Source organism: Mytilus trossulus, chromosome 13 (assembly GCF_036588685.1).
Source record: "Mytilus trossulus isolate FHL-02 chromosome 13, PNRI_Mtr1.1.1.hap1, whole genome shotgun sequence".
NCBI lineage: Eukaryota > Metazoa > Mollusca > Bivalvia > Mytilida > Mytilidae > Mytilus > Mytilus trossulus.
Window position 1 is genome coordinate 36,503,158 of NC_086385.1, and position 144,179 is coordinate 36,647,336.

The window sequence follows — 144,179 nt, forward strand, 5'->3', positions numbered from 1 at the left end:
TGATGAGAGACATTATCCCATGGTACATAAATTCAAGGTCTTCTTTTGTTTCCATGATAAGAAGACTCTTGTATCACCTACTTATAGTGTCATTTTGACAAACTTGTTTTTCAATTATATGCAATACTTAATTTCATTATTCTTTCATCACTTATATCTTTTACAGGCTGCTGATCAGTTAAAAACTCCACCAATGTACTAAAGTGTTCAAGAAATTGGATAACCGCACTTAATGCTTGCTGACCAGCTTCACCACTGAGAGACTTTCTATACATTTTCATTAAATGCAATATGTCAACATTAAGTGTTTCAAATGCCAGCTTGTTTCTCATTTTTTTAGCATTTTTAGTGAAGATTTGCTTCTGAGTTAATTTATTGTGTATTAGAAACCTATGGGTATAACGATCCCAGTTATATGTATCGATCCACATCTGCCATTGAATTGTACAGCTTTCAAATGATAATAGTCTCTGGTCATGAGCTTTTATTCCACTGGATAAGACAATATTACGGATTTTTTTAATAAGATGGCAGGGATCCATGATGAAGATCATTTTTCTTAAACTTGTTAAAGGGTTTTTGTACTGTGAAGCCACCATTTTTGTCAAAAGGGGGTCATTTTCACATTTGTTAGGTTACCAGATCGAATAGTAAAATGTGAGCTAATTGCAGCGATTGTCATCTCATCTTTTAGTTATTACTTAGTAAGGAAATCGGAATAGTTGTTGACATGATGCCACACATTCAGTGATCACAATTATTTGATTTGCTTCAATAATTCTTATGTATCATTTTGACCATTAAGAATTAAATTGTGATGAGTAGTTGTAAATCTGCTCTTTTAAAATCAATTCAAAATATCAGATGCATTTTTAGATCCAGCTTCACTGATGAGTCCTTTGTAAAGAAAACATGTGTCTGGCGCAAATATTGATTTCCAATCCTGGTATCTTTTCTTCAAATATGCTTCTCTGGTTCTATATATTTGATGTCACCCTCACTGTATCAGCTTGGCTTAAAGATAGGAATCTTTGTATTTGGCTGCACCCTTTAGAAAGGACATTTAGGAGCCAAGTTAGATGCATTATCAGGACAAAAGCATGTTAATGTGCTATGACTGTGAAACTCTCACAGAAAAAAATAAAATATGCTGACTAACTGATTGCATTTAACCATTGAACATAAAGGATAGAACAGATACAGTTAATTCAGATGTAATTATTTTGTATCAATAGTTCTGATTGAAGGACACTAAGTGTAAAATTCTCTATCTCCTATGTCTATTACTGCACCTGCATAAGGGGTATATATCTCCCAATTGATACGATATTCCCGTGCTTGCATTTCCTATCATGATTTTCTTGATAGAGGGTTACTGCTCACAAGGAAGCTATTAAACCAAGAGTTCCAAATGGTGAAGTTGAAATCATCCCTTCATAAATTTTACTGACGCCATCACGAGTTGGTTGACCATTATGGAATAACCGTTTCACAAATGATATCGGATATGTTCCTTACGTCGTAACTACAATCCCCTTCCCTTTCATGAATGTGAGCTACCGAATTAGACTAGTTTACCGGATTTGTTATCTCATAAGCAACACTACTGGTGCCACATGTGGAGCAGGATATGCTTACCCTTCCGGAGCACCTGAGATCATCCCCAGTTTTTGGTGGGGTTCGTGTTGTTTATTATTTAGTTTTTTATGTTGTGTTATGTGTACTATTGTTTGTCTGTTTGTCCTTTTCATTTTTAGCCATGGCGTTGTCAGTTGTTTTAGATTTATGAGTTTGACTGTCCCTCTGGTATCTTTCGTCCCTCTTTTTTATCCGCCAAAGTTGATATATATATTATAAGCAATTAAAATCAATCGTAAGGCATATAGCAATGAGAATACCTATACCAAATACTAAGTAGTCAGATAGAAAAGGCTCTGTCATGGCAAATATGAAACAATTCATTTAAGAAATCTATCGGCATGTAATTACAAAGAATTAAAATTCATAAATGTGTTTGTATACTTATTCTTATCAGATGAGCTTTTAGTGTTGACAACGACTATAATGACACAGTGGACGGTGTTGCTAGAAAAGTAACCATCTGACTCGTTGGAGTACACATTCAATATAAAGGAACCACACATAACTATTATAAAAGTGGGATTTGTTAGCTAGCCTTTTCTAAGGAAACGCCTGTTCCAAATCAGGATATTATGATTGTTTTTCACTCATTCAGTTGATTGATACCGTTTGATTGTGCCAGTTTTTATGGACTTTCTCTTTTAAAATAATCAAAGTATACATACTATCTTAATGATTTACTGGTTTGCATATTCTGCCCACGATTGCTATGTTTTGAAACTGGTAAAGATATTTAAAAACAATAGAAAAAAATCAAGTTTTCATCTTTTAATATAATATTCCTTAAAAGTTACATGTCTGTATAAACAATTGAAAAAAAACCAAAAGAATCCAAATACTTATTATTAATGGCAGATATATCATGACACGATAAATGTTATTTGAAATTTTATAATTATTCCAAATTTGCATGATCATAAGCTTAGAAGATGTAATTGTTTTTAAATAGCATAACAATTACAGGTTCAATAAATTAAACACGGAATGAAAAGGCCGCTTTGTTATAGTTTGCTACTAGAAGTAAGTTTTTGGTTTTATCAAAATGGATGGCACGCGGTTTTAAAAGTCCGTCACTAGCTCCAAAGTGCTCTTTAGCCTGCTTTCCGTCCGGTGATATCATAATAATATTATTGAATCAAAACCAGCAACATAAATGTTAGAATAAAAATCTAAGGTAACGCCGCATGGGTTTCTGAGCAATGAATCAGAATATGTCCATTTAACTTGTCCATTGAAATCGTAACACACGACAGAATGCTCATGACCGTTTGAATGAAAAATAAACTGATCATTTGAAGTTACGTAGGTTTCGTATAATTCTCGAGAAACATTTCGCAGTTTGCAGACGTTGGTCAAGTTTTTTTGCAACTTGTCAAATATTGCAATCCCTGTCTCAGATATGCAACAGACAAATAATTCATTGTGATAATGTAAGCCGTAAGAATATCCTCCCGTCTTAATAATTTGACAGGATTCTGCATTACCTCATGAAATATCAATCACGTTAATCCGATATGGAGGATTTCCCCCTCCTGATACAGCTACTGTATTTGAATCGATAACTGCAAGATCATATCCAATAGAATGTGACTGAGGGTTGATTGTAGATTTGGACCGGATTTCACCATTAGACGCATATTTCAACAGATTATTTTTGTACGCTTCTATAAATAACATGTTTCCATCTTCTAAAATTGCGCATCCAGTTAGACAATTGGCATCTATGTTAATCTTACGTACCAGTCTGGCATTAATGTTTTCAATTGTTTTTACTCCTGATATTGATTGAGAAAGCTGTGCTGATTTATCACCTTTCCAGGAAAAAGAAGTATGTTTTTTAGAATTTTCTACCTTTATATCACCAAATGACTTTATTTCGTTTCTTAACTCTTCCAGTTTATCATTGAACGTACAGTCCATTGTGAAGTTGTTGAGTTTACCATCATCATATAATTCTTGGACGTAAATTTCATTGGTTGAAACATTTTCCTGGAATGTCTTTGTTCCCATGAAGATTTGTAAATTGGATGCAAACAGTTTGACAGAATCAACATCTTCTTTAATGTCGTCTACTTTATTTTTTTCATTCTCTAATTTTGCAATCACTTTATTTATTTGCAGACAGTACTCAGTTTCCATTGCAGATGTCTTTTCTAGTAATGCATCTTCTAAATTGTCTAAGCGTGTATTGATTTCTTGACGTTTTTCCTTAATTTGCTCTGAAATCTTCTGCTTCTGTTCACGTAACTCGGTTAAATTTCGATATCTGTCCTTTAAAGCGGAACAAATATTAGTTTCTAGATCTTTGAGGGCTTTTTCAATGTTATGTAAAGATACGGGGTGATATCCTGTAGAAGGTGTTAGAAAATCCTCAAAGAAAATAGTTTCCTTGCATTCCTTATGACCTGATATCAAGCAAAGTTTGCAACAAAGAGAGTCATGAGATTTGCAATAAAATTCAAAAAAGCAGTCATGCTCCTCACAGTTAAGCTTTATTTTCTTGATGAAATATGGTAATCTGTTATATTTTTCGAAAGAGATTGTCTGATGTGATTTTAACAATTTCGATATCTTATGATGATGTAAACAGTCTTCACACAGAGCCTCTTCACACTGAGGACAGTATTCCTCCGCTAATTTATTTATGTCCCTGCTTTGGCATATATCACAAAATGATACAACTTCATTATTGGCCATATCTGAATATTTGTTTGTCGTATTTGAGGTAAAAAATTGTGCTTTATAATATTCACTTCTCCAAATCTACAATCCACACATAACCTATCAAAAAAAATATGAATAGGGAAAATTATGTCTACTAAAACGCTAAAATATACCCTTCTTGGTGAAGCAACGCAAATTAAAAGTTCCACAATCTATTGTTTTTAAACGAAATGAATTGAGAAAAAAAACCCAATAAAAGTCAAACCAAATAAAATGAGGTATCTAAATTGTGTGCCCTAACAGTACACCAAAATGAGGAAATATGCAATGTTTTCAACTTAAACATTGTTTCAAAAACATAATTATATAAATATAGAATCAGTATTCAAAATTGAGCGAAATGGACTATTTTGGTTTTACATGACAGGTCATGTATGCATAACAAGAACTTTTTACAATGTAACCCGGTCTTGCGCCTAAAAGAAATAATCCACAATGTCTTTCAACATAAAAATGGTAGCATACGCTACAAATTTATTACTTTGGGATTTCATAAGGCATATTTCGTTAATAGTGACAAACAAAACGGTAAAACATGCTACACAGAAGAACAAGTGGTCAGTATGCTGGAGTTTCTTAACGACAACATATTTGTTGAGTTTGGAGGAAGACTTTTCCAACAAATTGTCGGCATTCCTATGGGAACTAAATGTGCGCCTCTTCTTGCCGACCTTTTCTTATTTTCATATGAATCAGAGTTCCTCCAGACACTTGCCAAAAACAAGAGGATCAAAGAAGCCAGATTATTTAATTTCACTTTCAGATATATTGATGATGTTCTTTCCTTAAACAATACGAACTTTTCTGATTGGGTTCCATTAATATATCCTACCAGAACTAGAGATTAAAGAAACAACAGACACGGCTTCCTCCGCCTCATTTTTAGATTTATATCTCAATTGACTTACACAGTCATCTCAGTACCAGAATCTATGACAAACGAGACGATTTTAATTTTGAAATTATAAATTTCCCCCACCTTAGTAGCAATATACCAACTTCACCTGCATATGGGATATTCATTTCCCAACTTATTCGATATTCAAGAGCTTGCAGCTCCTACTCAGAATTTGTAAAACGTCATCGGTGTCTGAGTAGAAAGTTGATGAACCAGGGGTATGTCAAAGAACGTCTCAGTCTTTTTCTAAAAAAGTTCATCGGAAGGTACCAAGACCTTGTTGATAAATATTCCGTATCCACTTCTCAAATAATACACGATGGTCTTGATTCCCCATTTCCATTCTCAATTTTATTGATTTATAGATTCTGCGTACTGATGTTGTTTATCATCTTAACAACGTGTTTTATTGTTCTTTCATTTTATTTTGTTCTATTGTTGAAGTTACTTTTACTGTTGAATGGTTTTATGTGATATCCGTTTGACGTGGCTTGGTACTTATACATCTCATCAATGTGATTGTATTGGCTTTCATTTTTTGGAGGTTTGTTTTGTATAACGACTTTTTGTATTTCTTTTGTTCTTATAACGTGACTCTGTACTTTAAAAGATCCCGTCAGTATGATACTGTTCTATTATATGTCATTATGATATATTTCTATTATGAATTACTATGTATGTTGAACCACAAACGTCAAAATCATTCAATCGCGTAGTGGAATAAACTATTTGTGGATTCTTATAAATTCTATGTATAACTTTTGGACTAGTTTATATCTCGGTCTATTTCTGAAACTTATTCTTACATACTTTTGATTTTGCAACCCTGTATGCTTACATTGCCTATGTACATTTTAAAATTGTTTGTATGAACATTGAACGACACATTTATGTGACGTATTGAAAAAAAATTCTGACGTCAGACACTCAAATCAATCAACGTGTTGTAGATAGTAGATGTTTATGTGTTCTGTTAAATTGTTCCTTTTAAAATTGTTATACGATGATGACTGATGTACCCATATTTTGACTATTTTATTTATTATTATTAATGTGAGAGGGTTAGCGCTATAGATCCATGTTTAATTCACCATTTCTACATTTGAAAATGCCTGTACAAAGTCAGGAATATGACAGTTCTTGTCCATTCGTTTTTGATGCTATTTGTTATTTGATTTTGCCATGTGATTATGGACTTTCCGAATCGATTTTCCTCTAAGTTCAGTATTTTTGTGATTTTTACTTTTTGCTACTTTTGATGATTTTTTCTTTCACCTTGATTTGCATTATTAAAATGGATTGGTAAGATTTGAAGACATGTAAAATACTGTTGACTAAGATTAGACAGCTGATTTTGATTGGGTAATATTAAGCAATGATTAAGAAGTGAAAAGGTTAGACAATGCAAACCCTGTGTGCAATTTTTTGATTCTTGTTGTTTCATTTAAAATCTATTTCAGATTACAAATTAAATGAATAAAACTATGTATATCTATCGAAACCGTTTTCCATGACAGATATGGAGTCCTAAAGAGCAAACTTCTTTAAACGAACGAATCATTTAAGAATAAAGACCAACGTGAATTCTTTATTATATAAACTTATTACTAGATTTTTGAAAAAAATTATGCACAATACATTATTTCAATACGTCAATCCGACTATTTTCTCAATATTTTCAATCAATTTTAAACTTAAAGAGGAGCGAAAGATACAAGAGGGACAATCAAACTCAAAGATTGAAAATGAAGTGACAACGCAATGGCTAAAATAAATAAAAAGACAAACAGACAAATAAATGGATAGAAGACACACTATAGATAACTAAATACTAAGCACCACGAACCCCACAAAAAACTGGGGGCAATCTCAGGTGCTCTGGAAGGGTAAGCAGATACTGCTCCACATGTGGCACCCGCCGTGTTGCTTACGTTATTACAAATACGGTAAATTGTCTAATTTGGTAGGTCACATTCGTGAAAAGGGAAGGGGTACTGTAGTTATATCCGTAATCATCTGTGAAACCGTTATTCAATCACCAACTCGTGATGGCTTCCGTAATATTGACGAAGGGATGATTTCAATTTCACCATTTGGAACTCTTGGTTTAATAGCTTCCTTGTGAGCAGCAATCCTCTATCAAGGAAATCTATAATTTAATGCATATTCCTCAATTGATGTATATAAACTGGACTTATACTATAAAAAACTTGGCATGGCATTTGTGCCATTGCTTTATTTTTATCTCATAACAAAGGTTCCAGTAAAAGAAGATTGACTGATACAGTATCAATATATTTTATGTAACGTTAAATAGGAATGCAGCTCCCTTATAGTTTGTGACAAGAAGTAGGTTTTTGTTTTTATCAAAATAAATGGCGCGTGGATTTGAAATTCGTCTTTAGCTCCATTAAGTTCTTTGGCCTGCTTTCCATCTTTGGATATCACTACGACATTGTTTGATTCAGAACCAGCAACATAAATGTTAGAATAAGAATCTAAGGTGATGCCAGACGGTTGTCTCAGTATCGAATCGCAGTATTTCCATTGTACCTGCCCGCTAAAATCGTAACAAACAACAGAATGGTCACGCCAGTTTGTATGAAAAATGTGATTTTTGTTTGAGGTAACGTAGGTTTTATCCACCATTCCAGGTGCATTTGGCAATATCCGGGCATTAGTCAAATTGTCGTGCGATCTGTCAAATATTTTAATGCCATTCATATACGTGCAACAAATAAATGAATTGTTGTTGTAGCTTAAACCGCAACACCAGTCCCCAAGTTGAAAAATTTGACTAGTCTTTGTAGTATTCATATCAATCAAGTAAATCTGTTGAGGGTAGTTTCCACCACTTGATACAGCTACCGTATTAAAATCAATCAATGCAAGTTCAAACCCAATGCCTTCTGCCTGTGGGTTGATAACCGATTTTGAAATAAATATACCATTTCGTGAATATTTTATCAGACTATTGTTGTGTTTGTGAAGAAACATCATGTTTCCACTTTCTGATATGACACATCCAGAAAGGCCATTGACATCTATGTTAATCTTACGTATCAGTCTGACATTTATATTTTCAATAGAGTTTGCTCCTAATATAGATTTATAAAGCTGTGCTGATTTATCACCTCTCCAGGAAAAAGAAATATGTTTATCACAATTGCCTCCCTTTATGTCACCAAATACCTTTACTTCATCTCTTAACTCTTCCAGTTTTTCATTGAACGTACATTCCATGGTGATGTTGTTAAGATTCCCATTATCGTATAATACTTGGACGTTAATTTCATTGGTTGAAACATTTTCCTGGAATGTCTTTGTTCCCATGAAGATTTGTAAATTGGATGCAAACATTTTGACAGATGCAACAGCTTCTATAATTTCGTCTACTTTCTTTTTTTCATCCTCTAATTTTGCAATCACTTTATTTATTTTCAGACAGTACTCATCCTCCATTGCAGATGCCTTTTCTAGTAATGCATCTTCTAAATTGTCTAAGCGTGTATTGATTTCTTGGCGTTTTTCCTTAATTTGCTCTGAAATCTTCTGCTTCTGTTCACGTAATTCTGTTAAGTTTCGGTTTCTGTCCTTTATAGCTGAACAGATATTACTTTCGAGATCTTTGAGGGATTTTTCAATGTTATCTAAAGCTACGGGTTGATATCCTGTAGAATGTGTTAGAAAATCCTCAATGAAAATAGTTTCCTTGCATTCCTTATGACCAGATATCAAGCACAGTTTGCAGCAAAGAGAGTCATGAGCTTTGCAATAAAACTCAAGGAAGCAGTCATGCTCCTCACAGTTATGCTTCATTTGCTTGATGAAACATGGTAATTTGTTATATTTTTCTAAAGAGATTGTCTGATGTGATTTTGTTGATTTCGATATCTTATGATGATGTTCACAGTCTCCACAAAGAGCCTCTTCACATTGCGGACAATATTCCTCCGCCAACTTATTTTGGTACCTGGTTAGACAAATGTTGCAGCATGATTCAATTTCGTTAGTGGTCATTTCTGAAAGTTACGTGTCTTATTTGTACACAAAGATGGTGCCTTATGATATCCACTTCACCCAATCTAAAATCCACACGTTGAACCTATGTAAAAATATGATTACAGACAATTGTGTTTACTAAAAAGCTAAAATATATAATTTTTGGCTAAGCAACGAAAACTGAAATGCCCATTCATATTGTGAATATCTAACAAGTCCCACAGTAAGCTAGTTTTATACGAAAAGAATAGAAAAAAAATGAGGTTTCTAAAAGTCATGAGACCTAAGAGTAAATTAAACTGAGAAGTTTATGCAATGTTTACAACTTTAACTTGGTTCAAAAATGAAAAAAATAACAAAAAGTATTGAAAATTGAGCAAAATAGAATATTTTGGTTTCGCAAGACAGATCTTTCATGCATAACACAAAATGTTTACACTGTTGACAAGCCTGGATTCGCTCCATTTCGCGGAATTATAATTGATTACTACACTTACATTTGAACTAGAATCATACTTTGGTACAAACTAAGGGTGTAATAAAGAGCCCTTTTAAATGTGTTTGTTAGTACATGTTCTTTGTTATTTCAAGTTATTTTCACTCATTCCACAAGTACATTAAAAGTAGTTTATTTGCTGGCTCACTTTTCTAATTGTAAAACTGTATAGGAATAGTATATACTCAGATGCTAGATACATGTAGGCAGCTCTTAAGATATAGGGTTGAAAGAGCAAACCCCATTACACAAACAATTATATAAGCGGAAAGAAACACGCATATCCTAAATTGATACGCATATATAATCTAATTACCAGATACATTGTTTCCGCGTTTATTTCTATAAAATCAACAGACCATGTGTGGTTTGACTTGCGGTATCTTGCACGCTTTGTTATCCGACAAGGACATCATACTCTTACGTGTTGATATCTTATGGTTAAATTCTAAATAATTCTTATCATTCTTTGATGTGAACCTTGTAGTTTGTTTGTGTGGTTTATAAGTTTTCTTTGTTTCTCGTTTTTATATAGGCCGCCATACTTTGTGTACTGTTTGATCTACGGTTGTGGTTTTTAGGTGTACTCTTGTTATTGCTGGATTGAAGGTTTCAAATATTTAATTTAAAGGCGATCAATTGAAAAAAGACATGACCCTTTATTAAATTCAGAATTTAGAATTTTACTTGTTCTTACCTGATTGTAACATCATACAAATTATAGTTGTTGTGGATCTTCATACATTTTAAACTTTTCTATCTACACTTATTGATTTTACCTGTAATAATACACGTACACTAGTGTGTAAAATACCAGTTCAAGTTGGACACAATATAGATATCAGAAATATCTGGATAACCTTCTCTCTATTGATTACGTAATTCAACAACGTTCATTTAAGTACCTTTTTGTGTGACCGAAAAATGAAAGATAGATTTTGATTTTTTTTTCTTTAATCGACGTTTATCCTGGGCTGAAAGTTTAACCAAGTCGATAGTTTGTCGTGAAAATAAGACTTGCTGTATGAAGACGGTCGCTCTTTTACTTTAAATCTTCACACGTATTTTAACGAATATACTACAATGACTGTAATATGTGTATTTCATTTTGTAACTCGACTTTGTTTTTTCTCAATTGATTTATGACTTTTGAACAGGGATAAACTACTGTTGCCTTTGCTTATGTATAATCAATTGCCCTAATCTCATTTGAGTAAACACATACAAATATAAAATACACATAATTGACATGTAATCATTTTGTCTCCTTAATAAATCAATACAGTAATTCTCCAGTACACAACGTTTGGTCCCTTCTTTTACTCAAACTTAATATGACACAAATACAAACTATACTTTTTAGATAGATAAGTCTTTGTTATTCAACATTGATTAAATACATAGAATGTAACAAAATGTTCGAGTATTATAATATTTCGAACTACTGTATTATTAGTCTGTAAACACTAATGTTTATCGACTTTAATCTTAATTGTCATTTCTCTGAACCATAGATCGGTGGTTCTCTCTAGACCATTCGGCTCCTCCATCAATAAAAACTACAAAAAGACACTAGTGATGAAAGCGGAGTTATACGCAAGTCAACCAATCAAGATACTACATGTTCTGTTCTTAAAATATTATTACTGGTCATGATAGTATTGCTATTTTTAGATTATCGTTTATCATCTCAACGAGATTGATTTTCTTGCCTAAGCCGGTACACTGAAAATTAGAAAGCAATCAAATTGAGATGACCAATGATAAACTGTTTATCGCTATTTTACTTATGACGACTTCGTTAATTTCATTGACAACGGACAACTGCGCTCCTAATTTCTAGCGACAATTGTTCATAACACTGTGACGAGAGAGGAAGATATCAGTAAGTAAGATCAAAATAAAACTTCTTGAAATTGCTCTAATTGTAGTTTTTAACTGATTATTTTGAAAATGCATGATTTTTTTTATGCTTACCTCTTGTCATAACGCAAAAAGCAAGTAATCAGTCAATTAAAATGATACCGTACTTCATACTCATTTTATACCATATAAGATTAAAACCATCTGTTATTTAACTCGAACGAAGATGATCCTCATTTGAAATATAGCTTTATAAATACGATGTGATATGATTGTCAACTCACACCAATTGTCAAAGAGAATAAGTAACCAGTATAGTCAGATATTGAAAAATTCACCCCATTTCCCTTCTATAAGTATTACTAAGTGTCAATGGTGATATGCAAATAGTGTGTCCAATTATCAGTTGGTTTTTTTTATTGCCGAAAGTTTTTGCCACTCGACACAAAGAAAACAACGATCTTTAGTCAATTTACATCATCCAACTAGAAAGTTTTCCATCTGACATGATTATTTACGAGTTAAGAAATGGTTTGGATACTGACATCATAAACATTAGCTGCTGTCATCGATATCTTTATTTTCATTTACTTAACTGACATAATTTAATTTTTCAACAGTTGAGTTTTCACTTTACTTCACCATCAATAATTTCAAGTGTTTCTCCCTTTTTTGGTACAAACTAACAAACATATCAAACTATTCTTTTTCTATAAATTTTATGAAACGTTTTTCAATATTCTACATTCTCCATCTTAGGATTTTGTTACTATAGTTACATATATCAGTGACGTATACCTTGTTTCATTGAACATGTGCACATGATTAATGACAATATATAGATAGCCATGTATTTTATTTTCGGTTAATTTTGTTTTTAAGGTTGTTGCCCCATTGAAATATTACATATCACCCTTTGTTAGTTTCATCACAAAAAAACGAAAAAAAACAACTTAAATGACGAACTACGGAATGAGGACAAATTACAATCATTCTATCAATTCATTTCAATTAAATTAATTTAAAAAAAACCCGGAAATTTCGGGATGATGTAGTTTAAGAGCCAATACGAAAACAACTTGATTTTCTGAACTATTTCTATTAAAGTTATGAATTTCAACATACTGTTCGGGAAGTTATTGAGTTAAAGACAAACATTTTTTCCCTTAGAAAGTAGTACTATGTATTCTTGCATCTTTTTAATGAATACGTTATAATGACCGTGTTCATTGGACTACTTTTGTTACCAATAAAGTGACTTAACAATTATTGACACATAAACTATAAAAGAGGGGGTTATATTTACGATTAAGCATTGACGAAATAGTAAAAGAAAACAAAAATAGATGTATTTTGTATTGAGGAATTGAAATGTATGTGAGATGGCTCGCTAGTTGTAATTGAAGTCTGCAAATAGTATTTATTCTATAAGTTCGATAAAATTACTCTGAGGCTTTTATCTAATTCTGAACTTGCTAGTAAAGATGTGATTCCAGTTGTAAAAGGTTTATTGTATTTTTATGCCTTAAATAACATCATACACCGAGGCACCATTTTTATAGTTTGCTACTAGAAGCAATTGTTTTGTTTTATGAAAGAACAGGGCACGAGGATCTGCAAGTCCATCACTAGCTCCAATTAGCTCTTTTGCCTGTTTTCCATCAGGAGATATCACGACTACATTGTTCGAGTCAGAACCTGCAACATAAATATTCGAATTAGTATCTAATGTGATGCCGTATGGTTTTCTAAGCAATGTAGAATCCACATATCTCCATTGTACCTGCCCACTGAAATCGTAACATACAACAGAATCATCATGCCAATTGGTATGAAAAATGTGATTTGCATTTGAGGCAACGTAGGTATGAGCCGCCGTTTTGGGAGAATTTGGAAGTAACCGGACGTTAGAGTTCGACCTGTCATATATTTTTATGCCATTATTATACGTGCAACAAATAAATGAATCGTTGCTGTAGCTTATACCGAAACACCAGTCCCCCAGTTGAAAAACTTGACTCGTTTTTGTACTATTCATATCAATAAAGTAAATCTGTTGAAGATGGTTTACACCACTTGATACAGCAACCGTATTAGAATCAATCACTGCAAGGTCATACCCAATGTCGCTCGCCGCTGGGTTGATACGTGATTCTGAAATAAATGCACCATTAGGCGCATATTTCATCATACTTTTGTTGTGTCCTTGTAGAAATAGCTTGTTTCCATCTTCTGATATGGCACATCCAGAAATACTTTCGCTATTAATGTTAATCCTACGTCCTACCCTGACTTTTATGGTTTCAATAGATTTTGCTACTGACTTTGGTTTAAAAATTTGTGCTGATATGTCACCTTTCCATAAAAAAGAAACATGTTTTTCACTATTATCAATTTCTACATCACCAAATGTTTTTATGTGTTTTATAAACCTCTCTAGCTTTTCATTGAAAGTAAATTTCATTGTCACGTTGTTTAAGCTCCCTTTGTCATATATTTGTTGGACGTTGATTTCATTGTTTGAAATTCTTTCTTGGAATGCCTTTGTTCCCATGAATATTTGCAAATTGGATGCAAACATTTTAACAGATTCAACATCTTTTTGAATTCCTTCTACTTTTTCTTTTTCGTCCTCCAATTTCGTAATTATTTCTTCTACTTTCTCACAGTTTGTCTTCCCAACTGTAGATGCCTTTTCTTGTAATTCTTCTTCTAAATGGTCTAAAAATGCATTAATTTCGTTACGCTTGTCTTTGATATGTTCAGAAATAACCCGCTTCTGTTCACGTAATTCCGTTAAATTTCTTTTTCTATCCTTTATAGCAGACGAAATGTTACTTTCCATATTTTTCAGAACTTTTTCAATGTTATTCAAAGCTACTGATTGGTATCCTTTTGAAGGCGAAAGAAAATCTTCTATAAAAATAATTTCCTTGCATTCTTTGTGAGCTGATATCGAACAAATTTTGCAACATAGTAAGTCATGAAATTTGCAATAGAATTCAAGGATACAGTCATGCTCCTCACAGTTATGGCTAATTTTCTTGATAAATGATGGTAATTTGTTTAAGTTTTCTATTGAGATTGTTTGATGTGATTTTGATACTTTTGATATCTTATGATTGTCTCTGCAGTCGCCACAAAGAGCCTCTTCACAATGTGGACAGTATTCCTCCGCTGACTTATTAAGGTCTCTGTGTTTGCAAATGTCACAGAATAATGCACATTTTTTGGCGGCCATATCTATAATAGCTTGATTGCTTTTATGATGTTAACAAATATTACAATTTCGACTTTTTGTCGTCAGTAAATTTACTTGTTCGACCTTAAAAAGAAAAATGAATATATAAATATGAATTTAAGAGCAATACTATTTGTTTTGTGTTGCTGGAGTGAAATTGAAGAGGCTGTTCTGTAATGAAAAAAGGTTATTATATTAGCCTGCTACATGTATTTGACCAAAGATCCATTAGATTTGTTAATAACAGACAAATATTTAGGCCCTATAAAAAAAACTTTTAAAAAATATTTAGAAAATATTGTGATATAAAGGTAATACTAATTAAAAGCACCAGTTTTTAATGGAACGTTTTTAAAATTTTGAAATGATATCAATAATGTTAAAAGACCGAGCAAATTTCGGATTATTAATTCCATACAAACGCGGAGACGCACACTCTGAGGACGCACCAAGCCTGGCTCCTTTTTGAATTGATACAATTACCTGAGCTTTTTCTATACCTTAAATCAAATCTTATAAATATAGCTATGCTATTTTATAACGATAAACTACGGTTGACTGCATTTGAACCCATGTTTTGAATAGGGAATATCGAATAAACATTGAAAATTGAGAATATATACTCTTACAGATAAACGTCATGTGAAATCTTTAAGTATGCACACCTATGCCATTGCTGGTCAAAAACCGTTTTCAAAATCTATTTATATTTAAATGTTGGTTCAGTGGCAATGCATATTTCAATATAACATATGGAGGTGTTTAATAATGTCATCACGACATATATACTAGATAACCTAATTTTATTTTTTCTTTAACAGATTCTTTCATTGAAAATATCTCTTTGGTTAAATGTATATTGTCTTAAAAACAGAAATATAAATGCGGCTGTTTCGTTAACGTTTTTAAGCAGGTACTTTAAGAAGTGGAAATACTTGCAAATAAAATAATAGTTCAGCTTCATATGACTTATTCGACGTGCTCTGTTTCCTATTTATATGATATTTCATTAGATATTATTGTTATCCTGTTTTTGCTGGTTTTCATCTGGTATTAGAACTTTTTGGAATTTTGGATCCTCAATGCTCTTCAACTTTGTATTTATTTGACTTTTTAACTATTTCGATCTGAGCGTCACTGATGAGTCTTATGTAGACGAAACGCGCGTCTGGCGTATAAAATTATAATCCTGGTACTTTTGATAACTAATTAGAAACACACGAAATAAGGTAGAAAGGAAGGGTCAGCCGCAGCATAAATATATTATTGTAGCATGCATACCAATATCTAAGATAAAACTATCAACGATGACCTTTAGAAATTATTATGATATGTCACCGGATTTATTAAATTATATCTTATTTTCAATATACACGCATATATCAACAACATACGCATACAAATAAATATAGTAATATAACGCAAGTATATGACTTCCAATTTCATGATAATCATACTTGTACGTGTATACTGAATAATTGTTTTTAAATAAACATCTATTCATTTGTGACCCATATTTGTTTTCCCTTAATCGATTTATGACTATTTAACAGCGATTTGCAACTATTGCCTTAATTTACTAATGTGGAACTGCTTGATCAAGCACTATATTTCATTTTGAGTGACGTATGTGTCGTATTAAGTTTGTGAGAAGTTCTGTTTTTGTAGCTTGGTAGGCATACACAATTTTACTTGATGTACATGTATCCGTGGTGAAGGACGTACTTTGACCTATAATGGTTTACCTTATGTTTACAAACTGTGAATTTGTTAGAGAGTTGTATTCTTGGCACTCATAACTCAGACTCTTATATCTACATATGACATATTTTTAAATATAGTAACATTATTTTCCCCTTTCTTACCTGACTGTGAAGTCCCTGGACTTTCAGGCTCTGTTTCTTTAAAGATTAAATCCACACTACCTATGATTATTGATTTTACCTGTGACAAGTGTATAACCGAGTAAGGTAAAGTAGGACACATACATGTTAAAGCATGGTTTAAATATCTGTTGTTCTTTTTTTCTATATCAATAAATACAATTATTGCATTCATTAATTTAGGGGACTTTTGGGAATTTTCTGTGTATTTGCTTTATTTTGATATTTTCTGTGCGGACACAGTAAAAAGATAAATGTAATTGACTATATGTTGTGCTTTGTTCGAATTCAATTAATACAATCTCCTACATTTGTTTTATTAGGGGACTTTTCATAAATTTTCTTTAGTCAGTTTATTTTAAATCATATATGTGGAAACAAAGGAAAAGAATATGAAAAAATATGATACTTTCTATACGTTGTCCTTTTCTTTCCAATAAAAACCAACAGTGTTTCTCGTCTTGTCGCTTGTTTGTTCATATCAGAATAATTCATACAGAAGTTTCTAATGAAAAACAAAAGAAAAAGAAACTAGCAGTATCCTTTAACTTCACACATTCCGCTAGTTGAATGATGTCATCCCTCTTAAACAAGTGTGTGGATGTTATACATAGATATCCTATTTGACATTATTTCCTATCATGATTTGCTTGATACGGAATCTCGGTTAACAAGGAAGCTTTCAAACCAGAATATGAAGGGGTCAAGTTGAAATAATTCTTCCAGACGTTTAATGATGCCATCACTAGCTGGTTGACCGTCCGAACTAAACTAATCACTGTTTTTTAACAGTTACAAAGGTTCGTGTTACTCAGTCATTTAGTTTTCTATAGTGTGTTTAGACAATGCTGTTTGTAATTTGATCATTTTGGTTTGTCACCAATTCAATATATTTTAGTATAACTTATGAAAGGCCTCACAAGCAGCTGAAGTCCTTTTATAACCATTGGCATTGTTGTCGAACTGAAGGGCATTGAATTGCAATCATTTCAAGTTCATACTTATACTTTAAGGTCAAATATCGTTACCTAGAAACGAAAGTAACACTTTAATGTCCATGGCTATCCCCTTAAAAAGCAGAATCCTAAACCTGCTGTTTTTCACTATAACAGTATAACTAGTTTACAGTAATATCTTGATTATACTTTTGAAGTCAATATGTATATGATAAACGAGTGCGGATGTGTAATTATTTCATCAAAATGCTGCTTGATTTGCCTACTTGAATACAATTACCATTTCTTTGTGTGCCATATAATATGTTTATATCTTTCGAGTACTTTGTAAACAATCGTCAAAGGTTTGATAAGCAAGACATATTATTGTACGGGTGGATATTTTAAGAACTCGATAATTTTAAAAGAAGACATTTTTTGGTCCAAATTGTTTTACATTGACAATATAAACTCATCAGAGATATACGGATTGAAATGTTTCTTTATCAAAAGACTCGCTCGATTAAAAAGGTGTAAAAAAATCAACAAAAGTACGAAGTTTAAATTATAAAAACATGAAGATGTGGTATAATTCCCATTAAAAACCTTTTCAAAAGAGACCAAGTGACTCAGAAATGTGCTGTTTTCATTCCCTATATAATTTGATAACGATATTATTTTTTGCCTAATTGTCATTGTTTACATTTATACTTTAATTTTAGAACAACTCTCACTTTTCTATCCAGGTAAATTTACCTTTACATTTATTTTTATAATTACCTGTAGTTTCATTTTAAAGAGTACTTTCACTTTCACTTTAAAGAGTGTATTTCCTGTTTCCTGTGTATACTCATAGATGTTGTGTACCACAACAAGGTGACAAATGTTTTAAATCTTCATAGAAATTGGTCATCCTATGCTGGCAGACCAATATGTAAGTTAATTTTTGATATTTGATTTTTATTCTATACAGATGCATATGTATTTTTGAGATATATTTAATATAAAAGAAGTAATTGTACAAAACATATCACATGCATATTTTGTTAATTTTCTAAAGTATGGCAACCCGTCAGAGACATTATATTTTATGCCAAGACTATATATTATGGTATTTTCCATGTAAAGGATTCTTTGTCTACGTTTTTAAAGCTTTTTGATATATAAATACATTGTTTTGTTTTCAAAATTCACCTTTATCTGTGTTTTCTTTAAATTGTTATTTTTTATCAACTAGTATAAGGTTTTCATTTTTCTATTGTAGCTTTTACCACACGCACTCAACACATGTCTGTAACAACTGTATATCATATCAAATAATAAACATTATTCGTCAAAATGAATTCAGTGATTAGTACTTGCCACATAGAGTGTTTTGGTTAACTAACTGTATAGTAAAAGATATTGGTGTTCAGATGTCAGATAGCCGAGTAAGGAAATTTACAGTAAAAGGCAAAGCAATGTTTGACGAACAAAGTGAAAAACTAAAGGACAAAGTTGACAATGTATGGTCTAAGTTAGAGGATTTATTTGTTACTCTGCTATCCTGTCAGATGTTAAAGGATTATAGAAATTTAGAGAAAAATGTTAATGCAAATTTCAAAGAATTTTGTCGTCGTTCAGAAGAGTATAAACAATATTTACAAAGGACAAATACTGAAGAATCCAGAAAAGTGTTGCACGATCACAATGAATTATTTGATAGTTGTATTAGCGTCGTCAGAAGAGTTAGTAACGATATTAAGAAAAAGAAACTTGAATTAGTTGAAGAATTATCGGAAGTGAGTGGATCAACTGTTGGGTCATCAGCGAGTCACAAAAGAGCAAAAGCAGAGGCAGAAAAGGTTCGTTTAGAATATATTAAAAGAGAAAGTGAACTGTTAAAACAAAAAGCAGATATAGAAGCAAGTATGAGCGTTGTAAAACAAGAAGGAATAGTTGAAGCAGCAGAGGTAGAGGCCAGAATTTTGGAAGATCAAGATCAAGAATTGCCGATGGTGTTAGAGGACAAACATGACAAGGTTAGCAAGTACGTAGACACATTACCAAGTTATAGTGCAAATCAATGGACAAATGGTGTTGGCTTTTCTGACAATCAGCCATATGTTTCAGTGACGGCTCCGTTTGCTCCTCAATACAATAATCTTCCTCCTGTATCATCTGAATTATTATCCATGATGCAACCGATTTCGGCTACAATGTTAAGTCAACCGATTTCCGCTACAGCGTTAAATCAACCGATTTCCGCTACAGTGTCAAGTCAACCGATTTCCGCTACAGTGTTAAGTCAACCGATTTATGCTACAGTGCCAAGTCAACCGATTTATACTGCAGTATCTAGTCAACCATCACATTTTCAATCAAATGCTACCAACTATCAACAACCTCAACCTATGTCTTACTTACCACCACATAATCCGTACGTAAGTGTCATGTCTGATGTTACAAAAGTCATGCTACGGAAAGATTTTCTGTTGACACGTTTTATGAACTTTGATGACACACCCGAATCTTTTGCTTCCTGGCGAGCATCTTTTCAGAGTATAACTGGTGAACTCTGTGTTTCTCCATTCGAGGAAATGGATTTGTTAATAAAATGGCTAGGTCCGGAGTCCTCGACATTTGCCAAGAGTCTAAGAGCTTCAAATGCACACGATCCATCCAGAGGTTTAAACCGCATTTGGGATCGATTACAGGAACGATATGGTCGACCGGAAATGGTAGAAAATGCTTTGAAGAAAAAATTGAATTATTTTCCGATTATCACAAACAATAACAGTTCGAAACTCTACGATCTCCTTGACATACTTAGTGAAATAGAGTCCGCAATGGCGAACCCGATGTATTCAACACTGTTAAGCTACTTTAATTCTTCGTCAGGTGTTTCTCCGATTGTATCAAAGCTTTCTTATTCCCTGCAAGAGAAATGGACAACACAAGCGTCAAATTACAAGAAAAAACATTCAGTGCCGTATCCGCCATTTTCCTTCTTTATTAATTTCATCAGAGATATGTGTCAAATTCACAATGATTCTGCTTTTAGTTATTCAAATTCTAGCACTTCTAGCAATACAAAGCGTTCTTCAAATCCAGTTCTTACTAGGAAAGTTGAGGTTTCAGCTCAGAGTAACACTCGTGTATATGATAGCAATAATCGTTGTCCGATACATAAAGCTGGACATACTTTAAGTGAGTGTCGCGGTTTCCAAAAGCGATCATTTCAGGATCGTCAGCGTTTTCTCCGTGAAAAGAAAATATGTTTCCGTTGTTGTCAATCAAATGACCATATATCAAGGAACTGCAATGTCAATGTTAAATGTTCAATTTGCGGAAACAATCGCCATGTTTCATCTATGCACATAGATCGTCCACCCACAACCGACAAAATCAGTACACCAAAAACTGATGAAGACAATGGCGGGGAGTTATCTACAGAAACAGTATCAGCAATATGTACAAGATTGTGTGGAAATATGCGTGTCGGCCGTTCGTGTGGGAAAACAGTTTTAGTGGATGTTTTCTCTGGAACTCCTCCTGAACAGTCTGTTCGTGTCTACGCAATTATAGATGATCAGAGTAATCATAGTCTTGCGACGCCGGATCTTTTCGATCGACTTGGACTCCATGGTTCTCAAAAACAGTTCGTATTGTCGTCATGTTCTGGTAGCTCTACTATGGTAGGCAGATATGCTAGTGGTATTCGTATATGCTCTATTGATGGACAATCAACGTTTGATATGCCAAGAGTTATAGAATGTGACTCCATTCCTAGTGATTTACATGAAATACCGACTCCAGATGTTGCAAATGCACACCCGCATCTACATAGTATTGCTCCATACTTACCTGCATTAGATCCAAGTTGTAAAGTTGAACTTTTGATAGGACGCGACTTACCTGAAGTGCACCATGTAACGGAACAAATTATTGGTGGCAAAGGTGAACCTTTTGCACAAAAACTTCCTTTAGGATGGGTTGTAATTGGAGAGGTATGTCTTGGGAAGGTTCATGCTCCTTCTGTTATCAACGTTCGCAAAACTCATGTGTTAAATGATGGACGACACACAACTTTCCCTTTGTGTGATTTAAATATCAAGGTTAACGATGTCCAAGATCACAATTTTGTTCGTACACCGGCAGACAACAAATTAGGTCCCTCGGTTCAGGACAGACAGTTTCTAGAACTAATGCAACGTCACTTTCGTAAAGATGAGAATTGTCTTTGGTCAGCTCCTTTGCGATTTATACAACCGAAACCACAAATGCCTAACAATCGTTATCAAGCATGGAAAAGAGCTCAGATTTTAGACTCAAGCTTGCGGAAGGACTCTAAAAAGCTTGAACATTTTGTTACCTTTATGTCAAAAGTGATAAGTAGTGGTGCAGCTGAAGTGGCACCTGACGAGATTCCAGGAGAATGCTGGTATCTTCCTCTTTTTGGGGTGTACCACCCTAAAAAACCAAATCAAATACGTGGAGTTTTCGACTCATCAGCACTGTATGAAGGAGTATCTCTTAATAGTATTCTAATGTCCGGACCGGACCTGACTAATAACCTTGTTGGAGTGCTCATGCGTTTTAGAAAGAATAGAATTGCAATAACAGGTGACGTTGAACAAATGTTTTACCAATTTCATGTTGATGAATATCATCGAGATTATTTGCGTTTCTTTTGATATGAGAACAATGACATCATAAAACCGTTGTTTGAATACCGCATGAAAGTACATGTGTTTGGCAACACCCCTTCACCTGCTGTAGCGACATATGGTTTACGTGAAGCTGTTTCAGAAGCTGAAAATGATGTGCGTTCTTTTGTTACGAATGATTTTTATGTAGATGATGGTCTGATCTCTTTTGCAGACAAGGATGATGCAATTGACCTTATGCAAAGAACACAAAAAGCTCTCAAGGATAATGGGAACATACGATTACACAAAATCATTTCAAACGATATCGATGTGATGAAAGCTTTTCCTTTAGAGGATTTAGGAAAAGAGTTAAAAGATTTAGATTTGTGCTCAGATACTTTGCCTGTTCAGCATAGTTTAGGTTTGTCGTGGAATTTACAGACAGACATGTTTATCTTTCGTGTTAATGATGATGAAAAACCAATCACCCGTAGAGGCATACTTTCAACTATTAACAGTTTGTTTGATCCGTTGGGTTTTATTACGCCGCTAGTCATCAGTGGAAAAATTCTACTTCGAGAAGTTGTTCCACCAGGAACTGATTGGGATGATCCGCTGTCGATTGATCATGAAACAAAATGGAAAAACTGGTTGAAGTCTTTGAAATCTTTTAGTTGTTTTGAAATACCGCGTATGATTGTTCCGGTATCTATTTCTTTGACACGTCAAGTTGATATCCACATTTTCTCTGATGCTTCAGAACAAGCAATCTCTGCTGTAGCTTACCTGGAGGCAATCGATGAAACTGGTTCGTCATTTATAGGTTTTCTTACTGGAAAGTCGAAACTTGCACCTATCAAAGGTCATACTATTCCTAGATTGGAACTGTGCGGTGCCGTGTTGGCTACGGAAGTCGGAGAAGCGATATGTCATCATATAAATCTTTCTCAGAGTGTTTGTCATTACTACACAGACAGTCGAGTAGTGTTAGGATATATATGTAATACCACCCGTCGATTCTTCACATATGTCAGTAATCGTGTAGAAAAGATTCATACAGTGTCGGAACCTTCACAGTGGTCATATGTATCAACGGATAGAAACCCAGCTGACTTAGGGACTAGATTTATTAGCTGTTCAGACATGCAAATTATTAGTTCTTGGATTAACGGACCGAAATGGTTAATAAACAAGGAACCTTTTGATATTGTATCTTTTCCGTTGTTATCACTACATTGCGATTAGGAAATTCGCCTGAAATTGTTTCACGTAAAACACAAATCGACAGTCTACAGATTGACTCTCAACGATACAGCAAGTTTTCTAGTTGGCGATCTCTCGTCAGATCATTATCACTCTTGAGACACATAGCTAAGACTTTAAGTACTACAACAACATCTCGTTGCAAAGGTTGGCATATTTGCGTTGAAAAGGACACTCCAGATTTTATCAAGGGAACCGAGACATTGGTTATTAGACAAGTACAAAAGGAATTCTTTGACACGAAATAGATTCTTTAAATACTGACCAGCATGTTTCCAAAAATAGTGCGATTTTAAAACTTGACCCAATACTGGATGAACATGGTATTTTACGAGTAGGAGGTAGATTGAATCGCTCTACATTGACACTTGGTGAAAAGAATCCTATTCTAATTCCTGGTAAACACCATATTGCAAGATTACTAGTGTTACATTATCACGAACAAGTCCGTCACCAGGGACGCCATATAACCGAAGGCGCAATCAGGAGTGCTGGTTACTGGATTACCGGTCTCAAGCGTTTGATATACTCAATTATTTCAAGTTGCGTTTTATGCCGAAGGTTTAGAGGTACTTTTTCGACTCAAAAAATGGCTGATCTTCCAGAAGAAAGACTTTTAGCATGCCCACCATTTACATATGTTGGCGTTGATTGTTTTGGACCCTGGAACATTGTCACAAGACGTACTCACGGTGGAATCGCAAATTCAAAAAGATGGGCTGTCTTATTTGTTTGTTTGTTTTTCATGTCGAGGTGTTCATATTGAAATAATTGAAGAGATGACTACCGCATCATTTATTAATTCACTTCGCCGCTTCATATCAATCAGAGGATATGTTAAAGAATTCTTTTCTGATAGAGGAACCAACTTTATTGGCGAAGCCCGAGAGCTTGGCATAGAAGCTTCCTTTGTTGAGGACTCAGTGTTTCAATCCTTCATGAAAGAACAAAAAACTGTGTGGAAATTCAATACACCGTATTCATCCCACATGGGAGGTGCATGGGAACGTCTCATTGGCATAGCAAGGCGTATATTGGACTCAATATTGTTTGAAGCTAGATATCAACGACTCACACATGAAGTATTATGTACTTTCATGGCAGAAACAACAGCTATTATGAACTCTCGTCCGTTAGTGCCTATTTCATCCGATCCTAACGCACCATCTATCTTATCTCCAAGTACTTTGCTAACACAGAAAGTGAGTGACAATATTGAGGACTTCAGTCATTTGAACACGCGTGATGTTTACACAAATCAGTGGAAATTTGTTCAAGTGTTAGCTGACAAATTTTGGACACGTTGGCGAAGAGAATATTTGCAGTCGTTACAAACTCGTCGCAAATGGCAACACATCAAACAAAACATTCAAGAAGGTGATGTAGTGCTTCTTAAAGACAATGAACTCCATCGAAATAACTGGCCAATAGGTCTTGTTGAACGTGTTTTTCCCGGTAGAGACAATTTGGTTCGTAAAGTTCAGTTGAGGGTTGTAAAAGACAAACAACACCGTGTGTATGTGCGACCAATTAGCCAAGTTGTGTTACTGTGTCATAGTTGAGACTAAGAACTTTTGAAACAAGTATTTAACTGTATTGTAGAATTTTTTGAACACTTGTAAGTTTTTATTATTGAGAACGTTTTTGATCTATGGTGATATTTTTCATATCAGACGAGGAGTGTGCTGTTTTTATTCCCTATATAATTTGATAACGATATTATTTTTTGCCTAATTGTCATTGTTTACATTTATACTTTAATTTTAGAACAACTCTCACTTTTCTATCCAGGTAAACTTACCTTTACATTTATATTTTTATAATTACCTGTAGTTTCATTTTAAAGAGTACTGTCACTTTCACTTTAAAGAGTGTATTTCCTGTTTCCTGTGTATACTCATAGATGTTGTGTACCACAACAAGGTGACAAATGTTTTAAATCTTCATAGAACTTGGTCATCCTATGCTGGCAGACCAATATGTAAGTTAATTTTTGATATTTGATTTTTATTCTATACAGATGCATATGTATTTTTGAGATATATTTAATATAAAAGAAGTAATTGTACAAAACATATCACATACATATTTTGTTAATTTTCTAAAGTATGGCAACCCGTCAGAGACATTATATTTTATGCCAAGACTATATATTATGGTATTTTCCATGTAAAGGATTCTTTGTCTACGTTTTTAAAGCTTTTTGATATATAAATACATTGTTTTGTTTTCAAAATTCACCTTTATCTGTGTTTTCTTTAAATTGTTATTTTTTATCAACTAGTATAAGGTTTTAATTTTTCTATTGTAGCTTTTACCACACGCACTCAACACATGTCTGTAACAACTGTATATCATATCAAATAATAAACATTATTCGTCAAAATGAATTCAGTGATTAGTACTTGCCACATAGAGTGTTTTGGTTAACTAACTGTTTAGCTACCTAACGGTATAAGAAATAAACAACCATGTCATTCAACACTAACCAAAACCCATACTGCATGGTCATCTATAAAAGACCCGGAAATTATAAAATATTGAAATCAAAATTAAACTAGAAAAGCCAACAGCCCTATTGAGCATTGAATACATACTATAAATATTAAGTTATATGTCTGCACCATGAGGAAAACGTGCAAAGTTCAATCAGTTTGAAAAAATGCCAGATAAATGTAGGTACAATTACTTTAAGTAAATATTCATATTCTTTATTAGATATAAAGCTTTAGACTTATGATATGATCGTTATGAAGAAACATGCTGTTTACTGATAAACTGTATTAAACGTCATATAGAAATGCGACTTTATCACAGTTAGCTACCAGAAGTAAGTATTTATATGTATCAAAATAAATTGCACGATCGATGGTTTAGGAGTCCATCACTAGCTTCAATCAGCTCTTTCACCAGCTTTCCGTCTGGAGATTTCACAACAATATTGTTTGAGTCAAAACAGCAACATAAGTATTAGAATCAGTATCTAATGTGATGCCGTACGGTTTTCTGAGCAACAAATCGCAATATGTCAATTGTACTTGTCCATTGAAATCGTAGCATACGACAGACTGATCGAGGTGGTTGGCATGGACAATATTTTTTTCTGTTGAGGTAATAAATGTGCCATTTGTACATGGTCCATGTAACTGGCAAATTTCACATTCCCAAAGGTCTTTATCTCTTTTATGAACCGCGTCAGTTTTTCATTGAACATACATGCCATAGTTACATTGTTTAAGCTTCCGTTGTCATATAACTTTTGGACGATAATTTCCTTTGTTTGAATAATGTTCTTTGTATGCCTTTGTTTTGTTCCCATGGCGATTTGAATATTCGATGCAAACGTTTGTAAAGATTTCAAATCAATTTGAATTTCGTTTACTTTCTGTTTTCCATCTTCTAATTTCGCAATTACAGCTTCTATTTCCTGACAGTATTGTTTCTCAGTTACAGATGCCTTTTTCTAGTAATTTTCCTCCTAAGAGATCTAAAATACAAGTAATTTCATGTCGCTTATTTTTTATGTGTTTTCTAATCATCACCTTCTGTTCACCTTGTTCACGTAATTCACTCAAATTCCGATTTCTATCCTTGAGAGCGATAAATTTTACCTTCTAAATATTTCAAAACATTTGCAAAGTTATTTAACGCTGTTGACTGATGTCCTGAAGATGACGTAATGAAAGCAACAATGTAAGTAGCTTCCTTGCATTCCCTATGACATGATATCAAACCAAGTTTGCAACAAAAAGAGTCATGGAATTTGCAATGAAATTCAGGGATACAGTCGTGCTCGTCACAGTTAAAGCTTATTTGCTTGATAAAAGACGGTAATTTGTTATATTTGTCTACAGAGATGGTCTGATGTGATTTTGACAATTTTGATATCTTATGATGATCTCGGCAGTCTCCTTAAAGAGCATTTTCACATTGCGTGCAGTATTTTTCTGCTGGCTTATCGAGGTCTCTATTTTGGCAAATGTCGCAAAACAGTGCACTTTCTATGGCGGCCATATTATACATATTTTTTTCGTAAATGAGGTAAATATAAAATGGCTTACTACATCAACGTTTCTTTATTTGCAATCAACATTTCACCCTAGAAAAAAAATTATGAAGATAAAATCAATAATTAAAAAAGCATACACAATTAAGTTCAATATGCGTACATATATAATACAGAAGGATTAGATATTATTGTTCTTTCCGTATGGAAATTTTCCTTCATCTAACAAAAATTATTTTGAATTCGTTTCAAAAAACACCCTCACCTTATGTAGTATATTGTTTTTATAAACTACGAGGTACCTTTCTTTGTTACTGTTCTTACCTTATTGTAACATTGTTAGACTTTTCCTTCATGTGTTCAAAGTAAACCGTTAACTTATATTGTTATCAAAGTACCAGGATTACACAAGACTCATCGGTGACGCTCAAAATATTTATAAAGCCAAACAAGTACATATCCTTTTTAATTATAATGATTTTACCTGTGGTTTCCTTTGTAAATGTGTAATATATTAATACAAACTAAGATATATAGATATTAATTTTTTTTTATTTGAAACATCCATCATACCTCAGTTTTCGATTTTATTCAAAACGATTCACTTCAACTATTCACTGAAGAGAAACATTTTCCCTCCGTTCTTTTTTTTTACGTTCCTTGAGACCTTAAGAAATGAATATCAAAACGCAGAAAGTTTTTTTAATTTCCTATAAACTTGAAATTATTTCTGTAATTATTTCCAGGTGTACATTATTTACTTTTCTGGGGTTTAATCACCTATAAATTATTGCGTTCATGTTTTTGAATTCCCTGCAAATACGACAATGCCTACGAGAAACCTGTCACGTAATTCAAGTGACTACTGAAGAGGAAATTCAGTATACTTTAAAACGCAAACATTTAATTAAAAGATGTCCACTTTTCTATCTTATTTCTTTGTCTCTCTCTCTCTCTCTCTCTCTCTCTCTCTCTCAAAACTACATATGACAAAAACATGGTCAATAATATTAAGAGCAAAAATTTATCTTCAGTATTTATAAAACGATCATGACTCACAATTAAGAAAAAACTTAGAGTCAACAAGTGAACAGTTAAGTGAACAGATAGAAAAGAACCTAAAAAAATTTCTCAATCTCGTCAAATCCTATACGATAAAGAAAATGTCACAGCATATAGCATTTGATAACCTATATAATCCATAAAAATACTTTAAAATTGTTTTTTTTTTTAATAAAAATATAAAAATTGCTAATGTATCAGATCCGATGAAAAATAAAGTAAAAAGGTCATGCATATAAAAAAACTTTTACTAACAACGCTAACTTCTAAATGGTCTATGTTTAACTCATGTGGCGTTCTACGAAAATATACAGTTTGGGTGCATTATCTACCATCAAGCGTTTAGTATACAGTTTTTAACAATCCACTTCAATCGGTTATTAGGAAACAATGCAGTTAACCAATGAGAATTTTCATTTAAAAGAACAAATCTTAAATATCTTAACATAACTTATGAATATTAATAATTTACAAATGTCGATTATTTTTGTTTGATTTTAATTGTTTTTCAGTTGGGATTTAAGAGGAGGTTACTCTGGAATTGTATATTTTTGTAAGTACCCTAAGTCTGATGCTGGGTCCGTTTCTGTGTGTGTTACATTTTAGTGTTATGTAGTTGTTCTCCTCTTATATTTAATGCGTTTCCCTCGGTTTAAGTAGTTACCCCGATTTTGTTTTTTGTCCATGGAATTTCTCGCTACATTGAAGACCTGTTGGTGACCTTCTGCTGTTGTTTTTTGTTTTGTCGGCCGGTTGTTGTCTCTTTGACACATTCCCCATTTCCATATTCAATTTCATAATACTGTTGCCTTTATTTGCAAATATCTGCATGAATTTTTCTATCTATATAGGAAAAAACCTATGGTGACCCTATCTTTTCTTTTGATATTCTCATTGTCAAAACTGCTATCTTATCGTATTTTATTTAATTTACAATTCTGTCATTAGGTTTAGCTTCTATAGTAACATAATGATTTTTTTTGTCATTCATACTCAATACAAAATGTGCAATTTTGTCATAACCTGAAGCTTGGAAATATTCTCATTGACCTCTCATTTTTATTTTATTTTTGAATATATCATAGATATACTACAGATAATCACATTCTATCACCTTAATCATGTTAAGGATGTTCGCTACTCTGTTTAAAAATAACAAGCTTTTTAAATGGCTGTTATAAATTGATAGTATATAAATAAAGAAACTAAAAAAGCAGAAATAAATGGAGGGTCCGTGTGCTTGTTTTCGAGATAGTATAAGCTATTGAAATTTGGCGCGAAATAATTATCTGTAGATTTTTCATTGACTTAAAAGAGGGACGAAAGACACCAAAGGGACAGTCAAACTCGTAAATCTAAAACAAACTGACAACGCCATGGCTAAAAATGAAAAAGACAAACAGAAAAACAATAGTACACATGACACAACATAGAAAACTAAAGAATAAACAACACGAACCCCACCAAAAACTAGGGGTGATCTCAGGTGCTCCGGAAGGGTAAGCAGATCCTGCTCCACATGCAGCACCCGTCGTGTTGCTTATGTGATTACAAATCCGGCAGATAGTCTAATTCGGTAGGTCAAATTCATGAAAGGGAATGGGATTGTAGTCACGACGTAAGGAACATATCCGATACCATTTGTGAAACGGTTATTCCATAACGGTCAACCAACTCGTGATGGCGTCCGTAAAATTTACGAAGGGATGATTTCAACTTCACCATTTGGAACTCTTGGTTTAATAGCTTCCTTGTGAGCAGTAACCCTCTATCAAGAAAATCATGATAGGAAATGCAAGCACGGGAATATCGTATCAATTGGGAGATATATACCCCGTATGCAGGTGCTGCTGGAATGTTGCTACTTAGAAATGGAAAGTTCACAATTGGAAAGCTGAAATCATCTCTTTTGTCGTAAAGTTTTGTCTTCAACCGACCCTCATTGTCAATTTCTAGATGTAAGTCAAGATATGAAGCCGACTTAACTGTATCTGTAGTATCCTTTATCTCCAATTCGATGGGATAGATGCGATCCACATAGTCACCAAATTTTGAATTGTTTAGTGAAAGAACGTCATCTATATAGCGGAAAGTAGAGTTAACATTGGCACTTTTGTTGTTGCAAAAACTATGAAAAAATGACAAGGATTTTATAAGACTTTGAAATATGTCTTTGTACACGTTATGTAATAAAATTATAAAAAGAAAAGAAGAGGTTAGTGGGCAAAATTTGTTAATGGCAATATATGGATAAAACAAATTAAAAAAATAGAGGAGCAAACATCCTTACAAAATGCAATAGCACTAAGTCTTAAAATTTAAGTAAAGATTAGCAAAGAGTTCAAAAGTTAAATGATGAAAATAAATGATTAAGATTTTCAAATAAGAGGTTAGACACTCATAGACGGTGTTCTGAAAAGGCATACAAGCATACATTTGGAAAATCAAATACTTTGTGAAATAGATCCAATTAACTCTTTTGTGTTTTCTCTTATTTTTGAGATATTGAGATAAGACGTGGCACGGTACTTGTCTACCACAAATTCATGTATTTGGTTTTGATGTTATATTTGTTATTCTCGTGGTGTTTTTTCTGATGCTTGGTCCGTTTCTGTGTGTGTGTGATTTGCGTTTCGGTGTTGTGTCGTTGTTCCCTCTTATATTTAATGCGTTTCCCTCGGTTTTAGTTTGTTACCCCGATTTTGTTTTTTGTCCATGGAGTTCTGAACAGCGGTATACTACTGTTGCCTTTATTTGTGTGGGTAAAATAATAAACTATAGACATGAAAAATGTACGGGAAAACACAAAAAAAATAGAATAGATATACTGTTTACATGCGTTTTTCAATTTTAAAATGAAGAATTTATCAGAAGACATAGGATGTTGTCTTACCGCAAAAATATGAAGGTCAAATGCTTACCATCAATTTCAATCAGCGGTAAGACACCAGCCTACATGTAAAATAAATGTACGTCTTCTGAATAATCTTTCATTTTATAAAGTTGATAGTTATATTTGTTTAACTATTTTATTCAACATGAAACCCCGCCACCCTGTTTTTAAAACCAGTATTACTTACCAGAAACTTTGGAAAACGTATAAACAAATGATACTGATCTACGATGCATGCTTTTACACTGTATTATTCTCCACTGTGATTGCAATAATAAAAACCATACATCAAACATGTTATATACGTTTCATGTATAAAAAAAAATGTCTACCATGAAGTAAAAAAGGAAAATAAAGACACTGTTAAGGATAATGATCGAAACGTCTTAAATGATGATTTATTACTTCAATCATTAATTTGATATACATATATGATTAAAATAAACATTCAAAAATGAAAAATAGATTAAACAATACAATTTATTTTAGGTTTTTAAACATAAACACGATGAAATACATCTCTCATTGTCTTACGTTGTCCGTTTCTCTCCTTTTTGTGTGTGTGGGGGGGGGGGGGGGGGGGGGGAGGGCAAACGATGATTTAATAACCTCTGGGTATATTATTTTCTCATTAACTATTGGAAGTTTTTTTCCCCTAAATGAACACCGTGTACATATATTTCATAGGGATTCGTGCGTGTTTTGACCTTAACATTGACATGTTTTTAATCTAGTTCAAATCCTAAACTATAGATCAGTATTAAGAAGTGTGTAAGCCTATCATATGCCTTGATTTTTGGCGCAATTAGCATGATATTATTTTGAAAAATATATGCATGAGCTGATGCAATATATGACATACATCATCAGTCTAAATATAGATATGGGTTTTCCAGCATTATTTTTGCGTCTTTATTGTTAATTGATTGGCAGAATGTCTCTTCAATTTTTTATATACAAAAAGATATTAATAGCATTTATGTAATATGTCCTCCTAATTCAAAATACCAGTCATCGTATTTAAGATAAGATGAATTTAATTTTCCAAATTAGGTCCCCAGGGGGGCATATACACACATGACTTATATTATTGTTCAACATACAGTATATTACATCATGATAACATTCATAAAATAAACTATTGAAATAAATTCATACAGGTATTGTTTGTTAAATAAAAAATATTTAAGAGTTTCTTCTTCAGAGATGTGGGGAGAGATGTGGCAAACTTATGTTTTTTTGGTGTTTTTTTTAAGCATAATTAAATATGTTTTGCTAATAACAAGTGCGTAAGCACTTACTTGTTGTTTCAATGTTTCCCTTTATTCTACCCAAAACAATGAGCGAATTAAAAATCAAAAAAGCATAAGGTAACATGTTCAAACATTTTTATGCTGAAGAGAAGACTCGAGAGAGACGAGGTTTATATGTAAACGTTATTTATAGATTGCAAGTGCAAAAAAAGATCTTAATATAGATAGGGAATTTCCAGTACAAACTGTTTGTCTAGTCTGAAGAGTTATTTTTAGAAGACAAATACGACTGCGTTATTATGATACAAGCATCTTGCCGGTGTCCTTGAAGCTAAGTATAGTCCCTACCGAAAATTTCCAAATCAATTAAAACATCGTTTGTTTAACGTTTCAGCTCATATCTAATTCAAATTTAGAAGGATGAAGACGTCTAAGAAGGTAAGAAAAAAAAATCATTTCAGATATCAAGACAAATTTTGTCTTGAATTTGCGTATCCGATTTAATAGGTAATCTATCTGGGAAACATTTGTTTTTTTTTGAATTTTAATAACATGTTCTACCGTTACTCGTTATTTGAGATTTTAATTAAATAGACAATATACAAGATTTTATTGGCACAAACGCATTTACAATAAATGGTAATGACTCTGAGGGCAATGATCGAATGGTAGTAAAATACAAACGATTTTATGATCTTTTTTGTGTGAATACTTAAATCAAGACTTAGAGTATAATGAAAATCTATTGCAATAGATTACTTCTTGCATTTAAACAATTTGTTACGAAGGAGAAAGATAGTTATAGTGCCGTGTAAGATTTATTATTTATTATAAGCTTATCTTGTTTAACGCATAATGCGGTTATCATTATTATACTTTTTTTCTGTAATTTTCAACATAAAGATTAAATAGAAGTCAGTAAAGGCATAGATGTAATACCCATAGGTGAAAGTAAACACACACACTTATTATACTACCATTAACTATCCTTTCCGACACGTTTTTTGAGAATTAAAAACAAAAATAAAGTTAAAAATTGTGTATGTTTTGTATGTCAACAAAAAAACATCGCCTTTTGTAAATCTAATTATGGAATAAATCGAACTAAAGTGCTGCTGGTAGAGAAATGACAGTTTGAGAAACATTGAGAAAACATTGCATACTTTTAAAATCTCAATAAGTGTTTTATTTGACATTTTGGATCGTAATTGTCGTCAAGGTTTTCCGAAAGCTATTAGGTCTGAAAATTGCAAAATTATCATAGTTTGACAAAATATACAAAATGGGCTTACTCGTTACTTAAGTAGAGTAAACGCGCGTCTGGCGTATATAATTATAATTCTGGTACCTTTGATAAGTATTTGGAGCACATTATGAAATAACTTATATTTTTAGCATTAAGCATGTTAAGGCTTTCGAAATAGACACAAGTAACCTTTTTTTTATGTTTTAGGACAAAGATGATATTCTATGCCATTTTGTGCAATAACTAAACCTTTTCCTGGTATCTATGATCAGTTTATTTGTTATAGGCATTTGCCTATGTAGAGAATGATGTATTAAATCTTGTTGTATAGCTAGCTAAACCTGCGACTCGTTAGACAACGATCTTTAAACAAAACAAAGAGACATACAAGGCAAAAATGTCAAACATTTGAGTACAGCAGTCATAATCTAAGCTACTATAAAAACAAACAAATATTTTACAAACAAACACAAAAAGGCGGATAGACAAAGCACATAAGCAAAAATGAAAGACAAGGATATAAAGATTTACCATAACACAAGAACACAATGACGAGAGTACAGAGCCTCGTCAATTGAAACCAAAAACATTTTATTTTTTTCCAACTAGCTCTCATCAAGTGTTAATGCCGGACAGACCTATTTATGGTTATGAATAAACATATGGAAAGAAGCATGGCTATAGTAATTTACGATTCCTGATCACCAATTTAATCAATTAAGAACGTTCACTGCTTCACACAAATTACCATTCAAATCGGTTTGTTCGTTAACTAAGGTTCCTAACCATGGTCATATTATGAAATATTGTATTTATTGAGTCTTGCAATTTCTTTCAGGAAAACCGATGTTTACATTGTAAAAAATCAAACTCCCAATGCAAGAAAAAAAGAGCAGTCTTAAACCAGTTATTAAACAAGGGATACAATGCGTCCCTTCTTCGAAAAACGAGGGAGGTGCCAAATTCATACGGCCTTTACCTCATCAGAGCTAATGAAGATGACGAAGTTCTGTATATTGGTTTTTCCAACACGAGTGTTCGAAAAAGATTAATGGTAATTTTTCGTATTTGACATAATAAAACAATAACTTCTTTATACTAGTTACATGTATCTAACATTATTTCGGAGTGCACGTACCATTTAATGATAATGTTCTCACAATTTGTTAGTCTGGTAATCTTTTGATTGAAGTTTTTGCACAAAGATTCTATAATTGTATAACAAAATAATCCTTCAACAAATTCTTCGTACACAATGACTAGTCATTTTATTCGTACTGTTCGTTTAAACAACACTAAACAGGTAATAGTTTTTTTTTTTTTTAAAGTTGATTGAATTTAGCACTAAAGGCAAATCAAATAAGACTTCACTTGTAAGAGTAATAAACGCTACATATTCAAGGTATTTTTTTAATTTCAAGTAAGTACCGAAGTACTGACCAAATGCGCAGCTGATATCACCATGCACTAGCAGACAAACAATACAGTCAATTCAGTACATGACTACAAAAACATACTTATTAAATAAATTAAGACCAGAGTGCTTTTCTACATTCAATTTTCTCAAAATGGTTAAGCGTATGTATTAAAACATACTTTCAATTTAGAGCAGCACCTTATACATATTCAAATCAAATTAATACCTTTATGTACAGCCAATACAGGTTTTTTTTTATACGACCCAAAAAAAATTTTGGATCGTATAATGGTATGATTGTTCATTGTTGAAAGCCGTACGGTGACCTATAGTTGTTAATGTATGTGTCATTTTGTTCTCTTGTGGATAGTTGTCTTATTGGCAATCATTCCACATCTTCTTTTTTATATGATGTCGTCGTCTGCGTCGTCCGAAGATATATTGGTTTCCGGATAATAACTGTAATTTTAGTGAATATGTCTTTATGAATTTTTTTCCAATGGTTCAACACCACAAAAGGAAGGTATGGGTCGATTTTGGGGATGATGGTCCAAACCGTTTAGGATAAGGGGCCCATAAGGGGCCCAAAACAAGCATTTTTCTAGTTTCAGGATAATAAATTTTGCACAAGTATTTCAATTGCTCTGTAATTAATACACAATGTTTAAAATCACAAGTAGAATGTTTGGATTTATTTTGGGGGTTTTGGGGCCAAAGTTAAGGAATTAAGGGCCAAAAAGGGGCAAAAACAAGCATTTTTCTAGTTTCCTGACAGAACTTGTGTGTAATTGCATGGATGTCTCTGACATTGTACCACAATGTAACATATAACAAAGGGGAGGCTGCGATTAAGTTTTGGATTCATTGCCCAAAATATGTAAGAATTAGGGGCCAATAAAGGGCCAAAAAGAAGCATGTTTCTAGTTTCCAAACAATTATGACAATAACTTGTGTTTAAGAATGTTAAGTGTATGGATCTGTCTGAAATTGTACTACAAGTTTCAATACTACAAAGGAAAGCATGTGATTAAGTTATTACTCCAAGGGGGAATTCAAATAAGTTGTGGGGGGATTTTTTTGACAATTTTTTAAGGATTTCCTTTTTTTTCAAAATTTTTGAAATTTCGAACTTTGAAAAGTTTCAAGAAGAAATCTTCAATAGCACAGTATTGTGCAATAGATTTGTTAGATCTTTGACCACATTTATTTTGTGACAAAAACCTATATTATGTCAAATTGTTTGACCACAATCCAAATTCAGACAGTATCACGTTTGAATATTGTGACCAAATTTGCCCCCACTGTTCAGGGTTCGAACACTTGGGTTGTATGAAACTCTGCCCTGCGGAGCACCTATTTATATTTGTAAATATATTTTAACCACAAGTTTATCAAAGTATAATACTTTATAGTTTTTGGATAGTCATTTCTATCAATAAACATATATTCGAATCCCGGCGAGGTAAGAACAAAAAATGAGCGAAAAGCAAATTTACAGATCTAACATTGTTGGGTTGATGTTTGGACGAGTTGTATATATATATAAAGAAATTTAAGTAATTTGATGTTAAACCATGTTTATTTGTGTGAATCTTTTTTTTAGGCCCATACGACTGGATACGACCGACAGAAGATTGGGAAGTTCTTAAACGGCAAGGACTTAAAAGATTATTCAATATCTTGGGTGATAGAAAGAAGAGCAGAATGCCTAGAGGAAAAATTTATAGACTTTGTTACAACAGAGCAAGGGTTTCGTCCGATCTTTAATCTTAAAAGGGGAAGATCGTGTGGGTCAAAGGAGGAATAAATACATATACATTATAATCTTTTAGAGTATTTGCAATATTTTACCTTAACTAATTTATAAAATGTCAAATAAAATATATCTATTGACCTATATGATGACTTGTTATTCTTAACCTTTATTTTAACTTTTCTTGCATTCACAGTATTTAACAATTTCTCTTGACATTCTACGGGTTTTTTTTAAATTTAACTAGTATTTCAAATTTTAAAAAGAGGAGATGGGCAGGATTGCCAACGAAACAACTTTAACATACACTAATGATGCGAAAAATAACAGGTCATCAAATGGCTGTTAACACTAGGGAAAAGGACACTTGATTGAATACAAGAAATTCCATTTTGTAATATTGTTTGGTAGTGATGTGCACACTAGAGTTGACAAAATACTGAACTGGCTAGGCATCCACGCTTACAGTTTTTCCATTTAATAATTACCACAACCCTTATCCTACGGCAACAGTACATCTTAGGGACGACATCTTAAGTTCAATGTGGAATAATAAAAAAAAAATTCACATAGTTTTCCCCCACCTTCTCTGAACTCAATTTGGAAAATTTGATTGAACTATATAGAGATATATGTAAAATCGATTTTGGATTAACACAAATTTTACCTTGAGTAAGCTTACCAAAGATATTTTCAAATGTAATTTCCATTCAACATTCCACATGCTAAATTTTCTATGGGTTTGAAATAAACATAAACTTAGAATACAGTTTCAAATAAATTTCACAGTTTGCAAGGCCATCAATCTAAAATAAACCATCTTACATAGGGTTGTTTGCTATCATATTAAACTGGTTAGAGCTGTTTGCGATTCAATAAATAACTTTTGAATACCTTCATTGATGTTATAAATATAAAAAAATATTAAGTCTTCCCACATACATACTGATACATCATTCGCTCGACCAATCTTAGTCTGTTCTAACTAATGAACATGCGGAAAAAAAGACACGAACAAATAATGCAAGATGCCTACTCCTCAAGCCCAGTTAACTGGACAGAATTCAAAATTTATATAATTCGAGTTTCTGACAATTGTTCACTGGAAGGTGTAATTATTATCTTCAAAGTATGTCTTATGTAAATCAACAGAACAAAGATTTCGACTAAATAAGACACATCAGCATTGTGTGTAAACAGTTAGAGGTTTAATCCAATAACGAGTAAGTAAAGCCTGTCAGCTGTATACAATGTTATATACAGTCTGTGACTGGCATTGCACAAGGTCATGTTTTTCTCTGACTGTTTATGATGTCTTTACGCTAAATCCAATGGATTTCCGATGTGTACGGATTGATATTTTAGTCTTAAATGTATTATTTTTTTATTAGTTGTTAGTGGCTTTGAACTAGCTGTCAGATACCTGCGAGTACTCTCAGATCTGTTCATAGTGTCTCTTTGTTGTCGGGATGTACAAGTACCCGTCCACGTCCACTTGCATTTTTGTCCATCTGATAAGTTAAGCCTTTTTCAACTGATTTTTATAGTTCGTTCTTATGTTGTACTGTTATACCACTGTCCCAGGTTAGGGTAGGGTTGGGATCCCGCTAATATGTTTAACCCCGCCACGATATTTTTGTATGTGCCTGACCCAAAGCAGGAGCCAGTAATTCAGTGGCTGTTGTTTGTTTTTGTGTTACATATTTGTTTTTCGTTCATTTTTTTTATTTAAATCAGGCCGTTTGTATTCTCGTTTGAATTGTTTTATAATGTCATATCGGGGCCTTTTACAACTGATTATGCGGTATTGGCCTTGCTCATTGCTCATTGTTGAAGACCGTACGGTGACCTATAGTTAATGTATGTGTCATTTTGGTCTCTTGTAGACAGTTGTCTCATTGGCATCACACCACATCTTCTTTTTTTATATTCAAATAGTATTAACATTTTTGAGAGTGCATTTCTAAACATATCAAGGATATATATTATTAGCTCTGGACCACTGGTTACTGGACTAAGGAACTTAGGGTCTTTAACATCTTCCACAACTATTGTTTCATTTTCATTCTTCTGACTTTATATGGAACACTATTTATGAGTACAGACCATATTGTCATTTGCAATTTTTGTTGAAACAAGTTTGGATTGTTTGGCGTGAATCAGATGTGGATACTTAAAAATTACAAAGATCTTTTAGAGTAAATACAATCTAACTCTCTTTCATCTTGTGATAGTATTAAAACATTTGACCTTTTCTACTCTTTACACAAGAATTCCACATTCCAAACTAAAAGACAAATTGAAGGAGTTGGTATTGCTTTGCCTCATAAAAAAGAATTGCCAAATAGATACAAGTATCTTGTCCTAGGGAGGAATATATCCTACTTTGTAAAGGATCACTCTGATTCAATAAAAAATTCTCTGAAACTGATATTATCAAGATGCTTGATTTCTTGATTGACAATGTCACGTTCGAAGGACGTGTTTTTCAACAGACTGTCGGCATTCCAATGGGAACAAATCGTGCCCCTCTACTTGCCGACTTGTTTCTTTATCATTATGAGGCCTACTTCATGCAGGAACTTCTTAGGAAGGGGTTAAGAAATAAGCGATATCCTTTAACTCTACTTTCCGCTATATAGATGATGTTCTTTCACTAAATAATTCAAAATTTGGTGACGATATGGAACGCATACATACCATCCAACTAGAAATACAGTATACTAAAGTTACAGTTAAGTCGGCCTCATATCTTGACTTTCATCTAGAAATTTACAATGAGGGTCGGTTGAAAACAAAACTTTACGACAAAAGAGATGATTTCAGCTTTCCAATTGTGAACTTTTCATTTCTAAGTAGCAACATTCCAGCAGGACCTGCATACGGGGTATACATTTCCCAATTAAAGAGGGACGAAAGATACCAAAGGGACAGTCAAACTCATAAATCTAAAACAAACTGACAACGCCATGGCTAAAATTGAAAAACGACATTCCCGTGCTTGCATTTCCTATAATGATTTTCTTAATAGAGGGTTGCTGCTCACAAGGAAGCTATTAAACCAAAAGTTCCAAATGGTGAAGTTGAAATCATCCCTTCGTTAATTTTACGGACGCCATCACGAGTTGGTTGACTGTTATGGAATAACCGTTTCACAAATGATATCGGATATGTTCCTTACGTCGTAATTACACGCACCTTCCCTTTCATGAATATGATCTACCGAATAAGACTATTTACCGGATTTGTTATCTCATTAGCAACACGATGGGTGCCAAATGTGGAGCAGGATGTGCGTACCCTTCCGGAGCATCTGGGATCACCCTAGTTTTGGTGGGGTTCGTGTTGTTTAGTCTTTAGTTTTCTATATTGGGTCATGTGTTCTATTGTTTGTCTGTTTGTCTTTTTTTATTTTTAGCCATGGCGTTGTCAGTTTATTTTCGATTTATGAGTTTGACTGTCCCTTTAGTATCTTTCGTCCCTCTTTTTTGATGAAAAAAAAACCCCATCATCAACATAATTGAATGTGAAATTAAATGCTCTTGTTTCTTCGATACTCTTGTTTTCGAAACGTGTCTGACAGAACTTTTGAAAATAAGAAGAGGTCGAATAGAGAGGCGAATAGTTGGTTTCCATTGGAATATCCACCTCATTTTTTTTTTAAAAGTCTACCTCCAAATTCAACAAATAAGTTGTCAATAAGAAACTCTAGCAAATGATCACATTTTCCTCTGTGTAGCATCGTTATGTTCCCTATTAACATAATAAGTCGTATGGTATCCCAAAGTAATAAATTTATAGCGTATGCTATCATTCTTAATCTAATGTTGAAAATCTTTATGAATTTTTTCGTGTAAACGATTTTTCTACTTCACATTTGCAATCGATATAAAAAGATTTGGTATGACTGCCAATGAGAAAACTCGTAAATCCCACTCAAAGTAAATTAAACCATTACTGATCAAAGTACGGTCGACAACACAGAGCAGAATGTAGACCGAATAATCTGTCGTCTAAAAGCTTTTTTTGGTGGTGTTTGTGTGACTACCATAACGCATGACCTAGACTGATGTATTATACAACTGTCACTAATATAGATCATACCGTAAACAGGCTCAAACATGACAACATATGAGTTATTTATAGATTAATTCGCACGGGTTTTCCAACCAGGTTTATTTTTACCGTCAGTGTCATTATAAAAGAAGCTACAACAATGACTACGTTATCGTTATGTAACAATTTATCTGTAAGGCGTTTTCATGTATGGGACATTTTTTTTTATTTATGGGAGTTTCTTGTAGAGAAAGTAATTATATCTTAAACATTGAATGATTGAAAATATAATCTGACTTTAAAGGGGAACATGACCTAGATCAGTACAAGTTTCAGGTTTTTTCCTCGAAATATGTCATTTGTACTATAATTTAAACTATATGTAGACACCAGCATTAAACCATGGTAGAAATCTATAAGTATTATGAAGAACCAAAAATCTAAATGGGAAACTCATAAGACACACTTAAACTGTTCCTGCCTTTTTAGATGTTTATAGATTTCTAAAATTAGATGAACATTGTTTTATTTTATATCATAATTAAATAATGATTTTCTAGAAAATGTGTCATGAAAAGATTTATTTAGGTAAATCAGTTCAAATGAAATCAATTATTGGGTATATATCACCAGTTCTTTTTCAAAATACAACATATTTTGACGTATATCATGAAGTCGTATTAACTAATATTGCAGTTTCCAACAATATTCAATTAACATTTTGAAAGCATAAAGCTTAAGGGATTTCTTTTTTACTGCCTCTTCAAATTAACCCTGTACAAAATGTGTATTACTAGTATATAAAAGGTGTGCTTATGAAAAAAAGTAATATTTTCATCTCCAGCTGGAAACCTTTTAAATTAGAGCATAAGTACAAAAACATGGTACATTGGCAAGTGATAATTATGGTGCTAATGCTCGGAATAAATATATTTAAAAAATGTGATATCCCAATGTTCAATGAAGGTTAGTGCATCACCTGAAAAAGTTAGTTGAATTAACATCATCAGGTTCGGTTGAGTAAAATTGAGAAATAATTCGGGAATGTGTCAAAGGGACAACAACCAGACCAACGAGTGGAAAACAGCCTAAAGACACAAACGGCTCTTCAATACAGCAAAACAATCTTGCATCCTGAATCTATATACTTTTTTGAATGTGTGAAATACATCTATATACCTCAATTCGAAAAAGGACTTTCTACTAAAGATAAAAGCAGTTTGAATTACGAAGAATTATATTTAGGTTCCAATAAGTGGTTAACTATTGTTGTCATAGACATTTCAACATCAATATATAAACAGCAACGGTGTAGCTAGACAATTCAGATTTCATACAAAACGAGGATAAAAAAGAAAGACAAGGTAGGAATATATGAAATCAATTTCAAAGCAAAATTATCATTTTTGAATTTGATGCATCTTTTTGTGCATTTATTGCAGTGTAAAACAAAGCATATTTTGAATTTAGCAATGAAGCTTCAATTTAGCGCGTTCGCAATTATAAGTGTGTTACATTTGATGAGTTTTTCATAAATAACCGAGTCGTATTTTGTATGAACAGTTATCTGTTCCACAAATTTATTGATTATTAATACAATCTGTCTTACAAATATACCACGACGTTTTTCAGTACGACAAATTCTTTTTCTGTTATCTTTTTTCCTACGTAGTCGGTATAGTTTCGGTTTGTGTTCTTTGAACTTAATGACGCTTCACTTTGGCAACATAATACGCATGCTCGAAAATCCTTTCTGTGATTGGACAAAATGCTGTCATGGTGGGTGATTTGGTTGTGTTTGAAAAAACGTCTCGAAAATTATATCGTGATGGAAAGCAAGTGAAGAACTATAAATATTTGAACTAGATCTTACAAAGATTGATCTTTTTAATAAAATAATTGTTTCTCCAATAGCTCTTTGCATCCATGGCAGCTGTTTATTCGGGACAATTATATAATTTTTAATGTAAACTTTGTTGTACGAACGTACATGACTTTTAGAACGCACCTACGCATGTGAGATTTCCGCAGGATTTTGGTGAATGAAAACAGAAAGATACTACTTATACTACCAATAGTTTCTAGCTTTGTTAACCATGACTTAAGTTTAATGTAAACAGTAGTAAATGTATATTTGTTTCTTGTTATTTGCACTGGATTTTTTGACAAACATTTTTTTAGGTGTCATCACAATATTCTTATATATTATTGCTTTAATATAACCAGACTAAGTAAAGAGTTTCATGTAGTTACATTGAGATGGAGATTTTATTAAAGAGGGACTGCATCATTAAGTCAGTGTGCTTCTGAGGGTTATCGAAGTGATAGTTTTAAACATATACTTAAATTTAAATACGTCGGATATCTTTTTTAAAGATAGTTCTTGTTTTACATAAACATGCATATCAATATACACTGATTTTTTTTTAAACTTGTAAAACCTACCTTTTGAGGGAGCAAAAAGTAATGGCGCTTCTGGGTTAAATATGAAATTTTCAATCCTGGTATCTATGATGAGTTTATTTATATAAGTTAAATGAGAATATGTTTTACGTTTCTGTAAGTGTCTAAGCAAGCAGATTTCCTTATTTAAAAATATACTTTATTATCCTTTTTATAGATATATAGACTTCTAAAAGTAAATGAGTTTATCTCAGTGATTTCATATGATAAAGCTAATGCCGCTTATTTTCGGAGTTAATATATCAATATTTAAAATGTTTTCCAATGATTTATGTAAAGTGAATATAAAAATCAAAGTTTTAAAGAAAACAGACATCAAATTCGTTGATAAAATTGTAAGCTGTATGTTATTTTTAGTTTATAAAAAGGTAACTATCTATCTATACTTAGATATGGGTTTTCCAACATTAAGGTCAACGCAGTTTGCATGTCCGAAGAATTATATTAGTGTACCAAATTTTACTATTGGTTGCATCATTATTTTGTAGACAATTGAGTGTCCTTGAAAACAAAACAAAAACGATTTTACAATGTAATCAGGAAAATTTCCACATCAATAAATAAAAGCAATTAATTGTTCATTTAGTCAGTTCAGATTTGATAAAAACAACAACAGGAAGATGAAAAGAACAGATAAGGTAAGATTACATGAAATCCGTTTTAAAGCAATCATTTGTTTTTAAATTGAATGCATCTATTTCTACTTTTATTGGCATGTAAAACGAAGCACATTTTGGACGATGCGCGGAATTTTCACTTTCTTGTTTAGTATTAAAAAAAAACTCGCGTAAAGCCGTACCGTGACCAATAATTGTTAATTTCTGTGTCATTTTGGTCTGTTGTGGAGAGGTATCTCATTGGCAATCGCACCACATCTTCTTTTTGTTATATGTTCCTATCTTTTCGAATAAATGCATATATGGCTCAAATTGAATAACATAATTTTTTTTATATATCTTAAAAAAGAATGACCACAAAACAGTGTTTTCGAAATACAGAATATAGTTTAAAAGGTAAACCCACTGTCAAATATGTCGCCATTTCAGTTGACAACACCAGCTCTGTACGTATCGATATTATCTTAAATATTGCAGTTTGAAATAAATAGTATATTCATTGAAAACATTAAAACTTTGTAATCCCTTTTTTAAACGGAATTTACGCATTCCTGAATATACATTTTGTTTCTTTCAAAAGGGTGGGGAACTTGAAATTCTTAACAAAAAATCTTCTCAAATCATACACATGATACTGGGAAGTCATTATTGCATGTTCAGTAGAATATATTAGCGCTTATGTTCGATATTAAGATATAAACATATAAAATGAGTTCCTATGTTAAATCAACATAGCATAACAATTATAATAATTCACTAGAAACTTGATAAAGTTTTCCGACGACTGTTTGCATTCTGTGTGCTATTTTAAGCTTTTGTGAAATGCAACTATCTATCTATATTTATATATTGGTTTTCCAATAAAAGGTAAACACGGTTTGCATGTCAGAAGAATTATATTTAGGTACCAAATATTACAGTTGGTTGCATCATTATTATTGATTATATCACACCTGTTCTAGAATACAGAAAGTTGTTTTTAGTATTTCATAAAAAATTTCAAATATAAACAGCAGTTGTTCATCTAGTCGGTTTAAAGTTTCTGTAAACATACAAGGATGAAAAGAACAAAAAAGGTAAGATTATATGTAATCAATTTCAAATCAAAACAATCTGCTTGTACCTTGATTATTTGTAAATTGTTGGATGAAGCGCAAAATCTAAAATTTTTTGATTGAAAGTCTAGCGTTCAAAATTATAGGTATGATACGTTTGGTAAGTTAAGGAAAGTATAAAAAGATATCTGACAGTATTTCTAATATTTTTTTCTGGATTTACATGACGAGTTCCTAATACATGTAATATAAGCTTGCAGTTTCGTTCTTCAATGCACATTGTGTTGTGATCGATATCTACTGACTAATTTGACACAAATATGTGCTACAGATCGTTTTGAATTTAGAATCAACAGTGGTTTACCTATTATTAAAAGTCCTATCATAAATTCACTAGAACATACAGATCAAAGTAGGTTTGAGCAAATCGAAATGTGCGGTATTGGATGCATCGACAGTAAAGGTACTTTGTAATCTGATATGCATGCACCATTCTTCTTACAATTTAATTTTTAAAAGTGCAAACATATTTCTATCGATATGAGTCACGGACACCTCATTCTAATAAATTTAAAAAACGATTAATTTTACATTTCATTCTGAACAAAATATTGAAAAAGCATGTTTTTTTTGTCTTTTTCAGACAGATTGCTGTATATTTTGTAAGCAGAAAATCTGCACAAAGAAGAGACAGGTGTGGAAGCAGTTAATGAACACCGAATATAGTGCTGCACTTTTGAGGAAAACTAGAGCTGTGCCAAACAGGCATGGCATTCACTGTATCAAAACTGTTAATGGTGAAATTTTATATATCGGATATTCAGACCGAAGTGTTCGAAAGAGACTTCTTGTAAGTTTAGATAGAGTACACTCTAAATAAACAGCTTCTTCAAACCTAGTTAATCAAAAAAAAAATTTGTCTTTTGCGGGCGCCTGAAATTCCATATGAGAAAAGTGTATGCGCTATGTGTTAGTGTGTGTGTGTTTTTTTTATTCTATTTTTTTTTTATTTTTATTGTTAAAATTAAGTTGCTTACCGATTGCAATTATTTCAATAGTTTTACTTTCGGATTTAATAAACAACTGAATAAGAAGTGTCAAAAACTGCTTTCCAGAAACTGTTGAATATAAAATTGACTCTCTTTCAATGTGTTTAATTGTATAAAATGGACACGTCATTTAACTGCTAGTAGTCTGTTGTTATTTATGTATAATTGTCATTTCGTTTATTTTCTTTGGTTACATCTTCTGACATCAGACTCGGACATGAATTTTAAATGTGCGTATTGTTATTCGTTTAATTTTCTACACTGGCTAGAGGTATAGGAAGAGGGTTGAGATCTCATAAACATGTTTAACCCCGCCGCATTTTTGCGCCTGTCCCAAGTCAGGAGACACTGACCTTTGTTAGTCTTGTATTATTTTAATTTAGTTATTTGTGTAAAATTTGGAAATTAGTATGGCGTTTATTATCACTGAACTAGTATATATTTGTTTGGGGACAGTTGAAGGACGCCTCCGGGTGCGGGAATTTCGCGTTACATTGAAGATCTGTTGGTGACCTTCTGCTGTTGTTTTTGCTATGGTCGGGTTGTTGTATCTTTGAAACATTCCCTATTTTCATTTTCAATTTTATGATAAAAAATGTGTTTCATGTTTCCTCATATTTAAAAACATTTTGGAACAGTAGTTTATAAAAATTTTGTTTTACATAATGTATTAAATTACACTTTTCAGGCTCACAGTGGGGGTTATGATAAGCAAGCCATTGGTAACTATTTGAAAGGAAAGGATTTAAGAGACTTTTTACTCTCCTGGGTTGAGGAGAGAAAGGCGGAATACCTTGAAGAACCATTTATACTTTTCGCTGAAAAGCAACAAGGAGTTCGTCCTAAATTTAACATGAAAAGAGGACGTTCATGTGAACGTAAAGAAGAATGATGCCGTATTTATTGGACACATTTGAACCAAATATTTTAATTTGTTATGATCCAAATTGAATAAATATATACATTTTAAATTGAATTCTCAAAAATCTTTTTTTATTTCGATTATATTTTCACTCATTACATTACTATCATTGAACATATAATACATACACAACTCTGTTGCCAGGTGGTTTAAGCGGTAATACTACTGTAATTACAAGCCAGTAAAAACTGAGGTTGTGAGTTCGAACCCCACTCGTGTGGGGGAACTCAATTCCAATCACAACTGACTAGGATTGTCAGTTTTCTTTTCTATCAAAGGTCGGTGGTTTTCTCCGGGCACTGCAGTTTCTCTCATCAACAAAAACATGATAGTCCAAAAGTAACGTTAAAACACAAACAATCAATACATGCACAAATATAGGCAATTATATATACAAATGTGTAAGCTTATAAGTACGACTAAGAAGTCAAGATAACACATACAAACTAATGAAATCACATGAAGTCCATGACTGAATGCGTCAATAAGGTAAACATATACCTTTGGATACAAAACACGCTGCATTCTAATCAAATGTTTCTATTCTTCTCCGTTTATTAGTACACCCTTGCTTAACTTACTTTAATTTGGATATTATATTCAATGTAAAATGTTTATGCTTGTTAGTTCAATGTCTAGAATGTGTAGTAATAATATTTCTAATAGTTTCTTTTCCAATCTATATAAAAATGTAAAACCGGCGTTAACAGGTAGCTATGTTGTTGCCTTTCGATATTGTCTACAAAAAAAAAAATATGTGCGTTATTAAACTTTGGTCAATTTTCATTTTGTCTTGAACTGTACCGATATATCAGTGAAGTTTTGTTATCAATGTTATATATCGCTGCTGACGGACTTCCGATTGAAGGTGTTAAAATCTCATACATAAGCAATGTGTTTTTGTAGCCGTTAAGACGTGTAATTAACATCAACAAGAAAACCAACTTTGCATTGAACATAAACTATAACATATTTAGTGTCGGTTTCCTAAAGTGAGAGTAATATTGTAGACAATATGTCTCCACTTGTTTCGAAATGTCGTTATTTTTTAATATTTTAAAGACTGAATTAAAATTATATACACTCACTATAGATACAAGGGAAAGTTTATTGTTTCCAGGAATCTAATGATGAAAAGAAAACCAAGGCAAAACAAATAAATGTTAAACTAATCTTCTAATTAAAGCTTGCTATACTTGTTTAAGACTTACTTTTAAAAAATGTAATGAATGGTATAACTAACGTTGTTTTGAATTGTGAATACGAACAGAAAGCAAAACGAAAGAAAAACATATAATGAAGAGAGCCAATCTTCTAATGTCAAATCTGCAATACACAAGAAGGACTTTAGGAATAAAGATCACTAAGGTATGACTAACGTTGATTTGAATTGTAAGTAAAAAAACAAACAATCACCATGGCCAATGGTATGACCAACATTGTCGGTACAGTAAAATAAGCATGTACTAAAAAACTAACAATCTCAATTCTCATCAACACAGTGTAAACGTACCCTCACTTATTAAAGCGGGGTATAATTATTGCTGTCAGTCATTTTAAATCTTCTTTGTAAAAAACGCATTATGTCAGAAATAAACACACACGAAAGATAAAAGACTCAAATGCCTGACTGTTTTGGTAAACAATATCTTTGCTGAATATATGATTTAGTATTCTAATAGACAGACAGTCATTAAAAGGGCTTCTTATTATTGACCTTTCCTGGACGAACACTTTGTACTCATTTGAAGTAAAACACAACGAAAAACCTGTACCAAGTAGGGAATATGACAGTTATTATCCATTCGTTTGGTATGTTTGAGCTTTTGAATTTGCCATTTGATTACGGACTTATCGTTTTGAATTTGGGGCTTCAAATATATTTTCTTTATTTTACTTTTTTCTCAAAGCCAAAACATGCAAAAGCAAAAAAGCATGCAAAGTTCTTTCACTTAACTATCATAAATATTACCGATGTCCTCACTAAATCACATTTTTGCGAATGTTTTGCCTTCGTGATTGAGTAAGGCCAACAATTTCGATTCCTAAAAAATAATTTTGTTTGGTTGTTTACATTTTTAAATAATAGCCTTTATGATTTGTTATTTCTACTACTTTACTGTTTTTTTCTGTTAATTTGACGTTCAATGTTGGAAATTTTCCGTTCGTTGCTGGTCGATATGACAATAATATGAATATTTCCGGTGAAAAACTTGGGCTCAAGTTTTTATTCTGTCATGATTAGCTAAACTAATGTTAATTTCCACGTCAATGTTTTTTTTTCTCAATATTAACAACCGGTGCTGACGGACTAAAGGTGTTAAAATCTTTGTCGTGCATATGTGTTTTTGTTGTTTTTTCTTTTTAATCTTTTTTTTTTATCTCTCATGACGTTTAATTTCATCATCAAGAACTGGACCTTTTCATTGAACGTAAAACATGTTCGAATCTTTACGATTGTCTTAAAGAGCGTCATGTTTTTATACATACATGTGTAATATTTAAGAAACAATTGATGGAAGCCATAGATTGTCCTGAGCGTTAGCGAGGGATAAAATTAAGGAATATCACGGCCCAGGCCATGCGTAAATTTCCAACAATCTATGGCTTCCATGAATTATTTCTTTTCTAATAAGACAAATACGGTCATTAAAAACGGAAGCGAGAGTGGGTATGCAGTGTGTGTGTCTGTTCTTTTTACGTCCTGTTAGATAAAGCTCAGACATTCTAATGAATTTATAGCTTGCATGGATTATTTCGTTTATAACCTCTAGAAAAATAATATGTTTAATTCTTTTAATTCTCCAACCCAACATTTGCCATTTTTAATTTACATGTTTTTCTCGTAAGATACCGTCAATTTCAAAGTTGACATTTCGAAACTATGGAGCTGCCATGTTCACTTGCTGAAATCAGTAAATATGCAAGTAATGCCATACATTGGAAAATTAAACAAAATATACCTCAAAAATCAATTTAAATACCATTATATACGAATTTGAAAGACGCACATAACAGATAACTTTCAACTCTTGCGTTTTCATGTGCATGACGTCATGTTTTGAAATGACTTATATGTGCCAAAAATCATTTATAGACTTTCTCGGAATTTTAATTTATTTTCATTTTGTTGATTTCTTCGAGCTCTTGTGCATTATTTTTTTTATTATGCATCCGAATAAGTTATTTTTCTTTTTTTTAATAGCAATTTTTAAATCAATAAAATCGACAAATGGTTTGCAAATAGATTCCAATACATGTGGATTTACGTCGGAAGTATATTGTAATACCTCATATCAGAATTTATATTAAATGTAGGTTTCCTATCGTTGTTTTGTATATTGCAAGGCATATAACAAGTATTTAACATGTTTATATTATTATTTTCCAAAAATTGAAATTTCTTGTTTAAAAAAATCAAAAGAGGAAAGGAAAAAGAAATCAAAACAAATAATAGAAAAGCCTATATTCTTAAATAAAAGAAAGCATACGATCCGAGACCACAAAAATAGTTCCTAGTATTGACAGTGGGTTACTTGCCATTAATTTTTATACCCCTTCCAAATTTATTTCTCCATGTTTAATGCCTCAAATTGCAAGAAGAAGGAGGAAATTACACTGTAAAAAAATTTGGATCCAGAATTTCAAAGGAAAGTAGTGATTTGGTCCAGCAAGAAAAAGGTTAAAAATTAGCATTTCGGAAGCTGTCAAGAGATCAAGACGCCCTTAATATAAAATTGTCCATATTTTGAGTTAGAGCCGATGACGTTTTCTATAATTTTGATATAATTTGTTCCAAAAGTAGTTCAACACACTGTAAAAATTTCATTGAGAAAGCGCAGGTGGGATTTTTTTAATTTTCAATTATGTTCTAAAAGAAATGCACTACGAAATAATTGTGGTCTCGGACCATACTGAGAACTGTAGGAAAATAGATTACCAATTGATCAACTTACGACCTTTTAAATTGTAGGTAAAAGAAATATCATCATCGCTGGTATTACTAATGTGGTTTTGAATTGTTGTTACAAAACCTATTATCACCAATGGTATGACAACCGTTGTTTTGAAATGTCGATACTTAACAATCGCAACCAGTTGTATAAATACCGGTTTTTTTTTTAATTGTCGGTACCACACCTATTATCACCAGTGGTATGACAACCGTTGTCGATATTAAAACAATTATCACCAGTGATATGTCTACCATAGTTTTAAATTGTCGGTACAAAACGTTATCACCATTGGTATTACTCTTCTTATTTTGACATGACTGAATTCAGCCTACAATTTTGATTCCAAAATGTATCGACTGTCAGAGGTAACAAAAAAATATTCAAATGTTCTATTAATATATAACCTTTACTACTATTATAATAGTTGTTTTTAATGTTTATTTATCGTTTTATATTGCAAATTTTTGTGATGCTATGTAACTTTGGCAAATAATATTCCCAACATCGTATCTGTAAAGTTGTATACCACCCAGTTGTTGCCGTTTGCAAGTTGTCAAAATTATCATAAAATGAAAATTTACGTTCAGAATGTTTGGCTCTATTTTTTTAGTATGTCTTGATTAGCGGTACAGATGTTAATTTAAACGTCAAAGAATTTTGTGTTCAATATTATCTACCGCTGCTGACGGACTTAAGGTGTTAAATTTTTTGTCTTGAATATGATATGATTTTTTTTAAAATCTCGTATTACGTTGAATTAACATCAGCAAGAACTCGACCTTTGCAGTGAACGTATGACAATGATTTTCATCATTATCATAATAGTTATCAAAAGTACCAGGATTATAATTTTATACGCCAGACGCGCGTTTCGTCTACATAAGACTCATCAGTGACGCTCAAATCAAAATAGTTAAAAAGCCAAACAAATACAAAGTTGAAGAGCATTGAGGACCCAAAATTTCAAAAAGTTGTGCCAAATACGGCTAAGGTAATCTACTCCTGGGGTAAGAAAATCCTTAGTTTTTCGAAAAATTCAAAGTTTTGTAAACAGAAAATTTATAAAATGACCATATAATTGATATTCATGTCAACACCGAAGTGAATCATGTAAACTGCGTCAAGTTATGTTTAATACATAACATCTTTCATGTCGATTTTTCGAGTCCAATATCAAAGACCATATCCCTCCGCCAGAAAAAGAAAAAAAAACATTTTAGTGATAAGCTAATCTTATCATACATGTCCTTTAAAGCTTTCCATACATACTATAGGAATAAAAAGTCAACAATGATTTAACATGTTTTACTATCGTTTAAATTGTCGTACTAAAATAAATATCACAAATGGTATTACAACAGCACACAAGCACATCTACATAAGTATCTGGGACAAGTAATTACATACAAAAATTAATAGCTTATTACGTACAAGTACTAACTAGGTCAAAACAATAATTGAATAATTATAATTTAATGAACACATTTTTACAACTATAACAAGAAAAAACATATCAAACAATATGATTTAATAATATAAAGAAAACAAATTTATGTTTCCATAGGCGTTATAATTAGAAGTATAGCTATACACTAAGGGTCCGAGAGGATGCAACGAATTCATGTAGTAGATTTTTAAATTACTGCCTTGCGGACGAAAACAACTTTTTCTGACGGTACCAATGTGACGGAATTAAAATGGCTAAAAAAAGTTTTAAAAAGTATCAGGATTATAAATTAATACGCCATACGCGCGTTTCGTCTACATAAGACTCATCAGTGACGCTCAGATCAAAATAGTTCAAAAGCCGAACAAGTACAAAGTTGAAAAGCATTGAGGACCCAAAATTCCAAAAAGTAGTGGCAAATACGGCTTAGATAATCTATTCCTGGGATAATAAAATCCTCTAGTTTTAAGTTCGAAGTTCATAGAGCATTACATTTTTATGCGATTCTGATTTTTAAATAAAAACTGTTTAAAGACGTTTATCATATTGATATAAGTAATAAACACGAAGAGGATAATATTTTTCATTAAAAAGAAAGACTGTCGACGCTAAACTATTGTACATTTCAATATATCATGTCAGCCGGGTTAATCTTTGAAAAGAAAACAGGAGGACTACAGAGAAATCTGATTATCTTATATAATACTGGCAATCTGGTCAGTCATGATCAAGGTCGATCGCATGTTGGTGAAACGGGTTTTGGACGTATAACATCACTGATGCTGAACTTCAATCTTTTGAAGTCACCTTGGTCCTGTTTTATTATATGTATTACAGTTCTTAGTACAAGAAGATCGCCACTTATGCATCACCGTTTTTGATAAAAAAAAAAAATTACAAATAGCGCTAATTAATCGATACTTAAAATTATGCGAGATCGCACCATGCTATCACTACTAACAACATAATCACATAATCACACTGCATCAAGTTAAAAAATTATACTAATCAATCATCGGTTACAGAACTACTTACTATAATACGGGTTACCCTAGATACCAATAAATCGAAATCCCATCAGCCTACATGGATCTGCTGATTTTTTTTATGGTAAAAACACAGCTTGCACTTTCTCAGTTATTTTTTAAACGAAAATATTATACTGGCGATTGATTTTGCACACCATAAAACTTTTATAGCAAAACAACCAAGTACACTTTTAAACAAACAATAATTAATATAGATTACCCAAAGATGTTTTGAAATGCAAATTTCATTCAACTTTACAAATGGTTGATTTCCAATGTTTTGAAATAAACATCAAAACCTGCTTACATCATCAGGCAAACGTGACAAACACTTCACACGGGTTGCAAGGTCATTGGTCTGAAATAAACTCAATGGCAAATACGTTATTTGTATGGAACATATCTGGATTTTTTTTGTTGATAAACACTGATGACCCTTTAAAAAACCTTGAAAAGGTTGATGAAGAATTTGTACTATGAAAGCAAACCCCTGGATTAATCCCTTAAATAATTTTTCTTAATCAATATACTTTCAGTAGAGGAAACTATTTAATGGCTTATAAAATTACGTACACGCAAAAACTTGAATGAGGTTGATGATGCAAGTGTGTTACAAAAGCCAACAACTGGACTTATTCTTATTCTGAATTATCTAAATCAGTACACATTCAGTAGAGGAAAATAATTGATGGTAAACGAAATTAAAAAAAAAAAGGTACACGAAAGAAACATTAAAAAATAATACACTCAAACAAGCAGACTAAGACCACATATAAACGGAATGAATAAATTTGGAGAAGCAACAAGCCGGAGAGGTACAACAAGATTTCAATATAAAAGTAAAAAGAGAGAGAGAGAGGGAGAGAGAGAGAGAGAGAGAGAGAGAGAGAGAGAGAGAGAGAGAGAGAGAGAGAGAGAGAGAGAGAGAGAGAGAGGGGGAGAGAGAAACAAAGATAACAAGCATCAAGTTGGAGAGGTAGGATTAAATTAATTTGCAGATATATATAGATTCTACCATTCTATCGAGACAGATACATTTTCAAATTTAAAATACGATTTTAATTTAACTGTCCAGAGTGGATAATCGTATTACACCAGATTTTGTAGTTGAATCTGTTTCTCGAATAATTTTCTGATATTATGCAGGCAAACTTATACCTTCTTTTCGAATGATCTGCAATAGTGGAAGATATTAGGAAAATCGAGGGAATTGTGCAAATGATGATACAAGCATGAACATTACCACAAAGCATCATTATTATATACTTTTTAATAAACAACTGTTGGCCATTAAGAAAAATCATTTTTTCAAGATGGCCACGTCCTTTTTCTAAAATGGCTGTTTTTTCTGTTTGAAAATATTGATTTTTTCTGGAAAACTTTCCGTTTAAATGCTTTTAGTGAAAAACAGCATTAAGGTTTGGTAGCAACCTTCCTAACATGTGAAGAATTCACTAGACATGAATATTTGACATAAACAGGGTTTTGCGCATGCGCGAAAATGTATTAAAAAACAGTTTAACTATTTACTATAAAATAAGTATTTTGGAATTCTCAATGATATTATGGTTTGGTTTGATAACATTTTTCAAGGTTATGATACACATGATTTAACAATTTTGCGCATGCGCAAACTATTTATAGACATAATGAGCGATTTGTATGCACTACCAGGGCAAACTGGTATAAATGGTTGTTCATCTCATTACTCTAAAAATCAAGGCTCTTGTAGAGCTGTTTAAGTAAGTGTAAAATTTAAAATGACACTTTTTAAAAACAAGCCCATTCAGTTGAAATGATCAGGTATTCGATGGATAAGGCGGAAATGTGGTAAATACGAGAGAATAAAATCAACGGTACCAATTTTGTTGCACCAGATGCGCATTTCGACAATACATGTCTCTTCAGTGATGATCGTGGCCAAAATATTTGAAATCCAAAGCTTATATAAAAGATGAAGAGCTATAATCCAAAAGGTCCAAAAAGTATAGCCAAATTCGTGAAAGGAAACAGAGCTTTGCATCAATAGTAACGGCAGATCAGCCATTTTTGGTATTGCTATTCAGTGGGAATGGCCTGATTTGTACAGAGAAGACAAGTTTATCGTCATGTGAGGTGGATTGCACATTGCAATGACTTGTTATAAAATTCTGGGTGATATATTACATGATAGTAGATGGACATGTGTTCTCACTAAAACCAATATTGCAACACCTAGAACGGCATATTGTTTGTATGAATGTTCAAATGTACATAGCACTAGACACGCGCATCAGATAACTCTATGTGTTTTAGCTTGAATGATATTTATTGGCTTAAGAAAGCTAAACACAGAAATTATGATCATATTCACTCTGTGACGTTCAATGATTTGATAGACTGTTGTAAGAAAATATAGTCATCTCAACCACAGTTTAATTTCTGGCGTTCAATTATAAAATAAGAACTTCTTGTGAATTTGGTAGTATGCTCATTTCATGAGTCAGATTTTGTACAAACAGTCCATATAAAGCATGATACCGTATTTATCTAGGTCTTGATCATGTAAATTATTCTCGATCGTAACCGACCTTCTCCGAAATATGACTTCCCTTCTCTTCAACTTAGTACTTTATGTGGCCTTTTTAAGTTTTTTGGATTCGAGCGTCACTGATGAGTGTTTTGTCATGTTTGTAGACGAAACGCGCGTCTGGCGTATATTTACATCACCCACAGGTGGAATTGATTTTGAAAATGATAATTTCACTGTACGTAAGACCAGCAAATATTTTTCTTAAAGCACAATTGATCAAGCAAAAAACCTCAGAATAATGCAATTGTGAAGGGCGATGTTGTTGTCATAGGTTTAACCGAATACCCTATTTAGACGTATTGATAGTAGCGAAACCATAAGTCAGATGAATTTGCAAGATCTAGTGGTTTGAGGCATTCTATGTACAGATGAACGACTTAATGAACACAAAAGGATTTCTTAAAAAAGATCAAGGCAAACAATACGAAGGAGAACCTGTTTCTTATAACCAGATCAAAAAGAACAACTTCCTATTATGTCTGTAAAATGAAACTGTAAATGTTTTTTGTCAAAAACAAAGCAAGAGAACCTTAAAAGTGATTGCGATATCTTTTCTAGACTTTTATTTCTTGTCGCAGTGGTCAAATAGACTTGGAATATTTCTTAATCCACAAAGACAAAATGCTCTTCTTTTTTTGTCTCAGGATGTCATTTTAAACAGTGATATGAAATCGGTGCAAATTGATAAACTTAAAACATTTTGCAATTTGCAGATCCAAATTCTGACGCATTTATCGTTGACGCGGCAGCAATGGTTAATTCCAGGCCACCTTGTTGTGCAACAATATTTTATGATTGTGCAAATGTGTCATACTGCCTTACATAAAATCTTGCATCGATAAGTATTCAAGAGTAGACATTGTGTTAGATGTTTCCTAAATGAATAATTTAAAGGCTAGATGGAACAAGACAAAAGTTGGTTGTGGTAGAACACCAGGGTATTGGAGTAGTTTTCTCTGTGAAGATGACATCGAAACGAAATTTTTCAAGTTTCTTGCCGACAGAATTGCTTCTTTAGAGACTAATAATGATACTTTCTAGCTACCCCCTTGTAAGCATGGAGAAGCAAATATACGAATGTTTGTCCATGTTTGGCATGATTATGAAAATTGTTGTAAGACGGTAATTTTAGGTAGCACCGACACAGATGTAGTAGCATTAGGAATTGCAGCACTACACAAATATGGTGGAACAAACTGTAGATAGGTTTTGGCAGGAATGAAGACTTTTGATGGCTTCCTATACGTGACATATCAAATGCGTTCGGTCCTCGTGAAGCTACTCTTCATGCATTCAGTGGATGTGACACTTTGTTGGATTTTCGTGGGAAAGGGAATAGGTCAGTTTGGATGACATGGGAAGTATTTCAAGATGTATGGGAAGTTTTTTTTCTTTGCTGAAGTATAAAGACGACACATACATGGACATCATAAAAGCATTTGTTAGCATCATGTACGACAGAACAACATAAGCATTTGCTGTTAACGAGGCACGATGTAAATTGTTACCCAGGAAGCAGCGGCATTGTGATGTAATTCCGGCTACAAGAGTTTTTTTCCGGAGCACATCCAAAGAGAAGCATATCAAGGAGGACAAGTTTGGGCTCAGCCTGATTTATTTATTCGACTTCGACTAGTACATGTACCAATTCATGAACACTGGGGTTGGATGAAAGAAAAAAAATGATGACAGTTGGAAACCAAAAAGGACTTCTTCGGCTGCCGTTAGGGTTGCATCCTCCTGTCGGGAACTTTTGAAGTGCGGAGACGAAAAATCCAGCTGTGTTGGGAACTGTAAATGCTACCATTCTGTCCTTCCTTGTATGTTTTTTTTATTGGCTACTGTCAGATAATTATAAGATAACCAACCTGTCTTTCTAACAAAACTAGGAATTTAATCTTAACAAAGAATGTGATATCACTTGTTAAGTTGATGGAAATTATAGAAAAAAATACATTTTCAAAATTTGTGCCGCCATTTTGGAACCGGAAGTCACTCTTTTTTGTCAATTATGTGTTTTTTTTCGTACTTTAGGAATTATAATTTACGTTTTACAAAAAACTTACATTGGATTATACCTCTAACAAGGATTTACGAAATGTAGCCAACTGGATATGACGCCATTTGCAAAATGATCGGTGGCCATCTTGAAAAAATGAAAATTTTTGATGGCCAGCACCTGATTTTTTTTCAATTATCAATTAGTCCACCTTTATACCAAATTTCATGCTTGTATAACGATTTGCACAATTATGTCCATAATATCTCCCACTACAACAAGTTGTGTTCATGCCGTCACAATAGGAAATTCAGAGGAAAGCAAGAAAATTCGACATCATAATCGGATTTTAACCAATGAAGTACGGACATCAAACGAACCACACGTTGATTATTTTTTTTATACAATGGGTGCAGAAAGGGATAAATTGACGAAGAGTTAGAGAAAACATTTTATCGAAATGTCTTTTTTTAAATAATGATTGTGAGTTTCATAGCAGATTATGAGATTTGTACGCTGTGAATGATACATGTTATACGTTATATTGCATATAATTGTCCTATTGAAAAGAAAGGAGACAAATGAGAGAATAAAATAGAAAGTAGCTTTTTTTATTTCATGTTTAATACGATGCCAAAAGAGTGGACAACCTTGACCTATAACGGTTTACTTTATTAGTCTGTTTGGTTTTATAGTGAGTAAGATTATAACTCAATGTTGACTGTTGTGTCCTATTTTTGACATGTTTACATTTTATGTATTTTCCTCGATGATCGGTATTTTCATTAATTTACTTTTTTCTATAAATATTCCAATATGTCTTCAGCAAAGCATCACTGTATGCACTTTAACATCACAATTGCCTCCCACCAATCCAAGTTCTAACAGAACAAACCTACCTGTCATCATTACAAAAAATAGCACACCAAACCCACAATAAATAAAAACAATACTTCTGAATCAATCTTTTCTTCAACTCTGTACTTTGTACTCTGTGCTATAATTGTTGATTACGATAAAGGTCTAATGAATCTGGAAGTTATTTGGTGTGACCAAGTAAAGAGTGGTGTAATGTTTTTTATACATTAACTGTTGATAAACATGTATTTGATAAAATATTTAGATTTCCTCCCCCCCTTAAATGCCCTTTAACATCGTGCTTTATTAAGGCTTTGCAACTTCTTTGTAGACAAAACACGCGTCCGGCACAAATATACTACCTTTATCATGTACAACATTGTTTACTATAACATCACTGAAGCTAGTTATATTAGTACTAGTAAGTAAATTATTCCAAAGAGTACTGCAATATATAGTCAGTCGTTTACCATTTCAAGATTACTGCAGTTAATTACAAAAAAATAAATTGTTAAATATATTGGAAGAATTGTTCTTGATTTGTTATTGGCGAACCAATAAATCGGTACATAAAATTGACAATTGAAGAGGCTAATGTGTCAAAGAGACAACAAACAGATCAAAGAGAAGAACACAGCCGAAGGACATCAATGGTCTTCGAATTCAAAGCAGTCCAAAAAATCTTTTCGTCTGTAAAGAAAGTACAGACTAGAAATCTAGTGCTACAGACATAACAAAATCTAATTTTGATAAGATGATGTACTTGTCTTAAAATATGTATTATTAAGCTATAAAATCTTTTAACCTGTTATTGAGTGGTTGTTGTTTGTTGGTGTGGTTTATAAGTGTTAATCATATCTCGTTTTTATATAGTTTGGTTAGTTCGTTTTCCTGTTTGACTGATTGACACTAATCATTTTTGGTGTCCTTTATAGCTTGTTGTTCGATGTGAGCCAAGTCTCCACGTTCATGGCCGTACTTTGATCTATAAAGGTTAACTTTTAACTCATTGTTACTTGGATTGGAGTTGTCTCATTGACACTCTTATCATATTATTTTGTTACACAGATATAGGTAACGCTTTACTATTTTTTTCTTACATATATCTATCAAAATGTTTCTATTCCAGTGTCAATGATACATTATTCATATGTAGATAAAAAAAAAAAATGCACCCAATGAACTTTGTATCTTCCATGAGTTTTCAAATTCAACTTTTACCAGATAACCTATATCAATCCAAGTTTGAATTTATTAATTACAGTACATATACAATATATGTACATTATCGGAAAATAAAAATAAAATTTGTACGAGCTTTAGCAACAGGACGAAAAGCGATGCTTTCCACCTATTTCGAAGCAAGTACAAATACATTTCATATTATCCGACGATGTACATAATTGTTTTATCCTGCAATTTGCAACCAACACTTCAAACTTTAGTCGTTAAAATCGAATATCTCTCATAACTTAAAAAATCGACATAGTTTAAAAGCGAATCGCAAAGAGGACCCTAAAATGAACTGTTACGCTTGTTCAACCATGGAAGTGGGATAATAGCAGTTTTTATTCATTTAAATACAAGTATAAACTAAGCAAAACAAACTGTATGTGTGTACCTGTAACAACTACAATACTAGTAATTGGCTAATTTTAGGATAAAACATTATCAGACAACTACACCAAGAAGTTAGGTAACGAAATTAAATATAAAAATCGTATGTTTTTTCAATGTTTCTCTGTTTTTAATTTATGCAAAAACTGTTAACAAATTGAAAATGAAATTCATTTCTTTTTATATTGAAAGAGTTATGGTAATAATAGAAACGTTTATATAGAATTTTGATAGATGAAAATATGCCAGTTATAAACTTAAATGACATAGATGAAATTTATTATACCAAACGAAAGATCACAATCTCAGGGTCCTTTAGGAAACAGTCTATAGAACTGAGGACAGTGGACTCTTGAAATATTTACTTTTATGATGTAACTATATAAATGATCTTGTTGTTATTGTTTTTTTTAATATCTTTTTATATTGTGTCACATACTATAAATATGTAGTTTTATGGAAAAAACGGTTTGAAATAATTGTTTCAATAGTTGAAAACAATAGGCAGCTGTGTTATTAAACGAACCGCCAGTTTGAACTTTAGTGTGAGTAAACAAGACTTATAACAAGACATATATCAAAATAAGATAGGTGTGAAAAAAACATGGATTACAACGGCAAACAAATTGCAAGGTCTCATATACCAATGATCTGAAATAAACTTTTTTGCTCGCAGGACTAATAAATCGTACCGGTTTATACAGCCTTCATCAGGATCATTTGTATTGCTATTTCGAATGCCATATTTGACATATTGGAATAAACAGTATATCTTCACATTTCCATTTTCACACCTCCATACCTCACCGATAAAGAGATATTTGAAATTGATAAATTTACAATATTTTTGTCTTTTTTTTTTATATCAAACATGTCAAAGAACAAACATATAGTCTGCCCTTGAGTATTTGAAAGGTATTTGCCACGCGAAAATCTTTACTGCTAAATATGACATATAAACATTTAGTTTTAACATTTATAACTTATAGAAAAACAAAAACAATAAAATATTTAAATGTTATAATTTCAACTTTATGGAACGTTCACACAAAATGTAGAAAGCCAAACAGAACTTTTGATAAATTCTTAATTCGATCAACAAAAATACGCTGTAAGACAGCAAACATAACTTAACGGTAATTATATGAACACAAAAAGGAGTGATATCAGACAATAACAATCAAAACCAAGGAGTTAACCAAGACTAAAAAAACTAAAGGACATTTACATCAACAGTTATAAATAATAAGTAAGAAACAAAACGAACTCCACTAAAAACCGGGAGTGAAATCATAAGATCCGGAATGGTAAGCATTTCCTGCACCGTATACGTATGGCACCAGTCGTGTTATTTTTTGTTCTGTTCGGTAATGATGGAAGGTTATTATGACTGAGGAAGAGAATCAGATATGATTTCTGACACACTTCACAAGGCATGATAGTTGTATTAACAGTGTGATGATATTTTGACGTAAATAAAATTGTATACATCCTGCCATTCCATTAAGTTCATTAAGTCATCACCTATCTTGTGAAAATATGCTCATTCAAAATGTCACTATCTAACTAGATGAAAAAAACAAATCAGAAAACCATGACTGGTAAACCATGAAGTGTCAATTTAAGTAGTGTAACGTTGTTGGGGTAGTCAATATGGGGTGAATATGCTGGAACATTAAGTGTAAACTAAGATATGTAAAAATAACTGTCTATACCCACAAGTACAACTTGAACACTTTATATGAAAATAAAGAGATTTGGTTTGATTGCCAATGAGACATTTTTCAATGTTCAAATGAAATGAATGTCAGCAATTATAACTGAACGGCTTTTAACAATGAGAACACTCCATATCGTATTGTCCGCTTTGAAAGCATCGGCATAACAAATATGGAAAAAAATCAAACCAGAAAAAAGCAACAACATTATCATTAATACAAGTTTACGAAACACAAATACTACATACATTAATCAAGGAAACTCATATCGCACATTGAATTGCATGATTCTGCATTACACTTCAAGAATGTACTAGGCTAAACATGTACTTACATGTCACTCCAGTCTATTTATTACCACTACAAGTACTATATTCTATATGGTTACTGAGGTCTAATACTTTATCAAGTGATCACTGAATAATTTATTTATCAATAATCAATTATTATGATGAGGATTTGTAATTTTAAAATCTTTTTTGAGACTAAAACAGCAAACAATAATGGATTATTAGCAAGTACGTTGTGCAGGGATGAAAGCAATAACGTAAACAATTTACGAGAATATTGTGCATGTCGTGTTACTCGATTTCTTAGTATTAAAACATATGATTCTAAAATTTTACCACCTGAAGATGACGTATAACTTTTCCGAATAATAATCAAAACAAGTTGTTCGGTTTCATATTCTACATGAAAGACTTGATTTTCTTGAATATAGACTTAGATACTAAACTAGTTTTTTTAATTTTTTATTAAGAACACATATTTACTTGTTTTATTAAAAAAATACTTTACAAGTATTGTAATACATATATTGGAAAGCTACCTGTAAGTATCAGGTGCAAGGTTAGAGGTTTTAATTTGGTGAACATATATATCTATAATGATACTGCTTGTGATTTTTAACAATCATTTTCCTTAATATCCTTTTAATATCAATCACAACATACAATTATTAAATCTCAAACAAGAAGAACAAAATATGATCATATTTATTAAAACGTAACATAAGTTATCAAAATCATATTGTGTAAGCGGAATTCAAATGCTTCAAAGGCATCGATTTCAATCTATCGCAAACTGAAGTCACTTCCTTAACAAAATGGAAGATGCTATCATCTGTGACAATGTGAAGTCGTACGATTGTAGTATTCATTGTGAATAGCTATACAATCAGTTCATAGATAAGTGGAATCCGTTTGTTCACTTCGAGAGGACATGCAGTCGCTTGAATCAGAAATACTTTTGGAATACTTCTTAAAACTATTGATAGATTCAGATCTATTTCTTGGGTCACTTTTGGTTGACATGCAATCACTTGAGTCTGAAATACTCTTACAAACACTTTCAACTCTGTGTGTTTTAATTAACAGATCCCTTTTCTTAATTATTGACTTTTTTCTCAATCTTTCTTGTTTCTGATTTCCTTTTAGCGATTTTCGAGGATCAAATTGTATGTTTTTACTTTTATTGTAATGATCCTTGACGGTCAACAGGCTTTTACAAGGAGTACCATTTACATTTGATTTTTTACGAGTATTTTGTTTATTATCGGCCCTGTTAGTGTCTTTGGCAGTCGGATATCCTTGTTTTTGGGTTTTGATATTTTGTGATACTCTTTCCTTTTTATTGACTACATTTTCCTTGTAGTGATGCTCGACAACTTTTGTTGAAGGTATATTCATCGGCCTATATAGATTATCTTTCTTTGAAGAACCTATATCAAACTGTGACATGTTTTCATTGTGTCGATGGAAATCTGATAATATTTTCTGTGTATGGGTTATACTCTCACTACAACAGCTATTTGTGCGATATTCTTCGAAGCACGTGGATTTTGGCTTTCTGCATTTCGTTGGATTTTTATTCTTCTTGCCAGTTCTAATTGATGCTTGTAGAAACATTTCTTCTTCCTCCTGTTGTTTTTCTTCAGATGAACTCCTAATGATTGGAGGCAGAACGCTTCTTCTATTGAAAAATCTAGAACGCACACTGAGGATGCCATCTTCAGAACCCGATGTTAGTGAAAAAGTATCCGACATAGTTGAACTTGATGACAGAGACGACATAGGAGTCAACGTACGAGGCGATATTGGACTCAATGTTATTCCGGATCGCTGTAGGGAACCAGTCTTTTCCCTGTTAATCATGAGCCGTTGTGATAGCACTGATAACGTAGGACTTGCAGGTATGACGTCAATGCTTGGTAACATTTTCATATTATTCTCTATTATTTTCTGAGGTTCTGTGATATTATTAATTTTCTTTGACCTTGACAAACTTCTTCTACGAATTTCAAATTCATCCGACGATGTTTCAGGTTCTATGTCATCTCTGATTCGTGTAGTACAAGATGGCCGATTATAAGTCGGTGATCTCAGTGGTTCGGGGGAGGTAATTGTAATATCAATGGCAGATATTTTGGTTAAAGTTGTTGTTTTTGTTCTTAATGTACATTCACTATTTACTCTGTCAATTCCTGTGAGAGAATTCAGTTTATAAAATACATCATCGTGAGTTTCCTCAATGTAATGATTGGACGTGTTCTCTGAAATATGACCATTTCCATCTTCTGTGCTAGACTGTTCGCTGACAGAGGTAGTTGTCGAACTCTGGCGACAAACGTCATAAAATGTTGTCCGACTGGAACAGTCCGTTTCATCTCCATCGGGAAATATTGCATACTCTTTGGTCTTCTTTTTGGATTTACGACTTTTCCTTTCTGACTCAACATATTTAAAATGAGACATATTCTGAAATAGAAAGAGAAACCAATATGATAATATTCGTATATATCAAAATCAATTACAATTTTGCTTTCACACTTATAAATTGTAATTAATATCGTACATGTTTCACTCTTGCAATAGTTTGAAATTTAAAAATATTAAATACAGAATTCTGTCCTATTTTTTCAAATAAAAATTACCTATTTCTATTTGTTTCTCTTTACATATGTTACAGGCATTTTCCTCATGAGGGAATTGATGTAATTATCAGAAAATTAAAAACAATTTTGAGAGAAAGAAAAACATTCATTTTCATCTTCATTTTCATCCAAAATTAACAAATGCATAACGCCTTTTTTTTATCAAATTTTAATATCTATAAAATTGGGATTTTTATTGTTTCTTACCTCTAGCTAAATTTGTTCAGTGTGATGCTTCCTTCAAAACAAACCTTTTACTTGTAACATTAACCGTTTCAAAATGTTTTTATACTTTTCATGAAGAATGTGTGAGAAACATTCGATTGGTTGAAATGAAAAACGGATTTTGTAAAATATGTTCTAGGTGTTAATATATTTTTGATACTTGATTTTAAATACGTCAATAGAAAGGAAATGACGAATTTAGCGGAAATTTTCGAAGTCAGAATTTTTTTAAAATTTATTTCGAATCAATAAAAGTGAGTATTTTTAGTGATAATACATAGTTACTGGAAAAGATAAAAAAAAAAAGAGGGAAAAAGATACAAAAGGGACAGTCAAACTCATAGTTTGAAGATAAACTGACAACGCCTTTGCTAAAAATGTAAAATAGAACAATATGAATATGGTCAATAATTTATAATCACTATGGAATATGTTCCGAAAAAACAATGTGTTTCTATACGGAAATGGACATTATAGAACCACAGTCCTGTGCAAGACACAAAAAGTATATTGCGGGATTAAACACACCATCGTGAACATACACATATACAGTTTATCAAAAGAATTGAAAAGTCAACAATGAAATATCAGATTATCAATTACACACAAATAATTTTTTTTCATTGATTCGGGACTTTCCGTTTTGAGTTTATCTCGGAGTTGAATATTTTTGTGATTTTACCTTTTACTCAAAATCTCAAAGAACTTGAAAGAAATTGAAAATATCCCATGGTCAGAAAACTTTATCCCAGAAGTATTGAGATCATAAGTGTGTTTATCATGGAAATATGACTACAGAATTACGTAATTGTATACGCATTTAATCTGCACAGCGTTCAGACAAATTACATCATAAACAGCTTTAACTGTTTTTTTTTGTTTTTTTAATACTCTCACGTATAATATACGTTAGCTTTTTAAAACTGAAAATACATATTATAAGTTTGATGCGTTTAAAAAGCAAGCCCTGATGTTACAACAGCAATATTATCAACAAAAATTTGAACTCGAATATACAGCAATGATATGGGATATCCATCCATGACATAAAATCAGTACTTGTACTGGAAAAAATAAATTGAAAGGAAGAAACAGCGCTTTTAATGTTGTTATTCATCTCAATATTAAAAAGATGTCTTCACCGCGTAGCAAAAATACTATAACCTCACTGCAAGTTAAAGACGCCCCTAGCACTGTCTCGAGTGGATTTTTTTGGCAAAAAAGCTGACCAAGGCACAATTACCGCAACAATTGCATTGAAGCGTATACAAAAGACACATTCAAATTGTTTGATCAATATTGTATACACACTGGAATAAATGAGGAATCATAAGACAAAAAAGCGATTCAGATCCATGTATAACAACTATAATTATGTTCATGTTTGTACAAATGCAGTGATAAGTCTAGGTCGGTGATGCCATAGTTTCGAAGAAAACAAAAGACGAAGGATTATAATTACGACAGTTGGAACATATTATGTCGTCATATATGAAACAGATTTTAAATAAAAGAGAGCCAAACGGTTACACAGAGCTTCACACTCATCTTCAAAAAAACTGACAATGCCATGGCTTTAAACGAAAACGTCAAACAGACAAACAACAGCCTTGTCATTCAATTACAACAAGGAAAACTATAGACCTAGCGACAAGAATCAACCAAAAACTAAGGGCGGGGGGGGGGGGGGGGGGGGGGGTAATCTGAGGTGTACTAAAAGTGTAGGCATATCATGTTCAACAACGAAATATTAATAGAAAATACAAGCCCTGGAATAAAGTATTACTAAGATATATAATCTATATTGAGGCACTGCTGGAATATTGCTACATAAATATGGGAAATTCAAAATTGGGAAGCTGAAACCAACACTTATTTTGAAGAGATCAGTGTTCAACAGGCCCTCATTGTCAATTTCTAAATGTTAGTTAAGATATGAGACGGACTTAACTGTATCTGTTATACGTAACATTAAACCTACTTATGATAACATTCGTAGTTTTGTTTAAGGGATGATTTCAACTTCAATGATATTAACCTTTGTTTTAATAGCTGCCTTGTAAGTTGTAACTTACTTTTATAGAAATAATGTCAGTTGAGTACTGAACAATCATGTTTCATGATGAACTGTTGGTTTGATAATCCACACGTAGAAATATACAGCACATGCTGGTAAATTGGTAGTTTTTGTTTTACCTGGTGTGATTGATCACATTTCCAATCATACTTACAAAACAAACATTTACTAGAAAAAGAATAAGAAAAGATATGATATCAGACTAATTGCCATCTTTGTGGCACAAACAAGCCATTTATGTAACAAAAAAATACATTATCACTTTGTAAATGTCACTACTGATGTAGATTTATATAAAACAGTAGCCTTACGATGTTGAAATCCAGGCTTAAAAAATCAGGAAGTATTGTATAATATCCACATGTAGCGAGACCAGGCCTTGAAGGCATAAAACTTTGCTCAGTGCTTGGAGCACAAAAATCATGCTCGAAACATGAAATCCAGCAATGTGATTGGTTGATTTTCGAGTATGAGTACAAAAATCTTGCTCGAAAGTTTTATGACCATGAGGCCAGGAGTTCTACATGTACTTGGGTCACGGTCTCATGGAATGAAGCAACGTGAAATCAACACTCAGTCATAATGTCAAAATCGGGATTGAACATAATAATGCACTAATAGATTATATGATTATTCTGATATTATTCATTATTATTGTACCGAAAGTGTAAGCAGATCTGTTCCACATGTGTTGCACCTGTGAAAGAAATATTGATACAACATACAATCTCTGGAATATAATATCAACTGGGATATATATAATCTGTAATCTGCAGGCACTACTGGAATATTGCTAAATAAATATGGACATTTCACAATCGTGAGGCTGATATCATCCCTCTTTCTGTAAAGTTTTGTGTTCACCCGGCTCTCATTGTCAATTTATAGATGTCAATAAAATATGCCATTTTTTTTATATAATATGAACGATCACATTTTGAATTGTTCTTTGACAAAAAAAACCACATTTATTAGATAAAGAATCAGAAAAGGTGTGATATTAACATAATTGCCTTCTTCGTGGCACTAACACAACATGTATGTTACTAAAACAAATATTATCACTTTGTAAATGCCATTACTGGTGTAAATTCTGATGCAAAAGTAGCCATCGATATTGAAACACAGGCTTGAAAACCCGTGAGGAATTATATCAACCTCACGTGGAGCGAGACCGGGTATTTTAGCAAGTTAATGGTCTCATAAAATGCAGCAGTGTAAAATCCACATTCAATACAAATGACATAATCGAGAGTGGACATAACAATTCATTTTTAGATTATCAGACAATTCTGAGACCGCAAAAATATTTTGCTATTTGGTTGATAATTATTTTTTTTAGAGCAGATAGAAAAATAATTAAAAAAAAATTAAGTGGATTTCAAAATCATAAAAAGACATATACATTCTTTCAATTTATCAATGTTTTTTGTAGACTGAATTAACACTGGAATGGGAGGGGTGATAACTTATTCATCTGGGATTGTATCGTTTATGACTTTTTTAAAACACAAGTGTAGTTCGTTGATTTTTATTGTTTTTATTTTTATTTCTTTGTGTACCAGTTTTGTTACATTTATAGCAGGACAAGCCTGCCCTTTCTTAGGACCTGTGATTACATTCAGGATTTGGCGGGGTTTGTACATGTGTTGCTCAGTATTTAGTTTTTCAGTTTCATATCCTGTTGTCTGTCATTTAATATAAAAATAAGAGATGAGGTATGATTAACATGAACATGGATATTAATAGTATTCCAGCATTGTTTATTTCCCAAGCGTAAGTAATAGCATAATCGGTTCTTAGATTCGTCTTTATAATACATGTGTTATCAAAATATTCAACAAATAAAAAAGGTTACGTTATACTTATCTTTTTATTCAACAGTCTGTGTGTGAAACCATAATATAAGACCTAATATTCCACAAAGAATATAAATGCAAATTAATTTGAAACAATTTTGAACTTTTAAAAATGTTTCTTCACAAACAGTACTTAAACTTTCGAAAACTGTCAGCTGTATTTCCTGCTTTTGTCCCTGTTTCCCTTTGTCCAAAGACTCAAAACCAATTATGTTTCATATTTAGGTTCAAACTTTTACAGTTTTTCTTTTCATTTATAATTGTATGAATCATACAAAACACAATGAATTAATATACACAATATATGGTAAAAAGTATATGATCGGACCAAAAACAAACTTTTGTTCACGAAAAACATTGTTTTATGGTTTTCTTCCTTTACTGTTCGTTCGATGATTCCATAACATTTATGACAACTGACGTAGTATCAATTTCTTCCATAATGTTGACAATGACATATAACACACAGATACTCAACAAAATGAAATCATTCAGCAAATGTCAACAAAACAGCTATCATAGAATCAAAAACAAAAATTGTTTTCCCAGACGAGAACTATAAAACGTGTTAACCTTTTCATATATGGTAATTATATCAGTTTGAATGTCTTATAAAACGTGTCAACATTTTCATATTTGGTTTTTTATTAGTTGATATGTCTTGTATAGAGCTTGAAAACACTCGTGTTTACATAAAGGAAAGTTTCACACGTGTCAGAAGTTTCTTTATTATGAGGTTTAAATCAGGATATTTTTCATATGGTGAAAAATTTGTTCACACCTGAAAATGCTTAATATTAGTAAATAGGTTGCCCTTAAAACTCTTTTTGTTTATTCATACATTTGTACTTCTAAATACCCGGACTAAACATTAAGCCGATACGGCGCGAAATATATAACATGTTATTAAGCTATACATTTGTTCTCTTAATTATTCGTTTTAAAAACAATATCTTATTTTAGGTGTATATTTTCCTACAGTTAGTGATGGAGACCTATTGTACCTTGGTTTGAGGTCATTAGTCCACCAAAAAGAAAATGGGGTAAATGTTAAAGGTCATGGTCGTTTTCTCATATTTTCCCTGTGTTGTGTGTATATCTTGAACTATAAAAGCTAGACATAAACGGACTGGTGCTAAGTGTGTGGGTTGCTGGGACTAAAAAATGGTACTTTCATTTTGTATTGTTTTTTTGTGTCTTTTGTATATGCTTATGTGCCTTGTCTATAGGCCCTTTTGTGTTTCTTTGTTACATTTTTTTTTATAGTGATTGCGATTGTACCACAATGTTGACTGTTTTGCCCCTATTTTGAAATATTTTCCAATTATGTCTGTTTATTTTGTTCACACCTGACACACATGACTGTAATGGAATTGTCATACAAGTGTATAATTCTGAAATGACTTGTGCAAACCGGAACAAGCTATATTTGCGCATCATCAAAGGGAATATACTAAGAAAACATATATTTTTAAATAAATACAATAAACTATAAATGACACCGGAGGTCGCCTGCTGTTGACTGGGAGTAGCCCGGAGGTCGCCTGCTGTTGACTGGGAGTAGCTTATCATATCTCTTATTTCGAAGAAAAAATACGTAGAAGTTATATACCTTTGGAGTAATTGCTAAGAAAACTATCTTTTTGATCCTGGAATCATATTTGCTAACCAGAAATAGCAAATAATCTCCGATATATAAGTCAAAAGTAAATAGAAATCATATATTTGAGGACGCAGTACATATATAGAAAGCCATCATCTGAGGCATGAAATAACATTTTCTCAATAGAAAGTAGCAAAACAGATATCAAAGGTACCAGGATTATAATTTAATACACCAGACGCGCGTTTCGTTTACATAAGACTCATCAGTGACGCTCGGTTCAAAATAGTTTTCAAGCCAAACAAGTACAAAGTTGAGAAGCATTGAGGATCCAAAATTTCAAAAAGTTGTACCAGGTTCGGCTAAGATAATCTCTTCCTGCGATATGAAACTTCTTAGTTTTTCGAAAAAATCAAAGTTTTGTAAACAGGCAATTTATAAAAATATAAATAAAATTGATATTCATGTCAACACCGAAGTGCTGACTACTGAGCTAGTGATACCGTCGAGGACGAAACGTCAACAGGCAGCGGCATCGACCCAGTGGTATTACAATTTCCCAGGATTATAATTTAATACGTCAGACGCGCGTTTCGTCCACATAAAACTCATCAGTGACGCACAGTTCAAAACAGTTATAAAGTCAAACAAGTACAAAGTTGAGGAGCATTGCAAATTCTTTCCCATATTTCAGACAAAAAAATCAAATGCATGAACACTTAATTTCCTAATTATTATTACGAAAAATATGGTTGAACGTCAATAGTAAACTTAAAGTAACGTCGTATTAGTTTTCTAGAAATGTAATTTGGAAATACCTTCAAAATGTTTATTTATTGTCAAAACAATTAGTTTTTGCTTTCTTTCCCTAAAGTTGGAACTTTTGTAAAATATTTATAACGCAAGATGTCACCCATATGTTTAAAATTTGCTCCCTCCTGAATCGAACAGTTTCCTGTGTAAGAGGTCCCTCCCCACAAGATGTTATTAAAAAAAATATCGACTTTTGTTTATTTTTAATATTCGTTATATCATTTTTAAGCTAATTGATTTATCTGGCGCGAGGTAACCCGGTGACATTTTATAATAATAATCTTCCTTTTCAAAGTCATAATTCTTAGATTCATTAGTTTGAAGAAATCTATGATCGGACTTCAAAAGTAACTTTGGATAAACTGGGGTTGAAGTCGTAAAACTTTGCTCAGTGCTTGGAGCACAAAAATCGTGCTCAAAACACCAAATCCTGTATTTTGATTGGTTGAATCTCGAGTATGAGTTCAAAAATCTTGCTCGAATGTTTTATGACCGTGAGGCCAGGTAGTAGTTGTTTTATCAATTATTAAGACATTTTAAGTAGAAATCCTTCAGTTGTTAACAAATGGTTTATAATTTCAAAATATTATTCTATAAACCGCATGAGAAGAAACGGTAATTCATATGATTTTACAATTTCGATTTGTACGTTTAGGGTCATTTAATAAATGTAATATATCCAAGATACATTTGTTTGCTTTTATAAATTTATGAAAGGATAAATTCAATCAGTTTTGATATATTTCTGGAATAAATTTTAGGAATTTGTTTCGTATGCATTTTATTAACACTAATAAACGTGTTAATAAGAATACCTCCCGTACATAAGTCAATATATGTTTTAAAGTTTATATATTAATAAAATGACTTCAAAACTGTGAAGAATCGATGTTAGAAATTGTTCTTACTATTCATTAACACGAATGTCTGTATCTTACCAACGTCTCACAAAAAGTGCGCAAGAATCGTTAGTTATGTATTCACGAAATGCATGAATATTGTCGCTTATGTTAATCAACTCTTAAAAAAATAAATGTTTATGCTGCAATGATTATGTTACATGTATGTTTCACTATAGTATATGCCTTTGCAAGAATGTACGTGCCAGTCTTGCCAATTTCATAACAAAACATAAAAATAGAAACAAAAAGGTTCACTTAATTCAATTAAGGAGACATTAAATATGATTCTGCAATTTTCATCAGCTGATGAATTTCAGAAACATCTATGACTGAACTTGTTCTCCAGGACAGCGTTGAAAACATAATGTCGATTGTGTTATTTAACTCTACGCTGCATACAACGGGTTTGTGTCTCCACTATATAAGAAACCAACCAATCAATGCGTATGAATACAGCGTAATAGAACAATCATAAAATAGCAAGGTTAAATATTGCCTTTCATATATTTTTTTATTGAATGTTTTACAAAAAAGGGAGCATTCAGTTCTTTGAATAAGTGTTATTATAGCACATTAGTAAATGGTAGTGGAATAATATTATGTAACTAAATTGTTTAGTGTAAGTTGATTTTAGTCTTGATACATGCTTTTTTTTATTACTAATTGTTATTATCTTTTAACTAGCTGTCAGTAACTGCAAGTACTCTCAAATCCTACTTTATTGTTAATTTGGCCTGTTAATGCTATGTTTAATGGTTTTTTTATGTCAACTATGTTCATTTATTCCGGCATTTATCTGGTCTTTATACCTGCCTTGATATGTGTTTGGTTTTATTATAATTTTCTCTTCTTCGTACTATGAACATGAAAATTTTTATTTTGTAAAAACAAAATCTCGTTTTATATACAGATTATACCGTTGGTTTTTTGGTTTAAATGGTTTTACACTAATAAATTTTAGGCCTACTAGCTTGCTGTTTGCTGTGAGAAAAGGCACTGTTTTGAAGACCGTATAGTTAGACCTACAATTGTTCACTTTCATAAAAGGTTAATTGGATGAAAAGTTGTCTCGTTGGCACTCATACCACATCTTCTTATATCTATATGTAGTTTTGTTTTTAAAAGATCTGGTACATTGGAAAGTCATAAACTTGAAGAATTGATAGTAGCATATATAATTTTGATATTTACAAAATAATATAATTCCGAAATCAATATTTATTTAACACTAAAGTATGTGTTGATGAAGTCACCTCTCGTGCATATGTGTTAAATGCTGTGTTAATTGGATATCTAACATGTTTAACGCAATAAATTATTAAACGTGTAAGCGTTGTTTTCAATTTTTTACATCACTGGGTCGAACCAGTATTAACCCATTCTTTTACATGGATTGTTTCATCATGATGGCCAGAGCATACAGGTATTTCATAGTGTTATTTTTTTAAGACAATAAACGAAAGTTAGAAAAAAACCTGTTTTTTTTCAATATTATTTGTACAGTTTGGTGTACTACATGTACCTTCGGGACAAATTACAAATTATGGAAAACTTCACCAGCTTAACTCAAAATATGGATGTTCGCAAATCTGTATCAAAATAACAAGACTTAGTATGTTTGTTTAATTGATAGAAAAATTATAAAGAAAAAAAGAAGAGAGTTAGTTAATTGTTTTAATTGCACCACGTTGGTAACTCTGGAGAAGTTCTAACAAAAAGTCAAACAAAAGACAAACATCCATCATTAAACCAAGTCCTTTTCACAATTTTTTTAATTTTTGAAATACTAAGGCTTGTCTACCTCAGGTATAGATTACCTTAGCTGTATTTGGCAAAACTTTTAGGAATTTTGGTCCTCAATGCTCTTCAACTTCGTTCTTTATTTGGCCTTTTAAACTTTTTTGGATTCGAGCGTCACTGATGAGTATTTTGTAGACGAAACGCGAGTCTGGCGTATATCCAAATTTAGTACTGGTATCTATGATGAGTTTATTTCATTAATGTCATGAAATATTTTTTATAGCACGATTTATCTCTCAGATTCTTTCGAAAAGATCGATATGATAGGAGAACACTTTCGTGCATTTAATGAATACACATTCAATCAGCATTTTCTTTTTGTATTATGAGTCATTTGTGACTGACTGGCGCTATTCTGCTTCAAAATAATAAATCTGCTGCTTCAACTAATTGAAAAATTATGAGAAGACAAAGTAGTGTTAAATAAACTGTTTAAATGGCAACATGTTGGTAACTCTAGAGAACATCAAACACAAAGGAGAAGGTCCGGTAAAGACTGATTTTGGCCTCAAATTTCAGGTATATCCGACGAAAGATTTTGACCACTTTTTAAACACTTAAGTGTCTATTTCACTTGATTCAATTTGTTTAGGTGAAAGATTTTAACTGATTTAGTCATTAAAAACGATCAGATTCAAGCTCAAATATGAAAAATCTACCAAATATGCCGAAAAATGTCACTTTATAGATGTTTTTTGTCAAAAATGAAAGTGGCCGTATTCGTGTTCATCCACAACCTTTATATATGTTATGTATTATCATAAAATACAACTTACATTTCAATATTATGGATGAACACGAATGCGGCCTCCTCCGTTTCACACGGAAACTGTCTAAAATTTAACTAAACTGCTAGAATTTTGAAGATTTCAGTAATTTAGCATGACTTAATGGTGCTACAACCCGATATATGTGCATTGTATTGTCAAAAACAGTCCATATTTATGAAGCAGAAGCATTCTTCTGTCCAATATATAACTAAAAATCTATAATTTAACAATTTGTAAAACTGCTATATTTTGGGGCTAAAAAGGTGTCTTACCGGACCTACTCCTTTAACTAAAGTACAAACAACCATCCTTCGTATAAATGTCATGAAACATTTTTCATTGAACGATTTAGTTTTGAGATGCTTTCGAAAAGATTTATATGACATTTCACCATGGACACCAGTTTAATGCATTTTATCAATAGAAAAACATTATTCCCCTTTATACACTTCAAATTATTTGTGACTTAATGGTGATCATTACTCTGTTTCGAAATAACAAGTCTGGGTTTATTTAATTGATAGAAATATGGAAAAGAAAAAAATGTTTTTATGGCACCACGTTGGTAAATATCGATGAGAATATCTGAAAAAAAAACCAAATTGACAAGCAAACATCCTTAACCATTGTCTTTCTCATTAATTGAAGAATATCAACGACATTTCTGCCCCTTCCCAAAAGGGTTCATAACCGCTGGGTCTTAGATAAAGATATTATGACGTCCATTATCACTGTCCTAGTATACATATTTTTTAGGGGCCAGGTGAAGGACACCTCCGGGTGCGGGAGTTCTCGCTACATTGAAGACCCATTGATGGATTTTGGCTGTTGTCTGCTCTATGGTCGGGTTGTTGTCGCTTTGACACATTCATCATTTCCTTTCTCAATTTTAGTATGCAGAAATATATCTGAGACCATATTTTTACGGTTTAAAGTCATCTGATTAACACAGCAACTTTAAAACCTATTTACATGGTGTACGGGAGGTATCATAGTTAACACATGTATAAGTGTTAATAACATGAATAAGTCATAGTTACAAAAGATAAATTGCAGAAATATATTAAAAAATGAATGATTATTATAAAATACACTGTTACTAATATCTTAAGCGGTGGAATGTTCTGTACCATATGTTTAACAAAGAGAACGCAAAACTCCCTAAACCTGTTAAAAAATTAGGTACCTATTAGTATATTATCTTATTATCCTGCAACGATTGTTCGGTATGCCTTTACCATACTGTATTCAAATGTCTAGATTCCATACTACTTAAGACATTAGACGAATGAATTGTCTATTGGAGATTATGCTTTTATACATATGGCCTAAAACGTGTCTTAACAATTATACATCCCTGGCTTTTAAACGTTAAGGCTTGATTAATTCTCTTTAAAAGCATAATTTGTTAAAGCGACTTTGGTCGCACTGAATTTACAAGTTGTTTGATTTAGAAAACATTATACTGACTCTAATTCCTCTTTAAGTGATATGTCTCATTGATGAATACACGCATTATGGTCACCTTCGTATTACGAATTTACTGTTCGGTTTGCATTTTTATTTTTTATTATGTATTAATCATTTGACCATAATTGCATATTGTCCATAAATAAACTCGTCATAGATACCAGGAATAAAAACTCTTATATTCCAAATTAAGTGCAAAGGTGAAGAACTTTAAAAACCAGCTTTCTTAAAACATGTAAAATTTAAACCAAATACAACTAAGTTATCTCTCCTTGCGGTGGAAAAGCCTTATTTATTTAAAAAATAACTATACTGTATTCGGTTTACGACTGGCTACGACTTTAAAAACCATAGTTTCGGTTGATGCTACCAATTTACTCAGGAGATCCTCACGTGCACTTGCGTAAGTTTTATATAGCAATATCTATAGTATCTAGTGAAGACAAAATGTGCATACTATCCATGTTGTCTTTAATGAAATGTGTAATTCATTAACGAATTTATTGCCGATCATATGCAATCATTTATAATAAGTTAATGCATCACTTGGCTTCCACGTCCTTGATATATTGAACTGGACTTTTGACTTTCATGATCTTTTTGTCCTCAGTGCTCGTCAGCTTTGTACTTCATTTGGCCTTTTGGCATTTTTTTATTTGAGCGTCAATAATGCAGTGTAATGAGTCTATTGTAGACAAAACGCGCGTCTGGCATATATATATAATGTGAGTATCTATGGTGAGTTTATTGACCTAGTTATTAAAAAAAACAATATTGACCCATCACTCTGGTTTACGTTAAGCTAATGAAATTGAGCTCTAAATTGATTCATTCAAGTTTTTTACGGAACATGTCTTCAAGTGCAGTACGTATACCCTACACATAATTAAAATATATCAACTTTTCAAATTTAAAAAAAGAAAACTTGCTTTCACGTTACACTTTGTGTACAATTTTGTTATACATGGTCTTATTGATACTTAGACTGGGAATCTATTCGTGTCCTGTTCATATTCGTAAAGTGTACTTTAGATCTGCAGGGTGTTTAATTTACCATTTCTTCGGATATGAACCATAGATGTCTTACAATCCGATTAATAAAGTACTCTCACATGTTCACTGTTTATGGACTTAAATAGTAGTATTTTTATACAAAATTTACCACAAAAACGTTATGATAAAGACCAACTGAAATCGCAATACATATGTTTTACTGTATGAATTGGTATGGATGTATACCATTTCTAGATCTCATCTGAATTAAATTTTGATTCAGCGTTTTTCGATATTTGGTCCTCGTATAGTCGTTTTTTCTCGATTGTTCCCTGGGTCCTCAATGCTCTTCAACTTTGTACTTGTTTGATTTCATAAATATTTTGATATAAGCGTCACTGATTAGTCTTGTGTAGACGAAACGCGCGCCTGGCGTACTAAATTATAATCCTGGTACCTTTGATAACGACCCTTTATGTCGTTCCTAAAAAAAAATCTCCTTTTGGAGAGTTCATGCAATTATTCTATACGATTTTTTGATTCCTTAATTAGTTTCTTTTGAATCGATTTTTCATTTGCAGTGTGTGAAGTACAGTAGCCTTAATTTTACTTTCGTGCTTGCCTTTTCCTAAAGAAAAAGATGGTTATTTGTCTTAAGTATTTCATATTTTGTAATTTAAAGAAATTGATATCAATCATGTAAATGGTATATATTCTGTTGTCCTTTTGCTACTTATTCTTTCTCTGGATATATTTCATGCTTTGCTTTGTAAACGGTATGAAAATTTGCTTTTATTTTTTTATAAAATATAGATGTGTTGGTGTGTTTTCGAGCTACATGTATAAAGTATGAAACAGTTATCTTATTTAAGCTCAATTAGATATGATATAGTCTGTTAAATTGAACAAATCATTGATTCATATCATAAATTTTAGAACTATAATATCTGTTAGATACTTTCAGGGCTGGAGCAGATGTTGTCGGGTGGTCGGGGACAAATTAGTTCATTAACATTCCGTTGTAACCTTCACTTTTTTCTTTTTGGAATATCCCAAAAGCGTTCTTTATTGAATTATTTTATATATGGGACAACAAAATTCGTCAACACTTGTTTTAAATAAACTCATCATAGATACCAGGACTAATTTTGTATATACGTCAGACGCGCGTTTCGTCTACAAAAGACTCGTCAGTCACTGATTTTTTTATTTGCTCGAATCCAAAAATATTGAAAAAAAAATAAATAAAGTACGCACGTCTGGCCCAAACACAAAATTCAAATCCTGGTGTCTATGATAAGTTTTTTTGCCTACATTTAACTGTTTTGCCTTATACGTGTTTGGCACTTTTTTTTTTATCTTAGATTGTTTATGCTTTTCAAGGTCATTTATCATTTAATCTTTGAATTATTTTGATTCAAGCGCAACTGGTGAGCCTTTCTAAAACAAACTCGTACCTTGGGTTCCAAATAATATGTTCAATTATTATTGCATAGGCATGATAATATTTGTTGTTGAAATCAATGTGATTCTTAACTAGTTATGTTTGTTTATTTACCGCATTCAAAAAAAATCATAAGGTACAAAGAGAATAACACATAAATCATATACATTATAGATATTTAAACAATATATTTGAAAAAAATCCAATTCAAAATTTGCTATGAACCAATAAATAATAAGAGGCTTATACTAAAATGTATTCGCTATAATCGGTGACTAACATGGTACATGTATTATTTTTTATTTTTATAGTTTATTACTACGTTTTGATTTATGTCAGAGAAAATTTTCAAAAATTGATGTTTTTTTAGCTAAGAAGTACATGATTTCATTTAAGAACGCTATAGTTGGTTCCTGGTACATGAGTTATGAAAAAACAACAGGAATATACACAGAGAAACTCTCTTGTCATCTTCAAATCATGCGTAGAAGAAGAAAAATGTAGGAAAAGGAATCAATCAAAATGTTTAAACTCAATATCATGAAGATCGAATTAACTATGACGAGGGGGTACCATCACAACAGATAATCACAACAAATTGGTACAGGCTTATAACATAGAGCATCATCCATTTTTTGATAACATAATCAAATGAGTGTAAGGAAACTAGCCAACATTTACAGACTATGCCTTCTTTTAAAAATAAATATGCCTGTAAAGTCAGTTTTATCACATTTTCAATTTTTAACATCTTCCTTCCGAATCTAAAACACAAACATTTATCATCCTCTATTTTCACATTTACAACAACCATCAAAATAGAAAAGTTCAATTTCCAGGTCATCAATTTCGTCCGCTAAAGATGGTGGAATCGGCTGTTTGATAACGACAGCGGATTGTAGTGCTTGTTCATGCATACAACGACATCCGGTACAACCACTAGCTTGGCTGAAATGATAAAAAAAGGAAAGTGATATATTTGTCTACACATGCTGATTTTGGTTTATGGTGGATATCATTGATAGATAGTCAATCCAGGGCTGACATTCAGGAATTCAGGAAATGACGTTACAATATCATGTTGTTCGGGTAAAAGGTTAAATCACGCCTTGTATGTGTTTATGTCTAAAAACTAGAATAATTTGTTTGTCTGTATCGTAAGTGCAGTATTCCTTTAGGTAGCACTTAGAAGTTCCAAAATGAAAAGGTTTACTGAGATCCTTATTTGTAAAGTCAAACAAGTACGTGATATTTTGATTAATTAGAATTTTTATATCAAAGTATATTTTAAAGATTTGGTCTTTCCAAAACCATAAACATGTTAGATCTTACAAGAGGTATATAGCTAAAATTTTGAAGTTTTACAACAAATTAAAACAATTGTATAGTTTTTATGAAAGGATACTGGTTAATCGGCAATTTATACATATAAAAAAGAAGATGTGGCATGATTGCCAATAAAATAACTCTTCACAAGAGATCAAATGATACAAAAATTAACAACTATAGGTCACCGTGCGGCCTTCAACTGTGAGCAAATCACATACCGCATAATCAGCTTTTAAAGGCTCCGAAATGACAAATAAAAAAAAAATCAAACGAGAATACTAACGGCATAATCAATGTACAAAAAATGAACGAAACTCATATATGTAAAACATAAACAAATGACAACCACTTAAGTACGGGCTTCTGACTTGGGACATGCATATACATACAAGATGTGGCGGGTTGAAACATGTTAGAGGGATTCAAAACCTCCCCAATCCTGGGACAGCGGTGTAACAGTACAACTTAAGAACGAACTATACAAAACATGTTCCCTTTGATCATACCACTTAATATTTCCCTGTATTAAAACATATTAGACAATGACGTCATGTATCAGAGAAGCAAAGTCGCTTGTTCTCGTCAATCCGCGTCCATTTATCAATAAAATGCACGCGACATTCATACAACCGAACAACTATCTTAACGTTTTGTATTCGTTAAAGTAGTTAATTTCATATTCCCAAAAACAACTAAGTAAACATGTTTACCAAGTTGCTGATGAACAGAATAATGGCATTTAATTTTTTTTTATACTGACTCCATTAGTTAGACGATCAGCTCCCCCAAATGATCCTACAAAACGTGTTAATCTCAGTCTCGCTGGAAGGGAAAGCCTATACGTCTTCACACGTTGCACTAGCCTTTTTGCTCAAATAATTACAACTTTGGTAAGCAGAGATGGGATTGATCTGACGACAATTGTAAAGTCATATTTAAAACATGTGTTTTATATATAGATACGTTTAAAACATCCTTAGTTGTATACACATCTTTGATATTTATACATCATTAAGTTTATAGACGAGCAAATCATTGACTTTCAAAAAGAGTGTTATTATGGACATTCATAGCTACTGCTGTTTATAATACTTTAATCATAAGATAAGATTTACACATGGTTTTATATCAGGTAAAACGTTAAATGACCAAATGCAAAAAAAGGACGTTTGCACCTCCTTTTTTTTAAATTTTTGCCAGATATTCGGATTAATCTTGTTTTATCTATGTAATGCCATTCAAATCTTTGCTCTGTAAACCGTACATTTCTTACTTCAATTTGATTAGATATAGCATGTATAATTTAAAATATTATCTTTGAAAATATAACAAAACCCCTGATTTTTTCCCCGTTTTTGAAAGAAAAAAAAGGTATCAATGTTAAATACCTACAAAAATCTAGAGAGAATTATTTCCCGTCAAATCTTAACACAGATCCTTCATTTTTTCTGCAATTTTAGTCTTATTCATATAATATCAAATAATAGCACTCTTTTGAAGAGCTTGTTATTTTCAAATGTTGTAGCGGAAATTTATAAGATGTGTAAAGGGCATTTTTTTTAAAATATAATACACAACACTTAAATCATAAAAACAATTCAGTTTAATATGTTTTAATATAACGGACAGTAGAAGCAATCGAATGTTATAAGTTAAAGAGAAAGAAACCAGATGATTAGAAAAAAATCGACAAGCCAAAAACGAAGTTCATAAATCTCCAAAGGAAACAAAACTGATTATGGTACACCATGTCAATTAAACTTTGATGAAAAGAGCACGTGTTTGTGTTGAAGACAATATTCGGGTAATTTTAAACTTTGATAAAAAAAAATTAATTCACAGACAGTTTTAAAAAATCATTGGCTATTTACATATTCTTAATGTCAATATTCCAGGTTTATATACGAGAAAATCCTTGACTTTCAAAAAGATCGAAATTATGGACGTTCATTGCAACAAATGTTCGTAAACTTCAAATACTAAAAGACAAAAACGCAGTTTATAGAACTCTGCAGAAAACGTATGATAATCGTGCAACACAAACTTTATCAAATACCGTAAAGAGAACGAGGTATTTTACAAATTCAATGCATTGTGTAACTTACCTTGAAATGTATTAGAATATGCACAACACAATAGAAGTATACAAAATATACTCTTTATAATAACATTCAACACGAGTACTAAGGCAAACTATTTTAAAGACAACATATTAGTCTGCAAACCAATTAAATCATAAATTGTATTATAATAAAAGATAAAATATACCCCACTTGCTGATCAAGTAATGTTAAAAGTTAACACTTCAAACGGAGCATGTTATTGAAAAATCGAAGTTGTTTTCTAAATACCCTATACTTGTTTCGAGGTATTCTTCATTCAGGAAACTTTTGTTCCTCGAACATGTCACTAGCAAATTTTATAAGTGCGCTTATGATCGCTCTTCTTCGTCCGGGAAGCTAAACAAGAACATAAATAATTGCCTTTAGTCGTTTTTGGTAAAATTACAATACGCTGATCTATTGCTTTGACTTCGCTGTATCTATGCCAAATCGTTAGTTTTGTTCATGCGGCCCATAGCACTGATCATTATCCATTTTAATATGTTTTACATATCATTAATTTGGATTATCGCCTTGGCCATCCTTCTAACATTGTGAACCTTGGTATTTTACTTGATGATCAGCTAGCTTTAAAACCATGTTTCATCTACTATTATACTCATGGAATAACCTGTACCAAGTCAGGAATATGATAGTTGTTTTCCATTCGTTTGATGTGGTTTTGCTTTGATTTTGTCAATTGTAAAGGGACTCTCCATTTTGAATTTTTCCTGAAGTTTTGTATTTTTGTTATTTTACTTTTTACTATAATGCACTGATACATTAAACAAAACCTATATGTATCAATCATTTAAGCAAGTCTCAATTCAGTGCATAAACTTATATCAATACGAATGCATCAATAAAAACAATCAACAATCAATGATAAATAATTGCATTCGTTGCTGTCTGCCATATTTAATCACACTAACTCTCGATCTCGATTGCTTGATTGATAACATTTGACATCAAACCAAACAATTTGTATTTATCTTTTATTTATTTGGTGTTGTAAGCATTCATTTATAACATGTGAATGTTTGAAATACATTTTTGTAATTTTCATAATCATATTTAGAAGAATCCTTTTAATTCAAATTAAAAATCAATTCATATATAACCACATATACATAACCGAACACCTGAAATTGCGATTTTTTCATTTTGTCACATTTATTATAAGATTATTTATTTTATATAAGTTTATTAAAAAAAAGATAATAGAGTTCACATGATCAATAAACCATATACATTATGAATAGTTCAACACAAAATTTGAAAAAAGACGACTGTAGCTTTCTCTTTCCAATTTGATATTTCCATCAAAACAATAAGTAATATGCTGCTCAAACCTAACACTTAAATGTACACGCTGCAAGCTGGGACTGCCGTGGTAGTATTTGATTTTCATTGCTAATTACGACGTTTCCAATATAAAATTTGCAGAAATGCATCAATCAGGTCTTATTAAGACGCAAATGTTATCTATGAAGCCAATAGTTAGTTGCTTGAGTTGTTTCAAAATAACATGAGCGTCATCTTAAAATCATATGACGGAGAAACCACTAAATGTTAGACAAAAGTACGAAGGACTTGGATCCTTAGTTTGAAACCCAATTGTTCCTTAACATAAAATAAAGTATGATGAGGTTTTATCATAATTAAATATAATCTCATCAATGAATAAATTGGCAGCGGCCAATTACAAAGAGTTTTTTTTATTTTCTCTGACAACGTGATCAAATGAGTTTGAAAAAGCTAACCAACATTTGCAGGCCTTGTTTAAAAAAATTGTTACGCCTGTCCAATTAAATTTATCGCATTTTTCTTTTTGAAATATTTTGCTTCTTATTGTAAAACACAAAAAAATGATCATCCATTATTAACACATTTACAACAACCACTGAAATAGAACAGTTCAATTTCCAGGTCATCAATTTCATCTGCTAAAGATGGTGGTATTGGCTTTTTGATAACGACTGCGGATGCTAGTGCTTGCTCGTGCATACAGCGACATCCAGTACAACCTACAGCTTGACTGAAATGATAAAAGAAGCAAGTGAAAAGTAAAACCACAAAAATACTCAACTCCGAGTCAAATTCAAAAACTGAAGTTCCCTTATCATATGGCAAAATCGAAACCACAAACAAATCAAACGAATTGACAAGAACTGTTATATTCGGGAAATAGTACAGGCATTATTCTATGTAGGTTGATAACTATCAAAACAAGCAAATATGCAACAAAGAAGCACAAAAAGGCATTTAGGCGACGCACATTAGCAAGAATGAAAAACAAGAAAACCTAAATTTAATAAGGCTGATATCACAATGTTGAAATATATAAATACAGAGCCACGTCATATGTAACAAAGAAACACAAACAAGGCAAATAGACAAAGCATATTAACAAAAATTGATAGACAAGAATACAAAAACTATAACAGAAAAAACGGAATGACAGTATAAGTACATAGCCTCATCAAGTATAAATCACTAAAAACAGACTAAACAGTATAATTAACACATTAATTGATAGGACGACATATGCTTATTTTAGTTAATGGTAGGTTCCATGAATAGATAGTCAACCCACGGCTGACAGTAAGGAAATGACGTTACAGTACAATTTTGATCAGGTAAAAAAGCGTCATTTTATATGAATGTCTTTTATTAATAAAAACGCAAATAACTTGTGTTTGCCTGTAGCGTATGTGTGGTATTTCTATATGAAGCCCTTATAGGTTTATGATTAACAGGTTTATAAATTGAAAAGTTGCACAATAACGTGATATTTTGACTTATAAGAATGTTTGTTTCAAAGTCTATTCTAAAGTTTTGGTCTGTCAAATACTATAAATATACAAGACTTAAGGATGTTCGCTGCTCAGTTTCAAAATAAATAACTTTTCATAAAACTAGTATGTATTGATAGGGAATAGAATGATGAATCCAAAAAGCAAAAAAAGAATAGGGGTCAATGTGCTTGTTTTCGAGGTATTTGCCATTGTAATTTTGGCGGGAAAATTTTCTCTCTTGATTTTTCATAGCTTTATCATTGACCAGTTAATGTTCTCAAATACTATCAAAAAATAAATAAAATTTTATAAGACTTTTACAAATGACTTATAATTATACACGTAAAAGATTTATAAAAAGAAAAATGGGGGTTCATGGGCAAATTTTTTTAAGGCATTCAAATGGTTAAAACCAGAGGATTCCGAAAATATGACCAAAATTCCAAAACATGACAAGCAAACATCCTTAATAGTAGATATATATCTGAAATTTATAATGTTTTACAAAAATAACAATAATTGCATAGTTTCATGCTGGGATGTTGCATCAAAAAAGTATGTATGAAATATGTTGTGATAAACATCGCTGTGAATAACTTAATTTGAACGTTCATATGATATTTAAACACCTAAAAAGCGTAGAAGAGATACATTAAGAGCGTTTGCTGTGATCTCGTGATTTTTTAAACAACCAGTTGGATTTTTAAATACTTAAATGTAAACATAAGTTAACAGATCAAAATTATGCCACCTAGTATGTAATACCTATAGGTTTAATTTACATTATGAATTTTGTCATTTAGGGTGACAAAACATTTAGTTTGATAAAACAAGATATCCAAATAGAAAATCTGCAAGTGTATGCCGACATTCTTATAACAAAAAAGAGCAATACAGAAAAACGACGGGTTAGATATCTATACTACATAATGGATGTAATTGGAAAACAGTGTACATTGAAAGATTATTGTGTGCTTTTGCAAGCTGCAAAGATAACGATACATAAGCCCTTGTACGAGATGCGGAAGATACCATATGATATACAAACTTATACGTCGAACACAAAATTTCAACGCAATAAAACAAAATTCGTCCAAAGCCAAACAAAAGTCTACAAATACAAAATGGCAAACATAATATTTAGAAAAATGATCCCACAAAAACCGGGGTGATCTCAGTTTTTTGGAAGGTAAAACCTGTAGCGCTAGTCTATTCGCGCGAGGAAATACAACTTCGGTGAACAGAACATGTGCTGGTGCTCACGACACGTGTAAGAACATTTTCATTTTTAACACAAATAACCTTTTTTTTTTAAATATTTCTTTTAATCATCCTTGGCTATTCACACTTTTTTATATTTGTACATCTGTAATGTTAATATTTTTGGATTATATTCTTGCAAATCCTTGACTTTTAAAAAGAGTATGATTCTAGACGTTCCTAGAAATGTTTAAAATCTCCAATAGGCAATAAGATAAGATCATAACATTTGTTTATATCAGATAGATACGTTGTATAACCGGATGCGCTAAGGATGATTAGTCAGTTTTAACACAGTTATTTTTTTTCTCAATATATAGATATTTTTAAAACATCCTTGGTTATTGACGCATCTTTTATACTTATGCATCACTAATGCCAAAATTATTCCGGGTTTATCATTGACTCTCAGAAAAGAGCGTAATTACAGACTTTCATAGCAACTGATGTTGAAAAATCTTAAATAGTCAATAAGATAAGATTATTACATTTGTTTATTTCAGATAGAAAAACTGTATCAACATGTGCATGAATGCTGTTTAGATGTATTTCTTAAACTTCATTAAAAAAGGGGGTAGAAAACGATACTACAGGGACATTCAATCTCATCGATCGAAAAACAAACTGACAACGCCTTGGCTACAAAAGAAAAAAAACCCAAACAAATTGTACTACACAAGATACAACATAGAAAACTAAATACCTATAAGCACCACAAACCCTACTAAAAACTAGGGATGATCACATGTGCTCCGGAAGTGTAAGCAGATCCTGCCCCACATGTGGCACCCGTCGTGTTGCTTATGTTGTAACAAACCCGGTTAATCGTCTAATTCGGTAGGACATATTCTTGAAAAGGGATCGGGATTGCAGTTACAACATACAGAACATATCCGATATCATCTGTAAAACGGATATTCCGTAACGATGAACAAAGTCAGGATGGCGTTCGTAAAATTTATGAAGGGATGATTTCAACGTCACCATTTGGAAATCTTGGTTCAATAGTTCATTTGATAGCAACAATCTTTTATAACATTCGGACATTACAGTTTAATATTTGTATATAAAAAATATAGACGCAATCGAATATTATAAGTTAAATTGAAAGAGACTACATCATTAGAATAAATAAAACAAGAGAAACATGCAGTTCATAAATCTCTGCAGGAATAAAACTGATCATCTTCCAATATATAAAAACAAACTTCGGTGAAAAGACACCCTTGTGCTGACGACAATTGTAAGGTCATTTTAAGCGCAACTTGAATTTTTTTATGTATAAATTACTTTTCAAACATCCTTGGCTATTTACACATTATTGATATGTATAAAACTTTAATGTTGACATTCTGGGTTAAGTATACGAGAAAATCATTGAATTTCAAAAAAAGAGCGTAATTATAGATGTTCATACAACTTATGCTTACAAAGCTTTAATGTATAAAAGGAGATAATTGCATTTTTTTATGTTTAGATAAAAACGTTGTATGACAACATGTATTCATTAATATAAGATGTCTAAAATGCGTTTCTAAGAAATATAATAGTCTGCCATGATTTTTTGTATGAATAAAGCAAGGACACATCGACAAATTATTCAAAAACACAAACACGGTTTATGAAACTCTGCAGGAAAATAAAGGATCATTGTGCAACACAAATCATCAAATACCGTGGGGAAAGTGAGATATTTCACTTTTGATATTCATCGTGAAACGTATGTTGAAATATGGAAAATTTGAGTATTTTAGATTAAAACAAAATATTTCATAAAGGTTTCATGTAAGTATATATCAGATCAGTACACTCATATTTTCTACTTCCCATTCTTTTTGGTATATCGGTCCAGGTATCATCCCGAGACCGAAGATTATATGGGTAGAGGGATGATATCCTTCCAGTTATGGAAAATGAAATGATTATATTTATATTTTTATCATATACTTTAGACATATTGTTTGCATTTTAGGCCAAATACAAATGAAAATTTTATTTTGAGACAACCTATGATCATTTTTTATATACTGTAAATCTTTCATACGAAATAGAGACCTCGGTGGCCGAGTTGTCTAAATAGTTACTACAGTACTCTAATTCGCTAGACAGTCAACAATGGGATCGAACCCTGCTAGTGCGGATGCACTAGGCTCGAACTTGAAATAACTAGGATTGTCAATTTTCCTTTTGAAGGTCGTTGGTGTTTTTTTCGGGTACTCCGACTTCCTCTTCCAATGGAAACTGGCCGCCACGTAATGTCATAAAGTCGGGGCTAAAACACGTTCAAAAATCAAAATAAAATCAAAAACAAAACGAAATTTCGAATTAAAAACTTTTTTTTTTTTGGTTTGCAAAGGACAACGTTATATTCCGCAAACTTGTATTCTGTACTGATGTCGGAAACAAAACTTACGAACACTTTGTCAATATTCCAATGTCCTAAATAAAGCGATACACGGCTGTATGATATATCTAGAATAACAGTCAATTTAATTTGACTACTTTAATTGTACAGTTGCAAATTAAAAATCCGATCAACGTCTGCCATGCCTTTGGTTAGTAAATAGCAGATGTAAACAGACGGCGCTGGAAAGTCCGGAAGTATCTCGTGATTTAAATTATCAAGTCAGGATGATGTCTGTAAAATATTAAAGAGACGAACACCTTGTTTGTAGCTCATTTCACTGCATATATCTTTTTTCAATTCAAACAATGGAGATGATAATCTCATGTTAAATAAATCGAGTGAAGTCCTCATCAAAAAAATAAAATTGTGTTAAAAACTCGAAAAACAAGTTGGGGTGTAGTACATTTTTTTTTGAATATTCAACAGTATTCCCTATTTGGCGTCTGCGAAACACGAATTCTTAAATAAAACGGTGAGACAGCTGCATCCTCGTTTAATATATGAATGACAATTCCTGTTATTATAATTACAAATTGTTATGTCAGTCAAAATATAAATAGATTTTTTTTATAAAACGCAGATGGATTTTTGTTCAAAACAAACATCTGGTGGTGTTTTTTTTTGTTGTATTTTTTTCTCAACGTATATTTGTATTACATTTGGCATTCCTTTTCGTCTTTATTTACGTAAATCCTACTAAATATTGATCAATATATTCTGTCTGATCGAGTCTTATTTAGACGGCTATTAAAAACTTAATATTTGTTTCTACACTATGGATGGTTTTTTTTTTTACTTCATTTGAACATCAATGATGAGTCTTATGCTGAAGTTACATCATTCCTGAACCGTAAAATGAAAACCTTCTCTCTTTTTTTATAACTAGGGGTTAGAGATTTGCGCTAATTTGTAGGTCAAGCAAACATTGCCGGATACTAGCCATAATCTACAACTTTCTTAATAGATTTGTATATCTTTCAAAATATTGGTACTCAACAATGAAAAACTATGATGAGAGAAAAAAGTAAAATAACACAAATATCGAGTTCTGATGAATAGTCGGCTGGTGCTTATAGTAATTAAGTAAGCATACAACTTTCAATGTCTATTAAAATTATATTTATTTTAAAAGTATTTGTTATTTTAAATTTAATGTCAAGATTATTCACTCTAAATTGACCGTTTTTACAATCTAAACTAAACAATACATTTTTTAAGTTGCATGCATAAGAATGACAACTTTATAAATATGATAAATTAATGTTTAAATATATTCAAAACGATATATATTCAACAAAAACATATGAATATATACAAAATTTGATGACAGGTTATAGTATATGTTTTTATAAGAATAATATTGTTTTTACTTCCAAAACTTTTCTTCTCCATCTTATTACTGGTGACGTTTGTTTTTGTGTGACACTTGACACTAATATAAAGCTGACTTAGTGACTGGTCCCTCCTCAATTGGTTTTTTTTGCGATTATGTTTAAAAAAAATCAATCGTTCAAGTTGATGAATTTTTATTAAAACTATGTTGGTAATATGTTCAAGGGAAAATTGTAGTTTTAAAGAATTGAATATATTTATTCAACTTTATATCTTCAAAAGCGAAACGATATTCTTTATCAGACTGTAAAATTTTCAAATGTCGTTTGATTGTAACGAACATTTTACAAACAGTGTGTGGAATTGTGTGAAAGTGACACTAGGGAAGATCATATTACATTATGTACTTTCAAAATGAAAGAATTGCATAACCATTATGTTATTAGTTGCATTATTCGGACATGTTGCAATACCTCGTTCATACACAGAAAAGCATACATTTGCCACAGAATGTGATTATAAGAAGGATAAAAGTGTCTGATGAAAACAAAAAAAAACGAAAATACATAACAGATAATACATAACAAATAATACAAACATTGACAACACATTGACAACACATTCATTCACGAATAACAGAGGTCTGCACTGATATCTGATAAAAATGACCTGCTCGCATCGGCTTTTTTATGCTTACTTTCAATTTAGCATGATGCTTGTCATCAACTGATATTCGTTTACATTTCTTCTGCACTGATCACAAGTTGAATTTTTATTTTTATTCCCTATAACTTTTCTTTGAGGGAATGAAAGAGAACTTGGTGGTAGTGGAAACTATAATGGTTACACATGCTACGAATATAGTTCTAAAATATCAAATGCAAAAATTATGTTTTGCAAAGAGACAACAAATTGTTGCAGAATATAACTTTGCATTTAATTACGTTTGATATTTCAGAATAACTTGTGTGCATCACCTCATTTGGTCGGAGGTTACTTTTACTTGTCTTAAAAGTATTCAAATTGCAATTTTTATTTTTTTTATAGATACAAATGAAAACGTTTTTGTCAGTGATACACGTATATTCAAAATATAAATGTAGCTAATTGATTTGCAGGAAAATATACTTCAGAAAAAATATTTGATTGAGAGGGTATTCTTACAAAACAAACATACCAAATATGTTGACTTAAGGAGTTAAAACCTTTTTTCAATCATTTTCAAAATTTATAAACAATTTTTTCAAGAAAGGTCATATTTGCCTTAAAAAAAAAATCTTCTCAATGCTTTTTATCAACTTTTCACTAGCAGACAATACTCTTTTTTCGTGAACAAGGCACATGCCGCAGTTGTGTTTCAATACAATGCGTGTGTGTTTCAGAACAATGCGTGTGTGTTTCAAAACAATGCGTGTGTGTTTCAATATAATGCGTGTAAATATGAATATATCTATATACTGTGGATGTGTACATATAAGCAATATACCGTTTGGTCATAACATAAAGGTTTGATTCCATATTTGTATGTTACATCTTGGTTTTAATTTTAACAAATCATAATTAAAGAATAAAATTTCATTTCTATGGGTTGCAATGGACGTTGATGTCCCTGTTCTATTTGAAATTCTATTTGGATATGGATTCCTGAGTTAATTGTGCGTTTAAAAAACACAGAAATTCCGAGAAACATCTTTTTACAATTGTATTTAAAATAATGTATACTTTGTAATTCAATTCTATAAAACTATGACACAGTGCTGAGAATTGTCGCATTTAAGAAGTGTTTAAGAAAACGTACGTTCAACGTTTCAATTCATTCAAATATAAAATATATTGAGATATATGTGAATGAAATTTATGACCAAAGGTATATATGTGTTGATATTGTATATGCAGTGCAAACTATCTATGCTATATATAAGTGAATAAAAGAGATTTAAGTTTTATTTATATACTTAGATTTCCATAAATAATTTTTTCATGAAATTTAGATTATGTTAAATAAAACGCAAGTCCACATGACTTTTCAAAATGATTGTTTTAAGCATTGTGGTATTTTTTACCACGAAGGATTTTTAATTAAAAAGTAAAACGCACTCACAAACTTATCAAATTGATTTACCAAATAAACTTATTAAGAATGAAGTAGTTTCTCTTTTGGACAGAAATCAAATCCACGACTTCATATTTATACAATGTAGCTTTGAAAATTAATAAATTGTGCTACTTCATTGATAGGTGATATCCATAATTATTTCTTCTATGAAATTTTTGTTGGATGAATACTGTTCAAAATGTTAAATTATTTACACATTGTTTTAAGAACAAGTTGAGTGAAGTCGAACAACCAAAAAACGTTAAAATGGCATCACATCAAATATCCCTTAACCGTAGTTGACGCATTTGCAACAACCATTAAAATAAAATAAGTCAATTTCCAAATCGTCCATTTGATCTGCTAAAGAAGGTGGAATGTGCTGTTTAATAACCACTGCTGAAGCTAAAGCCTGTTCATGCATACATCTGCAACCGGTACACCCAACAGCTTGACTGAAATACAGTAACATAAGATTATTAATAAACAATAAATGAATATTTCCAATATGGAACACCCATCTTGTAAATTGATAGAAAAAAACGATGTTATTTCATTTTTGTAATTTTCAAAAATTTATACATTTAGATTATTCAATTGGAAGAAAAGTTCAAAGTTCAAAGCTTTAAATTGTTTTGTGATTTGAACTTGTTTTTATTTGATTTCTTTTTACATATATGTTTATTCTGATAAATTAGTAAACGAAGTATTACAAGCTGCAGTTATCATGGTTATTGTAAGTTGTCAAATTCTAATTGTTTTTCTTGAAGTCTAAAATATTGATTGACTTAAGTACTTATTTTAACCAAAATTTGTATTGCAAAATATAAGAGTATCACAGTTTGTTCTACATAATGAAATATTCTCTGTGTCATTTTTTCGTGATAAGATATATATTTGATCTATTCATCTGGGGCATTGGGTGGTCGATTGGTCATAGTTGTTCAAATACTGTTCCACTAGCCGGTCAACATTGATGTTAAAGTTCGAGCCTCTCACGTTGCAGGGGCTACGACTCAAACCTAAATTGACTTTGATTTCCAGTTGCCTACCGAAAATTGGTAGGTTTTCTCAAGGCACCTAAAATTCCCTTACCAATTCACACTGACCGCCACCAAATAAATAGCCATTTATGCTTATAGTGGCGTTAAACATCACATTTCAATCATCAATTGTCAGTTTTTTTCACAAATATTGACGATTAATGTGAAGAACAATACAAAGCATCGAGCACTATAAACCATACCAAGCAAAGCGTGAAATAAAAAAAATACAGTCACTAGCGGTTGATATAACAATATGTTCTTGTTTATTTTTATTACACGTGTTATTATTATCATTTTATATTTCATTTTAGATATATAAAAACAAAATTTAAAAAAAAAACTCTGATTTCAATGGACATTGTATTGAAAACAAATAATCACAAACATAAGTCTCGAAAATGACATGTTTTAGACATCATGATTGATCAATTAGAAAATATTACCGACTTTTGGTTAGTTAGATGTACGTCATTTTTATGCTATTTTTCTAAAACAATTTTTTTTTGAAAATAATGATCATTATCTTTATCATGTTTATGATTATTATCATATAATTATAATTATATATATATATTGTCCCAATTTTCTAAATTTCTTCAGAATGAGGAGGGACCGTACAAGTAATCAATGATAGACTACCAAAACAAATTCCAATACTTAACGATTTAGAGAATTTCAAATTCTTCCAATGTCATCGGTGTTAATCCTGAATATGACATTTCAAATTTGAGTTATCTCCCTTCAATCCATAGCTATGACACTATTTTCCCTCTTTTAATGAATATTACGTTTCAGATTTTTAAAGCAACCCAATTTCTGCATTTTATCAGTATATTTTTTCTCGTCATTAATACATGTGATATTTTAGAGTTGAGTTATTTACCTTTAACCCATAGCTTTGATATTATTTGTCTTGTAGTTAACAATGTTTAGATGAATATTTCATATTAGATTGATAAAACAACCCAATTCTGGCATTTTAACATTCCTTTCGTTCTCATTGTTTATATGCATGAATATAAAATATAAAATCTATTCATTCCCCCTTTTATTCATAGCTGAGAAATTACTTTCCTTTGGTTGTCGTCATTTTAATAAATAATTCATAGCACTATTATACAACAACCCGTTGTACCTACCTGCAATTTTCTACTTTGAAAACCTGTCTCATTCCAGGTAGATGGAGTAAATTTCTATTATCACCGTTCACACTGGGTTTTAGATCTGGTGTTTCGAAGAAAACATTTCTGAAATATTGATATTACAATATTGAAACGCGCAAATTAACAAACGGATTAAGACAATAACAATCAAAACCAAGGAGTAAACAAAGACTCATAAAATCAAAGGAAATGTACATCAACAGTTATAAATAATAATTTAAAAAAAAAACACGAACTCCACTAAAAACAGGGATTGAAATCAGGTGCTCCGAAAGGGTAAGCATTTCCTGCACCGTATACGGCACCCATCGTGTGTTTTCCTTTGTACAGTTCGTTAATGATGGAAGGTTATTTTGACTGAGGAAGAATATCAGATTTTGTCATAATGGCCAATCATCTCATGATGGCGACCATAAAATTCTTGAGTGATGACCTTAATTTGATTGATTAATAGCCCTGTCTTAAATGTCACATTGCATTGTATAAATTATTAAGATATGAAACGATATTTCATAGAGTTAATGAAGAAAGAGGAGAACGATACCAAGAAACACAGGGATATCTAAGTTCGTAAAGCACTGTATAGAAAGGTTAAGACTGGCCAACATGAACCCAATACAAAAAGCGCTGGTATAAATCGTCATACATAATGCAGTTATAAAGTTTAATAAATTTCCTTTGCAAATTATTTTATGTACCAAACATGTTAAAAACAGTCACGATTGAAAAACATACAGTAAATATAGGTGGATCATGCGATACTTACCTCATATACAAAACAGATGATGAGTTTTAAGTGTTGATAAAACAAAAGGACATCGGACGACATTAAACTATAAGCTACTGTCATCGAGGGTATTCATAACACATGTGAATCAATTCAATAGAGAAAATGACTAAACCATGAATGTGACAGTTTTTTCAATTCGTTTCGTCAGGGTTTACGAACATCCGCCTTTTCATTTTTTTTTTCATTTTTTTTGTGAATACTTTTAACCTCAGACAATTGCCAAAAGCAACAAAGAGGCAACAGATATGACAGATAGCAGAGACAACCTGAACGCGTGTATTTGCAAAACATAAACAAATAATTAATATCAGTTAGACATGTTAGAAAAGACCAATTCCTTATATTTGAGGGAAGCAAATGTACTATATAAGAGAGCTCATAGATACATGTACTTTTTATTACTTCAAATCACTTTAACCAAAAATTAACCATGGTACAGGATTTCAAACACAAATACACCAATGTTTAATACTCATTGGTCTAAATTTAAAACAAACAAAGGCTCGCAATACAGTCTTGGTACTATTAATTTGTATACACCATCCTGAGTCCATTGCTATCTGTAAGATAGTTGTGTCATTGTCAACCAAACATAATCAACCTTTTATGAAAACTTTGAAGTAAACATTTATTAATAATATGAAAAAAAATAGTTGAAATTTGACTATGTGCATCAATTAGGGTAAAATATAGCATTCCTCACATAATTTTCTAAAAACAGTAAAAGCAAAGGACAGAAAAACAGGTAACTTACATGTAATTAGTCAAATAGTTATTAGAATTCTTTCTTGATAGGCATTACTTACGTTACACAACATGCGTGCATAAAATCATCGTTATTTCCTGAACCTGTTCTGGCTTGTCGTTTAAATCTCATGTTATGAAATGGTCCATATCTACGCCGACAGTCTACATTACAATGGTAATTATAAGGTGCCATACTTTGTGTTGACACTGGTATTTTATTTTTTGACCCATATAAGATCAGTCTTTCATATTCTAATTGTTCTGATGGTGTTCGAAAATATCCTGGAAAATATTTTTGTAAATTGTCTGGTGTAATTGTTGTAAATTTACGGCTTGTTCTGAAATAGAAAACATAACATAGAAATAGAGAGAACATCAGTATGAAAACAAATGAAATTGCAAGAATTTTATACCGAGTCATATGATTCACATGATACATCCATTTATAATAACATAAATGGAACTACTTTTATAAAAAATAAGAAATTAATCTCTGACGATACAATTAAACGTGCGTGACGCCATAGTGCAAACATATTGCTGTATGGCGTCAAATTCTTCTGTTAAATTTCACAGATACTGAATAAACAATACGGTATATATAATACCATGATAGCCATTCACATTTTGTATGAATTTAATTAAAGGTGTCTCAGCGATTGTAACGTAATAGATGGTATAGACTAATGAGCAATTTGGTCATTTCATTGGCATTTTCTCCTTAACAAAATGTTATATAAAGTAAATGAAAACATTAAAAGAACTGTGCCATTGCAACCGTTAAACATATAAGTCCATTTTAGTTGAAAAGTACTCTGCGTATACATGTATGTATCATTATATAAAAATCCTTTATAGCAATATTTGTCATTCGTTACAAGGAAATACCACAGCTCGATTATGCCCTATAAACCTGGTGAACTTTTCTGCAGAAAAACACGAAAAATAGAATTTATTTATGAATTACAGGGTGAAAAATGTACATTTATTAAACACGCATTTCATTATAATTGAATACTTAAAGTTCACATTTCTGTGTCATTTCTTTAAACCCTTGATGCGCGGAAAGAGTGCAGTTTTCAATAGTACAATCTAAAATTAGCCATACATTTAAAAGTATTCAAATTTTGTTCATCAAAATATGTGGGTGTCGAATTAGACAAAATGTTTCAAATAGAAAAATTCGTATTTTAAACGATTTTTTTATTGTCTTGAGCTTGAGGTTTTAATGTTTCCTTTGCTTTACGTCTGATGTTGAGTTCCTAACACACCTGGTAAAACATTGTGTTGATGCGTAACACTCTTTAATATATTGTTTTTTACTCTATTCCGAGTTTTAAGGTAACGTTGTAACTCTGAACGATATCATTCTGGAATATTATCAACTGAAGTTGTCTTCAGAAAAAAAAATGTGTAACATTACCTTACCATCAATTGACGTTGTTGCAACCTAGAGTGTGAACAAAACATTTATGGAGATTTCAAAGTACGAGAGATATATTTGACATCAAATTTGACGGCATACTAACAATTGCAAGTTCTGTCATAGTCGTCTGATTCAATAGTCAATCGTTTCGAATACGTTGAAATATCTCAAGCACTCAATAAATATGTAAACAAATAATGCAATGTGTACACACATCTAAGAGAAACTTACAAAAACTCAAAATATATGATATTTTTTTATCTTGTTGGCGTGTTTCCTTAGATAGCAAAGGTTGTGGATCTGGTCTCCTAAATGTTTGGCGTAATACCTTATAATCATTGCATTTGTTCTCCTAAATTTCGGTTGTAACAGTTTTAAATCATTTAGAATGAGAATGGAAATTGGGAATGTGCCAAAGAGACAACAACCCGACCATGAAAAAGACACCAGCAGAAGGTCACCAACAGGTCTTCAATGTAGCGAGAAATTGTCGCACCCGGAGGCGTCCTTAAGCTGTCCCCTTAACAAATGTATACTAGTTCAGTCAAACTGAACGCCACACTAAACTCCAAATTGTACACAAGAAACTAAACTTAAAAAGTGTATCTTTAATAAATGTAACAAACATCACTGAAATCAGTATATCAAATTTTTTTCAAAGGCTTTGGCTTTAGAAATATTGGCAGCAAAGATCCAAAAATAGAATGTCGTATTTAATCGGACTACACCGTGGTGTGACGTAATGGAAATAGTTGTTGATTGCGACATTGTACTACTCGCAATAGTTGAGAGAGAAAAAAACTAGTCTACATGCTGTACTTTGCATTGAAATGTTACTTTATAATTAGCGTTATTCACTTTTTGAAAAACACTGTGGGATTCAAACTCAATCTACCATTCAATATATGTATATAGCTTTTTGTATACCTGCCAAATCAATTATTTCACACAATATATAAAAAGAACTTACAATAATTTTTTCCACATTTGATTAAAATGAGTTACAGCTTGAGTCGATAATACTAATACTAATGTGATTGTCACCTGAAATAAACCAAAACACAACATTAATACAAATACTACTGAATTTTTTTTTTTCATTTATACATATATATTAAAAAAATAAAATTTGCTTTACGTTAGATTTCTTACCAGATTGTTATATCATGTACAATATTCCCTTTGTGACATTTGGACCAAAAGAGCATGCATATGGCTAGCAATTCCTGTTGAACAGAAGACACTGTATTTGTTATCACTTTTATTTGATGTCATTTTAATACACGAGTTCTTTTCAATAACTGATTATTCAATGCCTGAGTCCATGACCATCACGAGATTTGTACATCGATGAATTGTTCTCGCCCTTATTTAAGAATTGAATGCATCTTTTTGTAACTTCATTAGGGTGTTGAAGCGTTGACCGAAGTACATTTTGTATGAAGCGCGGAAGCAATTGACTAAGGAACAACGCGAGATGTGCAGTTAGCCAATCAGAATAACGTATTATAATGAAACATACATCTTATGTAATTATTAATCCAATGCAAGAACATGTGTCTGGAGTAAGTTTTCTCAGGAACACTGAAGAATGTTTAAGAACAAGTACGCTGCAGTTGAAAGTTTGAAATATATTTTACAATAATCCCCTAATAAAATTATATTTCTATCATAAGAAGACGAATCATATTCTTAACAAAATCTTTAGAAAGAAAAAAAAGAACAAAGACATTATTTTAAGTGTCAACAATATGTTATTTTATAATTTTCATTAAATCAAATTGTATAATTTGTAGCAAATACATATAAATGTAAAAAAAATCATTATCACTCAAAACCTGAGATAGAAATCTGATGAAAAGCAAAGTGAAGCCACTGAAGAATCAGAAATTAGATCAGTGTTTCGACAGGGTAGGCAATTGACCATCCTCAAATTATTGCTCCTTTTAAGTAATAGATTGAATTTCGTTGAAACAAATAGCCCTTAACAATTGGTACATTAATTTGTAATTTCAGAACCATTAGATGATTAAAAAAAGACTATAATAAACTAAAATACTACATTGCATTAGGTGTCAAACAATTACCAATACATTTTACTTTCCCGTTCTTCTAAATCATTATTAAGGCCTTGAATCATAGATATTAGTGCAGACAGGTTTCTAATAATGAAAAATTTATTAGCAATTCGGCTGTCAAACACATCCAAAACGTACATAATATCTGCTTTAGGATGACATATTATGATATCATGTATTATTTAGGTTAAACTAGGTCAATTACTTGTAGAACAAATTTGGATTACGGCAATGATTAAATATCCGTTTTGCATAAAGGCTACAAATATGGAACATAGTATGCAAAAATTGTGTTCTTCAACTGGGTCGTGTTTTTCAATTGGCCACCGGGAAGTCCCGAGTCGACCAAATGGGTGCTTGCATTACAAAATACCAATATCATTCATGAATTATTAGCATGCATCAAAAGTCTTTTAAAATATTCCAGTCAGCAAAAAACTTCTATACGATGCGGAAATAGTTATCAAAGGTACCAGGATTATAATTTAATACCCAAGACGTGCGTTTCGTCTACATAAGACTCATCAGTGACGCCCACATATAAATAGTTATAAAGCCAAAAAGTATAAAGTTGAGAGCATTGAGGAGCCAAAATTCCAAAAAGTCCTCCTTGGATATGAAAATCCTTAGTTTTTCGAAGTATTCCAACTTTTGTAACAAGAAATTCATGAAACAATCTTTTTCTTTTTAAAGCTTAAATCATAGTTTTCGCTAATATTTGGGAAGACATTTGGGGAATATGGGGGAGACCTTAAAACAACAAAGAGTTCTAAATTGTGAAGTTGATATCATACCTAAATTGTACGGGCCGTTATTAGATATTCGGTCCACATATCTTCCTTATTTTATAAATTCAAACCCGTTTCCTTCACAATAACGTGACCTACCGAATAAGACTTATTACCGGGTTGTATTAACATGATCAACTCGACGGGTGCCATATGTGGAGCAAAATATGCTCACCCTTCCAGAGCAGCTTAGATCATTCCCGGTTTTTGTTTTGTTTTGTTGTTTAGCCTTCATATTTCAATGTTGTGCTTTGTGTTTTATTTTTTGTCTGTTTTTCTTTTTCCTTTTTTCCCATGGTGTTGTCAGATTATTTTTGATCGATTTGTGAGTTTGAATATCCCTCTGGTATCATTCGCCCTTGTTTGAATGTCTTTTGATTTTAAGATGGATAGAAAAAGAGATGATTTAAAAACAAATTTAAATTTGAAATGCTAACACATACGTGTTCTTAGTTTAAAATGTATGTGATAAGACTTAATGAAAAACTATCTGAAACTAAAACTTCAAATTAATATGGGACGTACAAATGACTATATGAATAGACCATACCTTTCTATGGTAGCGTAGTATCAAGGCAATTAAATATCAGATTGTGTGCATTATGTCAGTATTGGCAATACTTGTCACAACATTGTTCGTTTGAATTAAGTCATTAAAGAACACAAAAGAGCATTTTATAGAGAATAACTGAATGCAATCAATGATATGGCAATTAAAAGATAAAAATAATTCGAACGGTTAGTAGACCACCCTTCAATCATTGAACCGGAATTAGACGTCCAATCGAAAGTTTTCTATCAAATAACATTACTAATAACATTAGTTAACGGAATAAACGCTTTATACATTTCGCGCTTTGAAATTCTTTTACTGAATAACATTTACCATGAATCTTTTAACTTAAATAGTTGATAGAAAGGGGTGTACCAATACGTATATTAGTTTGTAGCTTTATTCGAAAAAAAGATCTTGACAGGATAGCCAAATTCATCCTAAGGTGGTATGGGTGTCTTCCTTCATTTTGGATTGTACGCAAAACAGAGAACCAAAGGTCAAGATTTTCTGTCAACTTAGCCAAATGTGATGCAGGAATGTATTTATTTAATAAGAATTTTCATTTAAAAGAACAAATTTATAAGAATATAACTTATAAATATTAACATTTTTGCAAATGTTAATTATTATTGTTTGTTTTTAAAAAAAAATTCAAATTGGCATTTGAAGGGGAGGTAACTCTAAAACAGAGCATTTTCTGAAGGATTCTACATGGAATTTTCCTATTTCGTATTTAAGCCGGAAAAAACGTACGATGACCCTATCTTTTCTTTTGATATTCTTATAGCATTGTCTGAAAGCTATCTTTTCCTTAAGTATTTAACAATTCTATCATTTTGTTTCGTTTCTAATCACAAAATGGTGTTTTTTCCTGTATAATCCATCCAAAATGTGTCATTTTGTCACATCCTGTAGCTTGAGAAAAAACGCGGTGACCTATCATTTTTATTATATTTTTCAACATATACCAATAGATAATTCGTTTTGGCAAAGTATGAACAAATTCTATCATTTCTATTTCAGACCCCCGTACCACCTTAAGTTCACTTTGCATGAGGGACTTGAAATCTTAGTTTGTTTATATCATTTTATTCTTTCATTTGACATTATAATCTTTGCACGTTATACATCATGGCAGTACAACCTTAAAGGTAACCATCATGTGCTATTAATTGATATGAAAAAATATAACAGGCATTTTGTATAAATGTGCCTGTCCCAAGTCAGGAGCCTGCAATTCAGTAGTTGTCTTTTGTTATGTGTTACATATTTGTTTTTCGTTATTTTTTTATATATACATTATGCCGTTAGTTTTCTCGTTTGAATTGTTTTACATTGTCATTTCGGGGCCTTTTATATCTGCGGTATGGGCTTTGATCATTGCTCATTGTTGAAGGCCGTACGGTGACCTATTGTTGTTAATTTCTGTGTTATTTTTGTCTCTTGTGGAGAGTTGTCTCATTGGCAATCATACCACATCATCTATTTTTTTTTATATAAATCCGAAGTGATTTTTTTGGTCTACATTCATTCGGAATGCTAAAACCGTTAAATTTGCCGAAGCAAACATTTTTTTATCGAACCTCGTTTTTTAATTTATGATAAGTACAATTCTATTTTGATATATGTGCCAAATAAACGCTATAATTGAACTCGAACGCCTCTTTAATTATTGAACATGACAAGTAAACAATACAAATATAGAATGTTGTATCAAACCGTTTCTCTGCATGAATATAAATGTTCAGTTTCTAATTTTAGCACATACAAATGCTATATATCACACGTATATAAATACAAAGTAATTTAACAAATGTCAATTTAAACATGTTCGTCCAGGTACAGATTACGCTGGAATGTAAACACGTGTAATCGCATGAACTCGAAACGTAATTAGCCAAGTGCTTCAAAGAGATTATAATCGCCTACTACACCTGCATTTTTATGATTGTTTGGTGTTATAATTATCAATCATAATTTAGAAATGCTAGCATTAGTTTGTTTTTTTTAATTTACGGATCAAATTACAACTCCTCATTTAAGAGGTTTTTCTTGGTATATTTTCATCAATATCGCTTATACGGATATATGTCAAAGCCAAAAATGTATAAATTTATAAATTGTTCAGGAACTTTTATTACTAAAAATACCCAAAACGTACAGCTTTATTCCGAAAAGGGCAAAAAAAAACGGAAAAAAAAGTTACTTAAAATCAAATATTTCTTTTGTATTTCATCAAGAAAATTCATCATATTTAAGAACAACACCAAAAACGGACTATAGTTTGGGCTTTTTAAGTAGTCTATTTATTTGACCCTTCATTTTTTTAAACAGGGATATTGGTGTGCAATAAACTTATGTAATAGACAAATAGCAATCATACTACTTTTTTTTTCATAATAAGTAAAATGAAAAACAAAATCTATCATTCAATCAAGTTAAATCAATCAATTAAAGAAAGTAAAATCATTACTGAACAAAACGGTCGATATCAAATTACCAGACATATATTGAAACTTATTATATATAGATGCCATATTATTGAAATGAGAAAATTAATTAATTACGCTATTTTTGGTGTCGTCCTTATTTAGATGTGTGATGTGATAACTAATTTTTTTTCCAGGGCGGGATCAGATATTGTCAAATATATTGATATATTGATCAATTCAGTAAAGCTAGGTGTGGAAAGCATTACCATTCAAAGTCTTGATTAATTAATTACAAATGTCTGAGATTTTTAATGATTGTATGCATATGGAAGTAAAAGTCATGAAAGGTATTAAGACATACAAATGTATGTAAAGGTTCTTTTGTTAACTAAAACATATGTGGGTCAAGTATACGAGAATAAATAAAAAAGACTACAATTTTTACAACCATGTCTTAAAAAAGTCTCTTTCATGAATTTGATAAAACGTGTATTTCGCATCAAGCTTTTTTACAGTAGTATGATATCAGAACTGAAAAAATAGGGATTTATAAATTTTTTTTTTTATTTGCATTAATATACTTATTGATGATAGTTGTAAGGATACTATTCTTGTTCCATCGCGGCATTTTGTCATTACCATTACATTTATTTATGCAAATTGGGATATGTGATATGATTGCCAATGATATAACCATCCTGTTGAAGATCGCATAGTGACCCTTGCATTTGATTGATTTGTCGCTGTGTTGCAGTTTATTTGGCGTTCTTCCGACTAAAATTGGATCAAAATTTTCTATACGTACCTTCTTTTCTGTCCAATTTTAGTTTCTGGTGCATTGCATAAGTTGTAATCTGTTTATCATTTTAAAGCAAAACAATGTTACACTGAGTTTAAGATTGGCAACATTTCAGTTTGTTCAGTTTCTTTTTGATCATAATGACAATGTTCACAAAAGACATCACATAAATGTAAATATCATCTCAACCATAATCTACTAATCCTGTTCGCTATAAAAAGATTGGCAGAGAGAAAAGAATTTGTAAATTGTGTTGTTTGAATCCAATTGAAGACAAAATTCGTCCTCCGATGGCAAATCAAACAATCGAAGAACAACTATGCAATAATCCCACATATTCAGGTAAAACAAATAGATTCTTTTGTGTGAACATGCAATAAAATTACTATTTCACAATAACTGGGGCTTTGATTTGTTTTGAATAAAAATCAAGGTTACTATACGTAAATGTAATAGGCCCTTCATTTTGGCATGTAATTGATATGATACACTATTCGTAGACGTTTTACTCTCATCTATTACGAGAAATATAAAAAAAGCTGGCATTATCTTATACTCCACTTAAAGTAAGTTGGCTAAGGAGTTCGCTCGTTTTGATTTTTTTTAAATTTTGTCTGATATTCGGAATGCTGTGCTTTTATACATATAGTGCTAATAAATATATTTGTCAGCTAGCCCCTTCATGCTAACCCCTACTTTTCTTTTCATAAATGTATTGCATACAGTTTGGAAAGATATATGTGAAAATCTTATAAAATCCTGTTATTTTGTAAAAGTGCAATTAGGATAAATCTAGAGAAAATCGATGGCATATATCTTGAAAACAAGCACATGGACCTTTGAATTTTATTTTCTAATTTTAGTTCCTTATTTCATATAATTTCGGTTTATAGCAGTACTTTAAAAGCTTGTTTATTTTAAAACAGAGTAAAGAATATCCTTAATACAAAACCACATACAAAACTTCAGTCAAACTCGAGTGACCTGAGGTATAGAATAATAAATTTATAATCAAGGGGAAAATCGAACAGGTGAAAAAACAAATTACTTTTATGGGTTATTCATGTCATATATATTTTACGTTTGTCGAAACTTCTGTTATCTTGTCAGGTGTTGATTCGATGTAGGTATGTTCTACGTGAGGATCTACATGAGCCCTTTTACAGAACTTTTATCGATAAATCATTCACTGATGTCTCTGTAAAAACAATATATATCTGACTTTCCGTTTACATTTATAGGAATGTGTTTCTACACTTGAAAATTACGCACGAAAACACTGCTAATTTTGCCTATGTCCATATACCCTAATTTTTGACATTTTTACCCATCACCTATTTCTGTTTTTCTAGTAAACATATTGTTGGCAATATAATGGAATTTATGCAACTGTCGTACAAGTGAGAGATTTAGCCAGCCATAACACAAGCTTCTGATTTTACAATTTGATAAGGAACTTTCCGCCTAGAATTTTCCTATTTTCTAGTTTGGTCTGTTTGTTATTATACAGTTCAAGTACTTTGACTTTGCTTATTAATAAGATTGTACATGGAACTTTGATTATTGTTGAAGGCCGTACTATGACCTATACATGAGTTATTAATTTGACCAATGTATAGGAGTTATATTTGGCAATCACATCAATTATATTTAATTTTATACTTAAATGGTAGTACTGATACAATACATCCAACTATATATCAATTATAAAAGTACAATAATTTGTCAATAGAACATTTTTATAAGTCATGTGAATGAAGTATATTAAGAAGTAGATTTTAAAAAAATGTTAGCATTTTGTTTTTGTAAAAGATAAGTCTGTGTACTTGTTTGTGATTCAGAAAGGGAAAAAAATGTTGCGGGAGTTTTAATATAAAGTGTAATTGAAATATATTAATGATAATATGTACCATTAACTATAAAATCAAAATATTTCAAGAAAAACGAATGTCTATGAGATGAATATGAAAAATGAGAAATATATTGCTATGATCGGTAAATGGATAGAAAAAAGAGCAGCTCATTTATAAATGTATTTTTCTTATTTCAGAATAGATTGCAAAACTCAGTGTTATATTGTTGATAATCAGACGAGTATGTTTGTTAGAGTGAAAAGGGTTTGAATTTTTGTAGTATTTTGCTCAATCACTTTGTAAATATATTATACATGATAAATGTATGAAATAAATGATTACTTAAAATAAATTGGCAAAACATATATATTTAGGAATATCAGCAGAACGACAAGAATACGTAACTTATATGACATTTATGAAGTTCTGTTGTAAGTCAAATAAAAGATTAATTAAACGAAATTTGTCAATAGAGATAGAAATATTTCAATATTTTCAAATACTAGAAAGGTTAATGTAAATTGGTCCTATAAAAAGGAAATTAGGTTCGAAAATCTTAAATGCTATTACAGAAAATCAAATCATCATTCTTCAAAGGAAGGCAAATAAAATATGTACTCTAGTGTAGTATTTAAAAGTCAAAATGATAAGTACGCATACAACGAAATAATAACAGATGAATTAGGTTCATTTAACTTCCTTTTAAAGATAAATATAAATTAAAGCGACAGAAGTTTATCCATGTTCAAATCTTATAAATCGACAAAGGAGGCAATTTAATGTAACAACCAAAACATAAGGGAATCACAAACGGAGAGATACTAGTTGCATCATCTCCTTCTTCGCATGCACCACCAGTCATGTAAATCAGCAGTTTGTGAAAATGTCACCATAGGGAATTAGACACAATAAGTTTAATTCAAAATGTCTTATTAAATATAAACAAACATGCAAACATAAAATACATCTCCTTTTGCTTCAAATCTTTTACCAGAACATAAAACAAACATTTTTATGTGGCTAGATACATAAAAGCTCCATACCGATATTCAAAATAAGCATACTCAGTTTAAAAAAAATACATAAAAAAACGAACTCCGGGGGAAATTCAACACGGAACTAGCTAACTAACCCTCTCACTTGTATGACAGTCGCATCAGATTCCATAGTATTGACCACGTTGTTTGATCAAAACAAACCGACATAATAGGTGTAGTTGTCAATAATTGGGATAAAACGGTCAACGTGTTATATTCCTAACCACTATCAAAACATAAAAAAGATACACTAATGGGCATATAGACAAAGCAAATTATCAAAAATGATAGACTAGAATACAAAAAATAACCACAGCACAAAGGAATACACAAATGAAGAGAGAAAAGACAGAGGTCTCATTTGTACTTCAAACACATCGGAAGGGGATGCATCGCAATAGTAAACATGTCTTGGAATTTTTATTATGAAGTGTAAGGGACAAATTATTGATAATTTGTATCATTTAAAAGAAATTCAAAACCAATGCCAGTAAGCATGAATCTATAAACCAAAGAACCATGGGAATAACACATTAGTAAACATTTTTCAATAGATAATTTATACCGAAGCATATTATCCTTTTTATAAACTTTTCTACTTCGTTGTTCTTTATGAAACAAAGCAGTTGTTAAATATAAATCATACACAGGTGTTAATAATCATAAAATACTTTTGTAGAATAGATAATCGTACTGTTCTTTAAATTTTGTTTTAAATATCAATAAATTGTTTGAATAATGACTTTTACGGTAAAAGTCATCGATCATTTAACAGTAAAATGTAAATAATTAAAAATTAAATTAAGCCATATTTTTTTTTTTAAATTTAAATTAATATTAGTATAAAGTTTATGTGTTTTAAAATGTTGAAATCATGTTGTCAATTGTTTCTTAAAGAATCTGTTGATCAATCGATGAGTTATCCTCCGACTGATTTGACCGTACATGAGTGTTGCTATACCTGATATAGATATAACATTATAAGAATATGTGATAGTCGCGCCAATGATCAGTATTTGTTGCATAAAGAAAAAAACATCGTAAAAACCGCCAAGTCATATTATTTACCAAAAAACTGCCACTATTCATTGTAATATATGAACAACAATAAGCCATGTAATATTTGTCAGATGTTCATATTTTTATTAATAAATTACGTGTGTGGGATAAGTAAGAAATAAACAAACAAAGTTTTTTTATTCATTACTATATAGTTTAACACTTTCGTTTTGTACTTACATATAAAATATGACATCTCAAATCGCGATCAACGACTTTTGTGGTATAAATATGTATATGTTATATATGATAAATATAACCGCATAGTTATTACATGCACGTTTTATTGCCAGACTAAAATAAAGTCTATGTAATTTCCTAAAAGGTATTATGTTACAATTTTTTTACGCTTTTTATGTGTTGCTAATTGATTACAAAAAGTTGATTTTATTTGTTTTATGTTCTTACATTGTTATTGTGCATCCGTCTTTACTCTTCGTTTGTAATTTCTAATGTTTAAGAAAAACCGTATGATGATTTAATTTATTATTCGTGTATTTTCATAAATATTACATGATATTATCTCTAAAAATAACAAAATATAATATTTCATAACTGTTTTAAGTTTATAATTGACATCCTTTGTTTTCCTTTATTTGAAGGTAAAATAGAAATGACATAACGTCTATGCGGAAATTTTAAAAGTTTTTGTTTGCGTCTTATTAAACAAAACAAATGCCATAATTTTTTATAATATACCTTAACATTTTAAAACCACCTACATCATTAATTAGATGCTTCAAATTAATATATTTTTGAACATTCATGAACATTGTTCTATTTTTTGTGTTGATATAAGTGAGGGACGAAAGATACCAAAGGGACAGTCAAACTCATAAACTTAAATAAAACTGACATCGCCATGGCTAAAAATGAAAAAGACAAACAGAAAAACAATAGTAAACATGACACAACATAGAAAACTAAAGAATAAACATCACGAACCCCACCAAAAACTAGGGGTGATCTCAGGTGCTCCGGAAGGGTAAGCAGGTATAAACTATTTCTCAAAAAAGCGACTTAAAATTAGCTATCAATATTATATGGTTTTGCACTGCACTAATGCAAAGATAGATTCAATTTATCGGCGAATCAAATATTTTTTTAAGTTGCATTAATAATGGAGAACAGTAGCACTCTAAGAATATATATCAAACTGGTACAATCGAGTAGCTTAAACATGTACTAAGGCGAAAATGCATCCATGTTCATTCTATTTTGATTAGGAGGTAAAATGAGACATCAAGTTTCCAAAAAACACATGATTTTTTGTAATGAGAGAGAATGTTTTGAAGGCAAAATATCGATTTAGGTGTTTTAAACGCCGTTAGAAAAAATGTTTCCCTTAATTTAGCCATGGCGTTGTCAGTTTGTTTTAGATTTATGAGTTTGACTGTCCCTTTGGTATCTTTCGTCCCTCTTTTATTTGACCTAATCCAAATCATACTGTTTTGCAATAAATCTTGCAAATAACTTAGTTTAATATATGATGCAAATCTGTCACACGCTTTGTACATGTTGTATGCACTTTTAATGAAGCTATATTGAATGTGCTCTATATCCGCTTCAGCCTGACATGTTTAAAGGTATTCAATCATACCAAATCATTTCATTTTTATGAATACTTTCTATGAATATGAATCATATGTACTGCACAAATTCAAACTTATACATTTTTATTCAGGGGATAGCTGAAGAACGCCTCCAGGTGTAGGAGTTTCTCGCTGCATTGAAGACCCATTAGTGGTCTTCGGCAGTTGTCGGCACTTTGATCGTATAGTTGTCTCTTTGACACGTTCCCTATTTCCATTCTCATTTTTCAGCACAAATTAAAAAAATACAGCTAAATGAACTAAATAATCACTGAGATATATAGCTGTAAGGACAATTTGAATATCTTAAATACCATTATAGTCGTTTAATCTGTTATTTTACAGTTATATGTATTTCCCGATTGCAACATTTTGACTGAGTATGAATTCGCATGACGGGTGATGCACTTATTCCAGGAGACCTTTGCTTTATCGGTACGTTTCGTCCCTTTCCATTTCCTTCAGTGTTTGTCTATTTCCATAAATCGTCGACTCGTTATCGATTGTAGAGATTTGAACATCGATTACATTCCGTCGCCTTTATTCACCTACATCTTTCTATGGCGGATCGGAGAGTACAAAATATGAAGAACAGCACAAACTTGTTTGTAAGACAATTACTAGTCGAAAATTTCTTTTAAACGTCATTCATAATTCATATTGAAATGACGGGAACGTCATGATTCACACGCTAGTAAACATTCTTTTATTAGACCGTTGGTTTTCCCGTTTGAATGGTTTTACACTAGTAATTTTGGGGCCCTTTATAGCTTGTTGTTCGGTGTGAGCCAAGGCTCCGTGTTGAAGGCCGTACTTTAACCTATAATGGTTTAATTTTTGAATTGTTATTTGGATGGAGAGTTGTCTCATTGGCACTCACACCACATCTTCCTATATCTATTTGAAAACATATAAGAGTAAAATCCTTCGAGATCCATGTATCTATTTATGTCGTCTGTGTTTCCGTGTTGTTGTCAAAGTGCATTGAACAATTGCATGTTAATTAACAACCTCAAAACAAACTTGACCTTTCATTTAACCTTCACAGATGTAAAAATATACAGAAAGTTTGATTTCTTTAATGGTTTACATAAAGATATTTAAATGAAGCATAATGTGCATTTACAGAAAAAAAGTATAACAAAAGTACAAAACTCCAAGGAATTTCAAAAAGCGGAAGTCCATATAAATTAATACAAACAAACGTTACACTTTATGGAACAACTTAAAAATAACTGTCAAGTCCCTGACTTAGTACAGGAATTTGCAAAAGGAAATAATGAGTTAATATAAAAAAAAAGAAGTGGTATGATTGCCAATGAGACAACTATCCCCAAAAGTCCAAATGAAACAAAAAATAACAACGTTAGGTCACCGTACGGCCTTCAACAATGAGCAAAGCCGCATAGTTAACATGTTTTTTTTTTGCTAGCTTTAACTCTCAAGTCAGTTCCTGATCATAACCTGTTTATGCTGTGTTTTGTGTACGGTTGTTTGTCTGTTAGTCTTTTTCTTTTTTAGACATGACGTTGTCAGGTTTTTTTACGACTTTAAATTGAATGTCTGTTTTTTTTTCTCTCTATAAGCAAAGATTTGTTGACATTGGAGGCACTTCACTTTCACTAGACTGGAGTAAAGACAAATAAATGAAATACTTACTATTCGGATTATATGACATCCCGCCATCTTGTCTGATCCACAATATTCTATATACTTTTGGTAGATCTAAGATATACTTTCAATAAACCTATAAGAAGAAATAGCAAAACAATGAATCAACGACAACAAGTCGATCTGTCAAAACTGCGTGATGATTACAGTATAAATTTTGTGCGATACATATCAAATTATTGTTTTATTATAAAATAATGTGGTAAATGCATAAGAAAAAAATTAATTAATCGTTAGCTATAAAACAATAGTGGCTTTTTCGTGAAAGGGTGCATACTTCTAGATTTTAAATAATTAAATCATTTAGGTAGGAAAAAAAGTATTGTTTATTATTATAAATCATTTATTTGATTTTGTAGGATGATTGGGCAAATTGAAAATAAGTGTTTTGTGGTTTGATAAAACAGATTATTAGTGAATCTAATAGATGAAAGGAGAGATGTTGTGCAATAATTTTTTTTTCACCTTTTTTTTAAAGGGCAGTAACTTTTATTTTATATAATGCGGGTGAATCAAAAGCTGGATATTAGATAAATGAGAAAATTTGTTTTGACAGTTATGAAATAAATAAGTCTTTAAAAAAAAGAGAAGAATGAAGCCATATTTAAACGATCAGTTGAATGAAACTAAGTCTAAAGAAAATCGAAAAAGGTAATGCACAGCTAAATTATAACAAATAAATATGCACTTCACATGAAAAAATCAGATAACAGTCTTTCAATAAATCTTAAAATTCGATAACGAAAAGACTTCAGAACAGTGAAGACTTTGACCACATCTTTAAAGTCTTTTTAAATCGCAAAATAGTCAAAGCATACAAAAGGTTTCTTCAAAAAGGTAGGTCGATAGTAATAAAATTAATGGTACCAATTTTCTTGCACCAGATGCGCATTTCGACAAAACAGGTCTCTTCAGTGATGCTCGTGGTCAAAATATGACAATACCATGAAAAACAATGATGAAAACGCCATTAATTTACGATAAATAATTAGTTCTTTTAATCTACAATTATCAGTTTTATTACAATAAATATCATTATCTAACTATAATATCATGTGGTTATGGTAAATATCAATGTGGTCCTCAATGCTCTTCAACTTCGTACTTTATTTGGCCTTTATTTGAATTATACAAGAGGAAATTCTTCTTTTTCTGGTTAGACATTTCAACCCACATACAAAAAATGCGCGAAAATTAGATGGTAATTCTAATAGTGTTCCTTTTATAATGTTCATAATTCATCCAAAAGCTTACAGTTATGAAGAATCAATAACGGTGATAACATCCATGACATACAAGTGTTTTATGAATTATGGAATAAAAATTGACTATAAGAGAGTTTGCTAACAAAATACAATACATTTATATATTTTAAAGGTCATTGTAATAAATTTCCACTCATAATATTTGGAATACAAGATAAATACTAGCAATATCAATAAATACTAGCTATAAAAACAAGGCCCTAATTTAAGAAACCTTCTTCGCACTATTATTTATCATAAGTACAGCAAATTGCTCATACCTAACGATAAACATTCTTCAGAAGTTTGTGAAACTAAAGCCAGGTAAGAATATTTCATATGCCATTAACACTGCGTTTGTTAATGACGATTTTTCGTTTCATAATGTGAAGACAACTTATTACTTAGCTGTAGCGGGTCAAACATACGAAATATAAGTGTTCCAGATGCGTTCATATTTGTTTAATTTGTATTATGAAACTTAATATCCCTTTCTCGCTAATACTCTAACCAAATACGACTTTCTCCAGAAAGTCTCCCACGCAACGGATGACACTAGTCAAGCAACTAGAAAGCTATAGATTCGATATAAAGTTTAGAAACTAAGTGTTTTTAATATAAATATTTTGAATAAGAAATCTTTTTTATCAATACATGTAAAACATATATAAGTGTTCAAAATACTAGCAGATTTTCTTACCTTAATAATTCACAAATTTCCGATGTTTATCATAAAGTTAAGGAAAAAATTTATTTAATAACTATAACTTTTGAATGAACGTGTAATTTTATTTTTTTAACAAACAATACACGTTATCATGGTAATGCAGATCAAGTAATGAAACGATGGAAAACAATGGTCAAAATAAAGGTTAAAGACTTTTATATACTAGGTAACACAACAGATGACATCACAAAGAATATGAACCAATAACGTAGACATTTGCTTTGAAACTGGAGTATTTGTACTTCCGTGAGGGATTGCAGGCAACCATAATTACATAATCTGACTGAAAACATTAGCTTAAAAATTATAAAGATGTCAACCGGAAGTAAAAAAATGAATACGTCTGTCAAAAATATCTAATATTAATATTTTACTGGCGGTGATTCAGTCATGTTTTAGAACAATCCATGCTCTCAATTAGACATTTCTTCTTCAAAATATGACGCAACATACGCACAATTTACATAGACATACACAAGTAACCTTAATTACCTGAGATAAGCAAAACCACACTAAAGAAATTTGAGGTAACTAGTATTGTCTAGAATCCTGTTGTATATATACAATTTCCAGCCACCACAACCAAAATAGAAATATTACATACGGAAATAAACTAAAGTGTAATGGTTTACCAAAATCACGTTAACTACTTTAGATACTATTTAAAAATATTTCAGTCAACAACAAATCACTAAATAGGAACTAACATGGGTTTTAGAAATTCCCTAAAAGCCCCTCCGGATAACTACAACATCGAACACATATTCACTTTCAAATACTCAAAACTTTAGATATCCAATATTGGGTAGGATTTTCAATTCAACATGTATTCGGGGTTTAGTTTCCTTGTGCCTGACTTTTGACAACATTCTAACATATAAGTATGAAACAGTTGCAACATTCAGAACGTATGCATTTTCACCTTCATTTTGTGTTAAATCATTGTCTTTAAATATGCATTGTAATAACATTTCATCACCAAATCATGGTACAACAACTATTAAGTAGCTTCTCTGTTAGAACGTGCAACTGTCTACTAGAACTTTTGTTGACATTTAGCATAATGCCTTTAATATTTATGGGTTGCTGGTGTGTTTTTGTTTTATTCGAGTATAACTTTAATTTTGTTTCATTCAAATTAAATATTCCAAACATTTGCAGATGGTAATTCTTCTTTGACGCAAATTTTGTGCAGGTATTAGACTCCGTCGTTGGCCTATACACATAATGCAAATAGTTAAAAGATGCATCTCGCGATAGATTTCGTTTACTAAATCTTTTAATTTAATTAAGAATAGTGAATGATAAATGGTTTAAATTAAAATGTGAATCCACAAGTTGTTTATGTAAGGACTATAACAGCCAAGGGGATATTCATATATGTTATGATAGGCTATAGATGAACAAGATCTATATATAAACACCAAAAATATACTAGAGAAAGCGCTGGTTATCTAACATAGCAAAATATTCCTACTCTTGCGAATTATATGAAAATAATTGTAGACTCGTCTTACACAGGGTAAACGAACGGTTGTATAATTACCAACAGGAGAACTGTCTGTTAAAGTTCCTATGGTGTCATCATACGTCACCATACGTCTGTCATAAAAGGCCCATAACACATATAATTAAACATTGGGGAAACAATTTAAACAAGAAAACATAAAGCTTAATGGTTGAAATAAAATATATTTAGGTAAATAAAGGCAATAGAAGTAATACTGCTGTTCAAAAGTTACAAATCGATTTAAATGAAACAAATCTCGGTTATAAACCAAAATCTATTATTTACAATTGTTTAACTAAAACAATCGCCAAATTAAACAAAGAATATTGCGCCAAATAAAACAAAGAATATTGCTATAATTTCAAAATTTAAACATCGTGTCGTAATTGGAATGTTTTAAGATTATTTAGCTTTTGATCTTTACCCGTGCGCAAACACAGGAGGGATAAATACAAATAGTTGAGACAACAAAAAATAGGAGCCTTGTCTGCGTTCAATTTTTATAGTCTATTTTGATTGATTTGCCACAGACAGCATCCTGTAAAAGACTTTACGTTCATATAAACCACCTGTAGATTCAGTCAGGAGTTTCCTTATTGCTATATAAACGTCATTAAAGAATGTAAAAACAATGTGAAAATCTTACCATCACATCGTGTTACTATATGATGGGAAAAAACTAAATTGGCCATTTTTTCAATCAATGAAATGTCAAAGAAAGTTTTTGTTTATTCTCTTGTAGTTTTTGATGCACTTAAAAATAGAGGAGGAAGAAAGAATCATTTTTTCAAGTCGACAATAAGCTAACAAAATCATGACAGAAAGAAGACAAAACAATACACATTTGAATCACAATATTCATAAAGTGTTATTTTTCGTCAGCTACAAAATACAACATAGAAAACTAAAAAAATGATTAACACTAACTCCGACAAACACCTGGAGATCTCAATTGCAATTAAGGCATGCAAATCCTGCTACAATTGTGGCACTACCAGTGTTTATCGTGGATATCTAGATATTAAGTCTCAGCTATATCAGCCCTTATCTATGTAACACAATATGAATAAAGACGGCATATTGAAAACTACAATTTAAACATTTCCCTGGTCATCTGAGCGAATACTTTTAGAAAATGATACAGAAAAAAAAAAGATATTTGATTCAAACCAAATTCTAACCCAACGTGTAGTTTCACTATAAACCATATTTGAATTCTGTTTTGAAACAGTCGAATCAATATCCTTTTCATAGTTCGTATTGGAACCATTGACCTCAATTTGTTTCATTAAAGATACACGAGAAAATTCAAAGCGGAAAGTCCATAATCAAATGGATAACAACTATCATATTCCTGGCTTGGTATCGGTATTTTCTTATGTAGTAATCTATACGAAAGGTATGTTGATCATATTTGTAATTTGTGATTGTTTTGGCTGTTTTAATATGCTACAAAAACATTCACTTTAGATCGTCGTTGGTTATCTAACGTTAGTATTTTTTCAAAAATTTTACATACAAAATGTGTGAAGATCAACATTTTCAGATTTTTAACAAACATATTTAAATACCACACAATAGATGGTCAGTAAAAGTAAAAGTATCCACGAACTTTGATTTGATGAACTTAACCTAATTAAAGTATATCTACATGTGAACAAAGAAACATAGACAGTTGTATACCACTCTGTCCTTGTCGTATATACCATTCAGACCAAGTTATTGTCGGTTAATGTATTTTATATGAATAGTGTGTAATAAAATCTTTCATTGATCATGGTAAATCGTATCAATGAGTTAAACAGGGGGTAATAACTTTGACAGTCATGGCGGATGTGTTTTATTAGTTCGCACTCTTTCAACTCTTTTCGTCGGAGGGGGAAAACGTCGTCTGCGCATAGAAATTGATAGTAAGCGAGATATTTTTTTTTATTGTTTTGCGTACTAAATGATGTTCATAATTAAGTATTTGCTGCATTTTATTCCAGGATCAAATGAGCTGCGTCGGAAAAAAATCGATTTTATGCCAATGAATATCAATACATCCGTCGAACATTTTCGAGTTCGAAGAAATTATGTCATTACATTACACTTTTTTATATTGCATCTTAATTAAAAACCAATTTTATTTCTTCAACTTTACCATTTCTAATAATTTTTCGTGAATATAACTGTTACAAAGGGAGTACAGTGAAACATTTCCGAAAATGTTCTGTTAGTGTATAATAGAGGATGTCCAAAATAAAATTATACAAATTTCTAGAAAATATCTCGCAAATCAACTAATAATAGAATTGCAAGTAGGACTTAGATTATAAGCAACTATGTCATATCTTATGTTCTTCTTTTCTTCGTGCATCAAATACAGCCTGTATATGCTCTTATATTATATTTTCTATAAAAGATCGGTATATACTTTTCAAAGCTGACAAATAACAACTTGCTGTCACAATTATGTTATCTTTTCCTTGTTTGTGACATAACCGGATGTGCCTTATCAGCTGATTTTCATTTGTCATGAATAGCACGACGGTGGCTACTAGTACATGCCTTATTTTTTGGTGGGATTCAGGTTGCTAAATCTTTTTTGGTATTGGTTTACTGTAGTGTTATTGTACGGCGTTTGCGTGATTATTTTTTTTTGCCTTTTCTTTTTATCTTCGTCTTATTGGTTTTTATTGATCATTTGATATATTCTCTCATGTCTAAACGTAACGTTTATCAAATAAAAATGAAAGAAAACAAAGAAAGAAAGAAAATAGTGGTAAAGTGCTGAAAAAGTATTACAAGTATATAAAAACTTCTTGGAACAATTGAAAAAAACAATTCAAAAGACAATTGAAATTTGATCAAGATATGAATATATTCAATTACCTGACAACACAAAGAATAAAGATAAGACAGATTTGAAACAACAGACACTGGCAAAAAAAATTTATATTCAGATTCTGTTTTATTTCAACTTCAGTTTATTCTCCAGAAAGGGTTTTCCTCAGAATTATATGAAGTGTTATGAATTACAAGTATGCACTATCAATCATAACAAAATTATAAAATATTTATAAAATCCCTGAATTTTACAATCAGATATAATGAAAATATCGCTTCAGTTCTTTTTTCAATTAAGAATTGAATGCTTCTTTTTGTAACTTTATTGGGGTGTAAAAGCGTTGATCGAAGTACATTTTGTATGAAGCGCGAAAGCGCTTCATTCTAAAAATGTAAGCACGGCATGACATAATGAATACTATAAAGAAAATAAGATATGTAATGCAACACTGCTTTATCTTATAAATTGACCCTAATTGACAAAATAAAAGTTTAATCTATGAAAAACATACTGATTTAAGTTTCTATACTATTACTTATTTGTTATCGAGTAGGATCGCATTATCAATAATAGAATTAATAATTAGCATACTTAGTTCTATCAGTTAATGGCTTTTTTTATTTCGCAATTATTTCTATATGCCAGGGAAATCTCTCATTTATGAAATTTTACGATCAAGAGTGTCCGCTACAGCATACACAACTCATATTCATAAAATTTCAAAAAGGAACTAACTGCAATTATCACTTAAGGTTTTATGAAACATTCTTTGAGTTTGAATGTCCCTCCTTTTGGTTTCACATGCCATAAAATTTCTCCTTTGAAAATGTCATTTATTTATTTATTTTAGAAGAAGCAAAAGTGAGGCGAAACATACCAAAGGGGCATTCAAACATAAGTGGGAAATAAACTGACAACGCCATTGCAAAATCAAAAAAGTCCAAAAAAACGAACGACTATAAACAAAACACAACCATAAAAATTAAAGACTGAGAAACACGAACCCCTGAAAAATAAAACATGATGATGGCAAATGATCAAGAAGGGTAAGCAGATGTCCACATGCAAAGGTTTCAAATATCCAATCCAAAATCTTACTATTATATCTATTTTTCAAACAAATAGCAGTAACGCAGTTCATGTCATCCTATATGTCAACATGGTCAAAACATGCTCACATTGAGCTGATTTGATAAATTGAAGTATCAATTTGCAAACCTTCAAGGAATGTGTTATGAATTTCAAATGCAAAAAAAGAGTATCAATTAAACAACGAGTGTATACATTGATTCATTGAAATACACTTATGTTTGAATGGCCCCTTTATGACAAACTGTTATAATAAATCACTTTAAATCATATATTGATTGAAGTTTTGTACAGCGAAAACGATAAATAAAATTTATTATTTTATTAAACTGTTAATTAATAAAATGTGACTGGTACTCAAAGCTGATTTCCAATTTATGTGTGGTACATTTGTACCTCATGAATTATATCTTGAAATTAATAACCTACACTTTTGTTTTAAATTATGAAAAGGCATTGTACTATCTATCAAGTAGATATTTGAATAGAAATACATTTCAAACTATTTTGAAGCTAAGAGATACATTGAACAATTATATTATGGTGGTTTTTTGTTAAATCATTAATAAAAGTGAAAGAGCGAAATAATATTTCGCTATTGGCAGCAAGTATGGTTCAATTTTGATAATAATCATCGATGATGAATTATTCACTTGCAAGTGCATAATTCGGCCTCATTGAATCCGTATTCATCTGAACCTCAATTCAAACCCTTAGTTAGAGATTGATTATGCATGATTGATGCGAGTAAAGCTATTAAAAGAATAGAATGTCATCACTGAAAGTGAAACAAGGTTAATCATTTGATTGGCTTGTTTGATCCACAAAAAAAATCATTCTTATACAGCTAAAATCGAATATTAACTTATTTTTTAACCTAAAACCATGGAATCAAACAGACATAGAATAATCCATTTATCTATTTATATTTATGTTTATCAATATGTTTATATCGTGTTAGTGTTATTTGACCGTCGTTTTTTTTCGGGGTCATCTCAGTAGTTAATTAGATGGCGTCTAGACCAAAATACATACGGAACGAAGCTACATATGATCGAGTCAATGTCCTGGTAATTGTTTATTTTATACTTTTTATAATTTGGATAAATGTTTTACATTGTTATAAATCCAATATGAGAATTTGAGTAAAATTAGTGGTCATGAATGTGACAGCTAGTGCCCCTTTAATGACCAGATAAACGAATAATTGAACTAAACGGAACAGCAGTACTAACTGGCATTTATTATCGTTTGTAATGTGAATGTAGATCGTACAAGAATTTTGACTTATGCCAGGTGGTAAAAAGTAATTCTGAAACTTCTTTTATATGGAACAAAAGGTTTGAGTCTTTAACTAACAATGAATTCGCCACTTCAGAATTTGTTACATTTTGTCTTATATCTTATAAAGCAAACACCAATAACGTTGATAAACAATTGAGTTTCAACAAATGACGTTACATAATGTTTTGGTTGTTTTCATTTTGGGGTAGAAACAATGAAATTACCTTAATTCTTAAATGGGGAATTTGCAATATGAGTTTATAATAATGCTACAAATTTTAACCCCAAAAAAAATGTTTAGATGAATTACTATTAATGATTGAAACGTATACATTGACTAATTTTTGTAAATTGTAAAATTAATCATATGGATTGTCTATTTACTACACGCGATCGTGTAGTGGACAACCCTGCTGCATTACTATTATAATTTTGTACATTATTAATGTTTATGTAAAGTAATATAACTCATGTTATTTATTGTTTTATTACCTGTATGGACATTAAATGCCTGACCGCATACCTAACCGTCATTTAGGAGGGTCGCCATTTGAATTATTTAAAAGTTAATATACATTGTACTTAACATTGTCCACTATGTATTACGTTCTATTTGTGTTTTACTAAGTAATGGTCATGCATATTATGTTTTATAATCATTATAGTGAAATAGTATTTCACATTTCAATCATGCAACTTATGAAAAATAGTATTCTCCACAAACAAAACCAGCTACTCATTTTATTTTTTTACTGTTTCACTATACTGTGAAACATGTCAAAACAGAACCTCTTTGGGAAATACGATTTTGATTGGTTCTGGAAGATGGTCTATAATCAGGTTTCAAATGCAAAACGTTTGATATCACTCTACTTTATGTTTGGTAAACACAGATAAAAGGTTCGTGTAAGATTGTGTTTAGACAGGTTTCACTGTACAGTAATTTTATGTCTAAGTAGTATAAGTTAAACACTTTATATTTCATGTAAATCATTTTGACTGTGAAATTTGGCAATCAGTTATACCTTTCCGTGATTAAATTTTCATGTAATCTTAATATGTTAGAACGGACGCCATTCTAAAAAATTGAAATATTATCCACATGTTTTGTAGATCATGAAGATATAAAGAAAACATAGAACGAATAGATAATATTTCAAAGCTGTGCTTGGAATCATTAGAAATGTATGTTAAATTGTTTATTACATGTATACTCTACGCAGATTATACTGCGCTATTGTCTGAAAGTGCAGAAGAATTACAAAAAAACCTTGTATGTTTTGAGGAATATTGTAAAAAAAAATGGAAGCTTAGGATTAACACAAACAACACCAAAGCAGACTGAGTGATTTTTAGTAAAAATAAAGTAAAAAGAAATCAGAATTTTATGACATATAGAGAAAAAAATTGAAATAGTTGATTCCTACTGTCACCTTGGTGTACTTTTCAATTACTACGATAGCTTTTGTACTGCACGAAAATAACTTCTTGAACAGGCACAGAGGTCTTTGTATGCTCTATGCCGAATGTATTCCCGTCGATTTGCAGTTAAAACTTGTTGACGCATTGGTTAGTCTTGTTTTATTATATGCTACAGAGGTATGGGGATTTCAAAAGAAAGCATTGAGAAAATACACCTTCAATTTTGCAAAAACATTTTGAAATTAAAAAACCAGTCATTATATGGTGTATGGGGAACTCGGAAGATTCCCTTTGGAAACCATTGTTAAACGTAAAATGGTGTTGTTTTGGAACAACTTATTATTGGAAAATAACAAGTTATCTTCCATTATGTATAAATGGATGCTCTAATTACATTTTTAAAACCCCGCAAAATTTAAATGGATTACGTACGTTAAATCCATGTTTGACGAAAATGGAATTAGTTTTATTTGGCAAAATCAACTTCCATTGGATAAACTGGGTTTAAAGAACATTATTTCACAAAAACTGAATGACCAATTCATTCAACAGGGGTTTTCACAAATGAATAACTCTTCAAGAGGTGCATTTTATTCATTTTATAAAGAGGAATGTCGTTTATAAACCTATTTGATAAAGTTGAAGCTGTGTGACGCGATTTATATGGCAAAACTCAGATGTTCAAATTTAAAATTTTCTGTAGAAACGAGAAGATGGTCCGGACTTCCAAAAAATGCACGAATTTGTCATCTCTGTGGAAATGGAATAGAAGATGAATTTCATTATCTATTTAAATGTCAAAAACAGGAAATAAAACTTCTTAGAAAGAAATAAATACCACAATATTATATTGAAAATCCAACGGAGTACAAATTGAAACAGCTTTTAACATTTTGTCATGTAGAACTTTATAAAAACTTAGCAAAATTCAAAAAAATTCTTACACGATACGATTTATATTAGTCATTTTTTAGTAGAATGTTATGGTAGTTTGTTATTTTCTATGTTTTACCATGCATGTAGCATTATTACAATGTATGGTTAGTGTGAATGTATTTAGTATAAACATGTGTATACGTGTATATATGATGTCCTCTTGTGCACCTATGTATCTAAGGTTTTTTAATAAAGTATTGTCTATGGTCTATCAAAGATCAATCAAGAAAAGGTTTAATATAAACAATTAATAAGCAAAGTTGAATGGCTTCCTGTCTAATTTATGACAAAAACCAAGATAACCGAACATATAGAATGTATGTAACGTGTACTTAATCCGTTTACATATTTTTTTTTCATTATTCGCTCATCTTCGTTTTGTTATAACAGGATGATCATATCAAAACAACGTTTTCAGTAGAATCAGAAAAACAATGTCAAAATAATACATAAAAGAAGATTTATAAAAAGGTAGCAGACAGACACAGTACTTTTATTCAACATATACAGAAAAAAAACATTCTCAAACATGACCTTTTCTTCACACGTTTTGATGATTATACATTATCACCTTAGTATACATGTACTTAATACGTTCTTTTATAAGTGGACTTAAATTCACAGTTACGCAAGTTTTTAGGCTTCTTGCACTTTTAATGTGTAAGGTGATTTTTCTTTTACATAATCACGTCTTAGCCTTTAGAAAAAACAAAATATTTTTTTTGTTGGCATAACACTTGTTTTTATTAATACTAAACGTGTATATATGAGTGAAAACCTATTTGTCTTATTCACAAGTACTGTTATTATGGTATTAAATAGTAATGTTAACATGGTTATTTTTCGACATTTGTACAAGTTTGATGTACTAACGCTTCATTTACATTGTCCATGTAACTTGATTGAGATATATCCGGGGTCATGACTTGATGAGGCCAATAAAGGGGTAATAATTAACATTTTTATGCAATTTTTGGTGCATGGTTATTTTGTTATTTTTATTAACTTAGACATCACCATAAAACGGTTTGTTTGTTTAATTTTTATTTTCGGATTTCATGGGGATTTTACTGGACAATGTGGGTTTCCTTATTTCATTTATTTCTAATGACTATTTATCCTGTGGTTAACCCCTTCTTCTGACACATGTACCCATGCTATGCATTTAGTGGGTGTATGTTATGTAATTTCCCAGAATAATTGATTATCCTAGTATTCCCCGCATTTTCTTTTGATTATACAGAGATCACATGATCTTGTTATTATAAAGAAAAAGACGCCATTGCACTGCTAAATTTCATCGAATTTTTAAACTTTAGTTTTTGTGCAAATAATTGCAAATAGTTTTGTGTATATGGAATGGTAATCGGTGTTATTTTAATGAATCAACATATTTCAATCTTCATGAAGGATTTTCATTGTGTAACACCAATAATAAGAGAGGAATTTAAACTTCTAATACAATTACAATTTCCTTTATTTGCATAATTTTAAAATAAGTCAATAATTCTATGAATATTTATGAGTGCTAATTAAATCGTGTTATATTTTATGTTTTGTTAAATAAAAGAATTATTATGTTCGTTCATAAAATAATTGTTTTAAATTGTATTTCATTTTAAATAATCGCAAGGTTATGTTTCTATATCCCTTTTTTTAAATGATTTTTTTATTGATTTTTAACTTTCAAGGTTTAGTTCTACTGGAGTTTGGCTTTTAGAGCTTCTATAAGAGAGCTAATACGACGACTAGTTGCCCTTAAAGTCATAAAACACATGTTAAGCGCAATCACAATAAAAAAAAATATCTTTAAAAACAGTAGATCGAGTTCTCCTTGCTTTATATTTTGTAAAAGTTACTTGAAATAAGCTTCAATCCTGTATTTAGAATGAAACATGATAAGATATGAATATTAATTTTGCTTTGTATGAGACCGGAGCATTGAGACGGATTTTGAACAATGCTAGTCACAATGTACCAAGTAACAGTTTGCAGTATGAAATGTCGCCATTCATGGCAAGAGTGAACTAGTTTACTCTGCGAGCTCAGCGTAGAAACAAAAAATACCACATAAAAAGTTAATACGAATACTATTGTTCTAATGTTTCTAAACAGTCCTTCATACAGACAAAAATACCAAAAACAAAAGAAAAAGTAATAAACTCAGAGGAACCTCAAAACTGAAAGTCTCTAATCAAATGGCAAATTCAAAAGCTCAATAACATCAAACGAATGGATAACAACTGTCATAATCCTGATTTGGTACAGGTTTTTTCTTATGTAGAAAATGGTAAATATAACCTGGTTTTATTGCTAGCTAAACCTCTCACTTGTATGACAGTCGCATCACATTCCAAGATATCGTTTAAATATTGTCGTTTGTTTAAAAAAAAAGATAAATATTACATCTAGCATGTCCTATTTACAGAGCAATGAATATTTAATTATAGATTCAAACGTGTGAAATACCGAATTTGATACTATTGTGGTAACATTTATCAGTAAATAAAGTTATTTATATATGCTAAAAATAACATACTCACAGTTCAAATTATTAATATAATTATTGCATTATCTGCATGCATCGAAGACTTTTCGCTTTCGTACTACATGTATGTTAATTCAATTCCACTTTGTTATATACTGAGAATATTATTCAATCAACGAACAATTGGTCCGACCACTTTACGTATTGTTAATATAATTATTTCACTACACGTATCCACATCTAAGACTTTCGTTTTCGTTCTATGTTAATTCAATTCCACTTCGTTATATACTGCGATAATAATTCAGTCAACGCACAAAGGGTCCATGCACTTTACAAATCGATAAATAAGGAACCAAAAAAAAAAGTTTGATCCTGTTATACAACCATATTAATGCATAAATCAATCGTGCATTGTCTGTTGTTGAGTTCAGTTTAACATCATACACGTTATTGTGTCATTGTAATATCTCATAAATATTTCAATGCACATTTTGATATGCAGTTATTATAAAACTTGGAAAGATACTTATGTCAGAGTTTAGAATTCTGATTTCGATGTATTGTTTCGTTTTTTGCATTTTATTTTATGTTTGATATTTACGAAATTTATTATTTTAAATAATACAAACTATGTAGACATCGAGTATACATCGCCATTAAGACAGGATTATTGTAATAATTATGGCAATATTTACGTCACCGATTATTGTTACGTCGTAATAATCATGTGATACTGTTTTATTACAAATGTTGATGATGATTTACACAATAGATCACGACGCAATCCCCGCCATAACAGCACATAAAAACAAACAAGTGCATTCCTGACCTATATTTATTTGATGAAATTGTTAAATCGTCTCATTAAATGACTGGAAATGTGTTTACAATAGTCAGTCATGAAAAGTGTTGTAAAAATTTAACAATACACATTCCCAAACTGACAGACGAATACCTTACAAAGTGGATTATAAAACTGACTTGAATAAAATCCACTTTGGTGAATTGAAAAGTAAGTAAAAAATGCTTCAATTGTCGTTTTAAAATGTAGGTTGCACTTACGTACGTTGTATGCCATATTGATAAACCTTTCAAGATGAGGTACAGTTAACGAAATTCTGTTTAGGTATCATAAAAAGTAAAATGACTAAACACCAAACTCCGAGGAAAATTTAAAACGGAATGTTCTTAAACAAATGACAAAATAAAAATTTAAAAACATCAAACGAATTAATAACAACTTTCAGACTACTGACTTGGTACAGGCTTTTATGATGTAGAAATCGGTTGATTTAACCTGGTTTTATACCCAATTTAAACCCCTAACTAAATAATTTTTTTATGTTTATATTTGCCTCAAGAAAGACAATTAAAAAAAATCGAGAGTTAAGGAGTTAGGTGGCTAGAGAGAGGGGTTGTATATATTTTATCAGATATGCAACAGTCTGCGTTAAATGTTGTAATAGACATTCAAACTTATAAAATGCTGAGAAAAAAATCCTCGGTCTAAACAAGACAAAGCGTTGGATAAGACTAAAAATGGTTCGTCCCCGTCCGTACTTATGAAGAAGCGCCTTGTCAAGCTTCTTAACTTAAGATGAACAGAGCATTGATAATTTACCGTTTTGCGCTTATCATGCATTATGTGGAATATTTAAATAAGGTACTCTAAAACGTTGTGATTGGGGATAAAAACGTCATAAACAATGGAAATTTACCCACAATGACGTGACGTTATTTTCATTTTGGGGTTTGAATAATCAATAATTACTCATAGTCTTTTAGATTCTCATACGTCCAATTTAACATTTCAGAACATAATGCATTATGGGTAATATTCCTTTTAAGGCTAATTAGTGAATTTACATTTATCTTACTTGAATCAAGTGATTAAAAATTTCCGTTAAACGTGTCCTATTGTATTGAATAACTGTTTTTTTTAAAGAAACAAATATCATAAATGCAACTTGTATTTGCGGATCTTAAATGTTAAGTTAAACATACGATTACAATTGCCGTACATGAAATTCATATAAATACTAGAACACACCCGTAAAATCGAGGGTCAGTGCCTGAATTAAAGTATATAACTATGCGCTAGCCTTATTTTAGTATTAGTATTGTCATCTGATAAAGTCATGCCGATTATAAGATACATAGATTTCTCTGCTTTCAAATTTTTCTGTTTGAACCCGTCGAATTGGAACTTATCAATAATCAACAGCAATGTCCTATATTAGTTATAAATTAAGTTGAATTCTTTGATTCGTTGTTTTACGTCACTCATGCCCGCTAACAAATTGAAAACTGTACCTATACGCCTTATTTTTAGTCCAGATTTTTAGTATTCGTATTGTTATCTTCGAAAGTCTTTCTGATTAAAATACTACAATAGGTAACAATTTGACAATTTAGTAGTGTCAACCCTGTGATAATTACCCGTGTATATATAGCATATTAATCCTGCATACACTGTTTGGTGGTGCCCCTGTCAGATGCGGAACGTACAGATAAGGTAATAAGTAACAGGTGATTATACTATTGGTATCGGTATCGGACTCGACCCGGAACTTCTTAATTATTGGCAATATTAATTACGTGACAAACAAAAGGGCTTGGAGTGGTGTAATTTTTAATGTACACCTTTGTACTATATAAGTTGTATATAAAGTCGAATTTTTTTATTCATCGTTTCCACGTGATGACGGCTGACAAATTGGACCTCGTAATTTTAGTATTATAGATATTACATCTTTTGTTTATAAAGGTATTTTAGGAAGAGTGTTACAAGTTAATTAGAACATAAATACATCTACGTGCTCAATTATAGAAGTGTTTGTGACAATTAAATACTAACTAGTAAACATATTGCCAATATATATATATTATATGAATATTCATACAATCATTATTTCAATAAATTATTCAATTTCAAATACATCATTAGGTCCGAGTCCACAATAATTATTGTCGTCCCTTGTTTTTCTTATATAGTCCCTAGTGTTAACAGTGGGTTACTTGCCATTACTTGTTATACCCCTTCAAAATTTATTTCTGCATGTTTAATGCCTCAAATTGCAAGAGGGGGGGGGAATTACACTGTTAAAAAATGTGTGTCCCGAATTTTTAAAGAAAGCAGTGATTTGGTCCAGCTGAAAAAGGTTAAAGAATTTGCACTTCGGAAGCTGTCAGAAGATTTCAAGACGCCCTAAACATAAAATTGTCCATATTTTGAGTTAGAGCCGATGAAATTTTCTATGATTTTAATATAATTTGTCCCAAAAGTAGTACAACACACTGTAAAAATTTCATTGAGAAAGCGCAGGTGGGATTTTATTAATTTTCATTTATGTTTCCAAAGAAATGCACTACGAAATAATTGTGATCTCGGACCATTACAAGAGTTACGAAAATGTAAGGGAACGACCATTTAACCTCAAATTTAAAGGGGGGTTATGTTTTTTTCTAAAAAATAAAAAGTACATAACATTGATGAAAAATCCGAAACTTAATAAAATTGTTTGCACTTTGCGCAAAAAAAGTTCTGACTCAAACAAAAATATTTAACTCCCCTCACCCTTGACGTTAAATAGTTACTCTCTAAGTATTCGTGCATTCTCGAGCATGTTGCATTCCTTTCCATATTGTGTTTGAATAACTAAATTTATAACTTTTGACAAATAATTATAGATAGACGCGTTGATTGTCAAACGATAGGACGTATATCTACTTTATTTTGCTTTTCTTCAACTTTTTTTGTACTATCAATCAACTTTCAATTTTTCAAAAATATCACTTTACTTTTTACAAATTGTTTACGAGATACAATAACTGTTTTTCAAGAGGTTATAATTTACTTTCTAAAATAACAATTAATTTCGTTCATGTTGACAAGAAGAATAGAAAACATAAATAACAAATTGTCATGTTTTCCCTATAAACTATATTTACATCATAAATAAATATTTACTTTTAGAAAAAAAAACTCGGGAAATGTCAAGTTTGTAAAAATAAGAGAAAGGACTTACTATTCCTAAAAAAAATATCCAACGTTCATTCACGACACCATGGTTCGACTAAAGAATAACGTATAGATTTCTAATCATAAATTACCTATCATTTACCATCAGACCGTGACGATTTTTGATCATTACATGGGAAAATATATATATACCAACAAAACAATATATAAACGTGAATCGAGGTGTTACTTTGTTTTAGTGGGGCTTTCCCTTTTCCCTGTATATCTTGAAACTATACATGTAGCTGTTCAATGTGATAAATTACGCTACGTACTGGAGTACTCGGGGTTTTCCAGGCAAAGAAAATATTGGTGTTAATGATATGTATAAAATTGAGAATGGAAATGGGGAATGTTTCAAAGAGACAACAATCCAACCATAGAAAAAACAACAACAGAAGGACACCAACAGGTCTTCAATGTAGCGAGAAATTCCCGCACCCGGAGGCGTCCTTCGGCTGGCTCCTAAACAAATATATACTAGTTCAGTGATAATGACGCCATACTAATTTCCAAATTGTACACAAGAAACTAAAATTAAAATAATACAAGACTAAAAAGGCCAAAGGCTTCCGACTTGGGACATGCGCAAAAATGCGGCGGGGTTAAACATGTTTGTTAGATCTCAACCCTTCCCTATACCTCTAGCCAATGTAGAAAAGTAAACGCATTTCTCTTCCTGGTTTTTTGATTATGTGATTACTTGGCCTTTTTTATAGTGATTATTTAATTACTATGCAGACCAAATATTTCTTGATTATTTGATAACCTACTCAACCTAGCACTGTCTTTGGGATTATTTGATTATATCTTGCTTAACAGAATAATTAATGATTGTATATTTTAGGAATGACTGTAATATTTTTTCTGTCTATGAAGAAATAACATAAAAAATTTGGTGCTCACTGAATAATGCGCGTAGCGGGTTATCTAACAGTGTGCACCACATTTTAATGTTATTTCGAATAGACAGAAAGAATATTACAGTCGTTTCTTATAATTTAATTCTAAATTCCATTTTAAACCGTAGAAAACCATAAAAAAACGTTGATGCTTCACGGTCACATGACTAAATTAGTTATAGGGTCTTATAACAAAATAACGTCAGACAATCAGAAGACACGTTAAATCCAAAATTAAATTATTTGGTTATATTGGCAAAAACTTTGTAATAACATGGTTACTTTGACACCCCTATGAGGGGCCTCAACAAGTGAAAATTCTCAGAAAGTGATATACATAAAATGCGTTATGGCAAGACCTTATTTACAACCAACTATATGAATGTCAATGATTATTCTGTCTATACATGGGGTTAAAAGTATTTTTCTACATCAAGTATTCGCCAAAAATAATAAAGTTACATGTACCTCAACTTTCAATAAAATTGAGAATGGAAATGGGAAAGACAAAGAGACACCAACCCGACCAATGAGCAGAAAAAGCCCAATGCCACCGATGGGTCTTCAACATGTTCAACACAGCGAGAAAATCAAGCATATTCCGTTTATAATATTATAGGCGGGCTCCAGCTGGCCCCTAATAAAATAAGTGTACTTGTTCAGAGAAAATGCATGGAAGGCACATTAAAGTCGTACATAAATATATATATGAAATGCACAAACAACATCACGCTATTCACCTCATTTCTGTAAATAAATTGAAATATATCTTTTATTCTGAAAAGAAAACATATTAAGCATTTCAACAGTTACGGTGTTTACTCCATTCCCTCACACATAAACACGCACATCTCACACATACACACATCAAAGGAAATGATTAAAACGGTTGTTTTTTTAATAATTGTTTACAACATCCAAAATTAATTGAGCGTATTTACACATCATCACACATCATCATCATTTGATATTTTATAACGCATTTGTTATATATTCATTTTAAAAGTTTATTGGGTTTATTTATGTGTACTGCATCTTTGTGTGATTTCAACTACTAAAAGTTCAACGATTCTTCAGAATTATCATATACCACGTATACGTCATACACAGTTTTAACAGTTGATGAAGTGCGTGTTTACAATTTTATTTATAAGGGATTACGACAGTAGAATCCCGCTAAGCCAACCGAGCTTCCTAATCTTAGTCGATCAGTGTTACACGTTTACAATATGCAAACAATACAAAATAGTTGTTATTGCATTATATACTGTATTTTTGGCATTAATGGTTTTTAAAAAACTGTAATGTCACATATTTGTTCTTTTAATGCGACTCATATCGACTCCCTGTCGAAAAAAAGAAAATAAACTTGCATGTGAAAAGCGATATTTCAACAAAAAAATTGACAAAACTACTCCCATGAACTATATCAATCATGTAAATTAATATTAATTAACGGAAACACCTTTGGGGTTTCATACGCATCGAAAGCGTAATAGGTAGACGTTCGATCGACGTTCAGGTCAAACAAACGACATAACGATTGCTACATGTACGTATCCGCTTAAAAAGGCCGCATTTAGGGGTAGAATCGAACACTGATATAGGCTCTGAGTCAATATAATGATAATGATGTGTTTGGGTAGGATGAAAGGTCTTCATGTGATCTTTTAACTTAGCTGTGTTCTTTCAAGTTAAATCTACAGTTCACTATGTCTGTCAAGATCAAATACTGATATATATTCATATTCATATCACATTAACATTTCATTGACCTCTTGTACTGGTAGGATGACACGTCTTTCTGTAGATAGTTTTGTACTAACAGTTACACGCTTAAGAAACGGCTGAACATGTCAGTCAAGAACAAGATTCATATCACATTAGTACATGTATGATGTCGTCCGGAAATGCATCTTAAATTTACCAGTTGACGGTTAAGGTTGTTCATGACTCTAAATGAAGAAAACTCCGTAAAGAACAGCTGAATTTTTTTACCACGTTCTATTTTCAAGGCAATATCAAGCTTTTCAATTATCAAAATTAGTGTTTGTCAAACTACAGTGCTATATATCTAAGCAAGTTTTTTTCCGGTGAAGTATGTGCTTCAAGTTTTTTTTATATTGTCGTCAAAGAGCCAAATCAAATTTTAGTCAAAGTGTTCGGTACCGTGCACCTTAAACTCAATCGATCTATCCAGCCTAACTGGGTACAAGAGCGCAATTATTCGTAGTGCAATTTTTTAAAGGGTACAAGTGGTGTTCCTTATTTTAAATCTCGAAGACTAGACAAAGTATTAAAAAACGGGTAGCAGTTAAATATATATGGTCATGCGGAAAAATTTACTTAGCATACAGTTGAAAAAGATCGTCTTTTTTTTTTCGCTGGTTAAAAAGTTTAAACGTCCTATTTTGAATGTCTCCGACGTGCAGAAATTGTAGATATTTTCTATACTTTGTAAAATGTGTATCTGTGTATGTGTATGTGTTGAAGGCCGTACTTTAACCTATAATGGTTTAATTTTTAAATTGTTATTTGGATGGAGAGTTGTCTCATTGGCACTCACACCACATCTTCCTATATCTATCTGATTCTCTGAACTTTTTGAACCTACTAGGAAAACCTTTTGATTAAAAGTAATACTGATCCCGTATCATCCAATCAAAAGCCGTTCACGATTCTCTTCAGTGCTGAAACAAATAATATCGTTCTAGTGACCTATAGAGACCAACGGTTAGATCGGAAGATCAACAGACGATTTATACTGTTTACGCATAAGTTCTTTTTTTTTAATAACTGTTTAACAAGTCCCGTAACGGTAATAGTTCAGAGTTTACAAAGTTTAACGTATATAAGTCAATTAAAAACCTATAGCCCATATTTTAGACAACTAATTTTCAATTTCCGACACATTATTAAATTATTTATATTGTTGTATACACATTAAGCGCATTTCGACACATATTATATCTACAACTTGTATGTTTATGTTTTCTTGTGAACATTTATTGCGTTTTTGGTTTGTTTTGATAGTTCATGAGGTACTTACATTATTGTTTGAGGTAACTAAGGCAATATGGGCATACTGCAATGAAATGTATGACAGATTTTCAAATATAATCAGTCATAAAAATCAAATTCGTGATCGGACTATTGAAACAAGGTTACCGCATTAAGGTTTATGACTTAACATAAAGATTTTGTCAGTCACTGATCAATGTTGATTTTTTTTAGAATTATTTACGCATAGTTTATATTAAAATGACGGCTTTTGTAATAATTAAATATAAAAGTGTTAAAAGAATAGGTAAAACTGACAAAATCATAAAATTCGTACCATTTTATCTAGATAGATTAATTTTATATTTCTAAAAAAAAAGTAAAATATAAAATAAACGAAAGTACATGTTTTTTTAAATAATGTCTTCCAAACTTGAATGATTTACTATGCAGCTACTACTATAAATAATTTTACTAATTTCCAAAAAAAGTAAATTATGATATCAAATGTACCAGAAAGTGAATTGGATAAATTCGCCGTCATCTAACTTACGAAAATCACAAATTTGGTACCGTTTTTTTTTTATATATATTTATATTTAAAAATAAACATGAACATAAAAAAGATGTAGTATGATTGCCACAGAGACAACTCTCCACAAGAGACTAAATGACACAGAAATTAACAATTGTATGACCTTCTACAATGAGCGAACCCATACTTCGTAGTCAACTATAGAGGGCCCCGAAATGACAATATAAAACAATTCAAACAAGAACGCTAACGGCATAATTAATGAACAAAAAACGAAGTCAGCAAATAAAAAAATGTTTATTATCATACAAAATAAACAAGAGTACATGTTTTTCGACTTTAAAACTATGGATGGATAACGTTTTTCTACACATTTTTGAAACAATTGCCTAGTTAAAACATCTAATTCATCGTCGTCATTATCGTTATCATCGGCGTCATTATCGATATCGTTGTCATCGGTGTCATTATCGTTAGCATCGTCGTCATTATCGTTATCACCGTCGTCGTCGTCGTCGTTTTCGTCAACATCATCTTCGTCGTCATGGTCATCGTTGTCCTTCTCCTTTTTCATCATAATCATCCTCATTCTCCTCGTCATCAAATTTACCACTGAACTAGACAAAATTCGCATACAAAAGTAATGTACTATACTTTTTTTTTTATATAAATCAAGTACATTGTACTTAATTTGCCTCAAAAACCAGTCTAAACACAGCAATTAAACGCCAAATCATGCCTCAAAATGACCACATTTTATTGTTCGGTCAGCGCCAAACCATGATTAAAAATGACCACATATATTTTTGATTATGTTGTTCGGTCAGGATAACTTTATGGAAAACAAAATAAACAAAATCTTTTGTTTTGTATGGTGACATAGTAGATTTATAGTTGTGGTATGTGAACACGACGGACTGATGGATGGGCTAATTGATGCCACGTCAGCATTTTCTATTACTTTTCAAAATTGATATCAATTATAATTCTTATCTTTGTAATGTCTTTAGAAATCTGGATGATTTACCAATGGATTTCAGTTTTTGACGTAGATATATGATTGCGAAGAATTTTTTTAATTGATTTCACAGATTTATGAAAGGAATAGATGATTGCAAAGGCGTACCACTCAAATTGACGATTTGACGACAGCGCTTGTTCATTGTTCATAATTCGTTATTGAATATCCAAGATTGAAAAAAATGAATAATTATGGACACACCTCATTATGGAAACAATACAGATAAATTAAATGTTGCCTTTAATTGAAAAAGATTGCTTCAGAGTTTTATAAACTAACCAGATTTTATGATTGATATGCCATTGACACAGATTAAAATTGATTTATCATCGACATAGATCGATTAGTTAACTAATTTATCATCGGCATGACATCGATTAGTTTTTTAATTGATTTACTTACCATTGAAAAAGTTCATATCGACAGCTAGGGTTCAGGGGTGTACCACCGATACAGATTACTTCTGGGAATTACCACTGGTATAGATTATTTCATTGGTATGACATTGACGAATGAATTTAGAGATCTACCTCTGGCTCAAATCATTTCTCAAATTTAACACTATCGCAGATAATTTCAGAAATTTACCACTGGCAGTTGATGAATTAAGAAATTTACCACTGACACATACATGTAGATATGCTTTCCTATTTACCACTGACACATGTGCTTTCCTGAATATGCCACTGACACAAAGATATGCTTTCCTATTTACCACTGACGCATATGCTTTCCTGAATTTATCACTGACACACATATATATATGCTTTCCTATTTACCACGAACACATAAGCTTTCCAAAATTTACCACTGACGCACATGCTAATAAGATCCTATTTACCTATAATAGGATGAAATTTGAAAAAAATTCGCAGGACAGCAGTTTTGAGTAAAAAAACAAAGGTAAAAAAATTAAGGATAAAAAAATAAAGGCAGAACCGAACAGAGTGAAAAATAAATAGGCAGGACAGAGATTACAGCTAAAAAAAATGCAAGACAAAAATTTTCATCCTAGCCCCAAAACTCAAAAAGGCCCTAGAATAATGGGAGAAAAGTACAAAGATTTTAAACCCTGCATGTTTTGAAGAAGACAGACACGCTGACCTGGATTTTTATAGTTCACAAGGTAATAGTCCGCAGGAAAACATGTCATCCTACCGGTTTACAATTTGCTGACTCCAATATTTATCCGACAAATTATTGGACTTACTCCAAATCGGTAAAAGAGGGGCGAAAGATACCAGAGGGACAGTCAAACTCATAGATTGAAATAAACAGACAACGTCATGGCCAAAAAACAAAGAGACAAAGAGACAAACCACAGCCCCAAATAAAAAAAGGCTAAGCAACACGAACCCCATCAAAAACTGGGGTGATCCCAGATGCTCCTGAAGGGTAAGCAGATCCTGCTCCACATGTAGCACCCGTCATGTTGCTTATGTTATTACAAATCCGATTAATAGTCGGTTCGGTTAGTCACATTCGTGAAAACGGAAGGGTATCTTAGTAACGACATAAGGAACATATCCGATATCATCTGTGAAAACGGTTATTCCATAACGGTCAACCAACTCGTGTTTGCGCCAGTAAAATGTACGAATGGATGATTTCATCTTCATCATTTGTAAAGGTCACATGCATAGCAAATAAGACAAGTAACAAATGCTAATTACAACATCGATTAACCGATTGTCTCAATCGGTGAATAACCCTTATTCACTAGCACTTGAGGCAATTATGTTAGTACGAGACCATACATTAGTTTAAACATATTTATTTAGAGTGGATTGGGAAACAAGTTTTGAAACTTATATCAATCCCTTTCCACTTTGCGGGTGCGAGTGCTGTCTTGTAGCGGCATTAGCCTACTATTTTTCGAAATCTAAAAGGGTGTCTTTTACATGCAAGAGATATGGCTCTCTCTTAACCCCGTTCAGCCATTTATCGTCCCCTTCCGACAGACTATCATCGTTTCCTTAAGACCATACTCGCAAATAGTGTCAAGGGAGAGCCGACAATTGAGTTCCTGAAATTTTCATCCCGAACGGGAATCGAACCAGGAACCTTTGTGTTACCATACATCATAAATAGAAAACTTGTGATAAAATATATCACTTCAAGTAGAATGCGTCAATAATAGACAACTACCCACCGTACACCGAACGACATGGGTAAGCATCTATAGGTCACCGCATGGCAACACATGTTAAGCAAACAACACTATCTCATAGTAGTCCCACTGGCATACCGCTTACCACATGCATGTAATCGTTATTTAGATAAAAAATGAAAAATGAAAAAAAATACATTTATAAAGAAGCTGTATAAACCACATCCTACTGTTCTTACAAGGATGAATTTCATTTACATGTTGTTTATATAATATTTTAAATTATAAATGAATGTTAAATGACAAAAAATGACGTTTAAATAATTTTATCTCCCTCGTATACATTTGGGAGAAATTTTCATAGGCGTCCGCAGGTCTGGAAAGTAGTGGACAAAACAAATTAAAATTAATTTGCACTATAGACCGTGGTTATATAAATCTTAAAAAACCACTGCGTGTTCACAAAGTGTTGGAATTTATAAAATGTCTAATGGAGCATTCCAGCGGCAGAGGTATTGACATATTGATAGAAGTGGTAAAAGAATAACATGTTACATGTATTCAAAGCAATGCATGTGGTTTAAAAAGACGTCTACATTATATGTTTACATTACCATTTCGTGGAATTTGATTATTTAAATCTAGACCACGATACATCCATACATGTAATCGTTCAAGACCACCTCATTTTTTACTTATTTGCAAAATATATCTTGAAATAAATCTTAGAAATGATAAATTGATGTTTAACGACCAGCGGCAGATATTACAGATATGGTTACTGTTGTTAATTATCCTATTGAAAAGTTAAAATTTTTATTTTTTATTCAATTGATTATACTCTTTATTTAACGACCAGAGACAGATATTTCATTAATTGTATCTGTTTTTTACTATCCCTCTGAAGCTTTATTCTTTATATTTTGATTAACAAATTATTGTTGTAACGACCAGCGGCAGATGTTTCAGATATTATCACATTTTAGCGCTATTTTTTTCGATTGATCAATTAATGTTTGACGACCAGTGGCAAATATTACGGAAAATAAAACTGTTGTTTTCCATCTCATTGATGAGTTGAGATATTTCATCTACAATCGTTACTTTATTAGTAGAACATATGAAAAAAGAATATAACTTTAACCTTTTAAAGTTGGTGCTTTTTTAATTGAAGACTTGTTCCCATCTTGATAGAATGACATTTTCTTTAAATTGTCTTATTGTAATTTCATATCACATGTCTTTATCTTATATATTAAGAATGAGCCGATTTTTTTAATGTTCAAAACCACACAAGGTGTATTTAAGAAATAATTCATGGAAGCCATAGATTTGTTGGAAATTTACACATGGCCTGGGCCGTGATTTTCGAATTTTATCCTGAGCGTTAGCTCATCATGATACACCTACTATGAGACCAAGACACTCTCTATGAGAAAATTGAACTACATGTATATTTATTTAATCAATAATTCTAACTTGTTCTTGGCGATCAGAAGTTATGAAAAATAACTTTTAATTTCGTTCATGCACATTTTTGAGAAGTAAATGAGTCCACAATAACTGATTCGAACAAAGACTCGATGTATTCCACATTGAAATCGTAGAACATTCACCTCACTTGGATTATTTATTGAACATAAAGAAATCAAACAGTCTTATTCTGCATTGTTCATAAAACCACATCGCAATTCGATATTTAAATCATACTAATAAATAAAAACGGTGTCTGAGTGTTCGGTAAAAGGTGTCAATAAAATAATATATTTTGTTCGTAGGCATATGACGTTGTCTTGTAAAATATTTTAACAATGTACTCTGTAGAAATATGATGTTAAATAACAGCGGTGTCTGTGTTCTTTAAGCAGTCATATAATTTATTGTCTTGTGTCTCGGGCCGTCGACTTACTCTAGCAAACCATATTAGCAATTAATTAACGCGTAGGATTGTGAATTGTTAATAATATATGTTAAAGTATTATTATCAAAAACTTTAAGTCATTTTCAGTTTAAAATTGAGAATGGAAATGGAGAATGTGTCAAAGAGACAACAACCCGACCATAGAAAAAACAATAGCAGAAGGTGACCAACAGGTCTTCAATGTAGCGAGAAATCCCCGCACCCGGAGTCGTCCTTCAGCTGGCCCCTAAACAAATATATACTAGTTCAGTGATAATGAACGCCGTACTAAACTCCAAATTGTACACAAGAAACTATAAAATTAAAATACTACAAGACTAACAAAGGCCAGAGGCTTCTGACTTGGGACAGGCGCAAAAATGCGGCGGGGTTAAACATGTTTATGAGATCTCAACCCTCCCCCTATACCTCTAGCCAATGAAGAAAAGTAAACGCATAACGTTTACCTGAAATTAATGAATAAATGTTTGGTATATATCAATGCGACACCAACCCAGTGACATAAATAAGTTGAAGACACGTAGAGGTCAAGATATAGTGAAAATTGGATTACTCAAAAACTACTCATTGTAAACACACAATATTTTAACAGAGTTATGTTTGATTATAATATTTTTAAAATTCATTGATATTTGCCTCAGACCTCCTGTCTAAAAGGGCAACTTTTTTTTATCTCCCTGTAGTGTTTTTTTTTAAACAGGTTTGACTGTAGTTTTATTTGAAAAGTTTGGTGAGGTGAAAAAAATGTGTATGGTAACTGTCACACATATTATGCAACCGTCAAGTACATGTACATGTACATGTAGCTAAATAAAACATCCTTGAACGTTTCCCTTTCAAAATCAAAATTACTACATCTAGTTTTCTATGTTTTGTTTTGTAAACTGTTGTTTGTCTTTTTAGTCTTTTTTGTCGATGTTTGCAATGTTTTTGTCCGTTTGGTTTAACATTAGAGTTTCAATGTCCCTTTGATATCTTTTTGTCTTTCACTTTTTAGACTTAAATTTACACTGTAACTCGAATTTGGGACTTTAAGTGGGTACAGAACATCTGAGGGAGTTAACTCTTTAAAATGAGTTAAGCGTTTTAATCACATACTATTTGTAAGTAAAAATCAAGCTTTTATTATAACGATCAAAATAAGTGTTTGTCAAAGTGCTATATAGCCAACCAAATTATTCTTGTCAATTGTGAGGTTCAAATTTCTCGAAATTTTCACATTTTTTGTTAATAGATTAGAGTAAATATTTTGTCAAAACTTTATGACAATTGAACAAGTCAAATTTATTTAAGTAAAAAAATTGAAAACAATACGTTTAATAATTTCTTGCGTCCAAAGCGCTTTTCTGGATTAACCTTCATCAGGAACGCCCAAAGCCAAACATTTGAAATCCGAAGATGCATAAGTATCGAATCCAAAGTGTTGGGTACCCCCTTAAAATGTTCAAAATTTAATAAATGATTATTGTAATATATTAACTCTTGGAACTGTATATCTAACATGTTCCTGGTTAACTATTAAAATTCGGGATTTTCATATCTCTGTATAAAATATAATTACTGTGCAACATTTTCAAAACTCGAAACTCTGGTTTTATCTTCAATCTGTTTAACCCCTTGATTGTTTCATTAGCCTTATATTCATATTATTTTATAGGTCATAAATATCTAACAATTATTAACATTAGCTAGTTTATAGAGGCAAAGATCGATCATAACATGAATTTATTATCAAATTCGAATAAAATACATGTATGTTCATTTGTATTACGGTTACGTGGTAGAATGCTTGTTGTCAGTGCGGGATGTAGTACTAGGCCACACCAATGACGTCTGCAAACATGAATCACATGACTAATCGATTCGGGGTCAACATAACCAATCGTAACTACTCGGCCATTCTCGCTACGCAGTACAATAGTTATTTCTTCGTGCAACCAGAAAGGCCGAGTTGTTCCGATTGTCAACATAACGTGTACAATTGGGAAAGATACATGTATGAGGGTCTGGATTATGATCCTGCATTTCTATTTTCTCTAATTTGTTATGTCATTGTCTCTATTTTATACTTTTTTCCCATTATTCATATTTTTTTTTATATTTTAGCACCTCATTTTTTTCTATTTTTTATCGTTTTGGTTCATTTTTTTCTCTTCCGTATATTTTTTGCCCATTTTTCTCTATTCTTTGTATTTTCTGCCTTTTTCTCTTCCGTATATTTAAATTTTTTGGCTAATTTTCTCTATTCTTTGTATTTTTTGCCCATTATTCTCTATTTTGTTAACCCCCATCCACCCCTCATACATGTCGTTTACCAATACATGTTTGTCTTTTACTACTAATTCTAATATGACGTGCTTCTTTCGCTTTGTAAACAACACCGTGTGGAAATTCTCGATATTTCTATACTTAACGCAGACTCAGAAATATTCAAAATAATGGATGTTACAATATACCTCCCACGTAAATCCACAAGTATTTGAACTTATTTGCAAACGCATTGCCGATTTTATTGTATTAAAAATTGAAATAAAACAAAAGACAAAAGAATTTTTATTCTTATTCGGATGCATAATAAAAAGGTCAATGATCATACCACAACTAGTTGTGTTTATTTCCTAAATATAGGAACACAGCTTTCTTTAGTGCAATGTCAATTTCATCATGGAACGCTTTCTTTATAAAATCAGGGGTTCATTAAGGGATGAAAATTTTCTTGATATTTATGTTGCGTTTACGAAGCTATCAATATACTAATTTAAGTTGCAGGTATAAAAACAATATAATTTTTTTTGTAACCATCGAAGTTCGTATACTATTGTATTAAAATGGAATTCTTTTATGTTCTATTCTGTTGCATTATTCGCATATTAACTGATTTCAGCGAGTCCACGCCATGTCAAATTTGGTTTTGATGGTAGCTTACGAGAAAACATGTAAATTAAAAGTCGTAAATATTGGGTTTGAGAATTAAACATATTTTTTCTAGCGGTAATTTACGAAATAATCAATGCAAGCTAAAGATTTATGTGATTATTTGAGCTCTATCTAACCAGGAGTAAAAAAGAACAGCTACACACACGGCATACCCATCCTCGCTTCAGAATTTGAATGAACTTTTTTGTCCAATTAGAATCGAAATAATTCATGGAAGCCATAGATTTGTTGTAAATTTACACATGGCCTGGGCCGTGATATTCGTTAATTTTATCCCTCGCTAACGCTCAGGATAAAATTCGAATATCACGGCCCAGGCCATGTGTAAATTTCCAACAAATCTATGGCTTCCATGAATTATTTCTTAAATACACCTTGTGTGGTTTTGAACATTAAAAAAATCGGCTCATTCTTAATATATAAGATAAAGACATGTGATATGAAATTACAATAAGACAATTTAAAGAAAATGTCATTCTATCAAGATGGGAACAAGTCTTCAATTAAAAAAGCACCAACTTTAAAAGGTTAAAGTTATATTCTTTTTTCATATGTTCTACTAATAAAGTAACGATTGTAGATGAAATATCTCAACTCATCAATGAGATGGAAAACAACAGTTTTATTTTCCGTAATATTTGCCACTGGTCGTCAAACATTAATTGATCAATCGAAAAAAAATAGCGCTAAAATGTGATAATATCTGAAACATCTGCCGCTGGTCGTTACAACAATAATTTGTTAATCAAAATATAAAGAATAAAGCTTCAGAGGGATAGTAAAAAACAGATACAATTAATGAAATATCTGTCTCTGGTCGTTAAATAAAGACTATAATCAATTGAATAAAAAATAAAAATTTTAACTTTTCAATAGGATAATTAACAACAGTAACCATATCTGTAATATCTGCCGCTGGTCGTTAAACATCAATTTATCATTTTTAAGATTTATTTCAAGATATATTTTGCAAATAAGTAAAAAATGAGGTGGTCTTGAACGATTACATGTATGGATGTATCGTGGTCTAGATTTAAATAATCAAATTCCACGAAATGGTAATGTAAACATATAATGTAGACGTCTTTTTAAACCACATGCATTGCTTTGAATACATGTAACATGTTATTCTTTTACCACTTCTATCAATATGTCAATACCTCTGCCGCTGGAATGCTCCATTCGACATTTTATAAATTCCAACACTTTGTGAACACGCAGTGGTTTTTTAAGATTTATATAACCACGGTCTATAGTGCAAATTAATTTTAATTTGTTTTGTCCACTACTTTCCAGACCTGCGGACGCCTATGAAAATTTCTCCCAAATGTATACGAGGGAGATAAAATTATTTAAACGTCATTTTTTGTCATTTAACATTCATTTATAATTTAAAATATTATATAAACAACATGTAAATGAAATTCATCCTTGTAAGAACAGTAGGATGTGGTTTATACAGCTTCTTTATAAATGTATTTTTTTCATTTTTCATTTTTGATCTAAATAAGGATTACATGCATGTGGTAAGCGGTATGCCAGTGGGACTACTATGAGATAGTGTTGTTTGCTTAACATGTGTTGCCATGCAGTGACCTATAGATGCTTACCCATGTCGTTCGGTGTACGGTGGGTAGTTGTCGATTATTGACGCATTCTACTTGAAGTGATATATTTTATCACAAGTTTTCTATTTAAGAAATAATTCATGGGGGCTTGAATATATCGTGATTTTACCACGGGTTGGCCCTTTATGACAAATATTTTACCCTGAGCGATAGCGAGGGGTAAAATATCGGCATAAAGGGACAACCCGTGGTAAAATCTAGATATATTCAAGCCCCCATGAATTATTTCGATTCTAATAGGACAAATACGGCATTTTTTGTAGATCGAAGCGATCTAGGTGGAGGCCATTATTTGCCGTTCCCATAAATTAACGCACTTTTAGATTGGCGTAAAAGAACGGAGGAAACAGAATAAGTGACATGCTCAAACTATTCACAAAACTTATTTAGATAGATTTGGATAAACTTTAATGATAACTTACTTATATGTCTTCTATGTATATAAAAATGGGCTTATACCACATTTTACCATCGTTTGTTTACGTTTCCTTGTTGTGATGATTTTCGGTATCAAAAGCGTGTATTTTCCCGTAAAATGCTTAAATTATAACGTCACCATTCTATGACGTCGTGTACTTCATTCATGAAAAAAACATATGACGTGGGAGTACGATCGGAACAGCCAATGCAATATATTCATATTTTACCACGGGTGTGTACTCAAAGCGTTTGAAGGACGTCATGTTAGAATATCTAACACACATTTGTGTAGTGCTTCTATTATTTATTAATCTTTCAATGCTCCCATATTTAGAAAAA

The 144,179-nt window shown here is 31.6% G+C and overlaps 9 protein-coding genes across 13 annotated transcripts; 4 read left to right on the plus strand and 5 right to left on the minus strand.

Moving 5' to 3' along the window:
• Positions 1-3,126: 3,126 nt before the first annotated feature.
• Positions 3,127-4,338, minus strand: LOC134694337 (E3 ubiquitin/ISG15 ligase TRIM25-like). The gene has a single exon (XM_063555341.1). The coding sequence runs from the start codon at positions 4,336-4,338 to the stop codon at positions 3,127-3,129; it is 1,212 nt and encodes a 403-aa protein (XP_063411411.1).
• A 3,214-nt stretch (positions 4,339-7,552) lies between these two features.
• Positions 7,553-9,283, minus strand: LOC134694338 (uncharacterized). Its single transcript, XM_063555342.1, has one exon. The coding sequence runs from the start codon at positions 9,281-9,283 to the stop codon at positions 7,553-7,555; it is 1,731 nt and encodes a 576-aa protein (XP_063411412.1).
• Positions 9,284-13,149: 3,866 nt separating this feature from the next.
• On the minus strand, positions 13,150-14,469 carry LOC134694339 (uncharacterized). The gene has a single exon (XM_063555343.1). The coding sequence runs from the start codon at positions 14,467-14,469 to the stop codon at positions 13,150-13,152; it is 1,320 nt and encodes a 439-aa protein (XP_063411413.1).
• Positions 14,470-19,098: 4,629 nt separating this feature from the next.
• Positions 19,099-22,359, plus strand: LOC134694340 (uncharacterized). Its single transcript, XM_063555345.1, has one exon. The coding sequence runs from the start codon at positions 19,099-19,101 to the stop codon at positions 22,357-22,359; it is 3,261 nt and encodes a 1,086-aa protein (XP_063411415.1).
• A 42-nt stretch (positions 22,360-22,401) lies between these two features.
• LOC134694341 (uncharacterized) lies at positions 22,402-23,559 on the plus strand. The gene has a single exon (XM_063555346.1). The coding sequence runs from the start codon at positions 22,402-22,404 to the stop codon at positions 23,557-23,559; it is 1,158 nt and encodes a 385-aa protein (XP_063411416.1).
• A 9,529-nt stretch (positions 23,560-33,088) lies between these two features.
• Positions 33,089-37,324, plus strand: LOC134694625 (uncharacterized). The gene is made up of 3 exons (XM_063555662.1): positions 33,089-33,229; positions 34,876-35,091; positions 37,058-37,324. The coding sequence occupies exons 1-3, from the start codon at positions 33,212-33,214 to the stop codon at positions 37,259-37,261; spliced, it is 438 nt and encodes a 145-aa protein (XP_063411732.1). The 5' UTR covers positions 33,089-33,211; the 3' UTR covers positions 37,262-37,324.
• A 6,932-nt stretch (positions 37,325-44,256) lies between these two features.
• LOC134695047 (uncharacterized) lies at positions 44,257-47,378 on the plus strand. Of its 3 annotated transcripts, none has more exons than XM_063556221.1 (3): positions 44,257-44,364; positions 46,042-46,248; positions 47,136-47,378. In XM_063556221.1, exons 1-3 carry the CDS (start codon positions 44,347-44,349, stop codon positions 47,337-47,339), a joined length of 429 nt encoding a protein of 142 aa, XP_063412291.1. In that variant the 5' UTR covers positions 44,257-44,346; the 3' UTR covers positions 47,340-47,378. The 3 variants fall into 3 exon arrangements, with proteins under 3 accessions (XP_063412291.1, XP_063412292.1, XP_063412293.1); XM_063556222.1 differs by lacking the exon at positions 44,257-44,364 and adding an exon at positions 45,347-45,419; XM_063556223.1 differs by lacking the exon at positions 44,257-44,364 and adding an exon at positions 45,520-45,544.
• A 16,269-nt stretch (positions 47,379-63,647) lies between these two features.
• LOC134695383 (uncharacterized) lies at positions 63,648-65,747 on the minus strand. The gene is made up of 2 exons (XM_063556613.1): positions 65,704-65,747; positions 63,648-65,320 (listed from the first exon to the last, which is right to left on the minus strand). The coding sequence occupies exon 2, from the start codon at positions 65,315-65,317 to the stop codon at positions 63,746-63,748; it is 1,572 nt and encodes a 523-aa protein (XP_063412683.1). The 5' UTR covers positions 65,318-65,320; positions 65,704-65,747; the 3' UTR covers positions 63,648-63,745.
• A 14,457-nt stretch (positions 65,748-80,204) lies between these two features.
• On the minus strand, positions 80,205-129,485 carry LOC134694847 (uncharacterized). 3 transcript variants are annotated; one of them, XM_063555927.1, is made up of 6 exons: positions 129,374-129,485; positions 111,801-111,888; positions 98,918-98,991; positions 96,581-96,859; positions 94,961-95,068; positions 80,205-80,400 (listed from the first exon to the last, which is right to left on the minus strand). In XM_063555927.1, exons 2-6 carry the CDS (start codon positions 111,825-111,827, stop codon positions 80,235-80,237), a joined length of 654 nt encoding a protein of 217 aa, XP_063411997.1. In that variant the 5' UTR covers positions 111,828-111,888; positions 129,374-129,485; the 3' UTR covers positions 80,205-80,234. The 3 variants fall into 3 exon arrangements, with proteins under 3 accessions (XP_063411997.1, XP_063411996.1, XP_063411994.1); XM_063555926.1 differs by lacking the exon at positions 80,205-80,400 and adding an exon at positions 84,737-84,921; XM_063555924.1 differs by lacking the exon at positions 80,205-80,400 and adding an exon at positions 90,858-93,230.
• Between the last annotated feature and the right edge of the window lie 14,694 nt (positions 129,486-144,179).

What these genes read in the sequence shown, in the direction of transcription:
- LOC134694847 (XM_063555927.1), bottom strand. Translation starts at nt 111,827, where the DNA reads ATGGCGGGATGTCATATAATCCGAATA. An exon ending in GATGTCATATAATCCGAATA is followed by an intron (nt 98,992 to 111,800) that starts GTAAGTATTTCA and finishes GGTTTATTTCAG; the next exon opens with GTGACAATCACATTAGTATT. An exon ending in CAAATGTGGAAAAAATTATT is followed by an intron (nt 96,860 to 98,917) that starts GTAAGTTCTTTT and finishes TTTCTATTTCAG; the next exon opens with AACAAGCCGTAAATTTACAA.
- LOC134694338 (XM_063555342.1), bottom strand. Translation starts at nt 9,283, where the DNA reads ATGACCACTAACGAAATTGAATCATGCTGCAACATTTGTCTAACCAGG.
- LOC134694625 (XM_063555662.1), top strand. An exon ending in GTGTTCGAAAAAGATTAATG is followed by an intron (nt 35,092 to 37,057) that starts GTAATTTTTCGT and finishes TCTTTTTTTTAG; the next exon opens with GCCCATACGACTGGATACGA.
- LOC134695047 (XM_063556221.1), top strand. An exon ending in GTGTTCGAAAGAGACTTCTT is followed by an intron (nt 46,249 to 47,135) that starts GTAAGTTTAGAT and finishes TACACTTTTCAG; the next exon opens with GCTCACAGTGGGGGTTATGA.
- LOC134694341 (XM_063555346.1), top strand. Translation starts at nt 22,402, where the DNA reads ATGAAAGTACATGTGTTTGGCAACACCCCTTCACCTGCTGTAGCGACA.
- LOC134694340 (XM_063555345.1), top strand. Translation starts at nt 19,099, where the DNA reads ATGTCAGATAGCCGAGTAAGGAAATTTACAGTAAAAGGCAAAGCAATG.
- LOC134694339 (XM_063555343.1), bottom strand. Translation starts at nt 14,469, where the DNA reads ATGGAAAGTAACATTTCGTCTGCTATAAAGGATAGAAAAAGAAATTTA.
- LOC134695383 (XM_063556613.1), bottom strand. Translation starts at nt 65,317, where the DNA reads ATGTCTCATTTTAAATATGTTGAGTCAGAAAGGAAAAGTCGTAAATCC.
- LOC134694337 (XM_063555341.1), bottom strand. Translation starts at nt 4,338, where the DNA reads ATGGCCAATAATGAAGTTGTATCATTTTGTGATATATGCCAAAGCAGG.